The 120,061-nt window shown below is 40.1% G+C and overlaps 3 protein-coding genes across 10 annotated transcripts; all 3 read left to right on the top strand.

Moving 5' to 3' along the window:
- Window positions 1-5,311: 5,311 nt before the first annotated feature.
- rab3ip (RAB3A interacting protein (rabin3)) lies at window positions 5,312-48,320 on the top strand. 5 transcript variants are annotated; one of them, XM_088644567.1, is made up of 13 exons: window positions 5,312-5,497; window positions 28,625-28,754; window positions 29,929-30,201; window positions 31,215-31,425; window positions 36,520-36,615; window positions 37,743-37,820; window positions 38,470-38,673; window positions 39,733-39,861; window positions 43,474-43,586; window positions 44,282-44,305; window positions 45,357-45,456; window positions 46,876-46,945; window positions 47,623-48,320. In XM_088644567.1, the coding sequence occupies exons 3-13, from the start codon at window positions 29,954-29,956 to the stop codon at window positions 47,703-47,705; spliced, it is 1,356 nt and encodes a 451-aa protein (XP_088500693.1). In that variant the 5' UTR covers window positions 5,312-5,497; window positions 28,625-28,754; window positions 29,929-29,953; the 3' UTR covers window positions 47,706-48,320. The 5 variants fall into 5 exon arrangements, with proteins under 5 accessions (XP_088500693.1, XP_088500697.1, XP_088500696.1 ...); XM_088644568.1 differs by lacking the exon at window positions 5,312-5,497 and adding an exon at window positions 27,812-28,018; XM_088644569.1 differs by lacking the exon at window positions 5,312-5,497 and adding an exon at window positions 28,057-28,199.
- A 2,858-nt stretch (window positions 48,321-51,178) lies between these two features.
- myrfl (myelin regulatory factor like) lies at window positions 51,179-96,249 on the top strand. 3 transcript variants are annotated; one of them, XM_088644566.1, is made up of 27 exons: window positions 51,179-51,874; window positions 54,631-54,657; window positions 54,711-54,801; window positions 64,538-64,628; window positions 65,311-65,372; window positions 66,634-66,895; window positions 68,509-68,612; window positions 69,242-69,392; window positions 70,146-70,341; window positions 71,749-71,825; window positions 72,830-72,940; window positions 73,513-73,603; window positions 75,010-75,210; window positions 76,046-76,154; window positions 76,854-76,963; window positions 78,737-78,900; window positions 79,782-79,845; window positions 79,935-80,023; window positions 80,682-80,750; window positions 80,843-80,907; window positions 82,685-82,876; window positions 83,710-83,769; window positions 84,080-84,164; window positions 86,441-86,515; window positions 88,151-88,256; window positions 89,126-89,200; window positions 90,418-96,249. In XM_088644566.1, the coding sequence occupies exons 3-27, from the start codon at window positions 54,756-54,758 to the stop codon at window positions 90,502-90,504; spliced, it is 2,742 nt and encodes a 913-aa protein (XP_088500692.1). In that variant the 5' UTR covers window positions 51,179-51,874; window positions 54,631-54,657; window positions 54,711-54,755; the 3' UTR covers window positions 90,505-96,249. The 3 variants fall into 3 exon arrangements, with proteins under 3 accessions (XP_088500692.1, XP_088500689.1, XP_088500691.1); XM_088644563.1 differs by having other exon boundaries at window positions 83,698-83,769; XM_088644565.1 differs by lacking the exon at window positions 54,631-54,657 and having other exon boundaries at window positions 54,717-54,801; window positions 83,698-83,769.
- Window positions 96,250-96,554: 305 nt separating this feature from the next.
- Window positions 96,555-109,285, top strand: LOC148654706 (uncharacterized). 2 transcript variants are annotated; one of them, XM_088644572.1, is made up of 5 exons: window positions 96,555-98,075; window positions 103,102-103,202; window positions 105,399-105,492; window positions 107,165-107,307; window positions 107,492-109,285. In XM_088644572.1, the coding sequence occupies exons 1-5, from the start codon at window positions 97,941-97,943 to the stop codon at window positions 107,589-107,591; spliced, it is 573 nt and encodes a 190-aa protein (XP_088500698.1). In that variant the 5' UTR covers window positions 96,555-97,940; the 3' UTR covers window positions 107,592-109,285. The 2 variants fall into 2 exon arrangements, with proteins under 2 accessions (XP_088500698.1, XP_088500699.1); XM_088644573.1 differs by having other exon boundaries at window positions 107,165-107,329; window positions 107,492-107,586.
- Window positions 109,286-120,061: the final 10,776 nt, after the last annotated feature.

Genomic DNA, 120,061 nt, shown 5'->3' with positions numbered 1-120,061 from the left:
CCTTCAAGAAAGTCAATTACGAAAACCCTTCCTTAACAAGACTCCAGCTGGGCTCAAGATAGGGAATCACCAGACTTGAGAAACAAGCACCTCATCACATGTCCTACCCAACTAACGCTCGCCTTTCACCTCCCAAGTAAAGACTGGCAAACCCTCAGGACTGGTCATGGTCCATGTCTTGCCAGCCTGCTTATAGATTCCCTATACCTGGGGAATGAGTTCAGGCCCTCTGTGTTCCTGAGGGATGGGGCAGATGTTTGAGCAATCCTAGAGGACTACCCCACCAGGGAGGACTACACCCAGGGAGGACTAGGACTGTGGTCCTTTGATGAGCACCATGTTTGCTTTCACCTCATGTCTGCAGCAAAGCTGCTGTGGCATTCAGGCACTTCATCATGTTTTTCTCTTATCCCTACGTGGATTGAAATGAAGACTGTTTACACTGGCAGATACGTTCAGAAGGAATTCTTATGTTTAGAAGAAAATAATTTGGTAGTTGTTGGATGGCACTTCACTATATAGCATAACCCCTAACCCAAATCATATGGTCAGTGCAACCATGTGTTTATTAGGTAGTTCATGAGAAGAAAAATGTGGAAAACCGTACACTGACCAAGTCAATCTCCAGATTTAAATTCAAATGAGCATGCATTCATCTTACTTGCTGAAGAAAAAAGTATTGCCAGAACACCCCAGTGTTAAGCAAAAAATGTAAAGTTGATGCAGTCAAGCAACACACATGCTTATACAAGGCGGTTTGAGTTCAATGGGTTGCAGACTTCATGCAGTTATTGGCTCAAGCAATAATACATGGTGACGCAGTGGTTAGCATTGCCACCTTACAGCACTGGGGCCATAGGTTCAATTCCTGTGTTGCTATCTGTGTGGAGTTGGTATGTTCTCCCTGTGTCTGAGTGGGTTTCGTCTGGGTGCTCTGGTTTCTTCCCACTGTCCAAAGACCTACTGGTAGGTTAATTATCTCCTGGGAAAACTGGGCCGGGTCTGGGTGTATGCATGCCTGAGCCAGTGTGTCTGCCCTGCGATGGACTGGGGTCCCATCACTGAGTTGGCTTTTTTTGTTCTATTATGATCCAAACTATGCATGGGATTACCCAAAAAGAATTAATGTATCATATTGACTGTATTAACTTTGCAGTGTCGAATTTCTCTAAGCAAAATAACAATTTCGACGACGTGGGGCAAGCCAGCAGTAATTAGCCTAGTAGTTTCAGCTGACCTGCCACTAGAGGTCGTTTGGGCCTCTGTGGTTTCTAAATCTATTCTGACATGGAGCATTATTGATTCATTAGGGGAAGAGCAGAGAGTCCCGTTCTCACGAGTTTACGTTTAAGCGTGAGTGTTTGTGTGTGGTGAAGTCCGTCGCTAGCATAAAATATCCCTCCTGGGTGTTTTTCTTTCCGCTGTGGTTTTCTTTCCAATGTCCAGAGGCCTGTATGTTCTACTTCGTGTGTGCAGACTCAGATGGCTAAAAGTCCTGCCAGCTTCCTTCGGATAAGAGGCTTTTGCCCTCCAGTTGTGTGATAATAATGTAAGCAGTATCTTTTCAACTCACTTACCATTATTTCTCACTAAACAGCCCTTTGAAGGTGATCAAGTTCTGATAGACAAGGGTGGGAATGTCACTGTAGTAGACAGTTCCTGCAATTAGGTTTTTTACCATCGGCAGAAACTCATTTGGTCCCAATCAGGCAATATACAGTAAGTGAATGAAGGCAGTTCTGAAACTCAAAATTTGGTACTGATCACAAATAGTGCGACTCAACAGACACCTTCATTTTCAATATACAGTACCTGCCATCTTGTAGTTCTGAATTTTGCTGTCTGATGTCTGATGAACAAATACTAGAGTTGGGAACTGTTGAGTTGAGGCATTTGGATATTACATACTTTAGTCACACAACAAAAAATCAGCATGCACAGGACGTCATGTGTTGCACATTTGTAAGTAATCCCACTATAACCCTGAATATATTGTATAATAATTAAGCTTGCTAAAGAAAAGGCATCATTTTGTTGAAAATAAACCAAAACTTAACATGACATTTTGAAGACAGTATACAGTTACCGAGTCGCCTCTTGGACTTTTTGAAAATTTTTCAGACGTAGCATCTTTAATTCTTTGCCTTTAAGTTTAAAAGGCCCCATTTCCTTTTATAGTCTTCTGCTTAAAATTATCAGAGAAAATGATCAGGGTTTTGTCCTTGAAGGAAAAGGCTCTGCTCAGTGTTAAGCTGTTTTTCCTAAAACAGAGAAGAGCTCAGCCTTGTTTGTATTAGACCACAAATTCTAATCCTTAATTAAATGTTCAACACAAGTAGTGTAAACGTTTATTTTTTAATCAGCTGACAGACATGTATGGATGCAAGCTTAGAGGAAAACTTTATTATGAAAGCTGGATACTATTTTAACTGCAGTTTCTGAACTTACCATTTGTTTATTTCTTACTGGGTCAGAACAAGCTGTTAAAAGAGCTGTTGTTGGTTACAGTGCCTCATTGAAAACCTTCACTGCATTTGAAGAGTAATCTGACTAACGCCCTGGGACAATATGCTTCAATCCAATTATTTTTAATGTGATTGCATGATTTTGAAAAATTATTTATTTGATTATTAATTTATTTTCCTGATATATAATTTCCAGGTAAGCTTATCATTTTCATAAAATTGTTATGGAATTGTATGGAAGGCAAAGTTTTGTTTAAAAATTTATTATTGTTGCTTTTTTGGCAGAAAACACTAAAGCTATGCTATCACTATGTGACTGTGAGACAGAGGCACTGTATATTGTTATTAACCTTATGTTTTATAAATGCATGTGTTGACTCAGGGTTTCGTTGTGTATCTGTATTAACAAAAATAGGAAATGTTTTTCCTTGAAAAGGGAAAGGAGTAAGTATTTTTCAGTTGTGACATTTCCAATTATTTTGATGGTCCACAATAAATATATATTACATTTTGAATGGGTTCTGGTTAGCTATCACAACTGAGTGGCCTGTGACAGCAGGCTTGTGTGTTACTATTTTCAGTACAATTATTTCAGTACATATGATGTGGATCCAGGCAAATATTTTTTTCCCCAGCCTTCAGTTTCATCTCCCATTGCTTCTGTGCTCAGAAATGTGTTCTATTTTGATCCAGCCCCAGTTTTAGATAGCCAGATTAAGGGGTAGCTTTAGAATATGAATATGTCAAACCTATTATTTTAGAATTGATTTCCTGCTTTCAAAAACAAACATCTTCTGTATACAAATCTGTATTCAAATTGCCTGGGATATTTGCAGCCCTTTGCCCTGTGCGGGCTCTTCACTATTTTGATGGTTGTTTGATTTTCAGTTCTGTTGCTTTCAACAGGTGCTATCGTATCTCCCACCCCTTTCATCTGGAATCTCTTGTCTTTTGTGGACACTGTGTAAGACAAGTATGTGCGTAATACAGCCCCGCTAGTTAAGAGCTAAACCAGGCCTTACTCCATGTGTGACTGCCGTAGGTCAGGGGCGATGACCAGTGTGAAAACACAACTCAGAGCTCTGAGTTCCACTATTGTGCCAGAGTGACTGACTGGCACTTAACAGACACGAGCATGAACCTGTTCTGCAGGACTTCACAGGATGAGCTGCTGAACAGGATGACTGGTGCTGAAGTGATCAAATATGAATTAAATTACATTTTTTGACTTATTTTTAGTTTTTGTTCTCTTACCCAAAATATTTATTTTTCTGTTTTGGGCTGTTTCAGTCTCTATGCCTTTAAAAAACAATTGTTGAACCCAGACATAACCTTAAGCGGACAGCGAATCCGTCCGTCGAAACTTCAGTACTGTTTGCGGGAGAGTGCTTGTTTGTTCTGCTCGAGGCAGTTGAAATGTAAAAGCAAGTGTTTGGGTTTCCGTTTGGCTCAGCTGACGGGTCCTTCAGTCTGGAGGCTGGCCTGTCACACCTTGGCTGTGTCACCTCTGGCTGGCTGTAGTGAAGAGCTCTGAGGTGAGGGAGCTGACTAGAATATTCTGATTCACTTCTGACCAGCTACAGATGGTGGAGTTTGGTAGTTTTGTGAGACTGAATTGTTGACGTTGGGGCCTGTGTCAGTCAGTATTCTGGTTCGGTGTATATTTGTGTTAAAAGACAGCAGCAGTCCTTGATTTACAAAAGGCCAAGGTTAATGATGCAGAATGTTTTGCTAGATTATCTCTCCCTATGCATGGTAATATGTCACGGATGTAGGAAAGGCAAGCCATGGAATGACAAGGAGGGCGTAGCGGTGAAAAGGGCAACACAGAGGTTAGCCCAGACTCAGGGGGTCAGATGATATCGGAAAGAAACCTATGCCCTCAGGCCACAGACAGTAGCGACCTGGTGCTAAGCGGGTCTCAGACATCCGTACCCTCAATGCTGAGCAAGGAGTACAGCAGACACAGGAAGTAAATAGGCTACACAACAACAACAACACACGGGAAAAACATGAATAATCACAGGGAACTAGGAACAAGACAGAAGTAGAGCGCCCTCTGGATGCACTGGACGTGACAGGATTGTGGTAGGGGAGTTATACTGTACTTTCAGGACGCGGCAAATCTCTTACAGGCGGCACTGTTGTACTGAAAGGACACTGCATTTATGTGTTATAAGTAGTGTATGAATATTCTTGAACAAATCACGCCTTTTTCTTTTGGCTAAAACAAAAGTTACTCTTGATAACGTTACAACGTCCTATTAACGCAATTTACATTGTAGAGCTTGTTTTCTTTTGCTTTTTCTGTACAGTAATGGTGTGCGTCTCATGGCCAGGTCGCCACTTTAAACAAAGGATTATTCTCAACTGATTTATCTGGTTAAATAAAGGAATTTCTAGGATTAGTTTAAATAGTGTTTCTGATCGACATGCAGCAGAAAGCACGATAATGTGTGTGCAACGCATCCATAAGGGTTATTATGAAAAAAAAAATAGAAATATAATTTCCTCAACAATGTTATTGTATTATTTTGCAAGAGAACCCGGAGGGTAAGCGCTTTCAGAAGAATGTTTTCATTCATGAATGAAAAACGGCCGTTTCCACAACTGTATGTTAATTCAGATGCGAAGGATATTTGTTTTTCTTTTTTGCTCCAGTCCATGCATCCACTTATCACATTAATCCACATACGGGGTTCATGTGCTGATATATTATTATTTGACGTACAGGAGTTTGAAATTTCCACCATCAAATCACAGATGCGTGTGTACCATTTGTATTACGGTTGTGACCGGGTAGCTACGCCTGTGTAAACATAGGGCGGCCGCCGGGGCGCGCATGCGCGGTTTGCAGTCGTGTTCACACGCAGAAGAGGGAGCAGGTGTGCCTAGAGCTGATCTGGCTGTGAGCTGTCTTTCTCCATCCTTGTCTCAGAGAAGTTACCTGTCTCTCAATTGACCGTCTCTTTGAAGTGGACATTTTTCCTGGCCTGCAGGGAATTTTCTTCATTAGCTTTCCTAAGCCATAGGTAGGTAGCTGCTGAAATACTGACTTATCATGATCCGATCCTGGCACAGTTGTGCAGGTAGCGAGCTTCGCCTGGTGTTGTGCTGTGCGATACTCTAGCAATCAAATGTTTACAGGCAGTGTGTTTTTAAAATAAAGGGGAGAAATATCGCCGAAACCACATTACATGGATTGTTTCTGGACTTTTACGCGCTCGTAGTTTTTTTTTTGTCGCATTTTGAGATTCGTAGACGATTAAAGCCAGGATCTGTGTAGATTCCGAAGCGAATCAGCCTCAGGAAACGCTTATTTGATTTAGCCTCACGTTATTCCACGGGCGCCCATTAAACGTCGCGAATGACCATTTTTTCGGGATTTAGTTTTCTAGCGGGTCCCTGCAAAATGATGTAATTAGGGGTGAAGATTTCAGCCTTCACACCAGCCAGTCTCGGTGGACATCCTACCTGGACATGAAACGAACTGATACATAATGCTTTGTAAGAGGATTATTTCCCTTTAGTGGGATTTTAGAAAAAGGGCCGCACGATGCATTGTTGGTTTCAATCAAAAACAGACAAAAAAAAAACCAACAACAGCCAAAGGCACGAAATTTGATTGTGCGTGCTGTTGATCTCCTTTGTAACAACGAAAAGGGGCAAGGCGTTTTTTTGTGCCTTTTTTATTTTCGGTACTGCAGTTTTTAAGACCAGGGCAACAGTTTCGCCCCCGGGTAATGTGTTAGTTGACAGAACAAAAATCCCTGATTATGGAAAAAATGGGGAACGTCTCTCGTCGAAAAACTCCGATCCGTACATTGAAAAATAAAACTTACTGTTGACGTTTAATATGTGCATAATCTTGCCTGTTTTATAAAATCCATAATTTAACGAACGTTTCTGTTGCGAGTCTTATTTCCGTCCTGTATTCCTCATAGTTTGGTCTGAGATCGAAGAGCTTTATTTTATGCGAAAGGAATCGTGGTTTTTCTGTCACGCCTGTACTGTATAGGTAGACACGTGCGACAAGACAGGAGGTCCAAAAAATAATTGGTTAGACACGGGGACACAATTTCGTATTTTGTGCTTCAGCTACTGTCGCTAAAAAGAATCTGGGGATGTTGAGCCAAAATACACTATTGGAATTAAGTTTGTTTCATATTCGAAGCCAATTTGACTGTTTTAGGTGCAATATCGAGTACATTCACATTCCTGTTGCCCTAGTTTGTTGAAACCAAACGATTACTAATCCTGCATGACATGTCTGCGATTGACGTGCTTTAGTGGACATAATATGCTGACAGAAATAGTAAGGTAGCCTAGTCAAATCGAACAAAATTGGTGACGAAAACGCTTTGTGCAGATTAAAATCCTTTCAGTAACGGCATGTCATTTGTCAATCTTATGTTGATTTTTTTTTTTGCCGAGGGAATTTTGCATCGATACATTTGAGTTAAGCTTAATTCTTAATATTTTAGTCTACGTTAAATATTAGGCATATTGCACAAGCGTCTAAACCGCAGTTAATTGCGGAAAGAGTTGGAGCATAAATAGCCAACAAAACAGGCATTCAGAAAGCATCAGGTTTTTGCGTTTTTCCTTTTTTTCCCCCACTAGCAATGACAAGCTAGTGACAGGATAAAAACAGTGAGGCCCGTTTATAGTGTAACACTGGATACAAAGCCCTGAAATATGAGCGTGGTTAGTTGTTTGACAATGCAACTGGAGGGAATGTGCAGTTAAACCAACAGAGGCAGGGGCTGTGCTAGCACTTTGTTTGTTTTAGTCACAATAGGACACTCCTGAGAGGCACATTACAACGCAGAACTGTACTGTGTAAAACGTAAATATTGAATTTCTCCGGTTTATATGTGTCTCGTCAGTCTCGTCATTCTCTTCATAGTTGTTTATGGGAAAATACCGACGTTCAAATATCTGAACTATAAAGGGATATCCTTCTTGTCCCTATTTTCTTTTTTCTGCCCAGTGTCTGAATGGAATAAGTGAGGTCTGTACAAGAATTTCGTTTTCAGCTTTGGCAAAGGCACCAGGCGACACAGAATGCTTGCCAGCATTTTTGCAATTTCAGGGAAAGGTGCTTGTCCTGTTCAGGACTTTACTGTTAATTTTAGAAAATGCTCACCACTCAAAGCCTCCCCGAGAATACAATCAAGAAGCCCCAGCTATGGTCTTCCAGCTAAGCTATTCTTGCTCCTCCACATGGGTTTAAGTATCGCAGGTTTAATGGTCTGCTGAACTTTTGATGACGTACTTGATCTCCCAGAACATCTCCTGCTAAATGCCCAGCGTTGTTTCTTCTTAACAAATGAGACTACTAAGCCATTTTACGAGTCGTGCAATTTCTTTATATGAAAGCCGAAGCTTTCTGAAACGTGTTGGGGGGGGGGGGAGTAGACTTTAAGACCACATCTTCGTAATTAATCATGCCCTAGCAAAGCTAACAGGAGAAACTGATCTTTTTTAATTTCATTAGCCGCTGTCTGTATCCTGACAAATGTGACCTGTCGTACGGTGCGTTTGCAGCCCTCATTTATAATTCATGGTGCCCCTGTGGTCTGAATAAGTAAGGAAGCAGCACCTCTTCCAGCTGGAGGCAATTAGGTAACACAGAGGCGGGGTGTCGGGGAGCCGCTGAAAGAGTGGGTGAAGTCAAGGGCCCATTATAGCGGCAGTGCGAGGGAAGACGAACGGCGGTAAATGGTTTCTCTCAGAAAATGAATAATTGACAGGCTGATGCTTTCGGCAGCCTCTGTTTTTGATTTATGTACCTTTTCTTCAGGAGGTTTAATTTTTTTTTGCCTTCAAGATTTATACAGCCTGCAAATTCCTATTCTAATTATGAAGCTGGGGTTGTGGGGGGGAGGGGGTGTCGGATAACTCCCAGTCCCTTTAAGAACTGGGCCCCTGAATGTTTCTCTTTTCTCTGGCGCACGTGAGGCAGGGTGCACTAAATTATCGCATGTGTGCTAGCAAAGGGCATTAACTTGTCTCTCCTGGATGAGCTGTCACCTGCCTTTTGCGTGCACTGTACATGTGCTGGTACAACAAATCGGCTTTGTTTTTACCTGTATTGTTTTCCTCTTAATTGTTTGGTCCTGTCTGTTTAGTAGACTTCCGCTCAACGATTTCTCCCAGTGAGTGTGAGCCCCCTTCCTGCCCGTCACAGCTCTGTTGTGTCAAACGTGCGTGCCCTGTGTGTTTATTGAGGGCCTACTGGTATCGTGAGCTTCATGGAGCTGCGCTGTGTGTGACATTGCTACAGAGATACTCCAATAGACTGGAGGCCGTAGCTTTCGTTAAGTATTTGGGGGGGTGGTTGTGTGAAAATGTATTTGTAACGGGTAGTATCTTGCTTTGGATAGAGAGCCTGTTTCTGTGCGTAAGAGAAGAGACCAAGAAATGTGTGAATTCCTCCTTTCTTGGTCAACGTGGACCAAAGCTTGATTTCTGGTGCGTAGGAAGACAATGTTCCGTCCATTTTTGCTTCTTTACACATGCTGATTGCTTGCATTTTTTGAAACCCGAACCGCAGTATCAGGAATGGGGTTGCCAGAATAATTTACCTTTCCTTTGGAATATTGTGACTTCCCCCAAGGTCCTAGTTTTTACACAAAACCTGTACTTGTTGGGTCTCAGTCACTAGTTTTTGACTTGTGTTCCACTCGAGCTCTGTGACGCAGCCGGTGAGGCAGAGCTAGCTGGCTGCTGGCTGCTTTCGACTCCTTGACGACCTTATTTATTGACGTAACTACACACCCTTACAGGCGAGGTCGTACTGTCAGGCAGACAATCTCACTCGAGTGACTTTTAAGCTGTTTTCGTGTTTGTCCTGTAAATCAACTGAAGGGAACAGATTGTTTAACTGTGTTGTAGGCTTGAACAATTTCCTAAACAAAAGCAGTTTAATAATAAAACTCCAGTGACAAGTGTATCCTTCCAGTTGAGCCTTCAAAGATGAATGTGACCTTACCCCATTAACTAGTCACTTAGCACTGGTAGATAATCCCGGTTGTGGGAACCAGGATTCTCTACCAGTGGAGAAATTAAAAATGCTGAATAGATTTACAGTTTTTTTGCCATTTAATGGCTCTTTCAAGGGAGTGATCCCAGATTTGTGCTTTGTGGTAGGAGAAAGAGGCAGTGCCAAGAGGCAGCTCTCCACTGAAGTGACTGTCTTACTCTAGTAATGTGTGTCTTGGCCTCACTTTGTGCTTAGGATGAATGGCAGTACCTTGCAGTTCAGAGTTTGGTTTAGTCTAGTACCTTCCAAAGCCCTAGAAATGAATGTACAGTAAGTAACAACGTTGTCTCCAGTGCGTTCTGTGAATTCTTTCAAATACTTTAAGGAGTTAAATACACACACTTTTGACTATTCACTGATTTTCAGCAACAGATAAAGTAAATTCATATCAAACCTGGAGATTGCTGTTTTAATGATCTTTTTCTGATATTATATGTTAATATAGGCTTAAGGTGCTGGGGTTTGTTTTGTTAGCATGTTTTGAAAATATAAATCCACACTCCTTTATTTAAGACTATTTGTGGTTCATTTAGAAAGTGTTGCACAAGTGCAAAAGTTTGTGTTCCCTTAACTGGCAGGTTGTTTTCAGCTGCCTTTTTTTGGGCCTGCACTGAACAAAAAAAAGACCCACCTGTCGTTTGGGTGCCAGCCCAATGGTATTCTGACATTACGCCTTGTTTTGGAACTTGTGATTGGTGGGTTGGTTGTGAACTTTGACCTTGCTGCTTAGAGTCTGCATATACAGTAGCTTCCTTTTTAGCTAATACCACAACATGAGCAGAAGATAGGCTAACAGGTTACTGTCTTAGCCAGATTTAGGGAAGTGTTGGGGAAAAACTGTGTATAGGGATATGGGTGGTAGCATATCTACCCGATGTGAAGTTGTTTTGGACAGGGATATCCTTTCTTATGTTACAATATGAAGCTCACTGCACGTATTCAACCATGTGGGCATGCAGGTCTGTGCCAGTCATAAACCCAGGCTAGAAAATGTTTCCAGTGTGTTGTACTGTCACATCTGTGTCTTGAGTGTGTGGAAATGTTAACTGACTCAATTATAAAGTTTGCGCCGGGGGGCTGTGTCGGTGTGCACACGGCAAAGGAGAAAGAAGAAGAAAAAACTGAACTTTTGGGGCCATGGAGTCGCCTTCAATTGTCAATTTAGGAATAGCTGGACAGTTCATAAGACTTTCTGTCCAAGATTGTCTTTACATTTACTTTCCCGAGACTAATTCTGAGTATGGGAGTCAGGTTTTTTTTCAAATGACAAATGTCTGTCTTTGTACTCCATTGCCAAAGACAGGGCTATTCAGTTATTATCTAGCTTGTTTCTCTCATATTTATAATTCCAAGAGAATTATACTTTTCTAGTATTTTGTCTACTTCAAGCACTGAAGAGAAGTTTTGGTTAAACAGTAGACATAAAAACAAATGGTAAATGAGAGGGGGCCATTCGCCCCATCTTCCTGCTTTGGTGGTTTAGTATCTAAACAAATTTAAAATATCCAGTTGTTAAAGTACGCAAAATGTGGGCTTCAACGAGCTGGCTGGAAACCCCTTTCCAGGTACTGTTTGCATAAAGAAGTGTTTCCTTTTCTGTTCCCTAACTGAATTCCTCTTAAGTTTCCACTTGTGACCCTATGTCCTTGCTTTACTGTGTGAAACAGTCCACTAGGTTGAACTTGTCTATATCCCCTCAGATTCTGGATCGAGTCTCTTTTCAATCTCCTCTGTTCTAGACTGAAGAGATCTATATTCCTCAACCTGTCTGCATACAAAAGTTCCCTGAGACCAGGAATCACTTCTGTTTTTGTGCTTTGAACTCTTTCTGAGGCTATAATAATCTCTTTTGTGATATGGTGGCCAAAACTGAACACAGTATTGTAGATGAGATTTTTATCTGTAACCCATAACTTTCCTGGATTGAATCTACAGATTATTTTTCTGCTTTTTCTGTTTGCTTTTTCATTTTTTCCCCATATTGTTTTGATGAGAACATAGAACAATGTATCTTGACAACCAGATTCCTTTCATGTGTAACTTCCTGATCAGAAACACCCTTGCAATATGCATAGCGTGTGTTCCTATAACCAGTGTGGATTACTTTGCACCTATCGGAGTTGGATTTCATTTGCCAAGTGTCAGCCCAATCCATGAGTCAGTGGGTCCCGTATTTAAAGACCTTTACCATGATGTGATGAAATGCTGTCGTCATTACATTTCACAGGTCAACCCTGAACATGCAGCTCTTTAACATACTCAGATGTCTCCTCTGGATCTCCACACCTCGTCTTAAAATTGTTCCTGCAGGTTATATGGTTTCACGCCTCACCTGTGCAGGGTTGACACTTTTAGGATTTTCTGGAGCACCTGAGCATGTCGTGAGAACAGTGAAAGTTATTACAGAAGCTTCTAGTTTTGTTTTCGAAAACTGGAATTAAAGCCTTGTAAGGAGTGCACGTACTGAATATTGCTTTGTTTTTATTTTCTGAGGCTTGGCCCGAAATCTGTTTCTTCTTTCTTAGCTGTTGCATAAGTTATCACTCTCCAAGCTGTTCCTGCTTTATAAAATACTGTAATACTCTTTCTAGCTCCATTTCCTACAATGGCATGTGTTTCTGTGGAAAGCCTGCTAGCTTGTGAGCTCCTGGTCTTCACTGATCTGCAGCACAGGCCATCTGCTCTGCTTGCCTGGCTCTGCTTTCCTGGCTGCGTGCGTGTGGCTGCCTGCCCGGGCTCTGCTCTCCACTGTGTGCGGCGGAGTGAGGCAGGTGCACAGATGTGAGGATGCTTCTGAAACACTTGGAATCTTATGAGATAAGGAGCTTCTGTAAGTCGGCAAATCTGCATGTTAACAGTCCAGAAGACCGAAATGTATCAACGCAGCTCTTAAAAGCTAAGCCTTTCGAGCTTCAGTTGCATATACTGCATAATATATGATGGGCCATCTCTTTAAAGCAGTTCAGTTATTGGTGCATTGACTTCATTCTTCACAGTGATTGTCTCTCGACACCAAGTAAGATATCAATCAGAGTAATGGTAAATCACTCAATTCTTTTACTTTGCATGATACCAAATGAAATAATTGTAGCTGTTTTGTTACTGTTTTGAGAGATCTTCTTTTTTTCCTTGGAAACAGAATTTGAGGAGCAGAAATAAGATCACTTTATTAGCCATATGCAATTTCTTGCATTAGGAATTTGTCTTTTCGCATACCCCAGCTTTCCGGGTGCTGTCTCTTTAAGTGCTGCTGGGTATGACTTAACGGGTACACTTAACGATGTAGATGATTTTAGACGCTTAATTATCACTTTGACTGTAGGCACGACAGGAGGTTGTGTGAAATGCGGAGTTAAGGAGTGAAATGGCTGCCGAGCCTTGAGACCATTTTCCTTTTAAACCCTTTATTTTAAACCACCTTGGAGAGTCAAATGTGACACTTTAAGGATTTCATTCAATAACAAGACGCTTGGACAAAAGTGAGCTACTTGGCACCAGCAGAAAACGCGAGACACATCTGTCGAAAGGGGAGAATGCAAAGATGAGTGGTGGAAATTGACTTCTCCTTATGTACTGTAATAAGAAATATTCTTATATTGGCTGTTTCATGATCCTCTTGTCACCACAGTAAAATGCCCGTTAAAGGGGTTCTAGTGTATGGCTAGATTGCAATATCTGCCCATCGCTTCAATAACTGAATAATGAAATAATGCATATTAAAGGAGAGGGTTTAGAAGTACTGGATATGGGTTTTTCCATGACATCTTCTTGCTAAGCATTTTTTGGTACAGCATACAGATGTCTTTAGTGTTAATCTCATGGTCATATTAGAACTGGAAGCAGTTTGAGGCTTGGGATCCAAGGGCAAACCTACCGTAAGAAGTCAGAAGTGCCTATTCAGCCGAGTCCAGATTAATATTCTTTCTGAAAGCCTTTTGCCTCCAGCTTGAAAGACGTTGCCTATTCAGGTCAATAATCCACTTTAATTAAACGTCTATGTTAATGCCAACTTGAAGTCCTCCCTCACAGATGCACACCATTAATCTTCTGTCATCAGCATCAAAATGTATAAACCGTTAAATTGTCACAGAAGGGAAGCAAGCTTTTGAAGTGAAATCCGTACTGGAAATATTATTTTCTCTTTGTGCAGAAGTGTATCAAATAGTTAATCATAATTATGTTCTCTTTGGAGTTTCGTTACAAAAGTGTCACGTAATTCGGTACAAAATAAAATAATTGGTTTGCTGCCAGCTTTAAAAGTACAAAATATGACATTAAGTAGTGCAAGTACAACTGTTTTAAGTACAGTATAATCCACGTACCTTGCTAAACCCATTGCAGATCTATAATGTAGTAAATCTGAACTGATTTGCTAGCGATATAAAATAATACATAATTCTGAAGTGCTTATTAATACATTTTAAGCAAATACTTGTTTACAGGTACACTTGTTTGCATCCACATATGCAGTACAATATTTACAAAGAAGTATTGAGGGGCAAAATATAAATATAAGACAATAACCATTGAGCTTGTGAAAGTTATGTTTGCAAATGATTGTGGGTGCATCATTTACATCTCATAATATGTGTAAAAACTATAAAAGTAAATAGTAAACAGTGAATTCAAATTGATGAATGCTATGTTAAAATTGTACAATGCACTAGAAAGGCTTAATTTACAACTTTGTGTCCATTTTTGGTCACTGCATTAGAGAATAGATATTTCAGTCCAGAGAAGAGCAACAGGGTACCTTCCTAGGCTTTAACCTATCAGTCCTGCACTGATAGGTTAAAAAGCCTCGGTTTTCAAGAGAAGATCCTTTAAAAGCCCCTGTTCCCCAACATTCCTTTGTTTTTATACGAAGCCATGTGGAAGTATGGAACAAGTTACCAAGTTATGGTGTCGAAGCCTCTACTACAGTGCCTTGCGAAAGTATTCGGCCCCCTTGAACTTTTCAACCTTTTGCCACATTTCAGGCTTCAAACATAAAGATATAAATTTTTTATTTTATGTGAAGAATCACCAACAAGTGGGACACAATTGTGAAGTGGAACGAAATCTATTGGATTTTTGAAACTTTTTTAACTAATAAAAAAATGAAAAGTGGGGCGTGCAAAATTATTCGGCCCCTTTACTTTCAGTGCAGCAAACTCACTCCAGAAGTTCAGCGAGGATCTCTGAATGATCCAATGTTGTCCTAAATGACTGATGGTGATAAATAGAATCCACCTGTGTGTAATCAAGTCTCTGTATAAATGCACCTGCTCTGTGATAGTCTCAAGGTTCTGTTGAAAGCGCAGAGAGCATCATGAAGACCAAGGAACACACCAGGCAGGTCCGTAATACTGTTGTGGAGAAGTTTAAAGCCGGATTTGGATACAAAAAGATTTCCCAAGCTTCAAACATCCCAAGGAGCACTGTGCAAGCGATCATCTTGAAATGGAAGGAGTATCAGACCACTGCAAATCTACCAAGACCTGGCCGTCCCTCTAAACTTTCAGCTCAGACAAGGAGAAGACTGATCAGAGATGCAGCCAAGAGGCCCATGATCACTCTGGATGAACTGCAGAGAACTACAGCTGAGGTGGGAGAGTCTGTCCATAGGACAACAATCAGTCTTACACTGCACAAATCTGGCCTTTATGGAAGAGTGGCAAGAAGAAAGCCATTTCTCAAAGATATCCATAAAAAGTCTCGTCTAAAGTTTGCCACAAGCCACCTGGGAGACACCCCAAACATGTGGAAGAAGGTGCTCTGGTCAGATGAAACCAAAATCGAACTTTTTGGCCACAATGCAAAACGATATGTTTGGTGTAAAAGCAACACAGCTCATCACCCTCAACACACCATCCCCACTGTCAAACATGGTGGTGGCAGCATCATGGTTTGGGCCTGCTTTTCTTCAGCAGGGACAGGGAAGATGGTTAAAATTGAGGGGAAGATGGATGCAGCCAAATACAGGACCATTCTGGATGAAAACCTGTTGGAGTCTGCAAAAGACCTGAAACTGGGACGGAGATTTATCTTCCAACAAGACAATGATCCCAAACATACAGCAAAATCTACAAAGGAATGGTTCACAAATAAACGTATCCAGGTGTTTGAATGGCCAAGTCAAAGTCCAGACCTGAATCCAATCGAGGTGGCTCTACAAAGTATTAACGCAAGGGGGCCGAATAATTTTGCACGCCCCACTTTTCATTTTTTTATTAGTTAAAAAAGTTTCAAAAATCCAATAGATTTCGTTCCACTTCACAATTGTGTCCCACTTGTTGGTGATTCTTCACATAAAATAAAAAATTTATATCTTTATGTTTGAAGCCTGAAATGTGGCAAAAGGTTGAAAAGTTCAAGGGGGCCGAATACTTTCGCAAGGCACTGTATATTTCTTTCAAGAAATGTCTGGAGGAGATCCTCGGATCCATTGGCTACAAGCAACCGACCAAACTAAATGGGATGGGTGACCTCTTCTCAGCTTGTGACCTTTCTTCTGTTCAGGGGACACGAGCCGCAAATGAATATAGGGGTCTCGTTGTATTTCTCTTAGAATTCAGGTAATCCTCTGTACACTGTGACCCTAAGTGAAGCACACCGAGATGCGAGGAAGTAAAATCAATATGAAATCATGAGGCCTTGAGAGCAGCTGATGTTGCAATCACCCAGGCTTCCTTTTGTCTGACTTCACAAAGGAAATATGCTGCTATTTTGCATTCCCATTATTAGAAAATTTAACATTTAACGGATCACTTCACTCTTAAACCTAATTTTCCTAATTAGATGCCTCTCAGTGTTTCAGGCCATAGTAATGTTCATGTTCTTGAAAAACATTTGGCATTTAAAATGCTGCATAAAACTAGATTTGATTCATTCAGATGCAGGTAGTTTTACTAGAGGCTCTTAGTTTGTGGGTTTTTGGTTTCTTAAAAATATCTGCCACTTCTTAATTTAGGCAAGCTTAGTTCTCATTTTGCCAGCAACAGGGATGATGAGCCTGTATACACTGTGCGCTGGGTGATCTTTGTCTCTGTGTTATTCTAGCCAACATAGTTTTTCACTAAAGAAATAAAGTGTCACTAAAATCAATTAAATGTCTTTGTTTTGGTCTGTACCCTATATTTATGTCGTGTAAAATCAAAGCCGTCAAAGTATGCTACAATGTGAAAATCTTAAAATTCAACGTAAGAAGAGTTTGTAATTAATGTTATTTAAGGTCATTTTTTAAAACGCACAAAGAACACAGTGGCTAATTTCACAATTTAATTAATAAAAAGTTTAAACAAAACAGTCAAGAATTAATATCCAGTTATAAACCTAAATAAGAAACTTCCATTCACATTTTTAAATGATGGGGATAAAAATAAAATCTCTTTTAAAACTGACTTTTTGTACATCTGTGGTATATAAATATCTATGTGAGCTGTGTGCAATTGTGCGTGTTGATTTCTGGGGGTTTGGCCCTGTTGAAAGACAGCACTTCGGTGTTGGGTCTGCCCAAGTGTGGTCTCGTGTGATACGTGACAGTTTGGTTCGTTTCATGCTCATGTAGTTTATGTCCTGTTCTTTAGAGATGATCACTCTTTCTCTTGATAACTTTGTTAGGAGCAGATCAGTTACTGTTGTTTTTACAAGGTCTTATTGTACTTTACCAGACCTTGAGGCAGTCCAGTGACTGGTACAGAGCTGTATAGTGAAGTATCATATTTCAGTAATTATTCCATGCATATTAAGTACTACCGCTGTAACCTTGAATACTGTATGTGCTGATCTGCATCCCACATCAGGCCCTCTGGCTAGGCATGGACTCAGAATGCAGCCCCTCCTCTTTACACACATTCTTATGGGAGATGTTAATATACATGTTTCTGAGTTATGATGCATATTCCTGGGACCCATCTGTCGTGTAAATAAAGAACTACCTGTAATAGCTTTCTTAAGAGACCCGTTGTGCCTCATTTAGAGAGCTAATGGAATTTAAGATGTGTCACCGGAAAATACAAAAAGGAAATAGTGGGGCAAATGTTCCCCTGATTTCTTTATACTCTGAGCAGACTGGAGTCTCTCATGAGCATAAACATCAATGCTCTGAACAACGTAAGGGTCAACATGTTGAGCTTAAGCATATATTGCAATTTTATCGAACGTTTGATTCACTTGAAGCCTCCTTTTATTTCATTTGTAGTGACATAACACCACTTATTCTTCCAAATCACATAACATTGCTATAAACCCGCTGTTTAAATTTAATTAATGCAGTAATGGTTGCCTGGACCCTACAGGCACCTTGTTTTGGTCTGGTAGAACAACATATTACTTTGCGTTGCTGTAGTTCCCCTACAGAGCCGTCCTGCCAGTCTGGTGGTCTGTCAAGCCTGCTTATCTAATTTTCACTCCAGTTTTACTCATAGTGAACTAGGAGAGGGGAGGTGATGTGAGGTTGAACACTTAGGCTTTGTCTGAATTGCCTGATTAGTGATTCCCACAGGAGGACATGCCACAGAGGTAACTGTTGGTATACAGTAGGCGAACAGGGTCTTGGGGTCTGAGCCAGATAGCACAGGAGTAGATATTTGACTCTTTTGCTGTTCTGCCTTAAGGTCTCAGACCAGTAAAGGTTTGAAGGATTGAGAATGTTAAAGAAGAATGTGGAAGGGTTTTCTTTAAGGATTTGTCATAATTGATGAAAATTGGATCCAGAGTGTATTATACTGTAGCTCATTTGCTTAGGTACAGTTTCTGGAAGTCAGTTTTAAAGCTTCAGAGTTTGTGTGGAGATGTTAAGTAAAGATCAGCTGGAAATGTGGGCATAAAAAGCCTAAGCCAAGTGGCACACTAGAATATCTCTGAGGAGACCAGGAACATGCATCTTCCAGTTAAAGGGGAAACCTGACCATCTGAGGTTAAACCAAGTTATGTGTGAGGGTGTTCCAGAGTAGGAAATGGAAGAATGTGGTTTTTGAATGGAGAGTTTTGGATTCCTTATGACAAATGTTCCAGCCCTCCTGGTGATTATATTAAAGAGTGAAGAGTTGATCGATGTGAGAGAAAGAGGAACTGAAGTGACTATGAGAATATAACTAACCTCTGTGAGCTGAACTGATTTCATGACTGCACAGGCATCTCTGGAAGGGGGCCACCTAGGACCACGTAGGGTACTTCATAGGAGTCCACAGGGGTTCTTCAAGCCAGGTGTAGTGATAGACCATCCAAAGTTGCACGTGTAATCAGATGACAGACTGACTCAGGGCTACAGTTTGTGGCTTGGGGGTCCGTATTCACAATAACAGGGGTGCCCTCCATGAAATCTGACTTTTGGCCTTGTGAGCAGGTCACTGAATGATCACTGATAGGTTTGATGTGTTATGGTGCGGTGACAGAAGACAAATGAACTTATGATTCAGCTTCAGCTTTTTGACAGATGGCTTCACATTCTCCTCAAGTATTCTCTGGTACAGTGTGGAATTCATGGTTGACTCTATGATGGCAAGCTGGCCAGGCCCTGAGGCAGAAGAGCAGCCCCAAACCATAATGCTTCCACCACCATGCTTTACGGTTCTTTTGGTCAAAGGCAGTTTTCGGTTTTCGCCAAACATGACGTCTGGCATTGTGGCCAGACAGCTCTACCTTTGTATCATATGTCCAGAGCACATTGTCCCAGTAGTCCTGATCTTCACCTAGGTGTTGTCTGTCAAACTTTTTTTAGAGCAGAGGCTTCTTCCTTCCTGACCTCACATGTAGGGCAAAGTTGACTCATACACTTTGACATTGAGGCAAGACTTGCTTGTAAATCCCTTGATGTTATCCTGGGGTTCTTGGAGACTTCCTGCAGCTCTTGGGCTGAATTTGGTGGGACGACCTGGCCTGGATAGATTGCCAGTGGTTTGACATTTTCTCCGTTTGTAGATGATCTTTCGGACAGTGCAGTGATTGACTACAAATTGCTTGGAAATGGCTATAAAACCCTTCCCAGACTCATAGGCATCAACAGTCTTTCTTCTGAGGGCCTCAGAGAGCTCTTTTGATCTTGGCATGATGTAGCCACACACCTCAATTGCTAAGACCAAACCACACCACAGGTTTCTGAAGTGTTTAAATAAGGCAGTGCCCTCCAAGTTACTCTAGTGATGTTCTAATCATTTGCACCTGTTGTGGTGCACCTGATTCAAATTTTGGGCATTTGATGCAATGATAAAGGTAGGAGTGTACTAACTTTTTCCGCACAAGGAAATTACATTTCAGTTTATTTAAATAGTACAAATGAGTGCAAAATGTGATTTTTCAATGTTATTTTTTAAAATTACATCACCTTTATCTATCAGTACTGTTGAAATGATGATCAAATATCCTTTTGTCCAAAAATGTAAAAAAAGACAAACCCTTTTCAAGGGGTGTACTTAGTTTTTCACACCACTGCAGGTGGGTGTAAGAGCCCATCGTTGATGCTGACTCTTCTGGGGTCTCAATGGGACAGGTTGCATGACGTGGTGGATGACCTTTGAAGGGTGCAAGTTTTGGAGGAATGCTTGTTTATGGTTCTCTCTTCCCTCGTACTCAATACTGATATAAAGATATAAAGCAATAAGTAAATTATTAATGGGCTCTGATTAATGGGAGGTGATTCCTTATGGGTGGTATGAAAAGAAAATATTGCAAATTTAATCCAGATTTGTTTTAAGATAAATTACCAAGTAGATGATTATTCTGCATATCAAATGGCTTTAGTTCCAGGAATACACAGAATGGAGCTTTTGCTTAGACTGTGGTAAGAGCTCATTATTGAAAGCTGAATAAACAGTTCATTTACATTTCATGCTTAGTTTCATGTTCATATCCCGAACAGGGGATTGCTAATGTGGTCTTTCCAGGGTCTTGTAATTCTGGGTTTTCCAGAGTTTGAGCAATGTGAACATTAGATTTTTGCGCAAGGAAGCCTGCGCTACCAAGCAGATCCACGGACAAGCAGTTGTTTTGTTCCATTGTCCCATAGTGACACGATGTGAATTAACAGCAGATCCCAGTCAAGAATAATAATAATAATAATAATAATAATAATAATAATTGCTTACACTTATATAGTGCTTTTCTGGACACTCCACTCAAAGCGCTTTACAGGTAATGGGGACTCCCCTTCACCACCACCAGTGTGCAGACCCACCTGGATCAGTGGGGAGGAGAGCAGAGTAATGAAGCCAATTCATAGATGGGGGTTATTAGGAGGCCCTGATTGGTAAGGGCCAATGGGAAATTTGGCCAGGACGCCAGGACGACGCAAGGCGACCCGTGACTGCAAGTCCTTGAACCTTTCCCGTTTCGGAAGGCATGCTAGTGAATGATAGCGGAATCAAGGCTGCCGAACTTGCAGAAGAGTTTGGCGTTTCTGTGTGGAGGGATTGAAACCATTCTCTATGTGTATCCTGGCCTGTCAAAGGGTTCTGCAGGGTGAGCGTCCCAAAACCTGGGCTTGCAGGATCGCTACCAGAGAGTGGAGTTTAGTGAGGAGCTGCTGGAGCCCATCAGCACTCACCCAGTGGCATTTCCAAGGACTGGTTGTGAGATTCAGGTTGTTAGTCCAATCCTGGGCCCAAGATTGCGTCAGAGCTGTGGAAAAGCATCACGTTTCCTCCCCTGAGGAAGTTCCACACGGCATTCTAAGATGGCAAGATTGTAGCCAGCATCTGGGGTTCAAGACATGTATGGATAATTGATTACATGCCCCACCACAGTTCAGTCACTGGTTAATATTATGCAGATTTGCTGCTTCGGCTTTGTAAGCCATCTATGAAATCATCACATGATGTTCTGCTGCAGCTTGACAATGTCTTCATTCATTAATGTGGGAGCAATAAACCTAAAGGCTTGAATGGCTATTATTAATTTTGACATTTATTATAGTCTACTATAGAGGGCAGTGCAGTGGCTCTGTGGCTAATGATCTGCGCCTGTGGCTGAAAGGTTGCTGGCTCAAGTCCTGTGGCCGGCAGAGGAATCCTACTCTGTTGGGCCCCGGAGCAAGGCCTTTAACCCCAGCTGCTCCAGGGGTGTCGTATAAATGGCTGACCCTGCGCTCTGACCCCAAGCTTCTCTCCCTGTCTGTGTGTCTCATGGAGGGCAAGCTGGGGCATGCAAAAAGACAAATTCCTAATGCAAGAAATTGTGATCTTACCTTGCAATACGTAAAGTTTCATGACCGCGATTCCTTGAAGTCCAATATTAACAAGTGGTTTAAAAGACAAAAAAAAGTCAGAGTGCTTTGGGATAAAGGTTGAGTACCCTGAGAAATGGAGAAGGGGAAAAATTCTTTATATACTAAAGTCACAAAACGTTTTGAGCACCTCTTTAAAATTAGATTTTAGAATTGGCTGACACGGCAAAATTAACTTGTGGGGAAATGAGCAGAAGGGAGATGTCAAGAGGGAGAGTGCTCTGAGGAGAGGTTCTCGGCCTACAGGAGCCTCCGCTCACCTGTGTCAGTTCGTGATCTCGGTCCCTCGGCGCAGTGAGAAGATATCGATACTGGTGACGGGACAGATGAGCCTCATGGACCGGTTCCCCTGGGTCCAGACTTGTAAAGAGATCTTTTTTCCCTTTGTCGTCCTGCTACAGTTTAAGGTTTCCACGGGGGAGGAGACTTGTCTAAAACACGGCTGGTTTCCAAGGTAACAGGCAGCTATGTTTCAGTAGGTGCAGAGAAGAAAAGAGCAATGTAAAAGGCTTACTGGAAGTGCTGAAGAAATGCTCAATAGGCAAGAGTGAGTGCAGTGGGGAGAGACTGCGTGTCCAATTTTTACAACACAATTCTACGGTTGTTTTAATGTATCGGGTAGGACTTTTCTGAAACATAATACCTCATAAAGTGTACACAACCACTGCAGAATGTGTGGATTTGAAAAAGCTTTGTATAAAAAATAATTGCCTTTTTCATCATGGTTGTAAGTTTGAGAGCAAAAGAGTTCCTCTTTGAACAGTAAGATGTTTAAGTTGTTAGTAAAAGCTTAATCGACAATTCATTGAAATCTTAATAGTGGTCTTTAAGATGTGCCACAACTGTAGTGTGTAAAGAGTTATTGCTATAATTCTGTTTTTCATAGGGTTGTGCACGTTGTCCTAACAGCTGCGTGCAAGAATGTGATCTTATTGTAAGAGAGACATATTTTTCAATTCGATTCATGCTTATGAACCCCTAGGGGACATTTGTTTTGTGCCCAGCATAAAAGGACAACAAAAATAACCATCACCAACCAGATTTTGGGAAGAACAACATTTCAGTGCATGTAAAATAGTTGTGAAATTGCACAGGGGGCTTAGTGTTTACTGTTGCACCTAAAGGCACAGAGGCATTTCCCAGACGGGAGTAGTGTAAATTTGCACTCAACAATACTGATTCCTTCTTCAGAGCCCTGTGTTTGAAGAGGGCATTCAGGCTGATCTTATTTACCCTAATTATTGTGCTTCTTTTGTTCATTATTTCCCCCCATCCTGTACCATTTGTAGGACTGATGTCTGATCCTTTAGTTAAGTAACAGTAATTTAAGATGCTTTTTAATAATAATAATAATGATAATTGCTTATACTTATATAGCGCTTTTCTGGACACTCCACTCAAAGCGCTTTTACAGGTAATAGGGACTCCCCTCCACCACCACCAATGTGCAGCTCCACCTGGATGATGCGACGGCAGCCATAGTGCCATAGAGAGCAGAGTAATTAAGCCAATTTATAGAGGGGGATTATTAGGAGGCCACGATTGATAAAGGCCGATGGGAAATTTGGCCAGGACACCGGGGTACACCCCTACTCTTTTCGAGAAACACCCTGGGATTTTTAATGACCACAGAGAGTCAGGACCTCTGTTTTACGTTTCATCCGAAGGACGGCGCCTGTTTACAGTATAGTCTCCCCGTCACTACACTGGGGCATTAGGACCCACATGAGCCGCAGGGTTAGCGCCACCTGCTGGCCCCACTAATGCCTCTTCCAGCAGCAACCTTAGTTTTTCCCAGGAGGTCTCCCATCCAGGTACTGACCAGGCTCACACCTGCTTAGCTTCAGTGGGTTGCCAGTTGTGAGTTGCAGGGTGATATGGCTGCTATAATGATAATAATTGCTTACACTTACATAGCACTTTTCTGGACACTCCACTGAAAGCACTTTACAGGTAATGGGGACTCCCCTCCACCACCACCAATGTGCAGCATCCACCTAGTGATACCTAGTGATACAGATCTGTTAAAGTAGTTCTGTTCACCTTTCTTAGAAAGAAAAAATCTGTTGGCCTTTTTTTTAAATGGTCTCACACCACTTCTCTCATTTTTATGTATGACTGGACACAACTCATCAACAAACCTTATTTCAAAGTGGGTTGGAAGGGCGAGATTTTTCCTAAAACCAGTTAGGCGTTTTTGTTTTCTCAGAACATTTGACTGGAAAGAGAATGCAACACGTCGTCAGTTAAATCATCTGGACTAGGCCCCGCAGTTCTGGGCCTGCGGGCTTGTTGTTGGTTAGGGCAGCTTAAGCCTTCCATTCAGTGTCCTTCCCGTCCGAGGAGCTGGCAGCTGGTTAAAGGGTAGAGGACCCGGAGTTCGTCAGTTTGGATTTGGAGGAAGGAAGGCGTGCACGGGGAATGGTTATCACTCTTGGCACTGGAAGGTGCAAAGCGCACAATTCTATGCGCCGCTTTAAAATTGAAACAGTGTCGCTGTGCACAGGGATTTTGTGCCAGTTCCCTCTCAACAGGGGAGATGAGCTTAATGAAACTCCCCCAAATTCTTATACAGTTTATACTTTAATACAGTACTTGTCCTTCTGTTTTTAACAGTCGGAGTGTTCTTGACCATCCATTATCATTCCTCTTATCGAGAGCGTACCCTTCTGAATTCTCTGTGTTTTAAGTTTAAATATTGCCAAGCTTTTAGTATTCCGCAGACGGTCTAGCTGCCTGGCAGAGTTTGACATTTTCACATGACAGGTGGCTCCAGCTCTGTGTTTGTAGCCCAGAAAAAAAAACCCTTCTCTTCCAACAGCGCAGTGTGCCTGTTTCTACCAGAAGGCCTGTCTCGGTGGGGAGTGATAGATGTGGTCAGTACTGTAATGCCGATTATCTCTGTTGATAATTTTTCACCGCACTTTTAAACAAGCCCTCCTCCCCCCCCCACACAATAGCCACAGAGCACTGCTTGTTTAGCTTCATAACGTAAAAGAAAGCTCGCTGTACTGCGAGCAAGAAGAAGAAGAATGCTGTTCTTGTGCCCAGCAAAAAGAACAGCATTCTTCATTCAGCATTTTGATTTGCAGCCATGTAACTGCACGAGCCGCCTGCTGTTGAATTAACTGAAAGGGACACTGATGCCAGGCACTTTCCCCTCCACCCTGAAGTGGAGATGAGGTGCCTGCAGTGCCAGGCTGGGGACGAATGAGGTGTCGTAATGCTGCCAGTTGGGCTCTCGGTCTGGGAGGAAACCGGCCGCAGCATCCAGAGGTTTTTAACCAGGGGAGGAAAAGGGTCCCCTGGCAGGGCTGCAGCCTCAGGGTTGTTATTTATTATTAAAGGTCTCAGGGTAAAACTTGAGTAGTTTTGTCATGGCGAATCATTTCTGCTGTGAACTCATCTGTGGGTAATATTGTAGATCTGCACACGCTCTCCGTGTTTGAAATTCGAGCTGAACCAAATTTATTTTGGTTGGCCGGAATCCGATCTAATGGTGATGGGTACGAGATTGTTTGTTTGTTTTTTTTTTACTTGGCAAATTTGCAGGTTTTACAAACATTCAGACATAATTATCAAAAGACTGGCACACACGTGCAAACAGCGATGGTGGAATATTCTTTTCAGGTTTAATAAGCTATAAGCCATCTAGAACGTTGAAGATATGAAGTTATTGAGTAGAGATTAATTTGTAATGCGATCAACTGTTTGCAAAGTGTACAGGTTCTGGAAATCTCTGCTGGCTTCCAGGCAGGCCATTCAGCACAGATAGTTTGATGGCATGAATGTCTGGAAGAATACTGAAATCCTTCTAGCTGTGGATTGGTGCATAATGGCATTTGACTTTTAATGTTCAAGTTAGTCCATACTGTGCCCTGCTGACGTCTTCAGATTCACATCTGAGAAGTGGCTGATTATTTCAGGTGGCAAGGTAGACCATCACATTCAGAAAAGTAGTCTAGAGGCAGAAACTCTAGGATGATGACAGCAGAGATTCTCGGGTGCTGCCTGTTGGTATCCCTCTTACAGTGATGAAGTAGAAGCAGCTTCTCTTTAGCAAGTGTCGGGATCCTGTGAATATCTTCTGAATATCCAAACTGACATATTAAGATGGTTTCATGTGCAAGAATCTCATTGTTGAGGATTGATTGACCTTTGCCCTTAAGGACTGGATTTGAGGAGCCTACGTACTGTATACACATATTTTGTATGCACTACATTTAAAACCACTAAGCCTGAAAAGCTCCCTTAAAGTGTCACCTCATGGCTCCACCAGTAGGTTTCGAATCGCTCCTCTTCTGTTCTGAACTATGTGTCCGACCGCAGTTCTGCTTTGCATTTAGTGGTGTGGGCTGGCAACGGTACCCTCTTGTCATGGGTGATGAACTCACAGCTGCTGCCTCATGGTAGGCTTCTCTGGTCTGCAAATCTGTGGAGATGAAAAGACAATGGGCCTGCAGCAGAGGAATTGAATTGATCGCAGTGCTCCATGTACAGCTGTGATCTTTAATTAGTCTCATAGCCTTACCTCCGGTTGTATAGGCTCTTTCTTTCCAGTGCTCTGGTAAACCTACTGAACTGTAAGTATCTGGATGCTGAAAGGCTCTTGCATTAGACATACAGCGAAGAAACCAGTCAAAGCAAAGCCGTTAAAAAACTCTGTAAACAACAACAAGTGCAAGAATTGGTGATTTATTAAATCTGCCAGTTATGCTCAGATTTGATTGAATTGTTCTGTTGAATTTGTTAGTATAAAGCAGGTATTCAAGGTTTGCGCCGTGCAGTTGTATGTTCATGTTCAGCCTTGTTGTAATGCCAAGGTATTCTCATTATATTAAGGGAAACTGCTAAGCAAATGAATAATGAAATAGATCGCGTCTAAAAAACCACGAGAAGACCTTGCTTAAACAACAGGAAGCGAGAAAGAAGAGACTTCCCCTCGCTTCAAGGCCACTGTGAAGGCCAGTTGGAGACCCATGGCCGGAGCCTGGGGTGGGGAGGCGGAGATTTGCAGGAGTTCTGTTTCCATGGAGCCCAGCCTGATGTGCTGGGACTGTGACCTGCAGAAGGCCTCAGTGCATGGGCACGCTGAATGGCTCTGCGCGATGTGATTGTACCACTCGCACAGAGAGAAGAAAGGCCTGATAAAAACCCATGTCCTCCCATGTTGCTCTGAGGGATGTTTAAATAATGTCTATTCACACTGGACACCGCAGGTCACTGAGTCATAGCTCCAGATAAGAAAAAGAAAGCAAGCCACGCTCGGTTTTCACTTAGTAGAGAGCCAACGAATGTCTTTGATTTAGTGTGTTCTTGTTAGATGAGACCTGAACATTTTGCGACCAAAAGGTCTTCATTAGAGTATCAAAACACACTTCACGCTGTGCAATAAACATAAAATAAACATGTGGCAGGTAAATATTCTTAGAATTACAGTGCTTCAGTTAAATGTTAAATTTAGAGAAAGTGGTAGATCTTTAACATAAGAAATGTCATAAGACAGGAGCGAGTTTAATCCTGTAAATTACTTATTAACGTGAAGGGTAAGATAAGAACTGCAGTATATTACACTCCAAGAAGGATGAAAGGTCGAATTTGACATTTATCCAATAGGGAGTCAGAAGTTTAAGGTTACAAATCTAGGAAGTGTTCACATTTAAAAGGAAATAATCTAAATTACTATGCCTCCTGGAACATTTAACCTTTTCTATACGCATTACTAGGAATAATTAATTGAAACAGCTGTCGTAATTGATTTTAATTATATGCACCTGATTGCCTCTCTGGCTGCTGGTGAGCACTTTATTGGATAACTTTCAATTTTTGTGCTCTGAGGGAGACATTTTAATGTCTACAACATCTGTGATCCATCTCAAAACTATTGTTTTTTGGGGGGTTGTTACTGAAGGTGTGGTTAGCTCTTGGTAATGCTGGTTGTGTTATTTCCTTTTGTTTACAGAGATTTCTTCCTCCAGCGGAAATGACAGGTTCTTTCCAGGTTCTTTCTGTTGTTGTTGTTTAATGATTCTCTCACGCTCTTCCATTTAACCTTTGGAATATGAATATGGGTGTGTGCTCGGAAACTGTGAGACTCTTGATGGTAGGTTAAACAGCTCGACAGCAGTGCTTCATGACTCTTCATCTAGACAAACATCTAACAAAGCAGTTCTTTAATTATTTCAACAATCAACTGGCTGATTATGGAATGCATTACAAGCTAAGCGCCGAACAACGGAGCAGATTGGAACAGCTGTCTTTTTGAATTTGAATTTATTTGGATGTAACATTCTTTGCTTAAAGGTCACGTTGCTGTTTGTTTGACAACTACCGTTTTGAGATTAAGTTTTTTAGAAGCCTTTTGATAGTCATGTCGATGTGTGCGGATTTGTAGTTTGATTTCTCAGAAACAAGCAGAGAGGTAAAAAAATTCCTTTTACTCCCACGGGTCCTCAGTCTCAAACTGTGTTTCTGTGGAAGTTGTGTAAGTAACCTTACCATAAAATGTAAAGAGCAAAAATGTTTTTCCCCCAATGCAAATATCACAGGTGGTCTACAAGTCTTTTTTTGTGTTTTAAAATTCATTATTACATCTTAATTTCTCATTACTGTTGACTAGATCCCCCTAGCACGTTTGTCCAGACTGCTACTGTACATTTTTCTCCAGCAGTCACTAATTGTTCATCTTGATTGCTAAGAGCAACTCTGTACACCTGGTCGTGGGTTATAAGTCGGATACAGTGGCTCCCCCCCCCCTTCCCAAATAATTTATAGATGAGTAATACAGCAGAAGATCGTCATTATAATTAGTCCAGAATTCTGTCAGTCAGTCTTTGTACAATAGAAGTGTTGGATCTTATTTATGTCTCTAGTGTGTAACAGCCCATTGTTTTGTCTTCTGTATTTCAGGATAAGCTCCAGAGGTGCATAAATGATGATCGGCTGAGTTGAGAAGACAGCTGCACAAGAATCTCTCCCGCTTCGCGTTTTATTTTTAAGTGCGTCCCCCTGTGGAATCACTGTAACGTTGTTCCGAATGGTATGCGGTTCTTATTGTCATCTGATTTATTCCGGGTTTGATTGTTTGCTTGTTGCAGAGGTGCTGAAATAGCCACTTTCATGCCAGCGATGGTAGGATGGTGGACCAGTGTGTATAAAGAGCTTAATACTTTACTGTCTGCTTTCACAGAAACCTGTCTTACATCAAAGCAGTTGTGTTTTACACATCAAAACCTTAAATTAGACAGTACAAGTAAACATTATGTTACATAAATATTTACCTATAATGCATTAGTTTCACACCATTCCTACAGGAAATCAGAACTCTGTGTAAATTGACTCTTCCCCCCCAACAATTACACTAACCCCAAGAAACGGATCCATTTCTGATGTGCCGAAGAGCACGTCCTGTAGACAGAAGCTCCTCTCTGTTTAACGTAATGTAGTTCCTTTTTGAGCCCTGTCAGATGGTAAATGCTACAGCATGTCAAAGGATAGGGTAGCTGCGTCAGCATGCGTAGGCTGCAAAGGAACAAGTAATAGGTTTATTCAATGCTGAATATATCATGTATATTGTGTGCTGTATATCATAGGATATACAAAGAGGTTAAGGTGTGAACTGTTCGCAACAGATGCTAATTCTGTCAGTAGCTCTGACACCCTTTTGCTGAGGTGTTTCATTTTGATGATGAAGTCGAATAAAAGACAGAAAGTTTACATTCCAGATACACGCGTTTGCGTTCCTTTCTAGGCCTTCATTCTTAGGCTAGTGCCATTGTAAATATAATGGTAATAAAACCAATTGTTTCTCAAGCTCAGGTAAACCATATTTTTAATTGGAGTGTGTTTGTGTTTAGTCTCCTTTACTTGAAATGGGAAAAATTGGAGAATCAAGTGAATTTCCTGTGCCGTTGATGGAAATATGCTGTGCTACGTGCTGATTTTTGCTTTTATTTCTAAAAAAACACGTTTTCGTACAACATTGTGGATCTTTTGTGCACTACAAGCTTTGCTGTAATGATCAGTGTTGAAACCGCACTGGAACTGTAATATAAAGGACCGTGGTAGGCATCAGATCTGGTATATTTCAAACCACTTCACAGGACTTGAACTGGTCCAGACCATTATTTTGTTTTAATTGGGTTGCAGCGTAACCAGAAGGTAATTTGTGTTTCTTCTTGTGTCCTTCCCTTAACCTTGCTGTGTCCCTGCAGCCATCTGTATGATGAGTCTGGGGCTATGGCCAGCGAACCCCTTGAAGGCTTCCATGAAGTTAACCTAGCTTCACCCACCACTCCCGACCTGCATGGCTTAGCGGAGACCCGAGCCCTCAAACACAGCTCCTCGCCCAACGTCCTGTACCGTACCCCCCCCTCTGTGAGCGCCGGCCCCTGCCCGCCCAGCGCCCTGCGCGCTGACCAGCTGCCCACTCAGCCCGTGTACTCTGCCCCCAGGCACCTGGGCAGCGAGGAGCCCCACAATGGCAGGTTGGTGGTCTTGTAGAGGGCAGCCAGCGGTGGTCCATCCGTCCTTTTTCATCCAGTTCAGGGTCGGGGGGTTTGAGTCTGGCAAGCAAGGGGCACAAGGCAGGATACAGCCTGGATGGGACGCCAGTTCATCACACACAGACAGACGTACACACTCACACCAGGGCCAAATTTCCCAAAAGCCGGTTAACCTACCAGTATGTCTTTGGACTGTGGGAGGAAACCACACGAATAAAGGGAGATCATACAAACTCCACACGGACAGCACCCCGAGTCTTGAATTGAACTCAGGCCCCCAGCACTGCGAGGCAGCAATGCCGACCACTGCTCCACTATGCCATCCACTTCAGCTACATTCACAGGTTTCACTTTCCAGATGTTATTTTTTCAAAATGCAATTCAGTTTCCTTTGATGATGTAAAGATGGTGCTTGCCAACTTCATCAACAACAACAACAACAAAAGGCTTTTTATTAACTGTTGAAGCCTACAATTTAAATCGGTTCACCTAGTGAAAAATCCTATATTTTTCTTCGTTTTATTTTGTGCTTAGATATTCAGACTGTTACTGCATCTGTAAAGATGTAGGGTTACTGCCATGGATCATGAATATTTCATAGATCTATACATATTTAATAGAAATAATGTAAATGTAATTTTATGGCGTAAATGTCGCTTGAAGCAGACATCCAGTTTCTCCAGAAAGATCAGTGTGACTAGTGTAAACTGGAAAAGCTATGGTAGTAGATATGCCTATATTGTACAGTGAGTATTGTGCTCATGTGTTTTATCTAAAACCAGGGGCATTGGCCATTTGTCATTCATCTCAATGCAGCCTGAAATTCTTGCTTCCAGAGCAAGAGTGTACACCTTGGCTCAGGTCACAAGTTGCTTTTGTGCCATTGTTGTGACTCCTGGGCTCCCGAGGTTTTCCTCCGGGAACAGAGAAGGGCCTCCTTTGCCCTGCTGCTGCTTGCCAGGCCAGCGTGAACTGTGCTGCCCGTGTCATTCCAGTGTCCCAGGGGCGGACGCTCCGTTTTCCCATGGTGCCCGGCTGGAGGCCGACTTCCAGGAGGGGGTATCGGGAGGGCCGGGCGGCGAGGACGGCGTGGAGACTCTGGGCCTCAGCACCGACAGCCTGTCCCACCTCAGGAGCCCCTCGGTCATGGAAGTAAGAGAGAAAGGGTATGAGAGGTTGAAGGAGGAGCTTGCTAAAGCCCAAAGGGTAAGGCATCCCCAGCACTGCACGCGAACGTGACTCTCTTTCACAGTCTGTACTCTTCCACAGCTGTCCACAGAACTTTCCAGAAGCAGTCTGGGCGAAGTACCTTGTTCAAGGGTATGGCAGCAGTGTCCCATTTGGGATTTGAACCTTCCAGTGTCAAGTCCAGAGCCCTGAGCTGTACTTGTTGCCGTCACTGTCCTACACAAACTAAAGCAAGGTGTTAAGGCTCAGGAGCAGGCTGAGCAGCGTTACAAATTCACAGACGTGGCGGTATTGTTCTAAATACTGTACAAAACACAATGGCAAAAGGTGTATTCAGCTCAAATGTCTTATCTATTAATATTGAGCGTATTTTTTTTACTTTTACCATCAGGAGAACTAAAAAATCATTGTAACTTAGTTGGTCACCGATCTTGTGACTCTTTAAAAAGATTTTGCAATCAAACTTCTACCATTTTAATTTGAAATTGGAACTGTTGGGCATTAAAGGTTAATGTGTCAGCCCAGCAGCTTGATATAATAATTGGTTATTATTTCAGGAAAAAGAGTAAAAAAATCTAAAAGCAAAATTAAGACATTTCTGAATTTTATTAAGACAAACATAATTAATATGTGATAATTAAGAATAATATTAAGAAACAGTGTGGCAGTTTGATTTTATTCTTTTCTGATGAGCCCGTGAAAAAGGAGCCTCTTCCATCCTTGGCCTGTTCATACTGAGAGCTCTATTGATGGTGAAGGCATAGGAGGAGAATGGGAAAAGTCTTTAGATTTGCCCTAGTCTGAATGTCTGATCCTGACAAAGACAGCTTTCACAGGAATGGAGCAGGGCAGTGTGCAACATGGTAGTTCTTCAACAGGAAATTAGACCAAAATCCTCTTCGTTTCCAGCTGTGTTTCAGGGTTAAAACTGAAGGGGGTTCCATTCGGTTTCCTTCATTCATATCCTGCAGTTACCTGGAATTAGTCAGGTCCTTGTCTGCTGTGTCAACACTCTCCACAAACGCCTCCAAAATAACTGCTGTGTGTATTTCTGGCTGGCTTTTGTTCATACAATTAGTGATGAATCGGTGTTGGACTAAAGGTGATGCTTAAAGTAATGTATATATACCAGTTGCATTTGATTACTAAAAATGTTGGAAAAGAAACATTTAGTCCAATCGGTGTTGGACTAAAGGTGATGCTTAAAGTAATGTATATTTACCAGTTGCATTTGATTACTAAAAATGTTGGAAAAGAAACATTGCCCTTCTCTGGCACCCTACAGCACAATAGGAAAGAATGCATTTTGCGCTTAAAAAAACTGTGGAATATCCAAGTTCCTATGGATATCGTTATGGGTTAAGAAGGGAACCAGTGTTCGATTTGACTGGCCTTGTGAATCTCTGTTGCAGACAGGGATCACCAGAGGGAAATGGGACTTGTAGTGAGATGGGGATACCCAGCATATCCAAAACCTTCTTCCATGACATATGGGCTTCCCTGTATAGCTGGAGCTGGAATTCAAATGGGAGAAAATACATTTACATATATAATTATTGTAACGTTGTCAGTTATTTTTATGACAAGATATGGCAAAACAGACAGTTCAAGTCTCAGAGTCCGCCATGTGGTAGCAGTGTGTTGAGTTTATTCCGTACCCCCAAGTGCTGTCCTGCAGCAGGTCTTACAAATAGCATTGCAGTGTTTTTCTCATGATAAAATGCTTCTCTTGCAAATATGTACTTATTTGTATGTTTTAAAAATCCCCTTTCTAGCTCTGGTAAATTAATAATACAGATAGATACACAACCATGGTAAAGAAAAACAGTTGGGAAATTTTATTGAAAACCAGTGCTTAGAATGTACTGTAACTACATATAAAACATTTGTTTTGAGACTTTAGTCCCTTATTTGAATTTTTCATGCCCTTGTTTCCAAGCCACTCGTAAGCGTGCAGATCCCCAGGTGGAAAATAGGTTAATCACCAGCTCCGAGGAGCCATGTGTCAGAGGCCTTAATCTGTGCTGACATTGAGAAATCCAGAGAGATCTGTCTGGCCTGCCAGCGAAAGCACAGGTTGTACTGTGAAAGGAAACTTTATTCCTCTCTGGAATGCAGTCTCTCTGCACAACTAGGAGCTTAGCCTTCTTATTAGGAACTTCCAAATAAGTGCTTAGTGGTACACTGAAGATACTAATATTAACAAGTACAGTATTGTAAGTGTCCTTATGCATTTCTGCATCCTAAGCACAATTTGAATTTAGTCTACCACATCCTTGTAATAAACACCACATAGACAGGTTTCTTCGTTAACCTGCTCTCTGAAGTCCGTTAACTTACCGTAATGTGTACTTGCTTCACTGTTCTAAGGCACTTTATGCTTTTTTCCCCTTGTAATACATAATGCATGCTGCAGCCATCCAGAACAGCTAAGTTTGCAGTTGAGAGCTGTTGTCATTTCCAATTTGAAACAAAAGCATGTTTTCTTTAATGGGCAGGAATGCATTTCAATTTCTTTGACAGTTTCCAACAGAGTAATGTGAATTCAGCTCCCAGTTGGTCATGGATAAACAACTTAAAAGGCTAACAAGAAATGATTGAGTTACATTTTTCGAAATGGACACTAATATCTCGTATATACCCCTGCCCTTCCACAAGCCGACTGCTTAGGCTATCACCTGTACAGGGTTTGCTGAGATTTTTCTCTTTTTGAGGTATCCATTTTGGGGAACTGTAATTCCTCCTATTTTTTTGTTTAGGTAAAGTATAGTGTCCCTCTGTAGCATTATGTTTACTCTGTATGTTCTCTCCTGTTCCTGTATTATAAACTATTCTACGCTTGAGGCCTTGCAAACTTACTAGTGTATGCACACCTTTATTACCATACAAAATTACTTTTTGCAGTTTATTGGCTATATACAGCAGGGACAGACAATTAACATACCATTAAGTATATGGGTCCAAAAAGTGAGGGTGAGATTGGAGCAGGATTTGGAGAACTGTGATATTGAAGCGCGTGCACAAAAAGAGAGATGGGTATTAACAGATAACGATGAAACACAATCCAGGTGTGAAACATGAAATTTATATAGCATAGCATTGAAATAACTAAAACTGTTTAATCTAGCCTAAATTTATTTTAATAAAAAGGGAAACCCAGATAAAAGCTATTGCAATTTGTGTAGGTAGATTACACTAGGTCCATAGCAAAGCTGTCTTTTTAACAGAATTACTTTGCTCTTGGCCCTGTTTTTTGTATGTTAGAGGCAGTTGCCCTTTAGGACTTGCCCACGATCATCATTTTTCAAATACATTTTCGTATTTGTTTGGTCACAAAGCAATTCCAAATATAAGCCAGATTCTGTTTTTATGCGTTTGAAAGTTTTTTATTTTTTTCACAAAACTAACATACACTAAAAAACACAGAAAACAAGACAAAAACAGCCAGACACTGAACCGAAAGCTCACACTTGCTTATGCCTTTTTACAGATTTCTAATTAAGATGAGTTTACGAGTTGAAATCCGTGATAAAAGTAATTACAAAATTATTTTATGCGTTAAACAATCAGGGATATGTACAAAGCCCAGATCCTATGGAATTGCTTCGTTGTGCCTGTCCTACAGAAACGACAAATTCAGTTGTTTTGAATGGCAACACAGCCGAGAACCCCAGTGCTGGAGAAAGACTACAGAGCCTTAGTGTACTGAATTAAATTCCCTTTGACTGTGCACGTCAGTGTCAGAACGCTTCTTTGAAGGCTTCTCTGAAGGACCATCCTGTGGAAGAGGGGGCTGTGGTTTCAAAAAGACAGAAAAGGCACGTATGCAAAAGATTGCAGAGGCTTGCCGACTTGTCAGTCCGCTTTGAAACGAATTAACAAAGACCAGGAGGGATTATGGTGGGACACATGGGTTCAGCTTGCAAGGACTGTGGAGAAAGGCTGAAAACATTTCTTACTCCCCTTGTAATTATAGACTCTGAATCCGCACGCAGAGTGTGTTAGCCTAAGAAGCATGGCTGACCTTGTTGTCTAGTATTTTCACCCATTACCTTATCACTTATTTCAGGGCAGAGGTATTTTGCCTGTTGCCATGGTGCTAATCCTGACAGTGCTGTGTATGTATGAGGGATCTGCAGGAAGGTGTAAAGGACATGTGGGTCTGGACTTCAGTGGCTTGATCGGGGGGGAGAGGGGCTGGACTGCCCACAGTTCAGTGCTGTAGCTTGAAGGTGTGGAAGAAGAAGATTCTGTCACAGCCCAATGGTATACTGAACATTAAAACAAGCCTATCGTTACTTCAGTATTTCACAAATTTTTGTAGCAGGTACACTGTCATTTTATTGAAAAGACATGACTTGGTAAATTCATTATGCTGAATGACTTTCGTTATGAGCAGGGATTGATAAGCAGGGCTGTGCTGTGAAAATCGACATGTTTGTGACTATCGCTGGAAGCACTACAAGCAGTACATCAGCAATGCATGCTTTGCACCAGGTTGCAGGTACGGTGTTATGAGAATCTGTCCCTTTCCTCTTGTAGAGCCTGGACAAGCAGTGTTTGGGTGGTGTGAAACATAGCAATCTTTATACCACAGGTACTGAAAGGTGTTTTCCCAAGCACATTTCTGAGTGGAAAGCACAGCTTTTTATCATAACTACATTTTATATCGCAGCACGTATTAAGACCATTCTAATTTCTGCTTTTTTTTTGTTGGTCTGTCATAGCGTTCACCATTAAAACCATTATTGCTTATTGGCAGTATGTGAAAGTGCTCAGTTGAGTAATATAGAAATGGCTAACTCAAACATTTTCCTTTTGAGTCCTTACACATATCCTTGCAGTTCCTGGATGTCTGAATTCCAGTGGCCAGTGGCGCTTGGGAAAAGGTGTTTTTATTTCTGAAAAACTCTTGACAGAATCAAAGCTGTATTGCTGGCTTGCAGAGGTGTTTTCTTGTGTGTTGGATAGGAGGGTTGCTGAGGTGCAAACTGCAGACCCGCAGTATACCTGCTTTAAAGAATCTGAACATACTGTACAGCATATACTTTACAGTTTCGGCAGAGAAATAAGGCCTTTTCCTTTTATTTTTTATTTTATTTTATTTTTAAGGAACTTAAGTTAAAAGACGAAGAATGTGAAAGACTATCTAAAGTAAGGGACCAACTTGGGCAAGAACTGGAAGAACTCACAGCTAGCCTGTTTGAGGTTTGTTTGGATTCTTCATCACAATGAACCACTTGAGTTTCTGTGATTGAGCACTTTGAGCCAGTACGGATGGAAAGACATAAAGCTATTCAGTTGGTTTAGCACATCTGATTACCCTTTTCTCCTCTATAGGGTTGTTATAAGCTGGTCTCAAAATCTTGTTTTGTAAAATAAAAGAAGATTTTGGGGAAATTATGCATTAATTTGAACTTGAATTTGTGTCATTAATTCCCACAGAGCAATTCCCCCCAAAAAAGTGCCGTGGCTTAATCCAGAAAAAATAGCATTTTTTCTCACCGTTTTTATTAAATATTTTCAGATGAAATCTGCCCCCATTCACATCATAAAGGTGCGACATTTCTGCACTCACTGAGGTGTGATAAGTGGATTTCACATGTGGTTTCACAGATACTGCTAATGTGTTCATATTATTCTTATCAAGAATTTGTTTCTCCACTTTGCTTGTGAGTAGGTGTACAGTAAGGGGGTGAGTCTGCCTCCTGTTGGAGAATCTGCAGAAATAAGTTTGCTCAGGTTAATATAGTCCAAAAGAAAGGTTATAGAGGAAGGCATTCGGCTCATCTAGCTCATTTGGTTGCTAAAAGCTGCTTGACCAAGGATCTCATCCATTGTTTCTTGAAATAAGCCAAGGCATCTTCATTAGCAGCATGCCTGGGTAGCTTGTTCCCGACTCTTCTAATAGCAGATCTCTTACAATCGAGAGCCATTTCACACATCACAGAGAAAAGAAGCTTGTCCAATAAATTCTTCTCTGCCATAATAAAGAATTGGAGCCATGCATAAACAACCACCAGCAGATTTACAGTTAAGCTGTGCTAAATCAGTCCATTAGCTCTATGCCGTTTTAGTTGTTAGTTCCTCTCTAATAAAATCTGTCTGGAATCTGTCTTCCTAGCTTAACGTTTGTTTTCCTCTTTCTTCCTTTTTTCGTTTTAAAGCTGTGTCTTAAAGGGACTGACAGGCTTTGTTTTGGGGGTGGACTTTCAGAAGGGCTTGGCTTGCTTGGGACGTTGGTTGAGGTTGGTTTAGAGGTGGGTGGTTAAGGCTTGTGACAGGAAGTGCGCCCAGGTAGCGGCTTTGGCCTTTAACCATGTGCTGCTCCACAGGAGGCCCACAAGATGGTGAGAGAGGCCAACGTGAAACAGTGTGCCGCAGAGAAGCAGCTGAAGGAGGCTCATGGGAAGGTGAGTGGAGAGCGCCTGGCCCTCTAAATGGGCTCATTCAGGTGGAGCAGGTGAAACATTAACAAGGCCGTTGCTTTGCACACTGTGCAGTGGTTTCAGTGCTGCAGTAGGTACCAGATCAGTGCGGCACCGAAGTAGCTGTTGAGGAAGATGAGGGCACTCAAAGCACAGCACCTTCCAGTTGAACATCACGAAGTGCAGAAGGACGCCTTTAGTACCCTGATCAGTACCATTTTTTGTGTGAATGTGAATTTGAAAGAGAAGAACAGCCCTAATCCCAACTAGAATGAGTGCACCGGTGTTGACTGTCTCGAGCATGTTTTATTTCACAAAGCACGTGCTTCTGGGAAGAAAGCAGAATTAACATAACAATGTTGGACTTTGATCTTAATTGATATTGATTGATATTATGCGTCAGCATGCGTAGGCTGCAAAGGAACAAGTAAAGGTTTGTTCCTTGCTGAAAAGAAGAAAAAAAATGTTGAATACATTTAAACAACAGAAATGCTTGTGATCCTTTGTGTGTGCATGTGGAAAGAGACACTCTTTTCATCACGATAAAGAGTCCCGGTAGTGTATAAGAGCTAATGGCAAAAACAACGCAAAAAAAAAAAAGCCTCACCATTTGTGTCGTTGTGCCCGTTTGCAGATTGATGTGCTGCAGGCAGAGGTAGCAGCTCTGAAGACCCTGGTGTTGTCCACCTCCCCAACCTCTCCCAGTAAGGACCTGCCCCCGGGCCCCAGAGCCCCTTTCAAGAAGGGCCACGCCCGGAACAAGAGCACCAGCAGTGCCATGGTGGGCAGTCAGCAAGAGTTCAGCGCCACTCAGCCCATTGTCAGGGACTGCAGAGAGGTATCGGCCTGCTGGCTCCTTGTGCTGTCGCACTGCCCTCTGCTGGACACTTCTGAGCCAGCCTCGGGCAGTAAACAATCATCTCACACTGCCTTCATTACACCACACAGTTAGGACTTCCTTTCCAAGTTACTTCAGGATACTTACTTGAGAGGTTCTTTCTGGTTATTCACTGCAGTCTTGAAATTGTGAAAGCTGAGATGATGCCGAATGCAGGTAGTTTCTGAATTTAGACTTGTTAAAAGTTATGCATACTTCAGTTTGCTTGTTTTTAAAAACATCCCTTTTCCTCACTGGATTTACTCATGTGCAAGTGAAGGGAGGTGAGAACATGTTAGTTCAGTGTTTATTTGAGACATAAGTTACAAAGCTGGCAATTTTTCATTTAAATGCCAAATCTTAATCCATAGAGTAATGTATTAATAAGGAAAATGACTAGAATATGGAAAAGGTTACAAATGAGACAAGGCCACTGCTGTTTGGTAGTTAATAATTAATCCAAGGATCTCATCCAGCCATTTCTTGGGGGAAAAAAAAAGTATCACCTTCAGCAACATGTCTATGTAGCTTGTTCCATTGGGCAAAAGTACTTTGTTTTCTGTTTAAAATACTCTTCCATGTACTTTCCACTAGTGTACTCTAGTACTCGTTTCTCTGTTCATTCTGAAGAAACATGCTGGATTGATGCTGGGTTTTAAACCTTGTTGCTTACTGATATGAGCAAACAGTGTTTCTCATGTGAAGTCTTACGTAGCAGTACTGATATTCACCCAAACTCCTGTTTCACACTACACAGGAAAATGGAGGTTAGGGTTCTTTCAGGAACTATGTTCTGCCATTGATTGCAAAAGATTAAAATGAATGAAAGCCATCTTCCCTAATGGTTCTGGATTCAGTAATGGTCCATTATTAATGGTCTGGTCACATACCACTAATAAACTCAGTGATTAACCCAGTAATTCTCTTAAAACAATTTACTGTACATTTATTCCTCTGTTTACATTCTGTGTGTTATATTGCACTTTTTGTGGTAGTTTGTGACTTTTGTTTTCCTCGCAGGTGGACACTCTGCTTTTCAGCGAGTTCAAGGCATGGAGAGAAGAGCCCACTCTTGAGAGGTCTTGTTCCTTTTTGGATCGGATCTACAGAGAAGACATCTACCCCTGCTTGACTTTCTCAAAAAGTGAGGTGAGGACATCGCTTTTGAAGGCTATGCCCATAAATTGTGTTCAATTTGTGTTAAAGAACAGAGAAGCAGCATCTAAGCAGCTACACAATGGCAGGAGAGGAGTGCAGCTTCAGTTCAGGTTATGTAATACAAATGTATCCAGTATATATTCCCCAGACCAGTCGGGCAGGATTGCAATACAGCACAGCTCTTAGTGATCTGCTTTAACTAGTCATGACTTGGTTGGAGCTGTGTAACAGATTTGCTTTGCTCCTCATGTGCTAAAGAGACATATACAACAGAAAGCCCTCTAGGACTAGAGCTGGGAATCCCTGATGTGTACCCTGACAGCCCAAGGCTGGATTTTATCTCTTTTTCATAGCATTTTTTAAATGCATAGATATTCCAGCAAACTCTATTAATATTTTACAGCAGATAGATTGCCAGTGTAAAAGGAAAACTACGGTTAAAAACACTTCTTCTAAATAATTAATAATTAATGTGCTGTCGTTCTCTGAAGTAGCACGAGACTGCCCCCTCAGACGTGTTCCTGTCCGTGAACAAGCTTGCTTACACCTTTAGTAAACAGGCCCCTTGTTCCACTTCACACTTCAGAACATCATGTGGAAGGAGCTCTGTTGAGGATTCACATCTATGATCAGCATGAGTGCATTAGAAATAACATGTTTAAAGGTTGCTCAAATCTTTCAGTGCCATGGCACCATTTCAGTGGAATAACCAATCTGAAACATTGGAGGGCATTTGCTTCTGGAGCATTTTTTGTTTCAAAGGGAAAAATGCAGCTGTAAAGCTTAAATACGCAGGACACGTTTTTGCAGTTACTTATTTTTGCCGAAGGTTTTAAGCTTCAGTTGCATATACTGAAGAAGTATTAACCTCCTCCTGCGTGGGTCTTTTGAATTTGGTCTTTAAGAGTTCCAGTGACTGATTCTGTGAGCACATGGCCCCTAGTCCAGAATTTCTCTTGGGCTGGTCTTTCTGCACTGGAGATCTCCATTTGCAGTCGTTTCCATTGATCCCTGTAGTTTGCAGAATATGGCTTCTCTAATTTTATTAAAGATCTGTATGAATGCTCAGCCAACAGTTTTGTTCCCCCAAAGTTGGCGAACTAAAATCTGTGTATTTTAATGTTTAATGACTTTAATGACTTAACACATTAATTATTTAGCAAAAAAGCATTGTACTGGAAAACGCATGATTTCACCAAGTCCCATGATGTCATGTGAAGTTTGATTAGGAAGTTCTGGGAGTACAGAAATATTTGCCCTTGCAGAGTGAAATGACCCGAAAATGATGAAGTTGCCGGTTGTTGCCCATATTGGTTCTGTGAAAATGATACAAGTGGGAGCTGTGAGTTGCCAGAAAATGAGTTTGTGCAATTTTGATGCCTATGGGTTTTTGCTCCTTACCAAGGCTGTGTTTTAGATTCATTTGAATGTGTCTAGAATAAGAATCAAAGCATGAGCTCATGACCTGTCAAATTGATGTTGAAATCTCAACACTGCCAGGTTTAGTGACCGTGGTTTTGCAGTTGCCAGCTGTCAACCCCAAACACGTCAAGCATTATACTGCCCAGCAAAAGGGCATTCTTAAGGCTGGTTTCAAAACCTCCTCATCAGAGCCTATCAGATATAGCAAAAATAGCAGGAAGGAAGGTGCAGTTCATCATATCTTCCCCAGGGTATGGTCGATCAAAGCTGTGATTTTCTCTAGGCTACCGAAATGTGACGCTGTCCCAGGCAGTTCTGTTGATTAGTGATCTTCTCTGGTGAATCGTGGTTCCAACTGTTTTGCTCCAGCGGATGCAAGAACGTGGAGATCGGGAGGCCGCAAATTCCAACCACCCTGTTGACATAGTACTGGTGCTATGCTGTGCATCACCATTAAAAAAAAAAAATGGACCTTGTTTTCAACGATGGTACAGGTTGGATGACTTAGATTTACAAGATGGCCTCCTGCCACTCTGCTATTGAGGTATTTTAAGTCTCACGCCCACGTTTTTGCTTCCCCTGTCACACAGACTTGCAGTACGATGAAATTTCGTACTCAGCCAACATGGCAGTAATGTGGAAGAAAATAAAAAGGCATCACACATCCGCAGTATGTTCCACGGAATCCTGATATCAACCCCATTGAGCACACGTGGGGTCGCAGATGTTGAAGACCACGCTCCTGCATAACAAATAACACAACATGGAACCTTTCCATTTGCACATCCCTACCACCACAAAGGGCTTACACTTCTTGGGCATATTATGCCTCTTGGCCATATTGTCCTTCGCTCTTTGGCAGGTTCTTCTGCTTCGAGATGGACAATTCCCTTTGTTATGTTCTGTTTTGTTATTGCTCATTGTACTGAATTGTGGTTACGGTTGTTTCTTTTTTTGCTGTTGCCTGTGGCGTAGACCTCTGGCTGTCATAGTGTTTTCTACACCCCTTAGTTGGGGAATCGGAGCTCACGAAGGCTTCATCTGAAAAGGCTAGGCCAGCTTTTAGGCCTCTGGGTTTCTGGTACTCCTGTACCTGAGCTCTCAGCTGGTGGGGGACTGTGCTTGTGTTGTGTGCCTGGGCGAGCTGTGTCAGGGTTCCTCACTGATGGCGGCAGTGTCAGCGAGCTGTTCCCACACTTGCCACTGGTGTCCTTGCCCACAACTCCAGAGTCCTCTGCTTCTGCTAGCTTTTTGCCAGCAGTTCTATGACTGGGCAGTAGCTTTTTTTTTTGTTAGCCACTGATAGTATAACTCACTGGTAATTAAATTAAAGAGCTGTCCTGTCGGTCTTTCAAAGGTGTTTATTTCCTTCTGCCAATGTACTGTATAAGATATAAAGAGATAAAAAAACACTCAAAAAGCAGAGCCGCTTTCCACAGGCAAAAGCAATATAAACACTGGAACCAGCTGGATGTGCGTTCAGTACTCCAACATTAATAACAGAATAAATTTTATGTAGCATTTGTCAACATTTCAGCAAACAAGCTTTCATCAGGACACATGTCCTGCCAATTTGTCATGATGAAGGCTTGTTTGCTGAAATGTTGACAATTTTTAAATACAATTTCGAGTATGGAACATGCTTCCAGCCAAGACTGCTGTTAATACTTTATAAGATGCATCAACTGATATATACAGCACACCTACGGACTGCTGGAAAAAACACAAGCTAGTCTAGTCCCTTATTTGACATTGTAATAAGATATCCTGCCATGATGCCGACTCTGATTAATGAAAAACAGAGTCCCTGACGTCAGGTCTTCTGTAGTCCCATGCTGCTGTTATTCATTCCTTCAGAGATAGAGCAAGCTTACTGCATATCTAACAGAGGCAGTAATAGTAGGAAGGTAATGATGAGACCTTTTATAAGACTTTTTTAAAATAACTATTCTGCCTGTAGTTTATAGAGTACAGGCAGTGCTTTGTTTTATGACTTTAGTATTAGAATTTAGCACTAAGTTGTAAAAGAGCCCCTTCCTCCCGGCTCTGGATTTTTAACGTCATGCTGTTGCTCCAGGTGCTTGCTCGCTTTTCCTCTCACCCGCCCACACTCCGCAGCACACCAACTGCGAGTGCCAACAGCAGTCCCATTCCCTCTCTTTCCCCCCTCTGTGTTGGCAGCTGGCGTCGGCCATCTTGGAGGCGGTGGAGAAGAACACGCTGAGCGTGGAGCCGGTGGGCTTCCAGCCGCTGCCTGTGGTCAAGGCCTCAGCCGTGGAGTGTGGGGGACCGAAGTGAGTACAGAGCGGCAGCGGCTCAGCCGCAGATGATGATGATCATGACCATGGCCATATCAGCTTACTTTCTCTTCCTGCTTTGGCCTATCATTCCTTTCGGTTTACAATTCGTAACAGCCTTGGCTACATATTAAAGTTGATTTCTAAGAGATTAATCCAATAATTTGAAGGCCCTTTGAAATTCACGGTGAATTTGAGTAGGATCCCAACCTTGATTTAAGTCACTTGATTGACGTCTTGTGCTTTATAACTGGAATCGGGTTCATATCTGTCCAAGGGAATTTCTCAGAGTCTTAAAATCTTCCCCATAATGTTAATTCTCCACCGCCACTCTGCAGTACATCGGAGATCTCTTCCGCCATACTCCTTTCTGTTAACCTGCAGGTCTGCGCTTACAGTCTTCGTTAGCATATTGGATGCAAGGGTAGCGAAAGAAACATTTTAGAAAATAAGTGAATTAGTGGCTTAAAGTAATGCAGATTGGCTTGTCTAAATCCTACGCAGTAAGGATAACTAGTACTTAGTTTGGTTAAGTAAAATCCAATATTCTAACTGGAGGTGTCCTTCTTGTTTGTTCGCTGAGCGTTCTCTTTATTTTCACTTTTGTTCTCTTGTTTCAGCTTTCTTTGTCGTTTGCTTGGCCTCTTTTTCATTGCCTCTTCATTTCTTTTCTTTCTGTTGTCTTGCCTTAGTGGCTGGAGGTCTGAAATTATAGCGTAAGTTGCCTCACGTGTCGGCCATCTTCCCCACTTCCACAATCCTGCGCTCTCGTCTGCGTTTTTAGAAAGAGGTCGGTTTCGGATTAAAGAATTTTAGTCCCAGTGGCCCATATGTAAATATGCCTGTACAGAGCAGGGCCTCTGTCAGTATTAATTTTTAGTGGGTTTTTTTTTAGTACAGACTACAGATTAGTTAGACTGGAAAGACTTTTAGGCAAAGATAAAATGAGGTTCTTGTGGTGTAACAGGGCTCAATACGCTGAACCAGTCACAGCAGCAAAATGGCTGCTCTCTGAAGTCTAGACAGTGTAAAATGCTGGTGTGGCAGGAGACCTGCTGTTTTAGACATTGCAGAGTTATCTGCTGTCTGAGAGTGAAGCTGTTCCTGCTTGCCACCACGATTGAAACCCAGAAGGGGCAGGGAGAGCTGTGCTCTTCACACTTCACACTGGAAAAATATTCACATTCCTGAGGTGTCATGATGCGATCTGGCTTCTTTTTTTCCTGATAGTGGACACCGAGAGCGACACAGTCACTCAAAAGGGGGAGTTTTAAACTTTGGGATGCCCTACTCCCAAGGGATTTTGGTGAGGGATAGTTGGATAAGATTCAGCGAGAGCATAGCCTCTCTGCTGTTAAAAATGTAGAAAGCAAAATCATGTTATTGTCCCAATAAACCCTGAGGTCAGGAGCAAGCCATCGTCGGCTTTAACTGATCCGGAGGAAAGTGTTGCAGACGATTAGCTTTCTGTCAGGCCGGTACTCAGGTGCCACAGGGCTTACAGGATTCCTTCCCATCTCTGCTTTCATCCTGGTAATTTAACGAATTAGTTGTTCTTTAACCATGCCGGTGCTTTAAAAATAACTGGAAAACCTCTAGCCCTGGAGTGCCCTGAGGAGAAGTGGGAGTGGTCAGGAAAAAAACTGTGCAAAACCACAGAAACTCATCCGTGAATCCAAAGCTCTAAGTAGGGGGTAAAAAAGGGAAAAGCTTGTATTTTCATAGGGCAGCCTCAGCAGTGCTCAGTATTTGTGTCTTTGTCTTCAGAAAGTGTGCACTCAGTGGCCAGACCAAAACCTGCAAGCACAGAATCAAGTTTGGCGACTCCAGCAACTACTACTATGTGTCGCCCTTCTGTCGGTACAGGGTAAGTCAGAACACAAGTACAGTGTTACTCCTCCCTTATGTATCTGCCTATATTGGGACAAGTCATTCACTTTTTTAATGTGATGAGAAAATGTAAAATGTCTTTGGTAATGATGGCAGCAGATCAAATTCAGGCCGTTCCGAGAACTGAGCCGAGAGTTTGTACTAGTACCACGTCACGAGTTCAGTGCTTTCATCTTTAGTGCTTTGTTTATTTTCAGTAAATGAACATTTTGCTTTTGTTCCCTCCATTTTATGTCACCTGTCTTCAAATTAAGTATTGAGGGTAGATTGATTTGAAAGCTCTATACCGTGGACAGATATAATACAAACTGCAGTACAGATGCGTGTATTGCAACATTATTTTTTTTTATATATATCTGCCCACTCTCGGATTTCACTGAGATCAGATGTACAACAGACAAAAAAATGTAGAAAAAAGATTTTGTATGCTTGTGCAGTGTGCACGTGGAGTGCAGATTTGTGTGAATGTGAAACTTAAGTAGTGAGACTGGTGAGACCTGTAAGCGGAGTAGATATCTATTTGGGAAAGAAAGAGAAGAGTTAAAAATGGGATTCCTTTACTGCTTTTCAGTCTAATCCTTCCGTAATTTGATACACAAGCTTCACTGCAAATTTAATTAAGCTCTCCCAGCTCAGAGCAGACCCAATTACTGTATACATTCAGCCTATCCAGACAAGAACACTTTGACTTCTTTGAAAATTGTCAACCCAGCATTTGGTCACGTCTCTGAAATTCAAAGCTCTGCTCTATGATAATTGAGAATATTCTACAACTACACAAAGAATTGGCCCTGATCATTCCAGCTGATAGCTCGATCTGTTATATTTTGAGGGGTGGGGGGTTGTGAAAGCCTGCATTTTAACTGCAGAGATTCCTGTTTAGTCTCTGAGGCCCAGTAAATAAACAGGGTTTCCCCTCTATTCAGGTTGTGAAAAAAATAGCTTTGAGCTTGAAACACTTAAACTTCTTTATTGACTTAAATGAGTATTGAACTTTAAATTAGCTACATTTACCCAGAAAAATAGGTTAAAAAAAAGAATTACTACAACTCTGTAAACACTATTTGATAATTCATTTATTTTAACTAGGGTTAAATACATATTTATCATACATTTTCTTATTTCAATGACTTTACTAGTCTCAAAGTTATGAAAATTACATTTTTGTGGAACGAACTCTGGATCAGTCAGAGGCTTTTACAGATAAAGTAATGGTCCTTTCATTTTTAGTATCTGAGTTTTCATAATGGAATTATGCTAATAACAATCGAGGGATGCCTGTGTTTGTAAAGACATAGACAGCTTCTGAAATGAACGATGGTTGGAATCAGACTGGAGACGGCCAGCTCACATCTTGCTCCCCTTCCTCTCCGTCTCCTCTGTCCCTGTTCTCCAGATCACCTCTGTCTGCAACTTCTTCACCTATATCCGGTACATCCATCAAGGACTCGTCAAACAGCAAGACGGTAAGTCTTCTCTCAGCAACTTAAAAGCGTGTCTGGCCGAACCCAGGATCATGTAATATTTCCCACATCAGGAGAAAACTAAAACCAAATCAAAGAGGCATGTTGCCTTAGAGTGAGAATTTGGTTGTTGTTGTTTTTTTTTATTTCACCCCAGCTTACTCAAAAAGAGCTGTAACAAAATCGTTTTATTATTTCTTGCCCTGGCAAAACTGATTTGGCTTAAACAAATTTACTGCTTTTAGCACTATCAAGCCTTTTTTACATGAAAGATTGGGAATGTGTCCAAGTGCTTTGGTGTAGTTGCACATTGGTATTGGTTCAATTTTGTTTCATATTATTTATTTATTTTCATTTTGGCTAGCCCTGCCTCTGCCTTGAAGAGTATTTTCCTGCAGGTGGAGGGAGGGCGTTTGAATCTGAGGACACTGCTTAGTGCTGACTTGGTTTTAAACCTGCTTCAATGATTATCGCACTCTCCAGTTTGGAGAGGCGTGAATCGGGTTGTACTGTACCATTAAACACCCAACAACTCTCCGAGTCCAGTTTTTCTGTTTAATTTAGAAAGAATTCACCCAAGAGGAAAACCCCTTTATTCCCGTCATTTGTAATATATTGTGTAACTGTTGTGAATACCAATAAAAATGAATTAGTGAACTGCTTTTTTATGTGTTTTCCAGCTGAACAGATGTTTTGGGAAGTTATGCAGCTGCGGAAAGAAATGTCTTTTGCAAAACTGGGGTATTACAGGGATGAGCTGTGACTGTGAAGAGCAGGGATTTGAACGTTTCTTTCAACGAGGCACATCTCTAAAGGCAGGAGGACTCTTTTCAGTGATCCTCAATACCACAGACTGGCTGCAAGACATTTCACCCTCCTCGACCTGCCCACCCTGTATTTCAAGTACTGTGTTCTCAATACACCCAATATGTCGCAGCTGAACAAATTGCATTGGGCTTTTTTTCTGGCGAACTAAAAATGAAGGTTTTTGTGTGTTTCGAAAGGCAGAAGGAAGAGCTGCTGAAGATGTCCGCTCTTTGTTAATGAATGAATTTATTCAAAGTTTGATCCTGTTTGCGTTTGTGTTCTCTCCATTTATGGAAAAACCTGTACATGTGATGCTGAAGTAAGTCCATGTGGAATCCAAAGTGATTCATACAGTAACAGCAGAACCCTCATAATAGGCTCATAGTTCTTAATACAAACTAGTCGCCAGTCAGTGGCATCATAGTTATGTATGTATTGTATGTAAGTATATCTATATCATTGTATGTTTGATGTATCATTTTACCTTTCTGCACTGGAATCACAAAAGCTTTCCTTAATTTGATTTAGTGCCTTTCTGGAACATATTAAATAAAATTGTATACCTCTGAGAGTCTTGGGAGTGCTGATACGTGTAGAAAGCGGAGGTGGATATGTACTTATGTAGTTTTAATTTAGTTAAAGCGATGCGGTATGTTCTATGATCCGGCCTCTGCCAAATGCTTGCGATCTTTAAGGGCCCAACGGCACTCCATAATGTCGTATCATTTTGCCTTAGATGTATTTTTCTATAATAGCCATAGTTTAGGAACCAGGTCCAACTTGTGGAGTTTGAGATTGTCTGCATGTAGGTGCAGGTGAAGAGCAGTGCTTTTTAATGGGTAGGCAGGCAGAAACTTTAGCCTTTACTTTTTAAAATAGCCTCATATACTGTGTGATACTGTGTATGTGATGGAACTGTCTTTTTTACCACCAGCAAGAATACATTCATTTTTACATGACACTCAGAAGCAGGAAAATGCATTCAATAAGCAGATTTTTAAATATAGTGTTTGAACTGCAGTAGGACCCTGATCTGGCACATTATAATTATTGTGCTTGTAATGATTGCTTTAGAAAATGCCTGGCTGAAGTTGTTCACTGATACTGAAATGTCTGCGTTACTAGCCTTGACATCGTGTTATTTCTGTCTTGTATGTTGCATTTTTTAAGTGAAAATTATTAGTGAAGGAATCGCAACATGACTGAAGACACAAAGAGATCTGCAAACCAAGGCCCATCATGTCAGGAAATGGATGAGATATCGGTTTGTATTTTTTTCCTCTTTTATTGTGAAATTTGTCTCCCTGAAACTCCAGGGGAGCATTCACAGATCCATCCATCCCAACTTCAATAAAACTCTTTAAGGGGTTCAGTGCTATATTTTGGGGGTCCAATGGACTAGTACATTGTTTTAATATCTTTGCATATTTTGTAGTCTGGACTAAAACCAAAGCTATTTCAGTATTTGAGGCATCAAAGTGGAACTGCAGTCCCAGTTTCTCACACTGGTTATTAAATGTCTAACAAAATAAATTTGTTGATGTAGTAGAACAATTTGACCAAATCATGAACTTTGTGAAAGTACTGTAAGTTGTCAAGTTGTCACAAACATCTGGTCTTAGCACGGGCAAGAGTGAAAGTTCCCACAAACTGTGATGTGATGTGATGTGGCCCTTCTTGCTCACTAGTACGAGTGAACAAGTACAGGTTGTGCCGCAGACATTTCACCACAGAAGTATTCCAACATGATCTGCTTGCAGAGTTAACAAGTAAGTAGCATTTGTCAGCAAAATAGTCTTGAAATCGAGAGCAACATTTCTATTAGATGAGGTGGGTAGCAGCGTCAGCATGCGTAGTCTGCAAAGGAACAAGTAATAGGTTTATTCTATGCTGAAAAGAGAAGAGAGAAAACACAACGTTTCGGCTGTGAAGCCTTCTTCGGGTGTGAGAAAGACAGAGCAGACAGCAAAGATTAAATAGCACAGAAGAACAAAAGCTGGGAGAGGCCACTCAGGAAGTGCAAAGTGGAGAGGGGTGAAGAAAGGTGTGAAGTCAAAACCTGCATGAGAATAGAGAAGGGGGTCATTGAGAGAAGGGGGATGGTGTGAACCTAGTTTTAGGTTCCGTTTCTGTAGTCTTTCTGCTATGAGAGTTGAGAACCCCTTTGAGAACAGAGACAGAGAGATCAGTGTGATCGTGGCCGTCTGAGGTGAAATGAGAAACACTGGGCTTGAAGAAATCTTTTATCTTCGCAGCCCTAACATGGTTTCTGAAGCGGTCCCCTAGTTTCCATAATGTAGATAGCTGGGCATTTTTTTGCAGGAGACACAGTAAATGAGGTTGCTGGAGATACAGGATGTTGTCTGGGTGATCTGGAATTGACTTGAGGGGCCTTGAATGAGCATGTTGTTAGATGTGCATTTGCAGGTGATGCAGTGAGTTCTGTTGCAGGGGAAGGTGCCTGGTGGGGGTGATTGCTGAGTGCGGTAAAGGGAGCTGTGGACCAGAAGTTTATGTAGATTGGGTGGTTGGCTCTAAGAGATGATTGGGCGGTCAGAAAAAAGAGAACCAATGGATGGGATCGTCCTGTAAAATGGAGTAGTTGTTAATAATGGTCCTGGGGGAAGAAAGTGTATTAGAGTGGTAGGGAAGCACCAAAGGAATGCGGTTGTGAGACTGGGAGTTCCCGATTTTAAACAAGCAGGCAAACAGGCTTGACTTCACCGGAAGTTTTGTTGGCTCTTTCTGAATCTAAGAGTAAGGCCCTGTGCATACCTGGAAATTTAGTCTATTCTGTGGTGTAAATTGGAGGTGTTTACAAGTTAATGTGTACATTTGACTTTTTGTTGTGGTTTGAAATGCAGTCATCAATGTTGATTCTTTCTAACCCCCAAATTATAAACATAGCGTTGCAGTTCCTTATAGTGAAGGACTTTATAAAAGAGCCTTTGTTAACTAATATTAAAAATATTACTATGAACATCAAAGTGGAGTATTCAAATTGAACTTACAGTATGTACCATTTACTAAAGCTGTGAAAGGCAAGAAAATGTGCAGTGATTTTGAAACTACATCCAATCACTTTTAACTTTATTACAAAATCTCTGAAATCTCAAAATTCTCTGAGCACTTTAACAAATACAGGACTGCAAGGGAGCCAGAGCCTATCCCAACAAGCAAAGCACAATGCAGGATACTCTGTGGATAGGATGCCAGCCCATCAGAGGGCGCACACACAGACAGCCATGCACAAGCTCACAGCAGGGCCAGTCAACCTCTCACTGTCTTTGGTCTGCTGGAGGAAACGGGAACACTCAGAGGAAACTCACACGAACGCGGGGAGAACATACAGACTCTACACAGATAGCACCCCAGGAATTGCACCCAGAGCCCCAGTGCAGTGAGGCAGCAGTGCGAACAACTTTTGTTGGCACTGGAGTGATATTTATCCCCTTTTTTACAGCAAAATTTTACCATGACCTGAACTGATGTTTTTCGTTGATTTCAAAAGAGCCCTGTATTATTAATATACGTCTGAAATCCTGAAACATGAGAACAAAATATCCAAAAACCCCGCATTTTGTCTCCTAGCCATAAAGTTTCACACGTTTCACGGCTTGATGAGTATTTGTAAGAATTCTGTTAGCCTTCAGAAGAACTGTGTAATTATTGGGAATATTGATGTATTTACTCTGACCTATGTTCAAGTATTTCAGCCACTATGGTCTCACTGGGAAAATGGCAGGGAGAGCCAAGATCTTTTGCAAAATGCATCCTCCTCCATCCCACCCTTTGTGTGTGTGCTCACCATGACCACAGCTCTTGCTTTATGGCTCTATATGAGATCATAAAAACCCCAGCTGTACACCTACCTACGTAAGGTGTGGAGCGCAACTACATCCCAGCGACAAGGGAACAAAGTCTACTAGGGAAGTGCAGAGACACAGCCTGGTTTTGAAAGGGAGTTGTCGGGGGAATTTCTTTCAAATAAAGGACCTAAAATTTTTCTAAATGGAAAATATTTCAGAGACTTTGAAGGAATTGTATCGTAACAGCTGCCAATGGATTACACTTGATTCCCTCAGTTTGGCGACGGTTTTTTAATTGAGTGATCTTTGTGAAGAGGTAAGCACCTGTCCTAGAATGTATCTGCGTCATCCTCCACCCAGATAGTGCCGATAAGATGATAGACAAAGGATGTTAACTCTTAAAGATTTTTTTTTATTTGCTGAGGATTTGATTAAGAATTTTTAGTTGCATTTTTCACAGTTCTTTGCAAACAAGCATTACCCGTTTCTTTTATAAAAAGGTTGAATGTTTATCTTATCAGCGATCAGGTTTTTCCAATAATTTTCAAAAGCCTCGATAATATTATGGGTTATCTTTCAGCAGTTTCTTGATTTATTTGCTTTGCCTGGTTTTGTTTGTATTGCTGTTAACAAATGGGAGTTTGGCGATGCTGTTCGTAATTCATCATGTTAAATCTGTGAGCACAGATTGGACTAATCACTTCACAGAATGTTGTAGGCTTAACACCACAGGTTGAAAGTGTAAGGCTATGTTTCTGTTACATCTCTGGCTGCCTTCAGCTAGTGATCCAGATTAATAGGAAGATCTGTTGCATCACACAGGTTAAAAGCTGCCTCTCTCCATTATATAATGGAGCACTGCTATGTGGAGATGCACTGCCGTGTCTTGGTGTGTCAGCAGGGCTACAAGCAGGGGAGTATGGGATAGAACATTCTGGGGCTGTACAGAACACCAAAGAGTTAAAGACAAAAAAGTACAGAAGACTCCAGTTTTATTTCTAAGGGAACCATTATGTTTTATAATGACACAAACATTCAAACTAAATTAAAACATACCTGCTGAGATCTGGTATGACGAGATACAGATTTATCCCGTATCTTATTTGAATAAGAATATATATTGTATGTTTGAGTTGGCAGGAGGTTTCTTGGTGTATAAATGACATAGGAGTAGCAAGAATTTGTTAATTTTGTATTTTTGTTTCTGCATGTGCTAGCAGTTAAAGAACAATCAATCCCCTTTTTCTTTTTCTAAAATGTTGCCTCTACACAGGACTGGCCAAGCAATCCACCCTTTTTCAGAGCTAACAGGGGGTTCTCTCTTAAAACAGGGCCATTGAACTTCTTGCTCTTACATAAGTTATTACTCTTAGAAGAAACATGAACAGTCATTTCCTGGAATTGGTGGAGGGTAAAACCCAAGTTTGTAGTGATATTAAAAGCGTTGGGTTCCCAATACTAGCCAAAATGAGGTGACTTTTCAAGAGATTTCTGTTTTAAATCTAGTTTTAGGCAAATGCCACTAAATGATTGTGTACCATTAGCATTTTAACAATTGCTTCTAATGGGTTTTAAAACATTTCTACCATTGTTTTTAAAGAAACATTATTTTTTTGAGTTTCTATTCATTATCATAATGAAAATATCCTAGGTTAATATAATATTTTAATAGAGCAGACAGCTATGAAAATAATAATTGGTTAAGCCAGCAAGTGAAAAAATAGGAAAGTATAATCAATTTTTCTAATGTGTTTGAAAACGGCATAAACCTCAGAAATACTTCCCAAATGTCAACGCAACACAAAATTCATGTTGAGCCCATACCAGTGTCTTCTCAAGTGAAATTCTGTTCTTTCATCTTTGTATAAATAAGTATGCACTCTTCAAGAAACAATTGCTTAATTACAAAAGAAAAAAAATATTATGAACTATTTGCCTGATATTACCTTATATCATATGAATGCTTTTTCTGCATTTCTCTCTTGATTGTTTTTTGTCATGCAAAAGGAGTTGTCGGAAAGCTTTTGTTGTTAAGCGGTTCCTCATGAGGAGGCCGTGAAATGTGTCCAAGGGCTCCCCACACAAGCCCAGGTTAACAAAGCCCTGAACAGAAGCTGTTTGAATCCTCAATCATTTAAAAGTGCCAGAACAATAAGTATAATAAATTTGTAATTATTGTTAATAAAGGCTCTTCATTATGGTCACTTGTGAAGGTCGATTTTAGCATATAGCTCTCTCTATGATCAATTTGTTGATTAATAGAGCATAATCCACAATATCGCCTACAGCAGTTGTCAGTTTCTATTTTTTTTGTAACAGTAGTTCATTTACCCCAGCTGAGTGACACGCGGCGGCCATCGTTCGCCGGCCTCGCTGCTCAGCAGATCAGGAAGAGAATCGAGAATTCGCTTCACCAGTTAGGAATTTAAGGACGGACTGCGTATGCGATCTTTTCTTTTGTGTGCCAAAAATTCCTGATTGCACCTGTCATGAGTTAAATAACCCGGAATTTCCAAGTTATATATTTAATAGAAAAAAAATTATCATTCTGAATTATTCTGTTATTAAGTAACATTTTGTTTTTTCACGTGTAAAAATGGAAACGATATTTACCGGCAATTGGTCACAACAAAATCTTATGTTCTTATCTGACGGTTCAACCGAAACTATGCTTTGTGAAACTGAAGACATCCCCTTAGACTTGGTAAATGAGCCGGACACCATCTCCAAAGATCTTAGATTTACGTTAGAATATTGAAGAGCAATTTATAGTCGTTCTTTGTGTCTTGTGTTCTAGTATAAGATACTATTGACCCTGTTAAAAATTGTTTTTGTAGTATGTACTTTCTTTATTCTTTTATTCATCTCCATTCTTTATTTGCCTCAAAATATTTTATTACGGTATTCGCAAAGAGACAGTACTGTTGTGAAAAAGAGCAGCTGTCCAGCACAAATGCGATTCTGAATTCCTTATGCTCTCATGATATGATATCTGTAGTTTTCTTGTAATGTCTCAGGACGTTGTTTTCGCCAGTTGTATGTATGTATGTTTCTCATTCATACTTTGCAAAGGGGACGGTCTCACTGTCGCTTGTCGACTCTGACCGTGAGATGTGTGTATCATCAGTATGAAGTAAAAGTGTGTCTGTCTCGGGCAGCTGGTTGCTGTGGACCCGCAGGGAGCTGTCCAAGGGCTAATGGATGTGCTCGGCGAGAATGAAGCTCTGCAGCAGTTTTTTGAAGGTAAAACTTTCGAAGTACATCGTCAAGTGTTCATTGGCCAAAACGTTGATTCTACCATTCTCCAACTGTCTTTTTTCTATCAAGAAATGATAAGTTAATTTATTTCAAGCAAGGGCCAAATGAAATCCTCAAATCAATTATCTCCTAAAACCAAACTAGGGCAGATGATCCAAATGGATTCCATCTTTTTCATGTTCTTATATTGGAGAGAAATGTAAGTAATGCAATGGTGAAAAAGGTGTCTGGGCAGAGCAGGGTTTTTGCTATCATTACTAGGTAATTGACAGTAACTATATTACAAATAATTTAATCCTTTATAGTTCTATAGGCAATTTGTATTATTCTAACAGACTGATATTATTTCATAAACCACTGGATAATTATGTTTTATACAAAGTATTTTTTTGGGTGGTGATGGGGTTACTTCATGCATAGTCATTGCTGTTTGATCTGGCTCGGTGCCTGCCTCAGGTATGACATTTTATTGATCAAAGCATTGGCAAGCTTTTTTTTTATTTCTATTTTGTTCTATTTGAATGTGATTTTTGAAGAGGAATTTGTCTACTCAGAGGTGCATTATTGCATTATAGTGATGTGGAGCTTTTTGGTCTAAACTCAAAGTCTTTCATCTGATGCAAACTCAACACACCGAGTCACCCGGTCCAAACAATATCCTGACGCTCAAGCATGGCAGCATTTTGTTCATAAGGAAACGTTAAAGTGAAAAAGAATGGGTAATAATTGCACCAAGCTGTTGTGCAGAAGTGATAGAGACATAACCAAACAGACCTGCAGATGTACTGTAATTGTTGCCAAAGGTGCCTCCATCATACAGTATATTGAGTTCATGGCCCTGAATACTTATGCAATCAACATATTTCATAAGAACATGAAAAGGTTACAAACCAGAGGAGGCTGTTCAGCCCATCTGGACAAACAGTCCAGATGGGCTGAACAGCCTCCTCTGGTTTGTCAGTAGGGTATCTCATCCAGCCATCTCTAGAAAAAAACAAAGTATTGGCTTTAAGCACATGGCTATACAGCTTGTTCCATATTCCTGCAACCCTTTAGGTAAAAAGTACCTCCTGTTCTTGGTTTTAAATGCTCAAAATAAGTTCAAAATAATTTCTGCTTAGGTTCTCTGGTTTGTGTTTCAATGTTTATTTTGAAGAAAACTGATGGGTTGACTTTATCAAAGTCTTTGGAGCATTTTTAACACTTGTATGGTACATCCTCTGACAGTCTTCTCTGTTCAAGACTAAAAAGTCGGTTCCTTCAGTCTGTCAGTGTAGTTCATTCCTTTAAGGCCCAGAATGCATCTGGTTGCTCTTCTCTTGACTAATTCCAGACCAGCATTATTTTTTCCATAATGTGGTGACCAAAATTGTACTTAATATTCTAAATAAGGTCAAACAAGTGCATTTTAACATTACATCCCTTGATTTTAATTCTACAGTTTTTTATTACATTTTCTTTGCCATTTGTAATTGCTTCCCCACATTTTCTGGAAGATTTTATTTCCAGCGTGCAAAATCATTCACTTGTCCACTTTAAACATTACATCTCCCATTTGTTTAATCTTTTTGAATCTCCTGTGCTGCTTATATAGTTTTTCCAGTCTTCCTAATTTGGTATCATCAGCAAACTTGTGTTTTACACACAGAATCTAAATAAAAATTAGGAAGAACAGTGGTTCAAATTCAAGTGGTACTATTTTTTTCTGACATTTTCCATATCTTATCATTAGAAGCCTTCAATTTGTCCATTCAGATTTTAAATAAAATATTAACTTTTAAAAAATGTGTACACATCATTCTGTAATGTCACAAAGTGAGACACCACAGAAAGGGTCTCAATGCTATCTTTATCCATTATATGTCTCGAACGTATCAGAGAACAGTGACCTCTGATAATATTCTAAGCAATAGACTTCAGTCTCCATGAAATCAAACATTTTCTCTTAGTAAATTTACTCTCAAATTGATAAACGCATGTTTGTCTGTGGTCTTCTTTAGGAACTGTAGGTTGTAAGTTGTGCTAGTAATAGTGTTTTTTCAAATGTCAAGGCCAAAAGAAACCTTGACTAGATATGTAATGAATTAATGTGCATTAAACACATTCCATGATTCCCGAAATGGCCATAAAATCTTTCATAACAGATAATCACCATGATGACAAGGTGCTAGTTTATACAGGAGGGAAATCGAGCTTACGAGTCTTCTGTACTGCAATAGGTACTTTGATCTTTGTTCCATGGAAACTGAACACTGTGAGTGAAGTATCTAACCATAAAAACAGTGTCTCTCAGTGAGCACTTCTGCTTAATTGTTTGATTTCTGTACAAGCCATAGCTAGTCCTTACACATGCTTCCTGTAGCTAAAACAAAACTGATTTGCAGGTATCTGCCATATTTTAAATATCAAGGTTGCTTTTATAAGTTATAGCCACATTGCAAAATTTGCTAAAAAAAAATCTGCCTCTGAATAAAATCCAGTTAAAATTCTTAAGACATGTTTGAAGGAGAAAATAAATCTTTACCTATATTTTTGCTTAGTTTGCAGCTTCGTTGCCACTCATTGTTTTCATAAAAACAGAAATGCTCAAAATGCTCAATATGTTTCAGTAGTTTAAACCGATTGAAACGCTCTTGGCTTGAACAGTGCAAGAGTCATCACTGAAAACAACTTTTTCAAGGACCTCAGACCACTGTTACTTAATAGTACTACGTTGTCTAATTTCAAATTTATTTTTGTTATACCGACCCGATCCGCGCAACGAACTCCTCAAGCGCACACAGGAAAGAGGCCAGATTCCGCCCACTTTCGAGCCGCTAATATATTAAAACGTCAAGGTCAAGGCACTTCTTTGAGAGGTTCAACGCCGATTGAATCGGTACCAGTACCGTGTGCCTGTGGATTGCTGTGTCTTTTTCCCACGACACCACAAATTATTTAATCTACAGTGAATTACCGTATGGCAGAATGAGCTGGAATACTTGTGTTTTATTCTCTGGTGTTGCTAAGCGGTGGCCCGGAAAGACTGAAATTTGTTGGAAATCCTTTTATTGTATCTCAAATTGATTGCCTTTTTTTTAGCATCCCAGCAGCAGGATTTGTTTTCTATGCTCAAGGCGTTTTGTAATGCATTTACTGCACGTCAGCAGTGCAGTAGAGCGCATGGCTCTGAACAAGTTATTACATTTACACGGGTGTTAAGTACAGTGTGAAAACATAAGCAAGTTACGTAATACAATGTAGATATTTCAGTTTTTCATTATACTATAACAATATCAGGTCTGAGTGACTCACTACATAAAAAAACGATGCTTTGCAGGGTGCTGGCGAGTCCAAATGCCCCTTGTTTCCCTGAGCTGTCAGTAGAAACTCTGCGGATGAGCAGTCATGGACTATGCAAGTAGGAACCTTTCTGACCCTGCTTGTTTTCAGCGAAAAGTTCAATTCAGAATTCATTCAAAATTTATAATTCAACTAGAGAATTACAAATAAAATGCTACCTCAGCAGACTTTCATACATGGACACCACAAAAAGAAATCGTGTGAAATGTCTTTTTAGCTTCCCCCAGTGTAGTTTGAGCAGTGTATATCTTAAATGATGTCACTGTCATGTAGTGGAATTTAAATATCATTTCAGTTTTTTTTTCAGTGCAATATGTCTTATAGTTTTTCGATGTTTATATAATATTGTACCATGCAAAGTTGCATTGACTTTAACAACAGAAGAATACCGTCACACACAAAAATCTAAAGCACAGTGTCAGTAAGCATTACTGGGTTAAACGCGTGTCGTTTTCGCCGTTTCTGTGAAAACCAGAAATGACACGACTTATCAAGCGTGTTATTCTTGATGTGAAACTGTAGAAACATGTACTGTACGTAGGTTTTTGCCGTCTCTTTAAACATTGAACGAAATACATTTACGATGACTTGACAGTAAGACCAACTGTTGGATTACTGTTATTGTTGGTCACTCGTTAAACCTTTAAGTACAAAACCTTCAAAAACTTTTAGACTACAGTATGCTGACATCATATACTTAGGAATTTGAAATCAAAAAGCAAAATGCGGGAAAAGTGACATTTGAAGGGAGAAGAAACAGTATTTGTGTGGCCGTTTGCACAGACATGAATGTGATGAAATAGGGGAATACCAAACAGAAAAAAATCCAGGACGGCACACAGCTAGGTATACAGTTTGTACACTGCTGTGATTAACATATTGTATCTCATACAAACGCAATATTTTTTTTTCTCCGTGGCGCTAAGCTTCCGTAACTGCCAAATATAGGAACGTAGTTATCACCCCGATGCCTGTTTGCTACCCTCACTGGATTGAGCATTATGCAAACTGCCTTGGCTGTCCTCAGCTGTATTTACTGAACCCTTGCCCTAGAAATAAATCCCTTTGTAAGAAGCCTGCTTTCATGTTGGAGGATTCTTTTCTAAACAAATCAGAATGCAAAAGGTAAGCACCAGGGTCTTAGTTTAGCAAGCTAACCCATACTGACAACTGCACCTATTATTATTATTATTATTATTATTATTATTATTATTATTAATAATATATGTTCTTTGTACATCATGTGTAATGAAGGTACTGTACATTACATCTGCCCACAAGCTACAGAGTATCAATAAGATTCTAAAGTCATCTCTTCCTTAGGTGTATATAAGATATCTTTAATTTTTAATTATGTCTGCCAGTAGGGACAGTAGAAATTAAGAAAATCCTTTCCTACGTGGACTTATTCAGTTTCCAGGAGTTTATTCTTCCTTGATCAATGAGTTGATACATGACTAATCCATAATGTCCTTCAGGAATGTGTACCCTCAACTGGCAGTGAAATGTGTGCTTTGTACTTTGTTTTCTTACAGAGCTTTTAAGGCTGACTTGAGGGTAGATTAAACAAAGACTTTAACCCAACTGCAGGGTTCTAAACCCTGTAACAGGTGGATGTTTTTTGTTTACCTGTGATGTCATGTAACACTGAGTTTTGGGTTTATTTTCAGGTGGTTTAATATTCTTTGCTACAGATACATGGTTTTTTTCCTCCTGGCCAAAATACCTTGTGTGTTTCTTTCCATTTTACAATTAAACCCTTAAGTCTTTAATATATAAATTATCAGTTTCAACACTAACAAAGGACAAGACGGGAAGGTATTCTCTCCGACGATACAGTCCCTAATTTCTTCTAGCCCTATCTTACCCCAGTAAGGTGACTGCTGTCTGTAGAGAGGTACGTTCTATAATTATCTGGTTTAAGAGATACATTGGGCAGTTTAGCCGTAACATCCATTTATCCATAGTACAATCGAAAGAGGGATTTGTGAAGATATGTCTACACTGTGAATGCTGGTCAGCATTTTTCACATATCAAGATTAAAAGGTGATAAGATAATAGGCATAAGGAGTCATTACCAAAAAAACAACATTTTCTTCAAGATGAGCAGGATAATTTTGCAACTTTCTTACAAGAGCAAAACTTGTATCTAAGAAAGTAATGACATATGTTTTCAAAGATGTCAGTGGTATATAGTGGGAAGAAACAGTAAGGCTGTGGAGAAGAGTAATCAATTTGCTGTTGGGAAATTCCCTCAATTTTACCTCGAGATAGGTAATGTGGATGAAAATTGTACAATCTGTTTTCACAAAAAGCTGTGAAAGCATTTTGCCATTGTATCTAATAGAAAATATGCTGCAAAGCTACCAGTACATGAGGAACTGAACTCCACTCAATCCACCCAGAAAACTCATTGGAGATCCAACTGTGTGCAGAACTTTTCTAACCCATCTTCTCTCTCTCATTCAGCACTGACAGCAACAGGCTCAAGGTTAAGAGCTCAAACAGAGTGAAGATATTTCTTTAATCACAAACCACATGACGGTGCACTGACAGTGCAAGGTCGTGCACTCATAAATGGGTTGTGAAGCAGTTACAACAAGGTCATATTATTTAATTGCACTGCAGTGAAATGTTAAAGACTTGCCAGTAAAGAAAATAATGACACTACTGTCTCAGAGTTCACTAGTCAAATATAGATAAAGTGTATATTTAGTCACATCACAGAATTACAACAGCAATGGCTTGCATTTACTTGTAGTGACAAAGCCAGATACCAAGGGGATTCACAACATCCCTACCTGGATCTGAGTTAACACTCAAAACCAAGAGGTGGCAGCAAGAAATGTAATTTTAAATGGATTAAGGAAGGGGAATTTCAGGCTGGCCTATATTTATTATCTGAACTGGAGCTGATCAATGGAACATAAGAAAGATTACAAATGAGAAGAGGCCATTTAGCCCACTTGGCTTGTTTGGTTGCTAGTCACTAATTGAGCTATTTCAGCCATTTGTTTAAAGAAATCGGATATCAGCCTCAATAATGTGACTGGGCAGCATTTTTCAGACTTTCACAAGCCTCCTGTTCTGGCTTAGAAATGCAATACCCAACAGTTTCCAACAGTGTCCTCTGGTTTATGTTTCATTGTTGATTCTGGCACTGGGGGGTGATACTGCCCTTTTTACAAAACAGCCCATGATATCTTGCAGTATCCCCAGTCTGGATGTGGTCTTCAGGTTTACTCCATTAATGTGTGTTAATGAAGCATGTATCTAGTCATTTTGTGTTGTAACACCTGTTATCATAATGCAAATGTGGGGGACATGTAGGCGGTACCTCAACTTGGGGATACTGTAATTAGTCATGCCTGTAGACTAAGACAGTTGTGCAGCAGCCTCAGTGAAGAAACACATCTGCACGCATTGGCATTATATGTTCTCTCACGCATTGGCATCAGTCTTTGTACAACCTGCCTACACAAAAAAAGTTGTGCATCTTGATTCAGCTCTTGTATCTTTATTCTTTTAAATATTAATATACAGTACCTCTAAATATTGTTGTTACAATGAATGGCAAGGGCAAAGTAAAATGTACAAAATAACATGTAAAACCTCTAATTTACATCACAAAACAGACAAACTTTCCAGGAATACGTAGCGGCATATTCTGCGATTCAGAACGAGGCAACAAAACTTCTGGTGAGGTGAAGCAGCCCTGTAATATTGTAAACAAGAAGGCTTATGAACACATCTCTTTTAATTCAATAGAAATGTTGCTCTTGACTTCGAGACAAATCCTTACTTGTTTACTCTGCATCACGTTAGCGCATTTCAGCGGTGAAATGTCTACTTATTACCCGTACTTATTCGCTCTTACATTTTATTACATTAGTCATTACACTGACCAGTGAGCAGGAAGGGCCGGTTCACGTGGAAATGCGTGCAATCTCTCACTCTCGCCCGTGGCGAGACCAGGCATTTGCAACAAGATGGCGACCATACAGTACTTTCACAAAGTTCCGGATTTTGTGCCTAATTCTGGATTTGTAACATGATACCGTCAATTTATTTAGTTACTGAGGTTTAATAACTTGTCTGAGAAATTGGGACTGCAGTTCTACTTTAAGTGTTCTGTTAGTGTTTGTAGTGCAAGAAAGCTTATTCTCTGGAACAAAACCTTAATGTTATAAAGCGATGTGAGAGAAACAGAAGAACATGATCTCATCTGCGCTACTCAGCTTATAGTAGTGTGTGCCGTTAGCTCTCGTGCAAAAAATGTTGTATCACTCTTCTCTACTAAAGTTTCTCATCGCATATCGATGTAAATATTGATGCATACAATGCCTTATTTGATCTATTTATTCACTGCTTCTATTGACAGTTCTCACATAGAACACATTATGCAGAAGTAAAACATTCAAACTAATTATATGACCAATTACTATAGGCAAATACTTTCATTATTGTGAAATCGAGCTCTCTACGCCTTGATTTAAAGCTCATGTAACTTCTCTCCATAGCCCAATTCTTCAGAAGATTTTCAGAGCGTAAAGAATCTTCAAAGAGGTGAAGTGTACTGTTTGCCATGATAGGACAGCAGAAGAAAGCCACCTTTTATGACAGGCTCCTCATGCTTATCATTATCGCTAATGGTTTCAGTAGCAGACAAACAGATGGGGTCTGAGGGTTATCATTTAACATTTATTAGAGGTCTTTTTTTCCTCAGGTTAAAAAATCTGGAATTTCACTTTTTCTTATTGGATTATTAGTTAATAACTAACACCGATCAATAGTCTTGCCCTAGAGAGACAACGGATGATTGTCTTAGCCCACACCTGCTGTATGAAAAGAAAGAGGATGGATTATCTGCTGTTACCATTGTTTCTCGAACGCTGTGAATCAGAGAGAGTATTATGAGTGACTGCTTACATTTTCTGCTGTACTGTTATGCTCCAAACTGAAAATGAAAATCATAGTTTGATTCCTCTTAGTTAGGGATCATTTGTCCAGTAATACATAATTGTATTTGTGAAATTTGTATATGAATTGAATTGCAGTATTTCAGAGAAAAAAATAATGTAATATGGTGTCTGCTGTTTTTTTATTGCATCTTGGCATTCATGTACATTATAATAACTCAGTCTCAATTACTGAAATAATTAGCGAAGGTTACCATTATATTGAGCCATTGAGAGATCTGGAAAACATGAAAAACAATGCTGAGGTGTGTGATGAAAATCACTTACCTAACTGATAAATGATTAACATAGCCCTGTTAACCCAGTTTGTCAGGAGACAAGAGCTAAACTCTCTGATAATTTACAGTCCCTGCTGAGATGTGAACTTGTAGCCCTCTGATACTGAGGTACAGTACAGATTGTCTTTGCTTATCTGCCACATGCAGCCAGCACGGGTAATCTAATAATAATAAATAATAATAATAATAATAATAATAATAATAAACTTGAATGTATAAAGTGCCTTTCCATGCACAAGGATGCTGTACATAGTGATAAAGACAAAGACAAAAAATACAACAAGATTGAAGATTTCTATTATGTTGGTGATTTTATTTTACTGCTGCATGATTTGTTTTTATCTCAGACCTCATTCATTTCTTGTTCTCAGACTCTTCCTGGTTTTCTCCTGGTGTCTTCCTGTATCACTTTTGCTATCACAACCAATTCTACTCTTCATCCTGCAGCCTTTTAATTAGCCTGCTTCACTTAACCCAGGACTGTTGTTAAAGTTGGACCTCTTATCCATCAACTGAGTGGAAGGCCTAGTGCAGACACCAAAAAGAAATAAGTTTACTTTCCTATGAACTCCCAGAAACATGACTGTTGAATTAATCGGGTCTGTGTGTACTTGGCAATGGACAGGGATCCTGTCCTCGGTATATTCCTAGAATGATAGACTGGCACCCTGTCTAGGGAATATTAATACCTTGTGATGGACTGGCATCCTGTCTAGGGTGTTTAATACCTTGTGATGATCTGGCATTCTGTCCAGGGAGTATTTTGTTCACTGAGTAGTTCTTTGTGTTCCATTCTTTTTGGAGGACTTTTGCAAGTCGTCCATCGTGAGTTGCCACAATTTGAACACAGCTTGCTTATGGTTGTGCCATGCTCAAATACTTATATGTATACTATACTACAAGTATCTGTAGTGTATCTCTGTATACCTTATCATGTTTGTACCTGTCTTTCACTTTATTGTATTTTACCGTGGTGTATACCATGGGAAACCTTTAGAAACTTTCACCTCTCAGTGTTCATATTTTGAAGCGGAAAGTATTATGGAATGAAAGAAAATGGAAAATGAAGGGTAAAATTAAACCGACACTAAGAACTGCATTCTTTTTTCCTCCCGAATCAGGACATGACGTCACTGGGGTGCTGGAGAGTCCAGTGGTGGACACCAGCATGCTGGAGCAGTACCTCAGCAATGACCTGGACCCCAGCACGTTGTGAGTGTCTCCCCTCTGCTCCTGTTACTCTGCTGGCTCTACTGCAGCCTGCATATATTATATCAGAGCCAGAGCCAGGGATATAGACAGTGCATGGCCCGAGACGCATGTTGCTGGTCTACCCATTTAAAACATTCTGATTCTGCTGGAATATATGCATCCACAAACGGCCAAGAGCTCTTAAGCGATTTGGTAAAGGTTAGATTTATGGTTGGTCTGGGACGACAGTGCCAGTTGCAAAATCCTAAAGAGCTGGATTTCTGTTGGCAAAGGATTCTTGTGTCTATGCAATGGATATCCACTTCCAGCACAGGTTTTGGAATGTCTTTTTGATGTTTTAAAGTTCCGCTTCAATGCTGGCCAGAGTTATAATAAAGCACTCGAAACTCCAGAGAAACCTGCGCTTTGTGTGAAGAGAGGTTTTTAAATTTGCCCCATACAGTAGTGATGAATGAATAACCTACTGTAAGCAAACCTTAAACCGTTAAAGTGATTTTAAGAGGAACTTCAGAAAAGGGACTGTTCCAAATATAGTACTAAAGCTTTATATTACTAATATGTAAACATACTTTTGTTTTGTAGGTGGGTTGTTCTGGGAGAGTCTCCCATTTGTTCAGTGTTGTGTGCTGTTCTATTCAGAAACAGAACTGACAGTCCTCTTGTGTTTCTCCCTGTTGTTCAGTATGCTACCAGAGTCACCCCCTGACTCAGGATCTGAGCCCTGCTCTCCTCCTCAGATACCAGGTAAAGTGCGAAAGAACATAAAAATATGACAGCCTTACTTGTTTACAGATGCTAGGAGGCCTATTCATCCATCTTGTTTGTTCGGTTTGCCAATAACATTGTGACCCAAACATCACATCCAGCTGTTCCTGAAAGATATCAGGGGCCTCAACACCACCATTTTAGGTAAAACAGTGACTAATGTTTCTGCCATAAATACACTTCCTCACAGTACATTTAAAAAAAAATGATTTCCCTGCCTCTGATACATAGTCATCATTCAGATAAAATTACCCTTACAGGTTCACAGAAGCTCATGAAATTTCGAAATGCTTTAAGCAAGTCAAGTGGAGATGTGGTTGAAGCTTAGTTGATCCTTTAGATGATGTCCCGGTATAATAATCACAGTTACCCATGTGCAGAATTGATTAGATATGGTAGCTATTGTACATGACCCCCAATCACGTTCTTTTTTATAGTGAAAAGATACCTGGGAAAGAACAGTGAAATAAAAGCATAAAGCACAGTGTACCTATAGTTTAAAGATATGGTTTTCTGTGCGTTTACAGTATGTATTCTCCCTGTATTTAAGCCCATGCCTTTACTGTAGCCTATTTTATATTTAAGTGTTAAATACCTGTCAGTTATGGCAATTGTTGAAGGTGATATGCATTAAAATATTTATATTAGAAAGAATTTGGTTTTCTGAATGTGAAAAATTGAACTAAACATGGATTTGAATAATTAACAGGATAATTGAGTAGAGTGGTGGAACAGATATTCCAAGTATCTGTTCAGATTAATAGTTTATGTTAGGGAATCTAATATGTCCTGACACCCTTAATACATGGTAACTGTTGTTACATTATAATAGTGACCTGAATATGCGATGTCAAGCTTTCAAACACTAGAAAGGTTACACGCCAGGAGAGCAGTCATTTGGCAGTTCTTGCTTGTTAGAGGCTAATTAATCTGAGGATCACATCTAGGGGGTTCTTGACAGCATGACTTGGTATCTTATTCCACTGGGCATCAAGTTTTGAAACTGTAAAATTACAGTGAAAGTATAGTTTGCAAAGGGCAGTTCTTCCTGTGCTGCTCTCCCTATTCACAATAAACACAATGTACACTGTTATAATCCTTTATTTAGTTTTTATTTGGTCATTTTTAAAAATCTTTCTTGTCTATTATTATTTTTTTTTCTTTGGAAAAAGAAAAAAGATTTTGCTGAATGGCAATTGGAGTGTTTAAGCTGGTGCTTCACGTTCATGTCTGCTTCCAGATGTGCGCTCTTGTTCTTCATGGTCGGATCAGGTGATGCCTCTTCCTGCTGAGTCACCCAGCACCGCGTCCTGTCTATTTAAAGATGGGATTCCAGGATGGCAGACCGGTCCACCCCAGCACCCGGACTTCATGACGCTGACAAACAGCTGTGCCAAGCCCAGTGCCCCTCCTCTTCCCATTCCCTGCCTCCTCGAACCCTCACCTCCTTGTCAGGGCACAGCCTTCCCCTGTGTGCCACCCAGACCCCCTTATCTTTCAGGGTAAGTTGGACAACAGTAACCAGAAACGGGAATGGAGAGCAGAATGTATCTCCTAGTTTGCTGGGAACTGATACATAAACAAGCTTCTTGTGATGACCTAGTGCTATGAATCTGAAAATTCAAGGCAATATATTTAGTTTAGTTGTTGGAGGCACTGTATCTCACAGAAGGTCAGTGGAGGTTTTTAGCTGCTGCACACTGAGCACATTGGCCCAGACTTTCAGCTACCCAGGAGTACACTCCAGGTTACCCTGGGGGATCCTCAGATGTTCCCAGGCCATCCACCAACATGGCATGTTTTGATCATGGGGTCTGCATCCAGTAGGTCATTCTCAGAGGAATTCCAAAAGGTGTCCCTGGGTGCCTGACCTGCAGTACCTTGATTGGCTCATTTCACTCTTGAAGATTAGCTTCTCCTAGATCACTGAATACCTCATCCCAGAGGGTGAACTCAACAGAGAAATCTCTGTTGAGATTTATTAATCATGCGCTGTTGGTCATTACCTCATGTTCAAGACTCTAGGTAAGGATCGAAACATAAACCAAAAGCTTTGTCTGAACATTGGACTCTCTCTTCATAACAGCAAGCCCCCTACAGATCTCCTGGCCTACACTCACTCATGAACAAGACCCTGAGGGTAGTTCGACCTCGCTCAGAATCAGAATGTGTGAAAGGTCATTTCAATTATCTCTTTTAATTAAGAAGTGCCAGTCATTTTTGTTATGCCCCACACTTTTTGCAACAGTCAACCGTCTCTATGAAGCCTGTGACCACACACATGAGAGAATGAGGAATTGTGGGCAGACTCCGAGATACTTGTCTATTAACATGTCACGGTCACAGCATCCCCATACTGGAGGTTCTAGGGCTGATTAGCAGAGATATGCAAGCTTCACAAATTACAGATTGTTTAAGGGCTGCTGAGAGCCATTCGATCCCAACAGCCTCAGCCAGGTGTGTGCACCCACTGGTAGAACCCTTGGTCACAGCTGGCTTGAGCCCCTCATGGTAGAGCTCCGCCGGCCGACCCTGCAATTGCCTTTACTGATGGAGCCACTCAAGAGGCATTTCTTATGTTGTTTTCTTAAAAAAAAAAACTCTGGTACATCATATTAAAACAAACGTCATGGTGCTTCTAAATCAATAGTGTTTTTACTTAGAACTTCTATAGTGCAATGTGTTTTAAGTTTTACCATATTTTACCAGGTTACGGTAAACAGAGTAAAAGCATTGTTACTAATATTTAGGTTCGGTTTTAGTCATTGTTTTTGGTTTTGGTTTGGTTTTTAATTGGTTTTCTGTTTGGATTTATAATAACCTGTTTAACTACAATGTGTTTGCCATGTCAAAATGGCAAAATAATCTACTGAAATTAAATGTAAAAAGTTTACAGACCATGAAATGACCCTAATAAAGACCTTTATAAGGGTCATTTCACCTTTAAAAGTGGTGTAGAGAAGGAGAGGTTATGTCTGCAGCATTAGATTACCTTTGCCCTTTCAGTTTTCAACCTGATTATAAAAATCACACACCTAAGTGTCAGGTGAGGTGGTTCTTTTTCTCAGAAATAGTAGGGAGGTGGCTTACCTGCCCTGATCTTGCATTCCCACAGAACCGTGTTCCCAGAGCCCAAAAAGAGGAAGCATTCGGACTCTATTGAGGGAGGAGTGGACTCACACCCCTGGAATGATCCAAGCAGACCGAAGAGGCCAATTAGTAAGCGCTTCTAGAACTCCTTAAAATCACAGCCAGGTATGCCCAGAAACACAGCTGTAAATACTGTTAGTGTGGCCGACGTTCCTATTCAGGGTAAGATAATGAAGTTTGTTTAATGGACGTGCTTTACAAATATTGTATATGGTAGCCCACAAGTACAGTAAAATAAAACAATAAAATGACACTGAACTTAGAACGATGAAAGTGAAAATGCCACTCAAAGACTGAAGAGAACAGAAACACAACTAAAAGCAGATGATAAGAACTAAAATAATTTCAAGCATGTAGGTATACTGATGGAACTGCTATTCGATAACATTAGCAGTTTAGAGGTAAAAGAAATACAGGACCTCTCCCACCCTGGCTTTAGTATGCATTAAGACATGTAAAATAATAAAAGTCTAGAAGAAGAAGTTTTAAGATTACACCCAGCAAGGCTCCTATAGAAAACAAATGAGGGTGTTGTGTTTGGAACATTTATGATTATTCAGTTTGATAGTCTGAGAATAGGACAAGGATTAGATGAGGAAGGCATACTTAGGGGCAGGATGGTACACCTCCTCAAATCTGTGCACTGCAATGCTCTGCTGGCTGATGAGTCACTTGCCCGTCATGTTCCCCACTTCCAGCAGTGAATGCTGAGCCCAGTGGTGAAGCCCCCAGCTATGACGGTGATGGACAGAATGGCAGCTCTTGCCCAGGAGCATACCAGTCCTTGACCTGGGATGTGTACCAGTCCAACCAGTGGACAGCTCTCTACAGCAGCAGCTATAAGAGCCTGTGAGTTCCCCTGCCGTCCACGTTTTCCTGTTTTTGATTGGTCTGGCACTCACATCACCATACAGGATTGCAAAGATGGTTGGTAAGACACCCACTGCTCAGACAAAGAGAGCCCTGCTTCCTGCTCTGGGGATCAGAGGATGTGGAGAATATTGCCAATGTTGAGTCACAGCTTTGATATTCTGATGAGGTTGTGGGGATTTACTTTCTGCGAGAAATTTGACAGCAAAGCGCACAGAATTTGTCAAGTTTGATTATAAACTAAATAGGCTTTTACATTGGAGTGGAAAAATCATACTTTGAATGGATCAGTAGATAGTTATGAGTCAGCAAAATTAATGGAATGCCTCTTACTTTCATAGTGATATTTGAATTCACAGTGGATTATCCAATTTATTTGTCTGGAAAACATAGTTGTACTGATTTATACAACTGGGTATTTTACTGGAAGAGCTGAAGTGAAGCACCTTGCTCAAGGGTACAACAGCATGACCACCTGGGATCTGAACTCATGACCTTCCAGTTTCAGGCCCTTAACCCTGACCTCTGGCAGGCGCTAATCAAAATGTGTCTGAAACACAAAAGCATGTTTGTTCTGAAGCATGTTTTTTGCATCCCTTGAAAAAGTCAGAAAAGCAGAGTTTTTCAGTCTTATTTATTAGTTGTTAAAAATTGCAGTATTTTCTTGACAATTCAAGTAGAGTTCCCTATCACATCATGTACTGTATGCTTTGCTGCCTGGGTTTTTTTCAGCCCTGCTCCTGGCTACCATGTTGACACGGACAAGGGGTTCAATTATTCTGCCACAGATGAAGCCTTTGTGTGCCAGAAAAAGAATCACTTCCAGGTCACAGTTCATATAGGGATGGCTGGGAACCCCACATATGTCAAGACACCTCAAGGCGTCAAGCCCATTGAGAACTTTTATGTGAAGGTTTTCGGCATCAAGGTAAGCGCTGTCTTTCCTGTTTTTCAGAGGCCAATACCAAATCATCCATGTACTGTAATTAAAGATATCAACAATTGGGGTACCTGTCCTTTTACTTTTCATTCAAACTCTGTGTAACTGTAGGCTTATTGGTAGACCAAGTCCTGTATCCTCGTCCCATAAGGCTTGAAACATTCTATCGGTGCAAAATGCTTAAATTAGTGTGCCTACTTTTTAATGCACATTTTTTCTTAATTCGAAAAGACATTTAAGAAATGTCAAATTGAGGATTGAATAAAAGACAAGTAAGGTATATGACACCTTGTAACCTGATTTTGTCAAATCTCAGAAGCTAAGCCAGGCTGTGCCATGACAATACTGGGATAGGAGAGCACGATTGAAGTTGCACCCGCAAATGGTGCTGGTGGACCAGTAGGTGGCGTCCTTCCCTCTGATCCAAGTTTTTGAATTTGGTGACTGGGTGAACCGTGCTGTACATGTGTTGTCCTTCAAATGAGACGTTGAACTAGGTCATGTCTATATGGTCATTCAAGATCCCCTGGCTCTAAGAAAGAGAAGGGGTGTTAATCTTGATGTCCTCTCTGACCTTCCTTAGGATCCCTCTTTAATTCAGTTAGTGACGGAATTTCATATTTTACCTGATCTGCTGTGCTGACTGGGGAACAGACGTGCCACTTTGATTTACGGAGTCTATGTGGGTGTTGCACTTCATTGGTGAGCGAAGTGGGCCCCCTCCTGTATGCAAAGTGCTGTGAGATCCGTGAAGAGGATGAAAAGCTCCACAATAAATATAGGGAATTGTTAGAATCGTAAATATGACACCTTGATTTTTTTTTAGTGTGGAGTATTCAAAGTTTCTAAAAAAATCTACATTCTAGAAATCCTTTGAATTCAATTTATAAGTGGCCAATTTGTTTTCCAGGATGTGATAGCAAATTACATTACTGTAGTGATCACAGTGATCATAATAATTCGTAGTTATGATCTCAAGATGTGAGTTGATCTCAAGGGCTCTGTAATTGAAACCTCTAATGTAATGTCAAATGTAATGTAAGATCAAAACCCGGAGAGCTGTTTAGTATGTAGAGCTGAAATGGGTCTTAAATGAAGACAGCTCGACAGCTGAAACACTGACTTCCTTGGCACCATGGGAGCTGTGAAGTACAGGTGTTTTTCTAAGTTACAGACAGTCTTATTGGACCTCTGCACTTGCTCATAGAAATATAATAGAAAAATAATATTTTTTTACACCATTACAGTTGTGCCTGTCTGTTGTGGTGTGAAGTTAAAAAAGAAAAATATCCGTCATTATTTTAATTATAATCCCAGACAGCACTAGGAGGGATGTTAACCAGCACCTTATGACAAACCCAATTACTATAATACCTCACAAAACCTTCTCCTCAGGTGGAGGCCCAGAATCACGTCATCACCATTGAGCAGTCGCAGTCGGATCGTAGTAAGAAGCCATTCCTGCCTGTCAAGTAAGGGTTTCTTTCCTATATTAAAGGACATCGTCCCGTGTGTTTTAGGATTGGTCATATTTCCTTTCACTGTGTTATTTTTTATGTATAATTCATCTTTCTATCATGATGTTCCTGTGAATGCACAAATTCTGATACCTGTTATTCATGATTTCTTTAGGCTAGGCTGAAATAACAAGGAACGTGAGTTGCCAAGATGGAAACATGTGTAGAGATACAGAAAGTCTCAGCACAGTGTCCTTGTTTATAACAAAAGACTCTCCAGAGAGCTGAGACACAACTGTTGTCTCCTTCCCTCAGCTCTTAGCCCGATGTTTCTAGGTACTCTTTATACCAAACAGATAGCATCAACAGACTCGTTTGATACCATGAATGTTGTGTTAGGAAACTGTTGCAAACAGCTAGAGCTGGCGTTTGCAAATATCACAAAAATTCAGCTGTCAAACTTTTCTTTTTCAGGCAAAATAAAGACCTGTCGCTGATGTACTGCCTGCTTTCTAAAACATAATGGAACTATGTCTAGCTGAATCCTACATGTTTCCTCATTCCCAGAAAGCAACCAAATTACTACTGAAACCCATGCAGGGGGCTCATCTTGCATTATTTCAACTTACATTGTAGTATCCTGATGCTGTTTTCATGCATGAACCCATGTAGTAAAACATAAAAAGCTGGCTCTCTCAAAGACAGGCTCTTCACCTGTAGCTGTACGGATTGAATTATTTGCCATATACACAAGCTCCAAAAGAAAACAGTAAAGGGTCCATGATCAAAATTATTGTATCATTATAAGTTGTGCAGGTGCATTTGTTTGCAGATAAGCTTTAAAAAGTCAGGGTTTATTTCAAGACACAATGGGAATGGAAGAACTAGCTTGCATTTTAAAGCATGACTAAGATGACTTAGTGTATTGGCGTAGCAGCCAGGCCTGCCTTCCTCTGCCACTGTGACCTGAGTGGCGTGGAAGAGTGGGGAGTGACTATGGCTGCTCTTTCGTCCTTCAGGGTCAGTCTTCCAGAGGACAAGATCACCAAGGTGACACTCGGCAGGCTGCACTTCAGTGAGACCACAGCCAACAACATGAGAAAGAAAGGCAAACCCAACCCCGACCAGAGGTGAACAAAGCACCTAATTAAATCCCTCACCTAGCAAACCAGCTCTGAAACCATCATCCATTATTCTGTGTTCAGGGTCACAGTGGAGCTGGAGCTTATCCCAGCAAGCAACAGGCACAAGGCGGAATACATCCTGGATGTAACACCAATTCATTGTAGGGCACACACAGAGACAAACGCACACACTCATACCAGAGCCAGTTTTTCCATATGCTAATTACCCTACCAGTTTCACTAGAGTCTGTGGGGGACTTCCTGGGGGAAACCCACATGAATGCGGGAAGAACATACAAACTCCATGCAAATAGCACCCCAGGAATTAAACCCAGCACTGTGAGATGTGCACAATTCTAAATGAATACACAGCATTGGACTTTGTTTTTTTAAAAATGTAAAAGTGAATGAAACAGAGAAGCAGGATCAACTAGAAAAGGAAGCTGATGTATATTAAATATTGTGAATTGTAACCCAAATGAAAACAGTTAAAATGAGAATCTAGTGCATTTAGAATCATATCCAAGGGGTGAGAGTTTGGATGTGATTGTGACCTTGCTCTGCTGGTTTTGTGTCAGGTACTTCATGCTGGTTGTGGGGCTTTACGCTTCTGTGGAGGAGGAGCAATACTTGTTGGTGGCTCATGTTTCCGAACAAATTATTGTCAGGGTGAGTAATGCCTGCTTGAAATAGACGATAAAACACGCAATAAATCATAGGTTGTGAGCGAACCCCTCGCATGTTCTTTTTCTGAATTTCATTTTATGGGTTTTTTTTTATTGCCGCTGACACTACAGAGGTCAGCCAGATTTAAAGGGGAAGAGCAGTGAAAACAGTTTTGTGCTAGCACTGCGGGAAAAGACTGGTAACATGGACATAGTGAAGCGAGATTACTCTGGTTGCTGCCACGGTCATTAAAAACCTGGGCAATATGGTGTGGTGTTGAGCTGAGAGGGCTGTCTGATAATGAAGGGGAGCAGCAGAATTAGGCAGGTCTGGCCTGAGTGAGTAAAATTCTATGTGAGTAAAAGGAGGCGTCAGTTGCATCTGTCTGTGAAATGAGCCATTCCTCTATAATTATCAATCTGCCATCTTCGTTCAAGGTCACACCACAGGGCCCTGGAACTGAGCCAAGAGGGTGGTGTGCTTAAGGAGGCTCCCTTTGCTAATGCATAAAATCCTCTCCCCAAACAGGGCACACGCAGATTAGCATTATTTGGTAGGCTAGCCATGCGCATCATGCAGGAATGCTGGACAATTTCTCTGTGGCTGAGTATATTCATTTCAGCAGGGGAGGAGTTGGTTACTATGGACACTTCTTACTGCTATTAATTCTGGGACTTCTAAAACTACTACTATTAATAGACAGATTGGATTTATATTGTGTGGCACATCCAGAAGTGTGGTGCCAAATTTGGGGCTCTTTTAAACCAATGGGCCAAAGCAAAACAGACCCATCAAAAGTGTAATGTCAATTATCCTAAAACTAAAAACAAAACCCAAGAAAGGTCCTCACTGAACTCTGCCTAGCCTCTTCAAAGTCCCTCTCTTTCTGCAGCCAGCTTGCTTACTGGCTTCTCTGTCCTAGAGCTTTCTCAAAACACATATTTCTGCTTCTTGTCCCTAAGTTCATTGGTTGCCTGTTTTTGGGCTTCTCATCTAGTGTAGTATATGATAGAGCTTCTGTTGGTTTTCCTGCTAGCAAAGGTTAACAGCACCTTTGGAAGTCTCCGCCTCCTGGTTTTAACTCTTACCCAACCAATTGTCTTCCTCCAGTTGGTCAAATGACTAAGAGGTTATTATTCCCCGTTGCCTTCTGGGTAATGTGGTTCAGCCCAGAACGTCAATCTTGTAATAACCAACTGCCGTTTAATAAGCGTTGTTAACAAACTTGGTCTCAGAACTCCATTATGCGGACTTTTAAGTAAACACGTCATCAGCATAAATGGCAGTGCTATACAACCTGAAACCAGAAGAAAGCAGCAGTACTAATTTCTGCAGTCTTTCTTCACTTATCCTTCATCCTCTGAGGTTCATAAAAAATGAGGATGTCTGCCATTTTCCCCCTGCTGTAGGCCTCTAACCCTGGTCAGTTCGAGAACGACAGTGAGCTCCTGTGGCAGCGAGGGAACACTCCAGACGCCGTCGCCTGTCACGGCAGAGTGGGAATCAACACAGATTCTCCGGACGAGGCTCTGGTGGTCTGCGGGAACATGAAAGTCATGGGGACGGTCATGCACCCATCAGACAGACGCGCCAAGCAGAACATCCAGGAGGTAGGAAGCACAGCGGGCAGAGCCCAGCTTCCACACACTGAACACCAGGGAGGAGATCACTCTGCCAGCCGTCAGACTGAGGCTCTTCCCCACACAGCGCCGGGGTGGACACTGTGATAGTGAACTGGGAAATGAACGTGTTACTCCCTTAGCGTTAATGTGTCCTAATCTTTATTTTTTTTTAAATTGAAGTGATTTACCAAAAAGTGTTTATTCTTCCAATCCTGAAAATATTGATTCATTGGTTGTAATTAATTAACACCTCATTGTTCAAGTGACACAGGAAAAAAAAGCACAAGCTGTTTTTCCAAAAGAGTTTTCTGATCTGCTCTTAAGTTGCTAAGCTGCTTTTCATGTTCAATGCCTATTGAAAAATTAGCAAACTTGTAAATAAATAAATAACTGTTGCAGACAAGCCTGTATTTCTAGTGACTTTGTGAACATTTCTTTCGAAAGGTCTTGCAGCAGGCATTGTCTTGAGCACAGATTTGCTTCCTTCATTCTCTTTACTTCTTGGTCTTAGGATCCAGACGCATAACCTTATCCACACTTGCTCTTCTCTGAATCTGATGAACAGAAATGATGTTATAGCAGATGAATTACTGCACTGTATAATTTCACCTTAACATCTCTGAACTTTTAAGTGGCGCTTTCAGATATACTGTATACTAAAGCTGTGGTATGCCGTCTTAATCACTGTTCCACCAGACAGATAGTAGTTTAATGCATTGTGATAACTAAGGGCTTTAGTTAACTTTGCTATTTTAGTCACATGAGCAGCATTATAAGGAAAAATGAATAGCTTAGTAATATTGTGTTTTGTGATAATCCGCAGGTGGACTCAACAGAGCAACTCAAACGGATAGCCCAGATGAGAATAGTGGAGTACGATTATAAGCCAGAGTTTGCTTTACAAATGGGAATTGATCAAACCCATGAAACAGGTAAAATTATGAAACTATTATTGTAGTGAACACATACATAGTGTATGCAGTATATATGGTAAATATGCTCTATAATTCCCATTTTTGTAACGCCACTCTCACCTATCACTGGGTGTTCGTTTTGCAAGGCCCCAATACAAATCTTTATAGAGGCTACTTCATGACCACTGTTTGAGTACAGGAGCCCTTAGTGATTCCCAAGCCCTGGGAAAAATCAGAGATGGGGCCCCACACACTCTCTTTATTCCCAAGCAACCCACTCCCAATTATCGCAGTGCATAATCCTGTCAAAAATGCACTTTGTGTTTGCTTTATGGCTTCATTTCCCAACATTCACTGACACAATACATATTTACAGAATAAAAAAAAAAAACTTGACCACTGAATAGAGCTAGCCAGATCAATCACATGTGGGTGTCAATAGAAAAAGTGCCACCTATAAGACTGACATACAGGAGCTCATTTTCAAGAAGCAGGTAGTTCTTGTACTCTGGAAGGATTCTTCAGTGGGTTATACTGTATATTATACTGCCCACACTGGCTGTTGGATCTCCCCTATTTATGACCACCCCTGACTGTGTAGGCCCCACTTCAAGGTGTGGTTGTTTGTGGCTTGTTGAGGTGAGCTTATTCTGCTGGACTCTGGCTGGTGTCAGATGCCCATGACTGAGCAGCTTGCTGTGTCTGTCCTTGTTTCAGGAATCATTGCCCAGGAGGTGAAGGAGCTCTTGCCTTCGGCAGTGAAAGAGGTTGGGAACGTGACTTGCGCTGATGGAGAGAAGATTCCCAACTTCCTCTGGGTGGATAAGGTATAAGAGCCCTTTAGTGAAGGAATTGCACACACAACAGGGCCAGTTTTCCCAGAAGCCAGTTAAGCTACCAGTATGGGAGGAAACCTGAGCACCTGGAGCAAACCCATGTGAACCTGGAGAGAACATACTGATAGCACCCCAGGACTTGAACCCAGGGCCTCAGCACTGCAAGGCAGCAGTGCTAACCACTGCACCCACATGCAGCCCTCACAATCTAACCATTCTGTTTAAAATAATGAAGTAAGCAAATATAAATGTAACATTTGAGCTACTATAACCTGGCAGTGTTTTGGTCAGAATGTATGCTGTGAACTAACTTTGGTCACATTTCTTGCTGTATAATTTTGTGTGAGAAGTTTTGGTTAATAGAAAATTTGAACAAATAAGTCCTCTCCCTATGGGTGAGCAGACATAAATTTTGTCTTTTGTCTTTTATTCTGAATGATTATGGGATTTATTCGCAAGTAGGTTAGCAAATCTGTTCGCGTTTGCTAACCTACTTCATTTCATGTACTATATGTGTGGTCAGATAGGTTTAATGATGTTCACTATCCATGTTATATATAAATATATAATATAACTAGACCACTATAATTTAATCTCCAATACAAGATCCCCTAGAGTTTTACAAAACAGGTTTGGTGCTCTTTCTATATTCTTTCTTAGTCCAAATGAGAAGCATGACTCCACATGATCACGTCGGGCTCTTAAGCTTTGAGGATCTGGCTATTGGACTCAGTCTATTAAGACTGATTGCTGTCCCTGTCATTTAAAAAATCACTATAAAGAGCCTGTAATGTTTGTCATCAAACATCATGCTTCTTTTTTGAACAATAATTGGGACTACAGTAGTTCTTCAAAATTCATTCCAGTAACATGCTGGTGTTATTGAGACTTACGCTTAGAACATAAGGAAATGGAACTGCAAAGCATCCTGTTTGAATCTGGCTTGAGTTACATATTCATTTTTATTCTCTGAATTCAAGCCAGTTGTCTCAAGTGTCTAGGCTCCAACTCCTCGCTCCACATGCCCTGAGCATCAACAGCAACTATTCACCATTTGGTACAAGGTGCTTTTGTTCATCGGACAAACTTCAGCAAAGACCTTTTTCTTTCCAAAAAAGTGATGTGAATCCATTTTTATCATTATATTTTAAGAACTGTTATTCAGGATGGTGCTGTTCAATCTGCATGAAGCAGTGGTCAATTGTTGAAAATTATTATCTGGGCAGAAATACTGTTGTGATGACGTTTTTGTAGGAAGACCGACTTTTGTAGTATGCCCATACATGTTTTGGGTGCAAAAGCAGTGACACAAGTGTGCTGTCAAACATGTTCTCTGATATCCACAGAACTATCCACTAGCTTGGCCGTCCATATCAGGACACCTGCAAGATCGGGTTTCCTATGAGTACTCGTATTGTGAGTTCAAAGTACTGCTAGTACTGCTTGTGATCAAATGTAAGACATGGCTCAGACGAAGATGGAAAAAAAAAATAACCCCCTACATTCTAACAGGAAACCCAGCTGCTGAAACCTGCAAAATGAAATAAAAAAGATGATTCATCTGTTTATCCGCAGAAGACAAGGGACCTGGCCAAGCCAGTGATGAAAAAGACCTACAAATTAAATAGGACCAGCTCAGCAGGCCAGAACCAATCAGCTGGGTTAGGATCAAAATCAAACAAAAGCAAAACATTCTGATCGTTTCTGCCCTCCAAACTGTTGTCAGACTCTATGTGCATCTTGCTGTTCTTCCCCCCTGTGCAGGAGCAGATCTTCATGGAGAACGTGGGCGCGGTGAAGCAGCTGTGTAAGCTGACAGACAACCTGGAGAACCGCATTCAGGAGCTGGAGGTGTGGAACAGGCAGCTGGCCAAGCTGAAGCGCATGGGGAGCCTGACCTCCACCCTCAGCGCGAAGAGTGCGCACAGGTACTGCTGTGGTCTGAGGAAGGACTCTGACTGGGGCAAATTTAATAGTACAGAGGTGCCTTTCTGTCACCCCCCACACACACCGTGCTTCATTTTGTGTTTTTGTATTTTTCTTTGTGAAAGTCAGACAAAAAAAAGCTCTCAAGACTTTTTTCCTGCATAACGTCCTTCCTCAGTACAGCTGTGTAGCAGTAGAGAGCACATTGTACGTGAAGCTGAGGTAATTAGCACTGTGCATTAAGACCGTTGACTGCTAAATACAAAACAAAGCCACTCTGCTCCACTAGATTGTGTTTTGCTCCCAGGGACAGGTAATTAATAATTAATAAAAAGATGATACATTTTCCCCAGTTTAAGGTTCTCTTAAAAGTGGATTTCAGGTCAGCGAGGCAGAGTGTTGTGAACAACCTGAACAAAATGCTAAAAGTTCTGCAGCATCATTCTGAGAGAGATCTGTAGGAAACAGACCTTAAATCTTAGACTGCCGTTTCCATTTAAAACAACAAATCTAAAATATAAACTTGGTCAGCGATTTCCACCATTAATGACACTTGTGACTTTTCGTTATCTTGCTTGTCCTAAATAAGCACTATCAACCCTCATTCAGTCAACAAGGAGCAGAGGGAGAAACCCATTACAAAGTCAAGAAGCCAAATCTATCAAGCGTCCAAAACAACAACAAATGATGGCGCTGACAGCTACAATATTATTTTATGAAGCTGGTCCCAGTAATTTCTTGGATTGGTGACTTGTAAGACAAATCAGGTTGCCGAGGTTGCAGGCGGTTTTGGTAGGTGCCTGTTGGTCATAATTCGCTCCTTTTGAATCAGAATTTTGAAACTTCTGATTTCATAAAGAAATGTGTGTTTTTTGGCTTTCAGGAAAGTCAGCAAAAACTGCAGTATACCGCCTTCGCCAAAGCCATCCCCAATCGCATCTGCTAAAGTGAGTGAAATTCCATTAAAAACCTGTCTCACTCTCTTCCATATTCGACAGTACTCTTTCACACTGTTCCTGTGTGCTTTCTTCCTCAGAAATGCCTGTCAGAGAAATATGAGCACTGCTCACGCAACAAATTCTTCCAAGCCACCATCATCGCCCTAGTGTCAACAATGGCATTTTGGTAAGGCTTTTCTCGGACTCTTTTCCTTCAGCTTTCATTTCTTGCCAAGTAATACAGTTGAATGATACTAATCAAGCCAAAAAACATCCATTTTTACTTTAAAAGCTTGCATGGGCATGCCAATAAGTTCATATTTTTACTAGTCTTGATCCTTGGTGTTTTGTGTCAATGCTATTGTTTTCTTGCTTTTCTTGCCTTTAGATTTTGATTTATGTATGGAAGTGTATTTGCCTTTAAGCAAAAATGTATGTTCTGTCCCTATAGTTAGACATTAAATGTTTTCCTCCAGAGTTTAAAGGCATTCACAGGCAGGTTCCTGAAGACCAGATTGTGAACTATGGGTGACAGGGCTGTTTCTCCTCTCCTGGATGTGGAATGTCCATCTCAAAGAAATCAGGAATCGGACACCTTGGAATTTTAAATCTTACCTTAAATATATATATATTTTTAAGTCTTTGGTTTAGTTTCTCATGGTCTCTCCTCTTTTTGTCTGTGTTTTAATGTATTGTGCTTTGCAGTGATGTGTCATAAAACACACTCTTATAAACTTTTGACCATTACTGATTTTTCATACCACATTGTTGGCATTGCACTGCCACGTTCCTCATCATTGTGCATTACGAATAACTGGTTAACTGAGTGCTGCATGTTCCAACAGTGTGATTTCCATCACGGCTCTCTACATGCTCACTTTGAATGATGATTATAATGCCTCCCCTGGGAACAGGTATGAGACCTCTGCTTACCTGTCATTCACATTGTCACATTGTCCTCTGCGACTTCTTTGCTGATAAGGCTGTGTACCTTTTCCATTTGCAGTAATGATTCACTTCTGAGCACACCTGCCAGCACCACCACTTTCCCATCATCCTTTTTTCCCCCAGGTAGGATCGTCATCGCCATCTATGCTCCTTACAAGGTCTTTTATATCCCAAGCATCGAAAGAAACAAAACAGAATACTCAGTTTATGCACGTTTTTTGAAAGTGTGTAAGATCTGAATAGGGATTAAATGTTTTTCTCGTCATTTTGATTAATTGAGCACATGACAGATCATGTGATGTGACCGGCTTGAGTGACTTTGTCGCATAAGCACGAAGTCACTTAGTGAGAGTTGTTTGGGCGCAGGTGATTAAGAGAGCCTTGCAAATCTCAAGAACAGCAGAGAAATTAAGCTATGACATCTTATGGCACATTTTAGAGGAAATCCTGCTTTGAACCAAAAACAGCGATCCAAAGCACAGAGTGGAAGCTTATCTTACTCTTAGAGATGTTCATTTAGGGCTTTCAATTCTTGAATAAGATATGAAGTTTTATAATTGATCTATATACAGTATAATATATTGTTTCAATTATACAAGCACCTATTGCAAGGCACTGTTTAGGTAACACATTTCTCTTGATGCTCAGTATACATTATGGCAGTGTGTCATTTATACTTTGAGCTTGTTCGTCATGTTATAGTTTGAAACTCTGCTACTGTACATTTTAGTGCACCTTTTGTGCATTATTTGTAAACTGGGACACACTTGAACATTTTATTTATCCTCTTTACAATAAAAGTTTAACTGAATGTGATGAAAATGGGATTGGAGCACTGGGGCTCTTGGATCCATTCCTGGGGTACTATTTGTATGTTTGTAGGGTTTCTCTGGGTGCACTGATTTTCTCCAGCAGTCCAAAGACATACTGGTTGGTTAAGAGGGAACTGCAACACTATTTTTATATTTTGGGGTTAGAATTGATGAGTGCTTTTCAAACCACAATAAAAGTAAAATGTTATGTACACAGTAACTTGTAAAACCTCCAATTTATATAACAAAATAGATTAAATTTCCAGGTATGCCAGCTCTATATTCTGTGATTCAGAATGAGGCAACAAAACTTCCGCTTACAGTACATGGTGCGGCTCTATTATATTGTGAACAAGGAGGCTTGTGAATACATTTCTTTTAATCCAATAGAAATATTGCTTTCAATTTCGAGAGTTTTGCTGACAAATAATACTTGTTAACTCCGCATGCCGATTTTGGCGATGAAATGCTTGCTGAACAACCTGTACTTATTCAGGTGTACATCACATTACATTAGCCATTACAGTGACTAGTGAGCGGGAAGGGCCACATTACAGCAATCTGTGGGAACTCTCACTCTCATCCGTGACAAGTCCAGGCGTTTGCAACAACATGGCAACTCACGGTACTTTTGCAAAGTTCATGATTATGCGCTTAATTTTAAATTTGTAAAATTTGTTGTTTTTTTTTGGTACAGAGATTTAATAACCAGTCTGAGAATTTAGGACTGCAGTTCCCTTTTAATTTTTCTTTTTCTGTATATTGGCTCTGGTGTGTTTTTATGTCTGTGTGTGCCCTGCGATGGATGGAACCCCTGTCCAGGGGTGTATCCCAACTTGCGTCTGTTGCTTGTCAGGATAGCCTCCTGCTCCTCATTGTCCCTGTGCTGGACAAAGAGGTTAGAAAATGGATGGGTATAGTGTATGACAGGAAAAGTGAAGTAAGAAGCTGATAAAATACTTATTGTACACATTATAACTATAGAATACCAAAGTGAACAAGACATACAGATTTTTTGTGTGGTGTATCAATCAAGAGCATGCCGAAAGTTTGCCTTGATTTGGTAATGCTGTCCCCTGTTTTCTCAGCAAGTACTTCCAGCACTACACAGCCCACAATGACGCCAAGCCCACGGCCTCCTGATGTGGATTTCTGCAGCCTGATGTACTGTGAAGTTGTGTACTGCTGCCCCTCGGGACCCAGTAACCACACTGCGTCCAGCCCAGAGCCCTTCCCAGCCACAACCTCTCCAGTCTCCCATACAGACACTCCTCACACAGGTATGCTGATCACACTGCCGTCTCACAGATCTTGCAAAACGCATTCTAATGTAGGGATGCAAGCAGTCACAGGGCAGTCTTGGCGAAGGTTTGAGATTGCTTTTAATTTCCCATGGAAAGGGCCATTCCAGAGAACACTGGAGAAGACACGCAAGGTTTATCCCCACATTATGCTGAATTCCAGTAGTCTTATAGAGCGTTTAAGCCATGGTCACCCTATGTTATTACCAGAAATGGGTGTTTATTTAGCCGATAACTGCATATTGGAATCATCGAGAATACTTCCACTTATGACACAGTGGCTATTCCCGGTAATGTTAACCTTCCAGTTACTCCACCTACAACAGAATTTCTGATACTGTATGTCTCAGACATCAGGTGTCTGTTTAAAATGCACTCAAGCTGGGTAAAGAGCGATGATCCCAGGCCAGAGTCAGATTGCTACACTGTACATCCTCATTTCCTGCATCCTGAACCCCTCACACTACTATCTTCAGAGCCATGCAACAGAAATTTCATTTGTTTGGAAACATGGACAATTGTGTTTTAACAGAGACATTTGCCTACACCCAGCTGTTTGCTGTTAGTTTAATTCACTGGCGTTTGCTTGTTTGTGACTACAAAAATCATTTTATATGATAATGCAAATTACTTATCATATTTGAACACTCTCATTATTTGCTAAAAACATCTAGCAGTGCTGGAACCAGGTCAGGGTGACTTCAGAAGGAAATGGAGATCTTGACTGGTGATACTGGCTTTGCTCACCATGAAGGAACAAAGTCGTCTGAATAGCATTGTTTAACACATTGTTCTCAAAGTTTCTTCTTCAGGTAGAGAAAACAACAACGTTTATGAAAGAATCCTCGGCCATCTGAAAGATGACAAAGACTGTAAGTAGTTGTTCAAAGACTTTTTCCACAACATTATCCTGTGAAAAATTCGACATTTTTACCCTAGATATGTAAGAATGTGTGTAATGTTTTGTTTACAAACAGCAGATGTAATTTTTTTTATTTTAGATATGTTACAGTGATTATAACATGTCTGTAAAGAAATGTTAGATTTTCCTCTTTGTCTTATCGGGGATCAAACAATTTAGTTCTGCAATAAAAAATGCATTTAATTGAAATCGAAATCTGTGATAATGAAACCTCTTCAATATACAGTACGGTATTTTCTGTTAACCCTTTGTGTCCTTAGGGAAAAATACAACAATCAAGTCACTGTTCATTAAGGAGAACCAGCAGATAATTGACCAGCAGTACTGTGTGAAGGATCACTGTGGGTAAGCTGGAGGTTAAAGCCTTCCAAATTTCTCATCTTTCTCAAAGCCAGTCCCTAATTAAGGCCAGATGTTTGGCACGAATATCAGTCATGGAAACAGAAACGATGACAAGTCCAGAAGAAAATACTACCTCGGACTTAATTTTGAATACGTAACATGGTGATGTTAAGATAAATCTTTTTCCATGTTTTACATTTTTCAGGAAAAAGTATTTTTTACTCACTCAATTCAGTTCAATTCAATTCAAGGTGCTTTATTAGCATGACCGATGGGTAAAATCAGCGTTGCCAAAGCAAAAAAAAATAATGAAATTCACATGAAACAAAACAAAAAATAAAAGTAAAATAAAATCTACAGACATTTACAACAAAGACATATCATAAAATATTTACATATACTGTACTGTAGACCGATTGAGCATTATTGGGAGACAGACTCACTGTTCCTCAGGCTGTGACAGGAGATCACATACTGGGCTGCCAGTTCAACTGAGTTCCCTCCTCCCTCTCCCAGTAGGATTGGGACCCGTTGTGATTCTGGCAGGTGTGGGAACTCTGGGATGAGATTTCTGAATTTAGGGAAGAATGTTTCTCTAATCCCAGAGTATCTGTCACAGTGCACTCTTCTCACATTCTCCTGCTCCATCCTTTACAGTCAGGCCTGTCATTACACTCAGTCTTATCTTCAGATGCTCCTTCTGATCAGGAGCATTTTTTTATTGATCAGCACTTAAGTAAAGTAGCACCATGGTGTTACTTAGATTCAGGTAGCTGTGCTAATGATCTGCCAGTGAGTTCCAATGCACACATCTAGATAAGGAGCTTTCACCTAATACAAACCTCTGGTTACTGCACTCATCTAATTGGATACATAATTCTGTTGTAGATTTTTAGTAAATCTTTGTGCAGGAGGCCTATATACCTATATCTTAAACAGCTGGTGTCCCAGAACTCAACACAAGAGCAGAACGTTCAGGTAGCATCTTATAGTGTGGAGAGAAAGTGTTGATTGTGAACAATTACTACAGGAGCAGGGGTTCTGCTGTGACTATGCAAATAAACTTTTGTACAGAGTCTGACTTGAGATGTCTCAAGAAGTCTCAACTCAAAAACTTTCGACGGGGGATTTTTTTGGACAGGTCCCCTGATTTCCAAAGGCAGAGCACTGGCTTGGTCACCCATGTCACCTGACCTGAACCCGTGCTATATTTGTCTGGCAGGATGCCTGAAACTTTGTAACTCTCACACTGTAGATTTAAATGTAACTGCCCCCCTTTGGAATGTAACTGAAAACAAAGAAGGACATATGAATATGTCTGAAAGGAGTAAATTTCTATTTTACATACATGATACTTGAGTGACACATCTTGCTAAGACTGATAAATTGTCACCCTGCACATTTAACTGATGTTTTTGATGTTTGTAGAGTTAGGACCTGTTACTCTGACTCTGAATATTCTTTACCCATTGATCTAATTTGCAGGGCAATTTTAGAAAACATCTTCTGTGCTGAACGCATTTCAGTGTGTTCTTTGTAGTTCTGTCTGGGAATTACTGTAGGATTCTTACTTGAAGAAATGCACCATTGAAGTTACATTTGCTGTGTGTTGTTTCTGTTTCTGTTAAAGAGGATTGAAATACACATTCACTTTCAAGGAGTTACACTTTGAAACAGTCATCGGTCTGGAACTTAAGTTAATTTATTCATTTAAATAATTGATCAATTAAACAGTCTCACCTATTACCCTTTTTAAGAACTCCACTCGACAGCATCCAGTAACACAAATGTACATTTTTCAGTTAGTGAAAGACATATTTAAACCAAGCTGGTATTTGTCTTGGAAATCAACAAACCAGCTTTAAATTGATTATGCTGAACATCATCACACTAAATAATTTAGAGGTTTATTTTTGTATTTTTTCAAGTGCGTCTAACTTAAAAAAGTCCAGCGCAGAACAGAGAGGCACTCAGATTTCAAGAACAAATATGTCACAGGCTTTAAAATAATAGTGTTTTATCTTTGTTCTGCTTGTCCATCTTGTGCTTTTTCAGATTTCTGTGTATATATATTTAAAGAAAAAAGAAATATGACTTTTTGGTGTTTTAGTAGATAGGCAGACTGATATTTATATTGGCCACATAAGAGGCTGTGTTATCACAAAAATGTTCAGCGCTGAGTTCCAAGATATCTTTCCATTAATGTACACTGTTCTCACTCTCTGCCTTACAGGTCTTTGTGTTAATCTTTCATTTTTGCCTTTGTGTGAAATGTGTAGGTCTGGGAACTACACCTATGTCATTCCCATTAGCAAGTACATGCATGAGGACATGCGAGTCACACTGCAGATGAAGTAAGTGGGGGGTGGGTCTTTTCTGAAGTGGTTTGTTTGACTGAAATATTGTATCCTGCCTCGTCTTCTGCCACTAGCCGTCAGAATGTCTCTCATTGGGGTGGCTGTTAAACGGAATGTGAGCTCCAGGCCACTCTGATTTTGGCTGCTGCAGAGCTGCCTATTCAAATGCCGACATATTTATTGGTTTGGACTTACTGCAGTCAGAGACCGCTGTTGACGGTGCAGGGACTGACAGGGAGATACTCACTGATGGATTTAATGCAAGGAACAGTTTTGAGCTCTTTATGAGCATAAGCACATTCCAATGGGTGAATAAGAATGTAAGAGTCCTTTTACACAACAAATTGGTTCATCTAACCCCTTTGGTTGCTGGTAGGTGACTGTTCCAAGGATCTCATCCAGCCATTTCTTGGAAAACATTAGGAAATCATACTTCATAAATTTGTTTCATATTTTCACAAGCCTTTGTGCAAATAAATGCCAACTGTACTTGGCTTTAAATTGGATTTTAGTTTGTAAGTGCATTTGTGGTTTTCAAATACTTGAATCAAGTTTCCTTCGTAGTTATTTTAAAGGCAGCGAACACACCACGTTTCTGTACTTTTGACCCTCCAGTATAGGATATTCTTTTAAGCTTAGGAAAGCTTAAAGCTTTCTGCTTTTTCTTCTCTGGACTGATTTCAGAGCAGCAATTATTTTTTAGATGTGGTGACTAGAATTGTGCACAATATTCTGAATGGTGCCATACTAGTTTATTGTATAATTTTAATGCAATTTAAATTATTCACTTTTAATTCTGTATTCTAACTTTTGTGTTGGCCTTATTTTATTACTCCTCCAAATTGTCTAAAATATGTAAATTATGTGTCAGTTTAAGGTCCTAAATCTTTTTCATAGATTGTTTCTTCAAATGTAGTGTTTCCCATTGTGGATCTATAGTATATGTTTTTGCTACCTGCATGTAGTGCACTTGTCTGTATTAAGCAATAATCTACTAGGAGTTTGCCCAGTGTTAAATTCTAAATCTAAATCTGTTTTCATTTTCTTTCATGCTTTTACAATGTTGCTAATCCTCCTAGTTTGGAATCATCTAAAAACCTGACTAGTTTACTTACTTTAAAAGAATGTAGATCTTTCATATACATTAAGAAAAGCAGGGGTCCAAGTACAGATCTATGTGGTACCCCTCTAGCTACGTCACCCCAAAATACATTTTACCATATTCTTCCTGGTTCTTTTGTTACTGTAATGCTGAAAGAACTTTTTTATTATGACTTTTTTTCCTCTCTATCTCTTTCTAATACCCTTTTATTTTACATGCACCTGCAAACCATTTTATTGATATGGACATGGTCTAGGAAAATATTGGAAAAAAAATAATTACACTTAAATAAAATAAAAGGAAAAGGCCAACATGCAGACAGAACCAGCCCGTGACAGTCTCCATAGCCATAGCTTCGAAAGCCCTTTCTTCGGATTATTTTTACACAATTGTAATATAACCGCTATGTTGTGAAGTTGTTTGTTCTCAACTAGCCTTACTTTACCCCATAGGTAACACACAGTACCAGGTTGAAAGTGTCTCATCAGATCACTACTGTCTGACCCCTCTGTGTTCTGTTCCCTCTGCAGCACCACTGAAGCACTAGTCATATACCTGTGCAAGAGCTACAAAGGGACAGACTGCATGGGATTGCAAGAAGAGAACAGTCCTGAAAACCTGTTGAGTAACACACAGGTAACTGGCTTCTCTTAAATACTAAGCAGGCCAGGACTGACAATACTGACCAGACACAACAGCTAAACATAGCATGGAAATTTGGTTGCCTCCAGCCTACTCTTCCGATGCAGCCTTTAAGCTTTATTTCACTTCTACATATATTTCTTTGTTGGTCTGGAAGCCTGTGACCTAATTAGACCTCATGTGGACTCTACATACAGTTTGTACTGTATAGTTGCTTTTTTCCCTCATGAAAAACATTTGAGAACAAACCATTCAATCATTGCGCTAAACAAAATAGCATCAAACGCATATGGCATCTGTTTCATAGTTGCTCTGAATAAGAACGGGTGTTGCTAACTCACTGCATGGCACCTGAGTGTGGCCAGAGATGATGGGTCAAAATAATGGGTACGGCCTGCCTTTGCAGTATATCGAGAACAACGCAGTGTTGAGCACAGGAGACAGTGTCTTCAAAGGTACACAGAGCTCAGGCCTGGTTTTCTGACCAACACATCTTGCTTTGAGAAGGTCACATGCACAGACTAGGCTTTCATTATACTGGTCGAGAATGTTATACCTGAGATGCACATACTCTACCTAGAGGTAGATCTCTAGGCTCACACAAAAAGGATTATTACGGAGTAGGGACTAAATAAGCATACAGTTGCATATTGTGTGCAAAAAAATTCACTCTTGTATTTGAGGTCCTTGGCTAAGGACGCAAACTGTACATTACTGATGTTTGCCATTTAAGTACAATCCATTAGAGGGCAGAGTGTGGCCACCAATCAGGTCCAGGAGTAATTGTAGCCGTCATTTCAAAATGGTTGCTCTTAACAACTGAACAGCCAATTTGCCTTTTGCTTTTTCTTTACCTTCCCCAGGGATATGAGCACATATGGCCCCTGCCTGTGGCGCACCTGTATTGGAGTTCTTACCATTTCCGAGTGGTGGTAGCGGTAAGGGCTTTTAATAAATTGAACCTGACTTTTTTGTTTGCCTTCTTAATGAGAATTACAGGCAGCTATTTAATGATGGCAAAAACTTATTATTTGGAGCTCGGTGGTTTGTTAAACCCTTGAAAGCATATTTCTGCCACACTTTAAGTAAAGGTATGGGACTGGGGGAAGGGTTAGGGTGAGGGAATGATTTAAAGTGAGTGCTTTGCATTACAGGATAAGTTGAGATAAGCATATCTGCATTGAAGGATGTTTGGGTTGTGTGATAGGGCTAGGGTTTGGGGCTAGGGCTGATTTTAGAGTTGGAACTAGGACCGGGGCTATGGGATTGAGGTCATAGTTTGGCAGATAGTGGGAGCTAGGACTGAGGTTGGAATCTGAGAAAGGGTAGGTGTGAAAGTCAGAGTTAGGGAATGATTTTAGGAATCGGCAATTTCCCATAATATGTCAATTGATTTATCTTGCATTTCTGACTTCCAAGCACAATGTAATGTAAGTCTGTCATATGCTCTGTATGACAGTATTCACAGCTGCAGTGCTAAACAGTCCGTCATTTAGAGTTTATAGTATAGTCACAGGCATTTCCTTATTTTACGAGTTTGTTTAGTTAATATTGAGTGTAGTTAAACACAGGGTCCCTAAAGCTTTATGTTTAATAAATAATGATCTCTACAGCTCTCTTAAAGTAAGGTTTAAGGCTAATACTTAGAGTATACAGTAGGACCAGAATGTGGGATAGGATCGTTGTTACTTTTGAAATTAAAAGTAATTTCAAAAGTTCAATACTTTGTAATTTATGGCTAGATTTTAGGTGAGCATTATGGTAACCATTAGGCTGAATGTTTATTATTTTCAAGACTAGGGGTTTGGGGCTATAACTTGATTTGATTCTGGACTTATTTTAAAGCTAAGAACATTAGAATTGTTTCAATATTAGGGTCAAATTTAGGTTGTACATGAGGATGTTATGCTTACCAAAATGATCTATCCTGCACCTTGATTGTTCTGATTTTATCGTGCGAGACTATGATATATCCGCAGTAATCCTCTTGTATCCTGAGATTACAGATCTATCTGGAACTTGTTTTATGCTATTAGCACCACAAAAACTTAATCCTGTTTTAATTCTTTAACCATGTGATAATACTGCCAGCTGTAGATGGATAAACTGGTTAAGACTTGGAAAGAAAAATATGAAATGTGTTTGTTTCCCACAGGGACAAGCCAATTGCAACACAGACCCTAACTATGTTGGAGTGCTGTTCACAGACTATCACGTCTACTTCTATCGAAGATGCACCTGATTAATCACCTTTCAAACAGAGGTGTAGAGTCTTTGCTCTCTGTTGTAGGTGAACTATGTTCGTCCAGTGACACAGCGTGTCAGTGTATTTCTGTGAAATATATGTAAAAATAAAAGTGCACATTGTATGGTTTGTACATGCAGAGCTGTGATGAAATGACTGTTATGAACCAAAAAGATTGCCACACACATTTTGTTGTGATTATGCTCCCTTACATAAAATCAGGTAGATTTGGTTTTACTCAAAGCACGCCGATTAATAAAAGTATTGGTCCCTCTGGGAAAGTGAGATCACTTTCGCTGATCACCAGAATGTTTCAGTCTTCAAAGTAATCACAATTAATATGTTGTTTATTCCTGTTCAATACATTGTAATTTTTCTCAACTGCTGTCAGGAGAAAGTGAAATGTAGTCTTATATCCACGGATTTATCAGAAAATAATTACAAAAATATATAGTTATGTTCATAATAGGCTGGCATTACGTTTCTGTTTCAGTACATTGTTCTCAGTTTTAAATTGTGATGAATACTATCCCCTTATATATAATGCAAAAAAACTTACAACGTTGTTCCACTAGAGGGCAGTACAATGTCCTAAAGAGGAAGTGCAAGTCAACAGAATTAATTTTGTTTATGCCTGCTTCCTGCTGCAAGACTTATACATTAATGTTACAGTCAAACCTTGGGGTCATGCAAACCAGAGGTTACAAAAAGTTGAAAATTGTATCTACTGAAAATGTTGTATATATTAGATTCTAATTGCTGTCTAGAACAAAGTTTACTGTCTTGAAATAGATTTGCAGTACAGTATGATGTTTGTTCTGTGTTTTCTAAGTTAAACTAGATGCCCACTCAGCTACTGATCATTAACTATAAAGTTAATAGGACCTTTCTGTATTTCTCTGCCTAGACCCAGACTTGAGTCTGAGCCATAGGTTTCTCATTGCTAAAGTGATATGTAGTCTGTTGTGTTTTCATTCAGGGATTTGGCTGACTTGCAGTGCATTGTGTTGAAGATCTTTATTTTCCATTTTCTTTAATTTCTTGGACTTTGTTCAGAAAAATACAGCACAATTGTGTACATTTACCACTGAAGCCGACGTATTTTGTTAGATTCCCTGAGTGTATGAAGCTGACTACTCCAGAACAGCCTAACGTGTTTGAAAGGGGAGAACAGAGGAGGGGGTAGGCCTCTGCTCATAGGTTTTGCCATAAGAGTCTCTCCTTTCTTCCACAGCCACGGCTTTGATTACAATATCTTTAATGTTAACCATACAGCAATTCCTTTCACATGACTGAGACATTCTCGCCTTGTTTCCGTCAAGGGAGAGATGAAACCCACTTTAGCTTGGTAATAATAAAGTACACTCTACGTACATACGGCAAGATCATGTGATCCAGATGTCAAAGGGCTGATAGAAATGGTTCATAGACAATGTGCCAGAAGTGTATTACCCTCAGAATGCTTTATTTAAAGTTTCTGAGTGACATCTAGAAAGGGTGTGGAACAGTACACAGTTTTGGCATTTTTCCTGGCGTGTACTGTGCCCAGACCCATGTAAATATCAGCTTAAATTGTGACAGTATGTCATACAGAGACACACCTGGATTCTGGTATTTCCCTTTATAGATATGAAAGTACAGTTTTAACTTTTTTTGGCAATCAGTTGTACTTTGGCAGCAATCCGTGTATATTGTTCCTGTCAGGTCAAAGCTGTGAAGCCAGTGGTGACCTGGCTTTGTTTCCTTTGAGACATGCTGCAATCCACCCAGAGGGTCAGAGGCAAAGTAGTAGCACAGGTCCAGGTTTGTCCCAGTCTGAGAAGCCGGAGCCATCCTCTTCAGCTGAGAAAAGGCCGCTGTTCTTTTCTGCAAGGGTGATCACTTCTAGGATGTGCACAGGGTGAAGTAAACATGAACTGGACCAGTGATTGAAAATTATCAGCATTCATGAATATGTTTGCACAGATCACATGTGAAACATGGGATATGCGTAAGCATTGGGGGTGAAAATATGTTGAAAGAAACAAAGAGCCTGATTTGATTGGAGATCCACAGAGCCCAATGTTAATATGTCACCCCCTGAACATAGGATGAGACGGGGTGAGGGTGTTGAGAAAGCAGAGGAGGCTGCAGACTCCATTCCATGTTAGTCTGTGGGTTGAGGGAGCAGCGAGGGAGCTTGGTCCTGGAATACAGTGACAGATGGAGCTCCCTCCCAGCTGGGCCCGGCCAGCTCTGCTGAAAGCCATCCACACGTGTCTGGTCTGCTGGCACACTCGCATGCACTCACCACATCTTATTAAGAATGAATGCGAGCGGTATTTACACTTCTCTGCTGACAATACTCAGGAATTCTTTCTTTAATGAAAAAAAAAAACAGTGGTGATTGACATTAGCCATGAGCACCTAGCACAAACAAGTGCACCGCTAACAAAGAATGTAAGGGTTCTCTCTTTGTGCAAATGTCAAATTAATAATAGAAGACCTCCTAAATGTTTCAATCCACATGCTATTTAATTTAAGAAGATCTGCAGACAGGCAGGCAGATGACAAAAAGAATAATTTGATTATAAGAATATTGTGATACATGACAATATAAGGTTGGAATGGAATGTTGGGCTTTTTGTGAAGGAAATATAGTGCACTTTATCTGAGAAACACAGAAAACATTGTGGAATGAATCCACTTTAAATCTAATCCGGAAATCAGATTGAAAACAAAGTCCACCAAAGACCTACTGTATACTTCTGGCCAGCTCAGTTAAGGCTGTAGTAATTCAAAAGTTTAAAGCCTGACTTTCACCTAACAGACCAACTTTGCTACCTCAAATGAAAACAAAACCAACTTCCTTTTATACAGATTTACAACAGTAATAGATAATGATAATTGCTTACACTTATATAGGCTTTTCTGGACTCTCCACTCAAATGACTTTACAGGCCATTGGGACTCCCCTCCACCACCACCAATGTGCAGCCCCACCTGGATAAGAGATAAGATAAGATCACTTTATTGGCCATATACAATTTCTTGTATTAGGAATCTCTCTTTTCACATACCCCAGCTTACTCTCCATGATACACACAGACGGGAAGCGAAGCATCAGCTGTTAGTGTGGGGGAGAAGATGGTGATGAAGACAATTCAGAGATGGGGATTATTAGGAGGCCACAACTGGTAAAGGCCAATGGGAAATTTGGCCAGGACACCCCTACACTTTTTGAGAGACTCCAGAGAGTCAGGACCTCAGATTGTACATCTCATAGGAAGTACAGCACCTTTTTACAGTATAGTGTCCCCGTCACTATACTGGGGCATTGGGACCCACACAGGCTGCAGGGTGAGCGCCCCCTACTGGCCCTTCTAACACCTCTTCCAGCAGCAACCCTTAGTTTTTCCCAGGAGGTCTCCCATCCAGGTACTGACCAGGCTCACACCTGCTGAGCTTCAGTAGGCCACCAGGTGTGAGATGCAGGGTGATACGGCTGCTGGCATAGTGAAAAAACACCCAGTATCTATGTAGAAAACATTTAATTTTTCTATGATAACATTAAAAAGCACTGAGAGTCAAGGCTGATAGATGGAATGTATAATAAGTTACCCTGTCTTTATTCATATCCACTTTCAAGTGTGGCGATAATGGATCTTCCAGGATTACTGGGCAGTTTCTCAGTTACTTTGCTTGCTGCTTTCAGGTTAAAATCAATACTTGAAAGTTGCACCACTGAAGACAAGGTTTACTCAACCATTTTAACATCTTTAGGCTGGATTTTAGCAAATGTTGATGTATAAGGAACTGGTGAGTTTTAAATCAATTTTGATGTCTCTCAATGAGTATATCTCAACACACCTTTATGAAGTCACACTCTTCCCAGCATACACAAATATTTGGAAACTGTCAAAGGAATATAGGTCATCCTCTCCTTTTGTTACTGTGTAATTGGTGAAGCTGTTCAAATGTTTATTTTAGAATTGAACTTAAAACGTATACCAAGTACTCTTGGTTTAGCTGGTTAATAAAAACACTGGAACTTTTTGATGGCATTCCAGGAGGTCTCTTGTTCTTCGCAAGTAGTTGTTGTCCTTGAGGACAGCTGTGTCAATTTCCATCCAGCTGTGCATCTTGACATCTGTGCTCTGTGCTTGACATCTGCACTATATTAAATTATACAGGCTGTTGGCAATTTTCCTTTTACTCTGTGTTTTTAATGCTACCAAGGTACATTTCTGCCAAAGAGCTTTGGTCACTTGTGGTTTTGAAGCTATGAGGGTCTTTATTTAACAGTGCTTGGGTTTGCCTGTACCCCTGAAGGTCAGGGACAATGACGAGTGCTTCAGTCACTGATTCACTTGTGATCTTTACGGAGCAGTAAATGTCAAGGCTTTTTTGGAAGCATTTGAAGACCAGTTTAATTTCATGCACAAAAGCTCTTTCAGTGTTTCATTGGAGTCTTGACAAGTAGCAGCTGCTAGGCTTGGAGATCCCCAAGGCTTAATTCTCAGTCCCCTCTACAATATTGTTTTAACACAGACGAATGTAATCCAACTTTCATGTTATTGCTGTAAATACCGAGACACACTGGCTACCGTGTTATTTACCTTCCATTGAAATGTAAGATTGTGAGCTCCTTCATTGCAAAATAGTTCTCGGTTCAGTTGGTGATATTGTTACAGGGGTTATGCTGTGGAGGGGCTGATTTGGCTGTGTTACCAGATCCTTCAGTGTTGTGTTTTACTACCCAATGGAAAGTCTCCTTATTACTATGTGTTTTGATTTTACCATCCCAGTGCCTTTGGAGGACATAGTATAAGAAAATATCATGGCATTTCAAGCTCAAAATACATTGGCTTTCATGGTTCTCAGAAAACACTCACCTATGAGTTGTGTGCAAGCACTTCAGTTTTCATTTCCATGGGAGTCACCAACAGGGGTGTGATTTTGACAATTAGATGGTGACACAATCTAGTAAAGAACCTTTTGCCCAATACATCAAAATGCTTCAGAAAGACCTCTGTCTCTCTCTGCTAGTAGCAGTCAAAATTGTAGTATTCTGAATGTTCTCTTGTGGCTCATCTGGTGAAGGAATGTGCTCAGGCAGACGTTTGAGTTCTGTGTCCTTGAAGTGTCTGGTTCGAGCCTGGTTCATGTCACTAGATGTCACTAGGTGACTGGTATTCCTCAGGTAGCAAGCGATGGTCCAGGTTCTGCTGTAGGTCAGACAGGTTTAGTCAGCTACAGTTTCCTTAGCATTCAGTGTAACAGCACACCCTGACCCTGACTAAGTTGCCTATAAAAATCGCAATGACATCAATGGGAGACAGGCAGCTCCTCCAGTTGGTACTAACTCTTCTGCAAGACATGCCCTGTGTCAAATGATAAATGCCTTTGACAGATGGGCATGTCAGAAGAGCACGTTATTCCCATGCAGATGGAGCCATGCTGCTGAGTTGATAGCCAATTGGTGACTGCACATTGGACAGGTATTGTATAAAAGAGAAAGAGCTCAGTCTTTTTGTGACAGATGGTGGCCCGGCTCGCACTGGCCTTTCAAGGCAAACCCGTGAAAACAGTCATGATGGCCCAACTTTGCAATAGACTAGCCAGTGAACCACTTTGAGCGTATCTTTGGAAATGTGTGTCAGTTTACCTAAAAACCTAACCTAAAAGCAGTAAAAAATATCAATTCCACTCAGATTGTGCCTGTACTATGAATGGGTCCAGAATAAACAGATGTTCTTTTAAGCATGGGTGACTTTTTTGCTTCTGCCAAAACTCAGTATATACCACATGCTATATACTATTTGGAAATAACAATCAACACCACTGATTAAAAACATCTGACGGAGGAAATATATGGCCTATACAGACACAATTTGATCATGTAGATGTGCAGGCAAGATATCATATTTCTTGGCTCTGTCCCGGTGGATATGAATGCTTGTTAAGGTCTTTCCTATTGGCAACTAAGAAAGTAAATCTCAGTAATCTAATTCAAGGTAGTATGGTTGTATAACACATTCAATTTATTGGAAATAGCAAGTCATATATCAAAATACACATGAGATATTAACTCTGAACAACATTTAAAATAAGTCAAATCATCGTCTGGTGTACTTATTATGATTTCTGTGTGTTTCTCACAGAATACAGACTTGTAAAAGACCTGTTTCCTATTACAGTGGTGAAAACAATTGCATTACAATTATACTTCTAGTGAAGAAATATCATAGTATTTCAGAGAAAGGGATACTCTTACACAATTGGGATTAATATTTTTGTTACAAGAAGAGTAGACTTAAAAACTCAATGTCAATTAAGACAATTTTTAAGTATTATACTATTGTTGCAATATTTTGAATGCAGTTTGGTTTTTGAAAGCTGTGCGTATGGCTCGTTATATTCAGCAGTTATAAACAGGCCACTCAATTTTCAAATTGATCTTGAAGAAAATAATTGTCCCCCGCTTCACGAAAGAAATCAGAAAAGGGTGAAGGTGCTAATGGAGGCAACATATAAATGGATGTCTTAAACAGATATTTGGAAAATCATCTGAAATGTGTCTGAGATTAGAGAAATATGGAGCACATTTTAGAAAAATAAACTTCCCATGTTGACCTTAAAATGTTAACGTTGATGATGGCTACTGAGAGACTCATTAAAGGCTTTGGGAACTGACTGAGCTCTGAAAGACGGACTTTGACTAAAAGGCTCTTACCGACTGGGACAAGGGTTGACCAAGGTATGGTTTGCTCCCTTGTCTCCCAGTTTCCTTGGCACCTGCAGGCCTCTGCTCTGGCAGCTAGTGCCAAAGTCTTCTGTATACTGTACGTCCGTAGAACTTGCAGCTTGCCAGGAGATGATTGATGAATGAACTGAGACAGCAACACACAAACCAATCGGTGATCCCAAGATGGGTGGGTCGTGATAATAAAAATATTTAGTACAATTAATATTTAATGCATTAAATGCCTGAAAGCATGATACATGGAAAGAGGAAACTACAACAAAGCATAGCCAATATAGTTCTGGTGCACTTTGGCTGCTGGTGCATCATCCAGGTGGGGCTACACATTGGTGGTGATGGAGTCTATTTATTTCATTCTATTTATTTTCGCCCGGGCACACGACGGGAGTGCTCTCAATCATTTAAAAATAAAAGGAGAAATTAAAAAAAAAAGAAAAACTAAAGTAACTGTGAAGCAATGACACTGCACCGCTACTGGTGTAGCGTGTTATCCTAACCTATGGCTCTTATGACTTATTCAGTGAGAACTGGTCATTCTCAGAAGACTAATTAGCCAGTGACTACGAGAATAAGACTGATGATAAGAGGGGAGCCAAGTCACCTGAGAGGAAATGCATCTTTCTGCTCCACTTGAGAGTGGAAGAGAAACAGTAGATTCTTCTCGGATGCATTATTTAAGAAAGAAGCAATGTTGCCGAGCAGGACAGGCAGGAAAGCCGCCAGCAGCAGTCAGAGTGACGGCGGCGCATCCCAGACCCCGTGCTTCAGCTCAGGATCCTCACAGGGACCTACACCAACAGCCAGCATGGAAAAAGAGGGCAAGGTGAGTTACGTTATAAAAAGAAAGCTGTTAATTGGCTCGAATGAAAATTGAATATTTGTGAAGTAACGTCCAATGGCTCCTGCATTTCTCACGGACAGAAACAGAAAAATAATGAAAAACAGCATATGGACAGTAAGCGAAAAGTGTGTATATGTGTTTGTCAGTAGTGGTTAACTTGACAGCTATGTTTTGAACACAGTTTTTTTAAGAGGTTTCATGACAAGTTATGAATATAACATGCATTGTCTTTATATGTTCTTCACACATTTGATGCAAATTTTAAAAGGGTAGACTTTTATCTTTCTGCCAATGGAACGGCACACTGCATGTAACACAGTAAAGGAACAAGTAATAGGTTTATTCCATGCTGAAAAAAAGAAGAAAGAGAACACAACGTTTCGGACGTGGAGACTTCTTCAGGTGTCCTGAAGATACACCTTATGAAACATTGTGTTCTCTTTCTTCTTTTTTTCAGCATGGAATAAACCTATTACTTGTTCTTTTGCAGCCTACGCATGCTGACGCAGCTACCCACCTGAACATGTAACACAGTAGCTGTGTTCGCAATAAATGTACGGTACAGGACTATATGAAGCAACCCATAGCTGTTTTGTACCCATGTGAAAAAGGAAAGGTTAACACACATACAATAATATACAAGCATGCATGCATCAAATTAAACACCAAAATAATCTAATCTTTTTACCAATGTTACTAAGAAAATGTAATTTATGTTTTTACAATGAACTCAATGCAACTTTCAATATCTTCCTTTATCTGCAAATGTTATGGCATATTTAGGTGATTTTGCAATACTTCGCTTTACAGAACTGGGGTCAGCAGCTGAAGGGATGGATCCTGGTTTTATTCACACACATGCACTAATCTGAGTTCTCCCAGTAGAGATTTACAAGTGTAGTCAAGGCCAAGCAATAAAAACAAAGCTTTCCATTCGTGCTTTGTCTTTGATAGAAATGGAATTCATCTACCAATAATGAATTAATTTCCTCTGCTTTGCTCAGGATGAGTTCAATGCAAAACGAATTCAGCAAAAGAGCAGTTCAGCCAGGGCTGTCATTTCCAATCCTGTAAAAACAAGTCAGGAAACACTTCAAAGCACATTCATATGGCACGCTTCACTTCAGCCTTCCACATACTGTACACTACGCCACTAATCATGTCTGCCTGAGCAGCCCGCATCCCATCTGATAACTCATAAACAATCATCAACACCCAGAAACAGATTTTGTCATTCTCCTCAATCAGTGCCTTCTTGGCTAGCGTTGGCCTTGTCCTCCTGAGCCTCCACCTGCTGCTTTTTGGCAGGGCAAATGGCAGCTACACTCTGTCCCTGTCTTGTGGGGCTGGTCACAACCTGGCACGCTAGCACTGACAAGCAGCTCGAGGGCAGGAGCAGCTCGAAGGCCAAGACAATGTGTTGTGTGTGACATGGTAGTGTGTGTGGGTCTGTAGCAAATTCAAATGAGAGCTGCATGCATTTTTACACTGCACGAAATATGGGCTGTTTGTGAAACACCTGGAGACTAATAGACCAGATAGACTCCAGATCCAGTCTATTCTGTTGATGGCTGAGAGACTGCTGGTCTCAGAGAGAGATATGATAGTTTAAAGAGTGCTGTTGTGTTATATCCACATGTCCTAAAATAAGAAAATATATGTATATGTATATGTATATATTGGGGGAATATGAGGTATCCTTGGATCTAAGGCAGAATTTTTAAGGCTTCCTAACTGAATGGGGATAATATGTATTGTTTTGGAGGAAGTGATGCTACCTCCTGCTTCCTTTGTGAAGATCGCATCACTCACCGGTACAGTACTTTTTTTAGCCCAAGCCTTACTGCACCTGAGTGAAGATAATGCAGTAAATAACTTCAAAGCAACTGCAGGAGGCCAGGTGTCGAGTTCCTCCCACAGCAGCACTCTCACACTGCCGGGAGATTTGATTACAGCTAACAATAGTGACAGACGTGAAACAAGGCTCCGTTTACTCTGCTCTTCCTGTGGAGTCAGCAGTGAATGATTCACAGATGAGGGAGATGTCAGGAAAGAGAGAGAAGAGAAGAGCTCCTTGGGGAAAAAAAAAAGTTTGGACAATTACTGGGCAAAATCAAAAAGACTGAAAAATCTTTGTTTTTATTTTTTACAGCCACTACCTCTGCCTTATTTACTTTAGCAGGGGAGAAATGAATGTTGTTATTAATGACATTTAAAAATTCTAACATATTGGCACATGCTTTTTTTAGAGGCAACCAAACAAAAAGTGTTGTTCTGCATCAGTCTGGGTTGTGGAGTAACTGTCTTGAGATATTTTGCTAGGAAAGGTGTTGTCCTGTATGAGGTAAATAGACTGAATCAAATGTATTTGTTGTATCAAAAACATAAAATCAATAGACTGGATCTGGGCTTTGTCTGGTATATAATTCTCCACGCGTTTTACAAACAGCCCATGTTTCATTCTGTATAATAGTTTACTATTGACTTACATGTTACAATGTCACAGTGCTTACGTCACAGTTATTTTGAGCTGCCTGTGCCCTCAAAGTAATTGTCAGTGCTTAGCATGTCTACATACTGTATACTGTAGAATCTACTACAGATTCTGAAAGTGTCTTAGCCTAACATAGTCCAGAAACAAACACAACACTTCTGCTACTGTCTGTTGGATTTTACCTTCACTATTACTACTTAAAACAATACCAATAATGCATCACACTTTCATAGAATCCAGTTAACCTAACAGCATGTCTTTGGACTGTGGGAGGAAACCCATGTGAACAAGGGTAGAACATACAAACTCCATGTAGATAGCCCAGTGCTGAGAGGAAGTGCTAATCACTGGACACCTGAAGAAGGCTCCACGGCCGAAACGTTGTGTTCTCTTTCTCCTTTTTTTCAGCATGGAATAAACCTATTACTTGTTCCTTTGCAGCCTACGCATGCTGACGCAGCTACCCACCTGAACTACTATGCTACTGTGTCACTTGACAGTAATATGTATTCTACTATATACTGTATACCATATATAACTCATTGACAAACCTTACAAGAAAGTTAAATTACTTTTGTAATGTTTATTTTGAAATCTGTCAACATTTGCAGACTGGAGATAGGTTTCCTGAAATGACACAATGTGAATGTCCTCCTGGTGTAAAGAATCAGAACAGACAGATACTGTACATATATATTTATATCTGGTTATGTGCAACACCAAACTGAAAAAAAAACACACACACTAGGAGAGAACACAACATAATATTCTTCATCCCATGACAAACAAATAACATGATTACATGAAGAAAACTAAAGGAAAATGTTCATGTTAGGCTGCCTCATAATAATATAAAAACAACATACCCTCATTACTTCAATGGGCATGGTGATGTGTGGCCAGCAAGGGTGGTCACTTTCATGCTATGATCTGAAAAATATGAATAGAATCATATCCCCTGGCTCACTCTGGCAGGTCAACAACAGACAACAAGGGCAGTTTGGCTAGAAACAATTTAAATGCGGCATGTCCTTCTCTAAATCTCTAACGCTGTCATGGTTCTGATCTCGTCAATAATGATATCAATGTCTAAAACTGTTCCACCTGAAGGATATCCAACTACTTATCCTTTTTTGCTTTTGGTGGTGGCACAGTTGTTGCAGTTTTCTTCTTTAGCTGCTGAAGACAGCTCTGGACAGTCCTCAGAGTGGTGCAGACAGTTTGAACATCAGAAAAGAAACTGGTTCACAGAGAGTGCCTGAGACAACCTGTCATAAAATCCCTCAGTGAGTGACAGTATGCATCAGAGAGCCATGGTACTGTAATTCCTGCAGTTGGGCATTGTAGCAAAGTGCAGTGTCTTCAGTTACAAGCTACGCGTAAAGCAGCTGCTTCCTGGTTGAATTCTGTGGGAGAGGGTGTCTAGTTCCATTGCCAGTCTCACTTTTCAAAGTGGTCGTAGGCATATAGGTAGTCTCACATTAAAATTTAACCTGATTTTTTAAAAATTTAGAATCACCAATATGTTATACCCACCCAATTTTGAATAGTCAGTTGTGTGTTTTTCATGTCTCAGTTTGTAGCTACAAATCACATAATTGCATTCAGGGAAGCATGAAGAAATGTACACAGACTCCTCCAATGCACCCACTTTCTAGCCACTCATCTTTTAACACATCACAAGCAACACAGCTCTGTGCTACTGGTTCACAGAGAACTGCACCTCTCACTGACTGTACTGCATGACTACACGTACTCAGAAGGCTGTGAGGGTCATTAAGAGCAGAGAGACCTCGGACTGCATATTCCACAATATCCTGAGCAGCACTTAGCCAATTGTGTGCCACTGCCGGGGGTCACAATCACAATAAGCTAATGTAATGACCCAAGCTTGACCCCTTGCTTATACACTGTATCTTCATCCATGTTTTGGTGAGTGTCTTTGTCAGTTGAGCCACTTGAGAGTCCTAAATTTAACTTGGTTTTTATATATAAATGAGCACTGAGTATGAGTCTCAGCCTCCTATATTTCAGGATAATAGAGCAGCATCTTTGTCTAACTCTGAAGTCCACTCAGATTAATAGGGCTCATAAAATCCGATCTAGAAAGCAAGAAAGAAACATTTGATATCTACAAAATAATACACTGAAATAAAATAAATATCTGTGACAGAAATTGTGCAGATGTGACCTGTGTGAAAACAGACACGACACTTGACAAAGTGTACGAGCTACAGATCTAACAAGCAAAAATTATTTGAATAGATGAACCAACATTTCCATGAATCATTTGCCTAGGCATTAGAAATGTTTGCAGGACATACAACAGAAAGCAATACACTTGCATTTAAGTTTTGTCTTAATGTTGTCTAGTAACTAAATGTTATTAGATAAATATAAAGTTGATTATACAAATACAAAAATGATATACAGCAGAATCAACAGCGCATAAAGGTAAGTGAGCAACAGCACAAGCAATCATTAAACATTCACATGCATTGGTTTCAACTACAGGTCCTCACAGATGTGATTGGATTGCATCCTTATTCAGATAGGGAGAATTTTGCTCTGATTCAAGAGCAGATGACAGAGCACTCTGACCTTGTGGAGACCAGGTAAGACTTAGTTACAGTACGTCACACCTGACACCACTCTTTGTATAACACTCATGCAATCTGCCACTTCAAGGTGTAAAAAGAACTTCCTATTTAAAAGATCCGGTTATATTCCCAGGAGTATGAGCCTTCTCTACACGGCAAAAACAAAATCAGGGAACTGCACATTCACAGCTCCAACTCCAGACATTTTATCCTTTAACCAAGATGTTTCTGACCAATGATAATATGAGAATACTACCTCTGATGATCAACCCTTCAGGGTCAATTTAAAATGCCTGTTGTGGAGCACAAAAAACAACATGTGATTTTACACAGATTGAAGCAATTAGGATGCTGGAATAAAAAAGTGGGGTTAACCACTTAAATGTAACTGGACTTTCAAAATCAGTTTAAACTAACGGCTTCCAACTTGGCTTCTTTTTCCATTGCCTAATTGCCCTTAGAAACTGAGCCCCCAACATGAATTTTTGCATTTTAAAGAATCCAAAACGTTGGCTCTATTGGCTACTTATAGTTATCTGGTGTAGATAAAAGAGCAAAAAAGTACAGCACTTGGCACACATTTCTTCTGTTGAGACAAAGATACTTTCACTGCCTACTTGTAAACGGAAGTTGGCTCAGGGCAGCTCTGGCATCTAATGTTTTGATGTTTTCTTGTTATCTGTCCTCACAATAAAAGCTCTGTCCTATATTCTTAAGAGCTGTACACTTTGTTATTAAACATTTACTTGCAAACTGTTTTGAGCTGTGCCCATGTCTTTTCTAGTGGAGCGCTTGCCAAGTTTAAAATTATTGGAACTCTGGAACTCCTCTGAAGCCTTTTGTTTCTGCATTCTCCTGTTTGTTTCCATATTTGTAATCTGTGGTTTGGTAGGTTTCTACTGTTATGAGAAGTTATGTTAAGTCAAGCATGAGAAACTGAAGAACTGTAGTGACAATGCTACTGTAAAACTGGATCGAGACTGACTCTAAGGCACCTCAAGTAAAGCACTGTTAAGAGACACTTGTGCAACTCTAGAATAATTCTTTACTTCAGTTCATTTTCCAGAAGAATTTCTTTCTACTTTAGCTCATAAATAATTTAAAAGCTAAAAGCAACTTACAAATTAAAAGGCAAATCCATACTTTCAGCTGTACCAGGTAATGAATTCCTAGGGACTATATATAGTGCTGAAGACGTGAAAACAGCAGATTTATTTTATTCCCACTGATGAAGAACTGTGATCCTACCTCTGGGTGTTTAGAAAGGAAAAGAGGGTGCATAGTTTTGAGTAATTTTACCGGGTCACAATTGATCAACAAACAAATATCCTCCATATAATTTACATGAAGCTGCCTTTATCACCATTTAAAGCACAGCATTTTAAATGCCTGTTGCTCGGCATAACAGACTCTCTGTATCATTTGCATCTTGTCATCTAATCTGCCCCTGCCATTGTACTTCTGCAGACATGTAAAATAAGATTACTGAAACATGTTACCCGAGGCTCATGTAAGTATACCGGGCATTTTAATATTGTTTACAGCTCACTACTTGAAACAGGAGAGCACAAATCATTAGACTGCTTTTGTCATCAGATGAAGGAAAATACTTGGACTTGAGAAAGCCGGTAAAGGTAGAAGGAAATATGTATTGAGCGTCCAAGGGCCATCATGGAACTCTCTGTGCCTAGGATGGTTTATCCAGAACACAGTCGTTTTCCAGCACTCTCTCATCAACTTCAGTGGTGCCTGGGCATCGGAGTCAGCTCTTGTTTTTAGTTTTCATTGTGAACCGCAGTGAAGAAGCAGAGGAAGAATGAAGAGAGAAAATGCAAAAAAAAGTATTAGAACAAAAAAGCAATTTAAGCAAAACTGGGTTGCAATTTAAGCCAAACTGGATGACAGTTGTTTCCCCCACACTTCCTTTTTTTCAGAGACTCGGGTGAGCAGTCAGGAGAGACTAATGTAAAATGTCAATTAGAGCCCTTGCAGATTCTCAGATGTATGAATTCCTATCCAGGATAATTCTGTGGGGTTTCTTCAAAAGGTATTTGTCATCATCAGTTGCCTCACACCCTGGGTCTGTGCTCTGCAGGCCTTTTGTATTTCGCTTGAAATGTAACACATCGCTGGCACATCGCAAGGGCAAACAGATGTCTAATTTATTCAGGATGGTTGTGTGTGTGTGTGTGTGTTTTTTTTTTCTTCAAGAATGAAAAAAGAGAAGAAGGAAAGGGAGGAGAAAGGTCAAACCGGTTTCTCAGAGGAGCAGAGAAGACAAGAGGAGTACTGTCTATTGGCAGAGGTAACACTTTCACACTGAGGGACTCCTTGTAGAAAGCCAAAAGGCGTGCTTCATTCCGACAATCATACCGTTCAGAATAAAAGTTGGCTCTCGGCTTTCACGGGTAAAAAAAGAAAAAAAAAAGAAGAAAAGTTTGCCAGTGGTGCTTGCTTTCCCCTTGTACTGTAAGGCTTTCTCACCAGGTTCCTAGGCTGGAATATGGATGAAAGCTATGGGTTCATTTCTACAGCCGAATAACGTGTGGGACTGGGAGCACAGCTGCTCACATCTACTACAAATTGACAGCCAAGTGTGACGGTGGCTTTTACAGTGCAAGGTCACTAACTTAATATTACATTCATAGCATTCATTGAATCAGAAAATCTTAGCCAATACTCAAGCATTGTCATAAGACACACTGGGGTGCTTCTTCTGCCTTCCAGATCAGGTTTCTCAGTATTTATTTTTCTAATGGGTAACATTACACTCGTGAATGTCTGGAAATTGTAATCTCAGTGTCATGCCCAAATGCACGTCAGGCTTCTGCAATCTGACTGTTTTAAAATCATTTTCCCCCCAACTGATTTTAAGATGAAGTCTGTTTCCTTTCCTAGCTATGACTTTCTTTTATTGTTTGGTCTTTATTTTCTCTAAAGAAGCTTCTTTATATCCATTAAATATAAGAAGAATGAATTAAGGGCTTTTACCAACTGTTCCAACTTCAAATTCAAGGGACTTCTATAATTATATAATTCATGCCTCTAAACATCAAAGAGAAATATAATATGATGAACGTTTGCATTCAACTGACAAAACTATTATTTTTATGTATTTGGGAAATCAAATTTCTGTGATGACGGGACAATTTAGATAGCACTTGAAGTTCATTTCATTTTCAAACCAAATCCTTGAATCTGAGTGTCCCATCAGTCACTGTCTATAGATGTCTACAATACTACAGTACTATCACCAGATTCCTCTAGTCATAGTCATCATCCACACCTTAGTTTTGTTAAATTGTGTAAAGCCCCAGAGCAGGCAGGTATCAGATTCCTGAGTGTTAAAGGGTAAATAAATGTGGGATAATGACGAAAACAGCATTACAGCGGGAAGGTATTGCTGGGAGTTTGTTAGACCCACGATTATCTTCGACTTTTGCCTTGTTTGGCTTTAATGAAAGCTGCCAATCTGATTTTTTTTTTCATTTTTCATCCTTGGCTTACTCAGTTCTTTTCTGCATTATTTTGACTTTTTAACAGTGAAATCAATTGAGCAGAACATCACTCAGAGAAAAGGATTTTCATGTAGTTCAATTAACCATGGCTGTTAATATTAAATGTCTGGTCAATTGGATTTCTGAATAGTTGTAGAATAAGTGCCAGACGTAATATATCTGAGGTGTCAAGAAGTCGCCATTTTTGACTATATAATTCAAACAGACTCACACTCTGTGTCTTCTATTTTCTGTGTTGGTTTGCTTTAAAAAATGTCTGCTTTCAATGTTTTTTTTTCAGTTTGTGTCCTAGGCTCCTGCTTTTAGATAATATAATCATCTTTGAGAGAGGAATGCTGTGTGTTTCAAATGAAGAGAAAGGCAATAGATACACTTGTTGGCCAAGGCTTGACTGTGGCTGCCTGACGAGTTATTCTGAAGGAACTCTGGGAGATTAATGGCACTGACCTTCCTGTGCAGCTTGCCCGCATTGAGCAGGAGCTCAGAGAAAAGTCTCGCAAAGAGCTGGAGAGACAGGAGGCCCTGGAGAGAGCGCGCAGTGAGGCGAACCGTGACAGGTGGAGGAACCTCAGCTATATGGCCCTCAGCCAACGCGTGAACAAGTACGTTCCCATCCGAACGCAGGTACATTCAGTGGCAGACTCTGCAATGTTTGTCTTCTCTGGAATGTTCTTTGAAAATTCTTAGGATTTTTTTCCCCCCTGTAGTCAAGGGATTTGGTAACTATACAAAAGAAGATCCCCACAATTATTCTACAAAATCCTTTGTGTCGTTTTGTTTTTGCAGGCCATGGGTGTTCAGTTATTTTAAGAACATTCCCATGCACATTTACTGCCAGCCTATCAGGAGACCGCCCCAGGTCCGACACCGCAAGAAGTGGCGATAATCAGTGTAGCTGGGACAGAGCGCCGAGCTGTCCTGCTGCTGGCTGAGGACATGGCTGTGTGCATCTTCATCAGAACGGTTATGGCCCTTTTCAAACCTGCTTGCACTCTAAAACAAAGTAGCATTAGAAGGTTCTGCTTACTAGAATCTTAAAAAAGTCAGAACAGACCCTCATTTGCTTGAATATTGAAAATCATATAAATAGACCTCAAATTGTGAGTCTTTAATTTCGTGCCATTTCCAGCTCACTGTAGTCATTTTATATATTTTTTTCTCGTATTAATGCAAGATATTTTATTAAATATTATATTACCACTATCTCTGGGTCAATAAAAGTAGTGATTTCATCATGAGAACACAATGAAGAATGTCCTCCATGAGTTTGTGAATTGGACTGTAATAAGCTGGTAGAATAGCAGTCTATATGAGAAAAGCACTATACTTACAGCTCTGCAACAATTGTTTTCAGCTTCAGGATTGGTTCTTTTTCGATTCACCAAGTACGTCGCAGTAATGAATAAACAATATTGTTTTTTATTTCTCTGGCCTTGGTGTAATTTGAAAAAAGCAACTCCAAATGAACTGTTTGAAGCTTACTTTTGGGTTACATCAAATAAATCAATGTAAGCATGTAAGTCATCAAAGAATCCTAAAGAATTTTATATTACAAGTTATTCTGTAAGGGGATAACTTGAGAAGTTAAAGACCCTGGATAAACACATTATACATTTTCTTTAATCGTAAGACGGTTAGCAGAAGTAACCTACTGTATGTGTCAACGATAAGTCATACAAAAAGGAGAAAAAGAATGCACACTTAAGATGGCCGATTTCTGTCACAGAAAATTGTAGAACAAACTGAGCGCACACTCTCTCTACTCTAAAGAGATTTTTTATGATGATTTATTAAAACTAGTCGATGTTTTGGCAAACAAGTCTTCATCAGAAAATGTAATAGACATTTAGCAGCTGAAAGGTTAAAAAAATGAATATGAACCTCATTTTGGAAGCATTGATTAATATTTTAAACTTTTCTATAAAAATGGGCCAGTAAAAATGAATTAGAATTTTGTGATGATTAAGTATCCTAAAATACCTTTTGTCAACACTCTTCCCAAAATCAATAAATCTCCTCTTCTGGATCATCCAGTAATCTGTGGAATTGAATCTCACACTTCTAATAAAGCCTAGAATTACCTTTTCCTTGCACCTTTGTACATCAGCTTGTAGCGCAATTTTACAGCACAAACTATATGTGAAAGAAAAGGTTTATTAAACTTGAGATTGAAATTGCTCCAAATAAAATAAACTACTGCTGTGACTTTGTTTTTAAGCAATAATTTTTCTGAGAAGGAGTAAAAAATCCCCTTCCTTGCACAAATTAGATTATATTGACTCCAGTGAGGAGGAAAGCTAAACAAAATGGCTGACATGTCCATTCAGCTATAAGTGAAGATGACATCAACGTGTTAATAAATAAATGTCTGCTTTAACAACTCTAATGCCACAAATGTGAATATGAGTTTTCTTACTTGCATGTATTTTTGTCATAGGAATTTTCAAAATTGTCTCTGTTTTAAAGTGTTGCTTAACCAGTGTTGTGATCTTGATCTTGTAGTCTTTTAGAATCAAACATGACCATCAAATATTTAAAGCAATGGTATATACTTTTATTCCATTGCTGTAACCACAGATATAAAAATTGCACAGATACTTTTTAAAATGCCAAAATTTCCATCTGGTGAATTTAACAAACGTGTTTAGAGAAAAAACTGCTAGATGTTTTTTCACAGACTTTAAATTGACAACGTTCAAAAGATCAGTTATAGAAATTGCAATAACAGATATTGCAACAGAAAACTGAGTTAGTCACTTTAAAAAGCCCTGTACCCTCTGATGAATTCAGCTTTGAATCTATGCTTGTGTGCTTCAGAATGGTTGGAATACTAATGCTGCCCCTTTTCACTCCAGATTTACTGGATTTAAATGTATATAAATGAATGTTTCTTTGGTCCTTGTAAATTAAAGACCTCACCCATCAGGCTCTATGCGTTTTCCATTGAGCTATGTAACAATGCTGTGTGATCAAAGGTAACAGCTTTGCTCAAATCAACACCCTACCCCTAGTGAGCACAGCAAGTTGTCATACAGGGAAATAACCCAACAAGTGAGCATTGTAATGATCGGAGGGAAATAAAGTTTGCCTTCTACTTCGAAATGAGCTGCTAGATTCATCAGCCAGATGGAGTAAGGAAAGTTCACATAAATAGCTGCTTATGGATGCATAGAATTACAGTAGTTGTTTTGCAAAGTTTATGCTGTATGTGTAAGTGTTATTGTTATTAAAGTAACTCAGTGGTGCCTAGTTTACCAGATCTGCAGCATTCCTGGAGCAGAGGAGTCAAGTAGCTACCACTACCTTGTGACACAGCAAAAACAAACAGCGTGTGGAGGCTAGGAAGGAGGAGGCTGATTTATATTCATATATAGAGAATTGTAGATTGAAGTAACTTTAAGAAGATCTTTATTGACTTCCATTGGAGGAGAGAATAGATGTTAGCCCTTATTAGGGCTAACATGATTTATGGCATAAATAGTGGCAGAACTATACTGTGTCAGGTAGATATGCTTTGAAGTTTATCTTGAATTGCATTTATAGTGAATTGATTAATAAATTCATCAAATTTGATTTCAATTTACATACATTCATAAATTGCATAATTCTGCACACAGCCTGGCATATTTTTGCTCCACATCACCAAGTTGTACATATTCAGCTTTCACTGTGTCTCAACAGCCCGCTTTCACAAGGTACTTTATGTTCGGTTTTGATTTATGTAAAGGATGTCACGTCTCTATTTATACTGCAAATTGATTGTTTTTACACTCTGAGTCACTGTTTCTCAGCATCGGCAATTTATAATCCTGGCACATCTCTGCATAACCTATCATTCCTGGCCACCTTGCAAACAGAGTTTTACTTAATAAAAATTGATATTCTGTAATTATTTCCACTCATAATACACAAGGCACTATGAAGAGAATACACACTAGATTTAAGGACATTACATGCACAATAACACACAAGATTCCACAGGACTACAGGATGAGCTACAGGATCTAGACATGTTCATGTCTAGAAAATCCATGTGCAGAACAAGTGTTCTCAGAAAATCAGAATTTCATAATATTGGTGTAATTGAACCACTTGGATACAAGGGCATTTTTTTGTCTTTCTGTTTGGATAATAAATGATAAGTTGATTAAGAATATTCTGATATATTATTAATTACATTTATAAATTTATATTGGAGATGGAAATATAACAAAAGAACCCTCTGATTTCTCCACTTATTTCTGTTATTGTAATACAATAAATTGCATTTATAAAGTGCTTTTCAAAACAGAGCTTAATATATAGGAGAGGACACCTCCAATAAGGCAGGGAAGGGGGAATTTGCTGTGATGGCTCTTTTGAAAAGTACCATGGGATTTTTTAATGGCATGGTAGTCAGTACAAGTGTTTAACATCATTAGGTCCATTAACATCACTGTAGCAGAAACCTGGTTTCCTTAAGGACTGTACTGAATTGGCCCAAAATTGCACAGTTTCTGGGAATTGACAGGATGAGGCTAGAAAACACAAACGCTTCTGTCGATTCAGGGTTACGTCTGGCTTTTGGTGTAATTTGTGAATGTAGCTTAGACATAATCAATGGAGGTCTGCCTATGCAGTAAATCAGCTTTTGTCTGGCTATAAAACCTTGTTTGTTATTATTTAATTGTGCTCTTAAAAACTTTCATATTTACAGTATCGCTTTACTTTAATATCCCTCATGTTTCCAAAAATTACATTCACAATCTCTCCTGTCAGCATAGTATCTGTACAAGAGCCCATTATATTCTGAATTTGAATATGTGGTAAGCCAAAACATATTTACTGAGTTCACAGTACAATGCTTTTCTGTACACAGAAGTCTGCGAGCATGTTCGTGAAGAGTTAATTCCCAAACACTTCAGAGAGTGAAGCTAATGACGGTTATTATGAAGTCCACAAAAACCAGAAAATCCTCCAGGACTTCAGATTCCTCAGTGTCCAGTCATAGTCCTAGGCTGTTGCTGTATCTGCAGTATTCGTTTCCAGCTCTGCTCTTACCCAACTGGTTCCACTAGTTATTGGCGTATAGTTCTTTCTTAGTTCTAAAGGTGTTGGCGATTTAAAAAGATCTAAGGGATAAAGTGAATAATGATTTAGCACTGTGGCCCTGCAAGACCAGGTCATGCCTTAATTGAAATATATCTTTATTTTTTTAGTAAATTTGAAGTGGACCTTTGTGACCGATTGTGATACTGTAGGTTTACTTTGTTTCAAGATGTATGAGGGTATCCTAAGGGTTTTTGAGCTAAAAGCACTGATCTCACTCACACCCTGTGGTTCAGGGACAGTATTAAAGGCACTGTATGCAAGATCAAGCTTTTGACTTTTGATTGAAAAACTGCAAATATTGCTTTAGCTTAGCTCTGAAATCCCAGAACACATACTTGATTCCTACCCTGGTGGAACACTACACGAGTATTTACACCTTTTTTGAAGTATCATTAAGGAGTGCTGGTGTGAGATGGTGAAATTTGGAAATTTGTGTTAGTGGTCCATATTTGATTTATAACCCAAAGTAGGTAAAATGTCGTCCCGGATATTTTGGAAATTCATATGGTACAGGAGAAAACAATATGAAACAATGTGTATATTTCAAATACCACAGAGTACCCTTTTATCTTTAAAATACTTTAAAATCAGTCCAAATGATTTAGGACAGAAAACAATAAGAAGCAGTTGTCTGGAGTAGTTTAATGTAAAGAGTATGTAAATCCAGTTCTGCAAGTAGTGGGTTTTGCATTGCTGGCATAAAGCACACATTACAACTTCAATCTGTTGTAAAGAGAAAAAGGAAGGGAAATCTGATCCCTTCGCAGAACACTGTCGTGATCTTCATGAAGCACACACAGGCCAGAACCTCCAGTGTCTGGATACCCTGAAAAGAGTCTGACCGTGCTGCAAAAACTTTACAATTTATTTTTTCCAGTTTAAAGATGTAGCTGAATCAAAGAGTTAACCTTCCATAGAATACTAACTTGACAGTGACATAACATTAATGACTTGTATCTTGCAATATTGAAGAATGTCCTGTGTATTTTCTCCAACTTGTGTTCTTATCATGTTACAGAGTGCATATGCCATATATTAAGAAAGACAGGCTTTTAAACATTTCTAGTATCAAAGTTCTCAGTCTCTGTAATAGTGTATTATAAAACAAAACTTTGAAACAACATATGGTGACAGATTCTCTGTACAAGAACGTCAAGGTCTACAGTACCAGTGCTCTCACTACTGATGCAAATGGTTTTGAAAGAGATACCACTTTTCCTTCTTACCAAGGAAAAGAGGATTCAAGCAAAAAACAAAACTGACTTCACTTCAGTAATACGTACAACGCTACAAAAACAGGCTCCTGAGTCCTATTGAAGAATTTCTGCTAAATTATGCTACCAGTTAAATTACAGCACAGCTCAACTAAAAAGAAAACAAATGCTCTGTGTTTCTGGGGCCATGGTTGGACACCTGACCTACTGTATGGAGGAAAATAGAGAACCATTCACTGACATTAAACCTGGTTTTTATTTTTTCCATTTGGGGAACTTTAAATTTCCTGTGTGTGGTCAAACATGATTTATTTATTTTTTGCTAATAAAATCCCTGTTTTGGAGTGTAGAAATCGAGCACATCTGATTTCGATTCTGTTCTCCTCCTACAGGAGTCCTCCTTAAGCAAATAGCTGTTAATTAAAAATCACTTAAAGGTCTTATTACCACTACTGGGCAGTAGTGGGTGGTGTGGAGGCTCTGTGGCTAAGGATCTGTGCCTGTGGCTAGAAGGTTGTCGGTTCGTATCCCGTGGCTGGCAGAGGAATCCTAGTCCGTTGGGCCCCTAAGTAAGGCCCTTAACCCCAGCTGCCCCTGGGACGCCGTATAAATGTCTGACCCTGCGCTCTGACCCCAAGCTTCTCTCTCCCTGTCTTTGTGACTGTGTGTCTCATGGAGAGCAAGCTAGGGTATGTGAAAGACAAATTCCTTTACCCATTTTTAATTCAGATTCAGAGGTTTTTAATGATGGCTGAAAATGTGTAGCATACCATACAGTCCTCCATGATATAATGTACTGTACAAGCAGGTTGATACAGGTGACGTAGGTTCATGCTTAGAAGAAGGAAACAGCAGGAAAAATCACATAGACATTAGGAGCTATTACTGAGTTTCAAATATAGAGGCTTTGCTGTTCCCAAAAAATCCAAACAGTGCTATGGATACTGTAAAGAATTGACAAACATTGTGTAGGAAGTGTGAGATCGTTGTTCTTACAATATGGTGCAGTGATTAGAGGATAGAGACTAGATCCAGAAGCAGGCAAAGGTAAGCAATCGGCCAGGCAAAAACAAAACACAGTCCAGAACCGTAATCTGAAGGCAGGGGAAAATCAAAACCAGAGAAGTACCAAAGAGAGAAGTGGAGAGAGAAACTAGATCATCCAAACACAGTCAGAGCATGGAGGATAAATATGATGAGAATACTGAGACAAGCAACGAATCATTAGGACTAAGCGTTGTGGCACTCCACAAGGTAATCTTAAATAGCAAATCTTGAAAGTGCAGGTGGAACGGGTTGTTCTACCTCAGCGAGTGGTAATAGCCTGTTCCTCTGATCCACCTGTTGCATTAGAAGTCCAAATGGAATGCCAAGGCCTTTGGTGAGAATGAGTATGACAAGATTCTTCTGTTTTTCCATACTGTAGACACGCTAAACACAGCACCAGTTGAATGCAGTGCATTATTCTTTCCAAAATGTGGTGCTGGAGCTGCTTCCTATTGGGTTGTGCCCTTCTGTGGGTCCCCACCTTTGTGTGGAGCAACAGATCCCTTCTCTGGATTCTCTAAATCCCTCCCATCCTGTACTAAACGCAGACACATAGCCCAGGCCTGAGGCTCCAACTGTGCACAGCAAGAAACAAAGTCAGAGAGGCCAGATGAATCATGTGAGAGTTTTGTGCTGGATAACAAGTGGCTCCACAATGATCAATGATTTTTCTGAATGAATTAACCAGTGGGTTTACTTTTCATTAAAGTTTTAAAGAGCAGAAGAGGTACAGTATATGTGTCTGAATATGTTATGTTGTTGTACATGTGCAGTATATGTGTACTGTATATAGTTTATGTGTCTGCTCCTTTTGCTTATGTAAGGAGACTGGTATTTTAGTCTGTCACCTTAAACAGTGTGTAAGGGAGACACTGCTGAGTGATACAAAACGTTGGCTGCCGAAACGTTATGTTTCTTTTCTTCTCTTTTCAGCACGGAATAAACCTTTACTTGTTCCTTATCAATTAACTAAGTCAGATATGTGAGTGTTTTTTGTTTTTGTAGGTATAAGATATTTAAGTGCTCTGTGGGGCAATGAAAGTCATGCTTAATTAACTGTTAACAATCAAGATTGGATCTGGCATTGAACATGAGAATTATTCAGCTCAGAACCTCTGCAAGTAGTGCAATATAATCACCCCACATAGGGTGGCATTAAAGTTATTGCAGCATAGATCATTCAATGCAGCTAAGGATAATGGAAAAAGTCTTCTGCTAATGATTTTAAATGTCCCCAACTCATCCCTAATGTTCATCCAACTCTGCTCAAGAGGTTAACATAGTTATACTGTAAATATGAATCTCACACAGAAATTAAAAACATGAAACCAGGCTAAAGATACAGTATCTGCCTCACAGAATGAAAGTCTTTTTGACACATTTTGATGCATTACTAACCTGCCAGACTTATGTTTGGTGCTGTAGAACGTATAACTTATTAATATATTATTCCTTATTCCTCGCTTTCATTCAGAATATCAGAATTATATATAAAACTATTTCTAAAACAGAACACTGCATTGAAGATTACACAGTGAAAGTGATCACAAACTGAATCTTGCTCGTTTTTTTTCACACAATTTGTGGTTTCAGACGAGTTTTGTATCGTGCCATTGAAGCCTTACTGTTATACTGAAATGCCTTAAACATTTTGGGGCCCTTTATTTCAAGTTGTAAAGAGGGAATTTCGGTATTTGAAAATGTTACAGGGCAGAGTGGTGGTGCAGTGATTAGCATTGAAGCCTTGTGGTGCTGGGACGCTGGGTTCAGGTTCTGGTGTGCTATCTATGTGGAGTTTGCATGTTGGATTTACTCCAGGTGCTCTGACTTCCTCCCACAATCCTAAGACATACTGGAAGTTTGATTGGCTTCTGGGAAAATTGGCCCTGGTGTGAGTGTGTGAGTGTCTGTATCTGTCTGCCTTGCGATGGGCTGGTGTCCTGTCCAGGGTGTACTCTGCCTTGTGTCTGTTGCTTGCCGTGACAGGCTCCAGCTCCCCACTGACCCTGAATTACCTGAAGTGGTAAATAAAAAATGGATGGATAGAATATGTTTTACTTGAGAAATGAACGGGTCATATATTTATTTCTCACGCCAGAGAAATGAGGGGACTTGGATTTTTTACAAGCAAAGCAAAAAGAAATGCATGTATTTCAAATTCGTGAACTACAAAGTTTCTTACTAGCAGTTAAATATGTGTAACTGAGCAAATAGTTAAATAACTATGAATCAGTGACTGGGGAACAAGCAGAAGGTTCTTGTTCTAAGATCTTTAATGAGAAACATGCTGTATTAAAAAGGAGTAAAGAAACAGAACTATTTGTTAGATCTTTTTTCACTTCATGCATGAGACATTTTAGAAATATTTTGAAATCCATAAAGCTAGCAGAAGCCACACATTTACAAATGTTTCACAATATGTAACATTACTATACATTTAGGAAACAAACCTAACATTATTTGGATAAATTTAAAACATATATTAGGAGTAGAGTTCACAAAATAGTTTTTCTTGTAAATACATTTTCTTCTCAGTAATACAGACTATAGGACCTATATGCCCTAATACTGCAGGCCCTATTTAATTCATACATATTTTGAGCTGAATAGTATGCAGTTCAATTTGCTCTGTTATATATGTAGAAGAATGTTTTAAAGAAAGTTTTCTTCAGTAATGTTTAGCATAATGCAATTGAAAGAAAATGTAACTGATTTCAGGAGGTGAAAACATGTGTCTGAAAAAGAGAATGGTGTATTTCAATGGAATATGTATATATTTATCGTTTTTTACTATAGGGTAGAGAAAAAAAAATGTAAAACTTCCATTGCTGATTTTGTGGATATGTGAGTGTGCCTCTGCCCAAACTATCACGCTGATCACGGTACAGGGCCAGGTCTGCTTGTTCACAAGAGAATTTCACACTTCAGGGACTGAACATTGACTCCAGGGGTTAACTTCAAGATCAAGAGCAACACAAGGACAGAGGACATGAGATCACCTAAAAGGGAGTTTCCTTGGGACTGAAAACTTAAATGATAAAGACTAATCAAAGGCTAATGATAAATTAACTGTTAACTGCTTCTAATAATTAAGCACAGGACTAAAACACAGCACTTTATATTAAGGTGGGTAGCTGCGTCAGCATGCGTAGGCTGCAAAGGAACAAGTAATAGGTTTATTCCATGTTGAAAAAAAGAAGAAAGAGAACACAACGTTTCGGCCGTGGAGCCTTCTTCAGGTACTTCAGGAGCTTCTTCAGCCTTTATATTAAGCTGTGTAGAAGGTATGTCAGCTCAGTATTTCACAATAGCAAGAAAAGCGAAGTAAAAAGTTTAGAAAGCAAGTACATTTTCTCCTAGGAAGATTGTTCTGTTTCCATGTGATACACTGAATGTGACATTCTGTTAGAGTACGGGTTTCTGCTCTCTAGAGACTTTTTCTTGCCTTTCACCGTGTGCAAGTCTGCCACAGTGCTGCACTACAGGCAACAAATGGCCATACACCGAATTTCAAATAGTGTCTGCAGATATGATATAAAAAACTTGACCTTTAAACTATTACTTTCCTCAAATAGAAGTCTAAGTCTTGTAGATATTATGCACTGTATTTTTACACTATAAAATATTGCAACGGTGCTCACAATATAAAGAGATGTATTACAGCAGGGAAGTATAGTATGTTTCTCCTTCGTTTCAGTTACTGTCATTTGCACAACTACTTAAACAATGTTCCTCAATTTGTTAGAAATAAGTGACGTTTTAATAAGGTAAAATGAAGTAGGAATGCATCTAGAATTCCTACAGCGTATAGAAAATCTACTGTATAATAAAGCACTGAATAGAAATATGATACCACACATTTCAAGACAAAGGCTTGGATGTAATGATGGAACTGTAAGGTTGTACAATGCCCGTTACCTGAAAAAGATAACGAAATCAGTAGTTCTATACATTTTTGTATAAAGTTTTCTGGCCGTCCTTTCTAAGGTACAAATCTCTGATTTGTCACAAAAACGAATGGTTGTTTATTTTTGGTGTAAGAGATGCAAGCATGCAGGCTCGGAATGTGGAACTGAATGGGACAGGATTCCAGCATATCATCGTGTAGCTTCAGTCAGGATTCAGCTTTCTTTCAGGGGTAGACGACAATGACCTATAGTCTCTACCAAGGAGCATGATTTATAACTCCCACTTTAATGAATGCATCAAACGTCATTTCTAGGTGATGGGAGGGCTAAGTAAAATGTGTTTATGCGGGTTTTAAAGGAAACAGGAAAATGCAATAGACATGTATAATGAAAAATGGGCAAAAGACTTGCTTTTGGAATTAAAAGCTGCCCACTTCTGCTTTGAATTTTAAATTAAATACCAATGTCTTTAAAATATTACTAGTTCATACTGTACATTTCTGTATACAGGTCTGTACACACCAAAAGAGTGTCAAACATAAAAATAGATTCTACTCATTTTTAACGCAGAAAGACAGATTACATTATTAGGGAGAATTTGCGAAGAGGATATTAGAAATTATTTCCTAATTCGCTCAATGTTATCAAATCTGGTGGATTTTTGTGGGTCCTTACAAGTATAGAAAACTGCATCTTACAGTCTTTTTCATACATCATCTTCATTGCTGATCATCTGTTACTGAAGCACCTCCACTAGAATTTCAATGCAAAAAAAAATCTTATTGAAGAAACCCTACATATTGTAATGGCATACTGTTCTACAAAGAAACGTATTTTCTTCCAATCTACACTTGGAATGGACATGCACACTAACATCAATTCATCCATCCATTTTCTTACCACTGCATCCATTTCAGGGTTGCAGGGGGGCCGGAGCCTATCCCAGCAAGCATCAGGCACAAGGCAGAGTACACTCTGGATGGGATGTCTGTCTGTCACAGGGCAGATACGCAAATATGCATACGCTCACATCAGGGCCAGTTTCCACAGAAGCCAAATAAACAATAACAATATTAAAAATAATAATAATTCCTTACATTTATATACGGTGGACTCAGGAATTATTGGCACCCAAGAATGAAGAAAAAAATCATAATAAAATAAACCACATAGATAATGACAGATATTTAATACTCATATGTTAGGGGGGACACTTGTCATTTATTTCTAAAACATTTTTTTTCATTTCAAAGTTTAATTGTAAACACGTAATACAGTTTTACCTGAAAAACACAGATGACAAACTTATTGGCACCCTTCAAGATGCCTTCAAACACAATCAAACACATCTGAACCACATCTGTGTGTCCACCGCACATCAGATAACCTAATTAACCTATCGGTATGTTGTTGGACTGTGGGAGCAAACCAGAGGAAACCATATAGACATGAAGAGAATGTACAAATATCATTGTGGATAGTATACTGGTCCAAAATTAAACCCAGGACCCCAGCTCTGCAACACAGCTATGCTTACCACTGTGCCACCCTTGCTCATTAACAATAATTATTAAAACAAGCATTTTTCAAGTGGAAGCTTTGGAATGACAATAGATAGCTTCACAAATGTTATGGAATCAACCACTGTAGGTACTCAGAACTGACAGGACACTGAATCTGTGACCTAATTTTCATACTATTGTGTTTTGTGTTCAGTGTGTGGGTTTTCCAGGTATCTGAAACACCACTTCAAGAACTGGAGGAAGCTGTTAACTTGATCCAATTAAGCCAATAATGAACCAACTGGGGGTGTTACAAGCCTAGCTGGAGTGAACATTTATAGACAAACCGGCCCTCCAGCTTCGGGACCCTGCTGTAAGGCAAGTTTATGCAGTTAAGACTCTGCCAGGAGTCTGGAATCCTGATAATGTCTGTCCCCATAGTTCAAATCCCAGTATAATCACAGCTATTCTATGACTTCTAACTGCGTGTCTTTAGACCAGACAATATTTGCATATGCATTTTATAATTAGATGATCTTGCCACTTTAAAATTGAGTAGAGCTGTGTGTTTGTATCTCAAAGGGATCAAAAATA

Source organism: Lepisosteus platostomus, chromosome 9 (genome assembly GCF_059453375.1).
Source record: "Lepisosteus platostomus isolate fLepPlt1 chromosome 9, fLepPlt1.hap1, whole genome shotgun sequence".
Taxonomy (NCBI): Eukaryota; Metazoa; Chordata; class Actinopteri; order Semionotiformes; family Lepisosteidae; genus Lepisosteus; species Lepisosteus platostomus.
This window is presented reverse-complemented; position numbering and strand designations above follow the sequence as displayed.

What these genes read in the sequence shown, in the direction of transcription:
- myrfl (XM_088644565.1), top strand. Translation starts at nt 54,756, where the DNA reads ATGGATGTGCTCGGCGAGAATGAAGCTCTGCAGCAGTTTTTTGAAG. An exon ending in TGAAGGTTTTCGGCATCAAG is followed by an intron (nt 70,342 to 71,748) that starts GTAAGCGCTGTC and finishes CCTTCTCCTCAG; the next exon opens with GTGGAGGCCCAGAATCACGT. An exon ending in TGATCAAACCCATGAAACAG is followed by an intron (nt 76,155 to 76,853) that starts GTAAAATTATGA and finishes TCCTTGTTTCAG; the next exon opens with GAATCATTGCCCAGGAGGTG.
- LOC148654706 (XM_088644572.1), top strand. Translation starts at nt 97,941, where the DNA reads ATGTTGCCGAGCAGGACAGGCAGGAAAGCCGCCAGCAGCAGTCAGAGT. An exon ending in GCATGGAAAAAGAGGGCAAG is followed by an intron (nt 98,076 to 103,101) that starts GTGAGTTACGTT and finishes TTTCAACTACAG; the next exon opens with GTCCTCACAGATGTGATTGG. An exon ending in TCTGACCTTGTGGAGACCAG is followed by an intron (nt 103,203 to 105,398) that starts GTAAGACTTAGT and finishes TTTTTCTTCAAG; the next exon opens with AATGAAAAAAGAGAAGAAGG.
- rab3ip (XM_088644567.1), top strand. Translation starts at nt 29,954, where the DNA reads ATGGCCAGCGAACCCCTTGAAGGCTTCCATGAAGTTAACCTAGCTTCA. An exon ending in TTGTCAGGGACTGCAGAGAG is followed by an intron (nt 38,674 to 39,732) that starts GTATCGGCCTGC and finishes TTTTCCTCGCAG; the next exon opens with GTGGACACTCTGCTTTTCAG. An exon ending in GTGGAGTGTGGGGGACCGAA is followed by an intron (nt 43,587 to 44,281) that starts GTGAGTACAGAG and finishes GTCTTGCCTTAG; the next exon opens with TGGCTGGAGGTCTGAAATTA.